Source organism: Panthera uncia (genome assembly GCF_023721935.1).
Source record: "Panthera uncia isolate 11264 chromosome C1 unlocalized genomic scaffold, Puncia_PCG_1.0 HiC_scaffold_3, whole genome shotgun sequence".
NCBI lineage: Eukaryota > Metazoa > Chordata > Mammalia > Carnivora > Felidae > Panthera > Panthera uncia.
Genome location: NW_026057584.1, coordinates 79,001,438 through 79,145,616, shown reverse-complemented (window position 1 = coordinate 79,145,616; position 144,179 = coordinate 79,001,438). Strand labels below are relative to the sequence as shown.

The following is a 144,179-nucleotide window of genomic DNA, read 5'->3' as shown; positions in this document are numbered from 1 at the left end:
GCTTTAATATGTTATCTTTTAAATTATTATTTCATTACTTAAACTAATGTTCTTCTTAATGTCTTAACATATATCAAGTATGTTTAAGGACAGATGTCCCAGAAGCATGCTTGGCAACTAACGATTAGAGCTTCTTAGAACTCATAATTTCTCACCATAATCCACCATTGAGGTAGTCCCATTTCGCTGTTTACGATGCTAGCCTTCTTATCCTGACTTCAGTGCTGCTTGGATGGACATGAATTTCCTATCACAGAAATGCAATCCCACCTGGATTATAGAAGTTGGAGTAAAAAAAAAAAAAAAAAAAAAATCATGTTTGAATGCCCTAGTGGGCCTGCACACCTGCAGTTCTCCCTCACACAGAAGCTTTGGATATACTGGTGACAGTAATTTCACAGAATTTAAGTGATTTATCACCAGATTTTGCAATACTTCTTGCTGGGTAGCTATAATTACGAGGTGTCACCACTACAGCCGGCTGTTGGGGTGCTGAGGTGGTGAAGTGTCTGTGATGAAAGATATTTGCAAGCAAACTTGGGGGAGAGAGTGTTTTTCTGGCAGGAGAAGAAGAGGGTGTGTGGGTTCTGGTGTTCAGAGTTGCTGGAGCTGTTTGGCTACACGCAGCTGAATAGAAATTGTGCCCGGGGGTCACAGCCAAAACCCATCAGAAACCACACATTATAGCTTGAAGCGTCCTCTCTGTGTTCCCTGTGGAGCCGGGGCATCTTTATTTCATACATCATTTATTCCTCCCCTGGAGGGATTTCACAAAAGAACAGTCTGGAATACTTATCAAGTTGCTTGGGACGCTAGCATGTGTGAGCCCTCCTTTTGGGGCACCTTATCTCAACCACTCGGGTTTCACTTCATCCCTTTCCATCCAGAAAAATCATCTTGTTTGTTAATTTATCTATAAACTGAGCCTTTATATTTCTCCGGAGACCTATTCACTAGCCATACCCGGAATCATGTTTTTATTTGGTAGCGTTGCTGTAATACCATTCAATGCAGAATTGCTCTGGTCCTTTCTCTGTCATAACATATAAACACACGCTGACAGGAGGCAAAGCAAAGAAGAAATGCATTTGTTGGCTTTGTCAGAATTACTTTATGACCACTTTCACAGGCTCTGCTTAATGAATCCACCCACACATGGAATAGTCCTCAGAGATGTGCTTATCAAAAATAATGTAAAAATCTATTGTAAGGTTTTGCGGTTGATAGTACTGATGGTCTGACACTCAAAATATCATCAGATATTTCCAGGCATGTAACAGAAGAAGCACAAATAAAAATGAGTTTCACACCCTTTCCTTGCAAAATACGAACATGCCACCCAACTCTTTCCAGAAGAGGGAGAATTCCAAAAAAAAAAATCACACAAATGCTCCATACAGGTGGAAGCATGGGTTGGTCTCAGGCATTGGGTAATATCCCAAATACTAGCACCTATTTTTATTTTTTTCATTTGATTTCAACATGGCTCACTGGAGTACCCACTGGGTGCCAGACACTGTGTGGGCGGTGGGAAAGACAGTTTTCATAGCCTCTGCTCACAGTTTTAAGAAACAAGTTTTCATCCTTGTAGTGTTTCAACAAGTTCTTAGAAAGACTTTCTTCCTGCCACTAGACCCAACGGCAGGGAATTTTTCATTTTCCCAAGCCCCCCAAATGGCCGACCCACAGGGGGATAATGCTCAGTGCCTCACCCCTGAGTTCCTGTCACTAAAGATAACCCGAGGGGTGGGGGTACACTTTCCCAGAGTAGACTGGTTCTCTTTGTCCACTAGCCAGGGCTCTGTTATAGAGAGAGGGGTAGTGGTTGTTTGGCTCATTTGTCCAATCCCTCCCCTCCCCATCCTTTGTTGTCTGTCAACTCAAACTCCTACCGGGACACATTGGGAGAAAAGCTGTCACCGTGAAAGGCTTCAGCTGCCTCGCAGTGCGGAGTCCCTCTGCCAGCTCCCCTGGCCTGGGCACTGGCATCAACGCTGTGTTTCATTTAGAGCAAAATGAAAGGGCCAAATGAATGGAGTTAAGCCCTTTTACGTTTCCTTTTCAAGCACACCCCACCTCTAGGCACCCCCAAAATGGCCTCCTCAGGTTTTTCTCGCCTCCTTTTCTAGTAAAAAGACAATGGTGTAGAGAAGAAACAGTGCTGCTAAAACTTAAAAGACTCCAACACCGGATTTTCTATGCAAATCCACAATGCTGTTTAACAGCGGAACAGGGAAATTTCCTCCTTTCATAATATTAATTTATGTAGTGCCTGTCCCAGTTTCCTTCTTCTGACTGTTTGAATTGCCTTATATCCACTTAATGAGATGCAGTTTTCATTTTCATTCCAAAGATCTTTGTGAGTTTGGGAGAACCTGACAGAAGTGAACTAGTCTTATGCTGCCTTTGAAAAGTGGCAGAGCATTATCAAGCCAGGATTTTCCAGTGGTGAGGGGGAAGCGCGGGTGGGTAAGTAGGAGCTCGTACTACTTTGAAAAGCGAGGGAGAAACTTCTTCCCTGTGCATCTGAATATTGCAAACTCATTCTCTTTCTTCAGCCTTTTCAGCGGGCTGCTGATTCGCTCTTATTCACCTCCTCTCCCTCCCAGAGCAAAGCACTGCTATTGGCCCCAAAGCCAGCTACTTGTTATTCAGGTCTTTTTGGAACAAGACATGGATCATCATTAGCCACAAGTTTAGACACTCCTTGTGTTAGAGGGGAAGGGAAAGAAAAAAACCAAACAAACAAAGATGAATCTGGGAGTGTGTCATAAACTAACCCAAGCTTAATGAAATGCTACGGGTCTTGTGGATCACTTTTCCTCAGAGGATACACCTATACCATTGCTGCTGGCAAGGGTTTTGTGCAAATGACCCCATTCTTTATATCATTACACTGTTTTAGTTCTTCTATTTCCTCCAACTTACTGGGTCTATTTATTGCTGTGTTCTCACTATACTTCCTCTAGTGTACATGTTACCAAGCATTTCTTGGTAACTATCCATTGTCTATGATAAAAAGTGCAGAGCAGAGAGCAGTCAAAGGCATTTTTGGAAACACCCCCATGAACCCCTTCATGAGGTGCCCATCACCTCCTGAGCCCCAATACGCACTTCTGTATGTGATGTTCCTCATGACGAATGCCCTTATCTCTTCCTAGCTGGGGAACCCAAACTCAAATTCACCTGTAAGAGCCCAGGAAGAAATGATCCTGTCCTCTCCAAGTTGGTTTGTTTTTTGCAGGCACATATTTCCGTTCCCTCCCTCTGCTCCCAAAGCATCCTATATAGCTATGCCGTGAGTATTGCCTTTCACACCCCACTGCCCAGTTAGACCACCAGATCCTGAAGAATGAGAACTATGCCTTTCATCTTTACAGCCATGGTGTCTGGCACATAGTGAGGAGGGAGTAAGTGCTTTCCAGAGTATGTTTATATAGACTTCTCGCCACCTCTTTCTCTCTCTTCCATTGTGCCTGAATTTCTGCTAATTGCCTCAACACACTTCCTCTATCTTTATCATGGCCAATTGAGATAATAATGCCCACCAAATCTCTTTGAAAGTTTGCAGTGATAAGAATATTAAACATACTACATGGGAGTGTGTTGAATGTTTTTGAAAAGCTTATACATGTATGGTAGCATATTTATTATCCTGGGAATTAGATTATTATAATTTTTTTTTCTAACCAGTAACGGAATCTTAGACTCATATTGTCTCTAAACAATCTATGTAATGAATGCTTTGGCACTCTTTATCCTCATCAGTGAAAGGTAGGGAAGGAGTAAAAGTCTCCGTAATGTCTCTTTCTGGACTAGAATGCTCACTGAGGATTAGCCTTATTGTGTGCGGCAGGTAAAGTTAGACTGGAAAGCAGAAGAAAAATAATACAAGTCCATGCGACCATCATAGACTTCAAGAAGTAAAATCCCACAAAGGGCTATTTCGATTAGTACTCGTGGCTGCCAGCTGCGACTCCAGCTTTCGTGACCGGGGCTGAGGGATAAATTGCCCTCCTCATTAAGAAGCTGAGTTGAGAAATGTACGGGGGTAAAGTCAGGGACAGGATGCAGAGCACTGACAGTCTTCTCCTTACCAGCTATAAATCACATCTTTCCTTCTCATGAGTTATCTAATGCAATACAAAAGAAAGCCTATTTTAAAAAATTAATTTATTGAGTTTGTATTAAATAATATTTGTCAAACTATAATAAATATGTTCTCTTTTGGTATTAGCATTTGGGGGCACCTTTCAAGACATACTCAACAAAAAGCGAAGTACTGTATATGGTCATAGCATGCTTTCATATTTTATGGTTTTCACTCATGCAGACTTGTTTCAAGTTAGGTCCTTCAAAACATAACCCTATGCAAAAATGTCTAAAACAAAAGCATTAGCCTGTAACATGGGTGATAGAAGGATCATTATTATAATTACATCTTTAAAGTTTTTTTTAATGTTTATTTATTTTTGAGAGAGAGATAGACAGAGTCCAGTGGGAGAGGGGCAGAGAGACAGGGACACAGAATCCGAAGCAGGCTCCAGGCTCTGAGCTGTCAGCATAGAGTCCAATGTGGGGCTTGAACCCACAAACCATGAGATCATGACCTGAGCAGAAGTTGGATGCTTAAATGACTGAGCCACCCAGGTGCACTATTACATTTTGTAAAAAACAAGATTCATCAGTGGGTTTGTAAGCATGTATCAGGTCCAAAAAGAAATAAAGATCTCGAGAAATCTCTAGTGACATGGTACTTTTAGGTAAATGTGTTATGGCTTTTGCTGCTGTCTTTGTTTTGATTGTTTTTTTCTTTTTCTTTTTTAGAGTCAGTAGGCAAGAATATTTAGCACCATAAAAGAAATGGGTTAATATAAACACATTTTTTTTCTCTATATATCTTTCACTTATGCTATCAAATACCATCTGGGATATTTCAGTTTTGCTCTGATGTTTTGATGGTCCACTCAGGAGATTCTGGTAATAGAGACAGTTCATTTATCCTGCTGTTCCTTGTTTAAGTTCTATATGACCAGCTAACACAAACATGCAAATTATATGTAAATGTGCTTGACCTTGGCAATTTCACATATACGTGTTGTGGTGGCTTTGCCCTTGGTCAGCTGTAGTTGTACCTATACTTCTTTTAACACTGTGAGCAGAAGCTTCACTTGTGCTATTTTCAACTCAGTATCAGATTCAACATCCTTCTTTCAAGTTATGATGTTTTAAATTCTAAACATCATTTTAAAACATTAAAGCTTTATTTAAAAAAAATAATAAATCAACCAACTTTCTACCAGAAAGGAAAATGTGGAGATTATATATTATTACAATTTTACACTTAGGATTTCTCCTTTTTGTTCTATCTTTTCTTTACTCTTTTCATCTCTGATCACTTGACCAATTTCTCCCTCCTTCCCTGTGCCCCATCAATGCAGCAGCTTTTAGGGTGCAGTCTGTGATGAAGTGACATGGCATGATGACTAGCCTGTGTTGGAGCTGGCTGGCTGCTGACATTAGGCAGCAAACCTCACTATTTACCTAAAGTTCCATCAAAAGAAGAACATTGACACAGGACTAATTACAAATTAAGAGCATTTGTCTTTCCAAAGTAGCAAATACTTTTGTCTGTGGTTGTGTGTGTGTGTAAGGTGATTTTAAAGTGGCTGCTGATTCACAAATGTCAAAATTAACGCTCTGGTTTTGTTTTTATTTTTGTTTTTGTTTTTCTTAAGTCATTAGGAATTGCATTCTGTCTTTAGGATCCTGCTAATGACTTTCCCCCTAACTGGCTTGTCCCAAAAATGTTCAATAAGAAGACAAAGAAGCAGCACCAGGGATGGGAGAACCAGACCACACCAACTTAAGTGAAACTGTCAACCCCCCAGGGAGGCATTAATAGTTTATTGGTATGGAAGATGCATAGCAAAGTAAAGGAAGAAAGCTAATAACCTTTAACATTAAGAAAAATAACTATTATTGTGACCAGTGTAGCATGAAGCACAAACAGAATACTCTCTGGGCAACAAAAAATAACGTGTAGCCCACCAGAGCAATTAATAAAATGAAAGCACAGTTTCTTGCAGATGGATATGTAGGAGAATAATGGCGCGGGGCTGCGCTGAGCTGTCATGCATCAGATACTACATCTGTTATGGAAATCAGGGGAAGTGGGGGCCTTTTGTTCATGCGAGAGCCCTCCCAACAGGGATTTGGCTGGAGTAGATTTTCTTGTTATTAAACATGATTTCTAGCTAGTCGAGAGCAGATGCTTCTGCAGCATTTGGAACTAATAACCAACCTTCAAGTGCATGCCACCCTGTAAAGAGGCTGGTACTGTTGGAGAGACCAATTTCAGCTCAAAGATAATGTGTTCAGTTCAGTTTCTACTTTGCACATGAATGACACTGATACCAGATGAGCCTTCTGCCCGAGAGTTTGCTAGAAATAGTCAATGACACTGACCCTAAAGAAGATCAGAGCCTTCCAGGTGTACTTGTGAAGGACAATTCACAGTCAAAACATCAATGCTGTAGACTTTAGGTGGAGAACAGAGAATGGGAGTAAAGGGAAAGATATGCAAACTCTGGACTGTATTTGGTCAAGTCCCCTGGCCCTCGTTCTCACCATGCTCTCACATCTGGACTGTGACTTCTGTTGAATGAAAATGATTCATGGGGTCGCAGGTCACCACCTAATCACTAAAGAAAAGCACCTCTTCTTGATAAACCACCTAACTTCAACTGGCCAACATGTTACTCCCGAGGTTCTGGTTTTTTTTAGTTCTCTCCCAACACAACACATTTATTTAACAATAACAGCATCATAATAGATCCAACATTCTTTCTATCCTACTTACTGTGTAGATGGCTGTTTCCAAATAGCAAATAGGCATTTGGATCAAAATCTTTGCAGTTATAAATGAAGTTTGAATTAAAGTAAAGAAGTTCTTTGTCTAAAACTCAAAGTCAGTATCCAAAGAATTCTAAAATACAAAGACGTGGAACAGCTAATAAGTATTTTTTTACCTGTGGCAGGTATTCTTAGGTATTGTTTTAATATAGCCAGAAGTAGTATAAATGTATACTATAAATATAAATATAAATGTAATATAAAAAATAAAATATGTATATAAAAAAATAAAAAATGTAATATAAAAAATATAAATGTATAAATGTAGGTATAAACAGTGTTTTTACCACTAGCTTCAGAATCTTTCTTATTTTGAGAAGCATCTTGTAGCTAGAATTTACCTCCCTAGAAATGAGACGGTAATTCTGGGATGGATCCTATGCCAACTATGACACAGCCTGAAATGGCTGGGTATTAGGTATTTCCAAACATGGAAATAATAGCCCGTAGTTCATTTTTGTAATTTTGCCTGAATTTTAGAGGCTGCAGTTTGAACTTGCTTACTCAACCCTTGGTTGAAGCTTGAAACACTCTTCCTATGTGTTTTGACTTCTCTCCAAATTTTCACCTATGATTCCATGTGGTCTGCCCCATTAACAGTTGTTTCAACCTGTTGAGTTCCCAACTATCCCATATGATTCCTCTTTTGAAACAGATTCAATTTAATATGTAACTAATAAATCACCTATAGGCTATACCCAGAGTACTTTCAGATGGATTGAATGAAATCGAAGGTTTAGGTTGACTGATAAAACCTGTTCTTGAGAAATTTTCCTACCATTCATAGGTAAGCCCTTCCAACTAATGCTTGCCAACGTTACCATATAAATGGCTACTGCATAAACTGGTAAGAGAATAACAATAATAGTTTGCATTAGTAAGCTGCTTTCAGCTTGTCATATGTATTCACAAGCTTGATGGCACTGGACCTGATCCCCACTATTATTCAAAGAAGGTAATAGATGAATATCGTGACCCTCATTTTACAGAGAAATGGGCCAAGTGGCTCACTGGATGTCACATGGCTAGAAAGTGGTGAAGCTGAACTGATTCCTGTGCCTTCTGACCTAGTAAGAAAGGGTCCATTAAAAAGAAACTTGTTTTTAATTGTTTTAGGCCATGTTACTTTAAAAGCCCAACTGATTTTCCCCTTTAGATTATAGTTAGAATTCTTGTTAAAATATCTAGGACAAATAAGGTACTTGACTAGTTTTGAAACAAACATCATCTTTCTGTAGCTGCCAAATTGTTGCCATATTGTTCAGCAGGTGTTAGGGATATTGAATGTAAGAAAGCTTATTAAATGAGAGGTAAACCTGGACATCCCAGACACTGTGATCTATAAAACCATGGTGGGCATATATTTTTTATTATTATTTTTCACAAACAGGGTTGTTAACCCTAATGCCCTGGCTGGTTTCCAAATAAGGATTACAATTTGCCTTGCTAAAAACGTTCCCTGCTGCTTTAATTAGATATGGTATTTCCCTCCCTTTTTGGGGCGCAGTCTGCAGCATGCCCTGTCCTGTCAACCAGCTGCTATCACTCACTCGAGGAGGATGGAATGATTCTTGTAATATCAAGAGACAAAGCAATAGCCACAAAGGTGGATTTTAAAACCATACATAAACTCAAATGACTGATGCTTAATATTTTACTAATTAAATCATAGGATGGAAAAGAAGCTTTGAAGATGATCCCTTTAAGCTGGGTCAGAGAGAGAGACCACATTTCCAGGAAACCAGAACACCAAATTAATTTAAACAACTTTACTTTTAAAAATATACCAATTCTGGCCAAGAAAGAAAGAAAGAGAAAGAAAGAAAGAAAGAAAGAAAGAAAGAAAGAAAAGAAAGAGAGAGAAAGGAAGGAAGGAAGGAAGGAAGGGAGAGAGGAAAGAAAGAAAGAAAGAAAGAAAGAAAGGTCAAACCAATTGTTTTATGTATTAGTATCTACTTTGTTGTTTGCTATTGCATATGCATAGTAAGAAAGGTCAGCATATTCCTATTTATTACCACAATGGTAAATAATTTCAAACCCTCTCCAAACATCCTAAATTTGATAAAGAAACATCCATTTAGCGAAGTGAAAACCACTTTAACCACGGTCCAAGAAAGAGAAAAAATTAAGAAGAAAAGGAATATTCCACACCTTAGAAGTGGATCTGTGAAGAAAAATGAAATATTCATAACGTGTTACTGTAAAACAGTTTTCATGGGATTATGTGGGAAAGGCTATATCCCATATGGTGTTTCCAGACTGCATCCTAGAGAGCTGCCATAAGGTGAGAGAGCTGGCTTGACAGAGGCAGCGTCCATCTGCCCTTGAAGATGCTGCTGCCACCAACGAGGCAGGGCTCCCTGTCTGGACATGGCTCAAGAGCTGGACATTCTTCTTAGAGCCCACACAACGACTGTCCTTCACTTTACAATTGAGAGGGCTGTATCCAACTCTGTCTCTTGGATAATGTAAATAAACCGTCTCCCCACTACAAAAACAATTCCCATTTCAGGTTGCTTCCTATATACATACATTTCGTTGGAACTCTTTTTTTTCATACTGCTCCTGAACCTCACAATTCACACACTTCTTCCTCTTTTTGTATTCCACTGGACCTGATTTCTCCCCTTCATTCCTGATAAACCACAAAACTGGAATTTGAAAGTGGCTGGTTTCATTCTTCAGGTACTTAATATACTCAATTAAGAAATTAAAAGTGTGAACATGTGCTTAAGTCCATGGAGTTTCAATGGCAAACACAACAACATTAGTATGTTTATGGTGTAGCACAGAGAGCCCATTTTGAATGCCTTGTGTTCAGAAAGGTTATCATTAAATGAGATGTAAGGCAATGCGTTTGGACAGGGGAGGGTTAGGACTGTGGAAAACTGCAGAGCTAATTTCCTGTAGAAAGAGGGCAGCTTCTATTCAGCACCACATTTGATTTGTGAATGATAGTAACTAATTTAAAAAACGTTTAAATTCCATCAAGGGCAAGCTCAACATAAGTATGTCCCCTGGCGTATGTATCTATATTCTCAGGAAAATGGTTAGAGTGTCATTAAATGAAGTTCAGCGAAAGACCAAATTAGAAAACAGTCTCAATTGTTCAAGATGGAAGGTTGGTTTTCCCAGTCATCCTTCATAGGCAAGATTTTTTTCTCAGTAGAGTTCCCATGAAGAGAACTGACATATTGTACAAAGGACAAATCAAGCTACTTCCAAATCTAGGGTAGGATTCTAAGACTCTAGACTTTTCCAACCACACCAGGATCCTTTCTTTCTCATTACTTCATCCATCTCTGAAAGACTTTTTAGAAAAGTGTCTGGCTAAAGCAGAAGTATGTAAAATGGGACGTTCAGGGGACATTCATAAATAAGTAATGCGTGTTAAAAATAAGGAATAAAAATCAGCAAGAACAACTGTGAAAGGCAACTGGGGTAACAGGAGATCTGATTCCTTGGCCTTTGTACTCACCAGATACGTGTCCTTGGGTAACCATTTAACATCTCTTGACCTATTTTGGCCTGCATAAAATAAGGGAGTTAAACTATATAAATCTAGTCATAGGTCTATGCCCATCTCACCTTAGCAGCAGGCTGATTCTTCAAATGAATTCAACTGGAGAGACCACTAACAGTGAACAAAAGTGGAATCGCTTGCATGGAAATCTATAAAGCATCTGACATCTTGTTGAAATTACAGCAGGGGCTCTCCAGGTCCGTTTTGAAGCCACTGGACAAAACTATCTCCAAATTTTTTGTTATTGAAATTCGCATTCTTGATTTACCTCACTGGGCTCGTCTTCACTACAGACATCAAGCTCCTCACTAGAGATCACATCTAAAACTTCACTGTTCTCTTCACTCTGGGCATCTTCCGCCGAGTCCTCAAACCCGGGCTCCAGCTTCCCACTCACCACCTCCAGAGATACATTCAATTCCACCCAAAATGTAAATAAAATAATCTTTTTCCTCAAAATAAACTTCTTCCACAACTTTATTATCAATACTGATAAATCACCTATTATGTTAAAAATTGTCCTTGCTTTCAAGGAGCTAATGATACATTTGTGAAGATGAGATTTTTGTATCAAGTGAAAACCTATAATTATAAGCCAACAAATAAAAATGATAAGCTTTACAAATAATACTCATGTGATATAACTAACATGGATCATCTGGTAGTAAATGAGGTCAACTTTCCTGTATGGTCCAAATGACATTGACTCAAACTCCTAATCCCATATTATCCTCCAGTTATTTCTGGTATTCTCCAAGGATTACTTCTCCTGTGCTCACAAAAGAATTTGTCTGCTAGGATGAGTTTTTACCTTCAGCCAATAACTAACTGCTCTGATTTTCTTCTGGGACTACAATTCCCTCTGCTAATGTCACTGTTCTCCAAAGTGTCCAAAAGGGCCTCTTGAGTAGCCCACTGCTGATTCTCTTCATGGGATAGCCAGTATTATTGACGTTCCAAAAGTCCCTCCTCGGGAAGCCACAATAGCGTTTTTGGTTTTTGATTTTTGGATCTTATTTTTTTAATGTTTATTTATTTTTGAGAGAGAGAGAGAGAAACAGAGTGTGAGCAGCAGAAGGGCAGAGAGAGAGAGAGAGACAGAATCTGAAGCAGGATCCAGGATCTGAGCTGTCAGCACAGAGCCCGATGCAGGGCTCGAACCCACAAACTGTGGGATCATGGCCTGAGCCAAAGTTGGTCAGCTACTTAACCAAATGAGCCATTCAGGGGCCCCCACAGTAGTTTTAATTGCTATGGAAATGATGAAAACGGCTTCTCTTTCCCAATAATGTGCCACATTGTTTTGTTGATTTTAAGAGCATCACTGTACAATTCCAGAGTCCTGAAATGCCTTCTTTTTTAAAAAAAAATTTTTTTAATGCTTTTATTTATTTTTGAGACAGAGAGAGAGAGAGAGACAGAGCATGAGCAGGGGAGGGGCAGAGAGAGGGGGAGGCACAGAATCTGAAGCAGGCTCCAGGCTCTGAGCTGGCAGCACAGAGCCCAACGTGGGGCCTGAACTCACAGACCGCGAGATCATGACAGGAGCTGAAGTCGGACCGCTTAACCAACTGAGCCACCCAGGCGCCCCCTGAAATGTCTTCTTCAATGCCTTCTAGTCTTGGTCTTCTGCTATAAACTCTCAATGAAACCGTTCAGCTCAACTATCAGTAATTTAATGCCTGCGTTTAAGTAAATAATGTTTTCATAGTTTCCCTCCAAATAATGGATGGACAACCACTTTATTTGTGGAATTAAAGGTGAATTTTGAAGATTTTCTTAGAGGAAGTATATCATTCAGGATAGGGTAGCAGTAACGCAGTAGTAACAAAAATCCTCTAAATCTTCCTGGCTTAAAAATTAAAGATTAAGGGGCACCTAGGTGGCTCAGTTGGTGGAGCATCAGACTCTTGATTTTGGGTCAGGTCATTATCTTGGGGTTTGTGAGTTCAAGCCCTGAGTTGGGCTCAGTGCTGACAGCAAGAAGCCTGTTTGGCATTCTGTCTCACCCTCTGTCCCTCCCCCTCCCTTGCTTGAGTGCACCTTCTCTCTCTCTCTCTCTCTCTCTCTCTCTCAAAATAAATAAACTGGAAAAAAATCAAAGATTAATTTCATGCTCATGCTATCTATTAATCATGGGTTTGCTCTGTGTTAATCACGAGTTTATGGGCTCTGGCCCACCAAGGAGAGGTGATTTGGTGATTTGAGGGACTCTCCTTTATATTATACTCTAAAATCAGATTGAAGTTGCAACTGCTACTAAGTATATTGCTCGTTGCTGAGGTAAAGGGAAAGAATTTTGAAAATTGTACATTGATTTAATGATTAAAACTAAGGGTCACCTATCACTTAAATTCACAATTCACTGGGCAAAGCAAATCACGTGCCCACACCTAACTTCAAGAAAGGAGAGATGTCTAGTCCCACAGTGTGCCCAGAAGACAGATCTGGAATATTTGACTAAAACTAATGATTGTCACACCAAGACTATATTCCACAAAAATCAGCCGGAGTCTTTACCTATAGAGACAGAAAACCGCTTGCAATTTGAAAGGTCATAGTCACTGCCCCTTTCCACCTCTCAACATTTAAAAACATCCCAAGAATTAGTATTATCCAGCAACTTGATTAATCATTATTAAAACAGTTCAGAAGGAGTGGTTGTTGATACTGGAGAAATTATGGAAGGTGGCAGGAATATGAATTGGACCTTGAGGAAAGGATTTAGATTTTTTTTAAAGGGTGGGATGGGGCACCTGGGTAGCTCAGTTAAGCATCTTACTCTTGATTTTGGCTCAGGTCATAATCTCACTGTGAGACTGAGCTCCATGTTGGGCTCTGTGCTGGCAGCACGGAGTCTGCTTGGGATTCTCACTCCCTCTCTCTCTCTCTTTCTCTGCCCCTCCTCTCTTGCACCCTCTCTCTCTCTCTCAAGATAAATAAATGAACTTTAAAAAATAATAAAAAAATAAAAAGAGGGCACCTGGATGGCTCAGTCAGTTAAGTGTTTGACTTCGGCTCAGGTCATGATCTTGCAGTTGGTGAGTTCGAGCTCCGCATTGGGCTCTGTGCTGATAGCTGAGAGCCTGGACCCTGCTTCGGATTCTGTGTCTCCTGCTCTCTGTCTGCCCCTACCCCACTTGTGCTCTTTCTCTGTCTCTCAAAAATAAATAAACATTTAAAAAATTTTTTTAAATAATAAAAAATTAAGAAAATAAAAAGAAGGGGGCAGATTTTGTGGCATCACATACATGCCAACACAAATGCAAGAGTAGACAAGGAGTGAGCAGGGAGCAGTGAGTAGAGTAGCTTGCTTCACTAGGTGCTGTGATGTATGGTACTCAGTGATACAAGCTTGGAGTGGTGGTTGGGAAACCAATTGTGGAAGGCCAAGATAAAGAATTTGGTCTTTGTTCTATAGAAAATTAGAAACAATTAAAGGTGGTTTTTTAAATTCTTTTTTAACATTTATTCATTTTTGAGAGACAGAGAGAGACAGACCACGAGATCATGACCTGAGCAGAAGTCAGACACCTAACTGACTGAGCCACCCAGGCGCCCCAGAAAGCATTAAAGGTTTTAAAGATGATGAGTGCAATGTAAGAAGATAAATCTGTTTGTGGAGAAGATAAATCCATCTGTTGATGGATTACAAGAGGAAAGGCTGATAGAGAGAAAGTAATTAGTCCAGTGTTGCCATCATCGAGGCCTAGACAGAGATGGAGACAGCAGCAATGGGGGGAAAACAGCTGGAGGAAACTTGATAGAAGAATATTTTCACAGGATTGGCTGTGTGACTAAAGCAAAGGAGAAAGGGAGAGTAGTAACCAGGTCCATGCCTCCTTATTCCTCTAGTTAACACTACCAGAATTGATAGCAATCTCTCAATAGGCTGTGTGCGAGTGTGTGTTTGTGTATGTGAGAGAGAGACAGACAGAGAGACAAAAAGACAGAGAAAGAGACAGAGGAGATAGAGGGAGGGAAGGATGGGGAGAAGGAGATGGAGAGAGAGGAGGGGAATGGAGTCTGTGGATATGCTTATAAAACCTTCTTTTGCATCCAGCTGTGCAAATTAACTTGGTTCTAGGTACTGTTTAAAGATATTCAGTGTCCAATACATTGGGTAGTGTTATGTTGATGGGTGCCTACTATTTTTAGTATAAATGGGGATCTTGCTTGTTAAATAGTATATTGCTGAACTACTAGGACCATTTTGTGAGTTCAGTGTTTTAGTCTTAAAAATCCTTCTCTTGGGTTTCTCAGTTCAAGTTGCCCCCAAACAGTAACTAGATTTGACTTTCTGGTTATTTTGCACCAACAGTCTCCTCTTATCAGCTCAAATTATACCTCCAGATATCCCCCTGCCACCTGCCATTATGCACCTACAGTCCCTTGATCAGACTTCCCTTGTAGAATCAGAATCAGAATCAGTGCCTCAAGTTTTGCCATATTTTCCCTTCTAACATATTTCCAGCAACACAATATCAATATTCATGAATGTTTCCTTTCAGTTTATTCAAGAGGTTTTGTTCATGGTGTTTTTCTAGTGGACTGATTCTGAGTGTAACTATTGGTCCCCAGGGTCAGCTGTAATTTTTCCAGGTGGACCCTACTTTCTCTACTCCAGCCTCTGTCTGGCAACTTAGGGCTATAGCAGGTATTATTGTTCTTGTAGGAGTCAAAAATATGTGTTTTGTTCCTGCTCTTCCTCCCTTTCTTCAAGAACTGCCCTTGGTCTATGCTGAAAACTATAAAACACGCTTCAAGATATTTGCATTAAGTACCCAAGGACTTGGTCAGTAGAGCTATTTCACAGTGGCTATGGACAGTCACCAAGTGATCTAAGACATCTTTATTTACAACTTTATTAAAGTCACCATTATGTCCAAGTCGATTATTTACAAGAAAGTAGATAATTTTTAAAAGAATAGTGCTTTAAAGAATTTCAATATTTTTTTCTTAAAAATAGTTTACTACACATCTGTCACTGAGAGCAACACAAAATCAATTTTTAACCATTGTCTGAACTACAGTATACTGATGATAGTACCATACAGGTATAAGAATATACTGATCTTGAACGGTATTGAGAGTAAATATATTATTATACTCCAGAATTTGGAGAGATATTTGGTCTGGCTCCAGTGATTACTATCCTAACCACTGCTCTTGAGTTCTCTTGCTTATAGAATGTCAAAGCACTATACAACTTTAATAAAACAGTGTGGTGCAGCAGCCATAATAGTAGATAAATATACCAGTGGAATAGAAAATAGATTCCAAAGGACATTAATGTCTATGAGGGAATGTGTACATAATCATTATTAAGAAAAAGATGAAGTATTCAATAAATAGGGTTGGGAAAACAGAATGCTTTGAGGGAAAATAAATTTAAATAAGCAAATATCACTTTAATTTACAAAGGTATTTTTGGATGAATTAAAAAAATTGAATGTAAAACACCAAAACTAAAAAAAAGTAGGAATACCATGGAATTATTAAAATATGATTGCAATTTGATCTCTATTTTATGCAATATTATTCAACCATTAAAAATAAGGTTTATCTATGTGTGCTAATATGAAAAGACATCTATATTAATTAAAAAGTAATTTTATGATAAGATAAATAGTATTAATTCCTTTTATGTAATATATGCGTGAATGTATCTACACACATACACACACGCATTCATTCATGCACATACACAGGCATGCAAGGAAATAGGTAAGGAAAGAAAACTAACCCTCACTGCTAACAGGAGACTGGCAAAGAGTTTGTCAGTGAATGGGATATTATCTCTTTGTCATTTATATTTTACTCTGTTGCCTACTGTATATTATTTTGATTTTTTTAATGTTTATTTATTTTGGGGAGAGAGACAGAGGATGAGCTGAGTATGGGCAGAGAGAGAAGGAGACACAGAATCTGAAGCAGGCTCCAGGCTCTGAGCTTTCAGCACAGAGTCCAACATGGGGCTCGAACTCACAGACCAAACCTGATCATGACCTGAGCTGAAGCCGGATGCTTAACCGACGGAACCACCCAGGCACCCCTATATTATTTTGATTTTAAAGATTAAGCAGAAACTTCAGTTCTTTTGAAATAGAGGAATGTGCTATCCTTCCAAATAAAAATATAATATTTGAGGAGCACCCGTGTGGCTCAGTGGGTTAAGCATCTGACTCTTGGTTTTGACTCAGGTCATGATCTCACAACTACATGGGGTTGAGTCCCACATCAGGCTCTGCACTGGCAGCATGGAGCCTGCTTGGGATTCTCTCTCTCTCTCTCTCTCTCTCTCTCTCTCTCTCTCTCTATCTCTCTGCCCCTCCCCCATTCATGCTGTCTCTGTCTCTCTCAAAAATAAATAAATAAACATATATATATGTGTGTGTGTGTGTGTGTGTGTGTATAATATTGTTCTATGCTAACGAAATGAGACAAGGAAAACATCAATTACTCCCAAAAGTCCTTCCTGTGCCAGGTAGGTTATTTCTCCCCTGCATTTGAGCAATAATCTTCTTATTCATCTCCTGCCTGCAGTGCAGTGCCCATTATTCCCTGCAATTAGTCGTCACAGAGAAGACATGTGGAGATCAAGTACCCCAGCACCTAGTTGTATCACCTACAATGTCACTTCTGCAGATTCCCCTACCTAAATTGCTATAATGTTTTAAAACACTCTGGTCTTCCTGATATCACATAGCACGTTTCTTCATATACTATCTGCTTTACTACTCTGTTAGCATCATGAGGACAAGGATGAGGTCTGCTTTGTTCCAGACAAAAGCTTCATCATCTAGCAAAGTCTGGCATGAAGTTGATAAGTAGATAATAAGTTAAGTATTGAGTGAATGAATGAATGAATGAATGAGTTGCATGAATGAATCAATTGCCTGAATAAGCAAATATGGATTAAATGAATGAATGAATAGATTATTCAAGACAGATACCACCAATTACAAAGTATATCCACCAAGGAGAAAATAGAAACCATTAATATCATTTTCACACAACCAGAAGGGGATTTAAACACAGGTACCCAGAGAAGAAGCGGCCAATGAATGAACACAATCTCCTGATTTTCTTAGAGTCTTTTTGAACAAGAAGCGTGCAAAGAAGTGCTAAGTAATGAAGGTCAGATTTGTTATTTACAAAGCTGCCTGCATTTTCCAGCTGTATTTCAGGTCAGGACTGGCAAGATAACAGAATACCCAAGGGAGATCTTCTTTGATTCTGTAAATGAATGTTCTAAAAGAAACATATTGGTGAAAGACACAGCCCTTCAGAGCCTGGAAAGAGCATAATGCAGGGCTGGCCTGAGGGAGGGAAAAAATCAATAGCTTTAACTGTGAATGAGACCAGCTTCTTTACAGCTAATGTTGGCAAAGGAGGAACCCTCAGGGGCACAGATATTGGCACTGTCTCCATCAATTTCCTCTGGCTCTGCTTGATAGCAGATACCAGCGGGGTCGGGGATGCAGTGGGGTTAGCCAAGCCAGAGAGGGGTAACAGGGGAAGCCCAGCTGGCTTGCAGACATGATTTTCCCCTGCTTAGTTCCCTATGCTTAGCCTTTGGAAGCCCATGGGGCATCCACCAGGCAAGAGACGGACCCTGGAAACATTAATTATATTCCTGAATCGAAATTAGACATTGAGTCACAAGCTTTCTCTTCACCAGCCATAGTATTCTACCCACAGAATGGATAAGAAATAAAAAGATTTTTTTTAATTAAGATTTTACCATTGAGGCTGAATCCTTTCAAACCATGGAAAGAACTCTTAGACATGGTCCTTTTTATAATCCAATTGGTTAATAGTAGATGAAGGTTTTAAACCTAAACTTTTCCCCTATCACAATGGTCTGTGTTCTTCTCAAGAAAAAGAAAATGTTTTTCCATGACAGTATCCATTAATCAAAATCAATAGCCATAAAAGCAATTTTTTTGTTAGCAATTTTTTGTTTTTGAGTTAGGGGAGGAGAAACCATCTGGAAAGAGAAACTTGACGCTTCAGAAAAGAGACACCCACAGCCCAGCATCCAAACTAAATAATCCCTTTACAGGGAAGGCAAACCCTTTTAAAATAATAAATAGATAAATAAATAAATAAGCAAGTAAATAAGTAAATAAATAAATATTTTTAAAATGTTATCATCTAACCCTTTAACCTCTGACATAGTCTTACTGTTTGGGGTTTATTTGTTTGTTTTTTAAATATAAGCAATTACTTTAGATTCCAGGCTCTCCTTCCTAACTTTAATTATGGCTTTGTTCTAAAATCATGCAGTTGAGCATGAGTGCTCTGACCCATCTCTTCTCTGTCCATCTTTTGTAAATAAAAAATGTCCATGATTATGCCTCTCTCATCATTCTAAAATAACTACTTTACCCCAATTCAGAGTGTAAGATGAATATGACATTTATTGGTTTACTTATGGATTTTAGTATTTATTTTGTATATGCAAGAAGCAATTCACAACGACAGAAAATTAACTTAGAGTAAGTTTAACTACTGCCTTGTAGTATTTAAACATAATTTAAGATGAGAGAAAATAAGATTACCTTGATATGAGAGAGGAAATAACCTATTTTCTCATTTTCCAGCATGGAATAGGAAATATAAGATCTAATTACAAATCAGCATTCTCTCATTTTACTATTTATAGAACAAAAATTATGACTACTCATGCAACTTCAGCATAGTTCTGTGCCAGCATCCCTATTGGTTTTTCTGATTTCTTGTAGTCATGGAGAGGACGAAGTGAAACTCCGGAAATCGCCCTGGTGTCAGCCTCACAACCCCAGACATCTGACTCATTAGAGCCGCAGATCCTTGAGCTGCAGTCCCGCCTGCGATCCCTGCTGATGGTAAGGGAGTTTAAGCTCCACCCGGTTTAGGGGAAGAAATCGCAAAAATCAAATAACTTCAATCATTTCTCATTCCCTTACAACTGTGCATTCTAGCATTTTTTTAATGCAGAGCGTAAGCTCACATGGCCTGAGAAGAGGCAGGATAGTGTAGTCCTGAAACTGCTTGGGAATCAAGTGGGTTTGAGTTAAATACCAAGTTCCCAACATATTAGATGAATAACTTTGCACGAGGTATTTCTCTTCTTTGAGTCTCCCCGTCATTGTTTCTTCTTTGGCTTTCCCCATTTGAAACCTATTAAAGGGCTGAAGCAGGGGCACCCTGGGTGGCTCAGCCGGTTGAGCGTCCTACTTCGGCTCAGGTTATGATCTCACAGCTTGAGTTCGAGCCCCGCATCAGGCTCTGTACTGACAGCTCAGAACCTGGAGCCTGCTTCTGCTTCTGTGTCTCCCTCTCTCTCTGCCCCTAACCCACTCACATTTTGTCTCTGTCTCTGTCAAAAATAAATAAACATTAAAAAAAAAATTTTTTTAAAGGGCTGAAATAATGTACATAAAGCACTCGGCACACAGGTACAATGACTTGTTTTTAACATGGTTGATTTTTTATGATATTGGAAAGTACCAAGAAAAATAGAAACAATAAATATTTTCTAAGAAAAAAAATACATTTCTTCCATTTTCTTGGGAATGTACTTGGCCAGATGACTGTTGGTTGTTTAATCTAGACAATAAACGGAAGCATTAGTACATTTTTGCTTAAGGCAGTTGTGGTTGATTGGTAATGACTTGTATATGGCTATATATTATAGAATTTGGAGAAATTACCCTTCATTCATGTGCTAAAACTGGTAAGACTTGCATCTTAAGAGAAAGTCTAGTCTTAACTGTAGGATCTCTTTCTACCCATCTCTATAAGGAGATAGGTCATCATCCATCCAGATAACTTTCAGATTCCCCTTTCTTTATTCATAAGGCCTTATATGCATCCAGTCAGTAAATATTTATACCTTCATGAGAGAAAAGATCCTCAAACTGCCTGATCTACAAATAGTGTAAAAAACCTGTTTTAAAGAAATGGTATCTAAAAGTATCTTACTGTTGTTTCCAGAGTCATATTTCTTTTTCCTTCATTACACAATAAAAACATATTTGTTGAAGGACACATTAGAAATACAAGATTTTAATGTCATTTGTCTTACTGTCCAAATTTAACTACTATTAACGATGACTAATAACAACCATTGACTTTAGTCACTATGTGTATATGTATCCATGTATTGGTCTTTTAAATATCATGTAGTTTGGAATCTCATTTTCCTTAAAAATATGTAATCATTAAGACTCCTTCAGTCACAAATGATAGGACACCTGATGCCATCTGGCTTAAAAGAGAAAGTTTATTGGCTCTTTTAACTGAAAGGTTGATATACTGAAATATGGTTTATCTGGTGTAATCAGTTGACACTCTAGACAACTCTGTGAGGTATACAGGCTTGCTTTAGTGAATGTGCTTTATTCTGCTTTACAGATACTGGGGTTTTTTTGTTTTTTTGTTTTACAAACTGAAGTTTTGTGGCAGTGCTCCATCAAGCAAGTCTATCATTGTCATTTTATCCACAGCCTTCTCTAACTTTATGTCTTTGTGTCACTTTTTGTAATTCTCACAGTATTTCAAAGAAAATTTCATTATTATTATATTTGTCATGGTGATCTGTGATAAGCGGTCTTTGGTGTTCTGTTGTTGTTTGGGGGCCCCATGAACCATACCCATATAAGACAGTGGATTTAATTTATAAATGTGTGTATTCTGAGTGTTCTTCTGACTGGGCATTTCCCCATCTCTCTCCCTCTCCTTGGTCTCCCTATTCCCTGAAACACAACCATATTGAAATTAGGCCAATTAATAACCCCACAATGGTCCCTTTCAGTGTTCAAGTGAAAGGGAAAGTCACATTTCTCTCACTTTAAATCAAAAACTAGAGATGATTAAGCCTAGTGAAGAAGCCATGTTGAAAGCCAAGATAGGCCAAAAACTAGACCTCTTACACCAGTTAGCCAAGCTGTGAATACAAAGGTAAGTTCTTCAAAAGTGTTACTCCGGTGAACACACCAATGATAAGAAAGCAAAACACCCTTATTGTTGATATGGAGAAAGTTTAAGTGTTCTGGTTAGTAGATCAAACCAGCCACTACATTCCCTTAGGCCAAAGCTGAATCCAGAGCAAGGCCCCAACTCTCTTCAGTTCTATGAAGGCTGAGAAGCAGTAGAAGAAAAGTTTGAAGCCAGTAGAGATGGGTTCATGAGGTTTAAAGAAAGCAGCCACTTGCATAACATACAAGTTCAAAATGAAGCAGCAGATGCTGAGGTAGAAGCTGCAACAAGTTATGCAGATCCAGCTATGATCGCCAAAGAAGGTGGCCATAATAAACAACAGGTGTTCAGTGTAAATGAAACAACCTTATGTTGGAGGAACATACCATCTAGCACTTTCGCAGCTAGAGAGAAATCAGAGCTTGGCTTCAAAACTTCAAAGGACAAGTGGACTCTCTTTTTAATTTTTTTTAAAGTTTATTTATTTTTGAGAGAGAAAGAGAGGGAGCAAGCATGAACGGGGGGAGGGGTAGAGAGAGAGAGACAAAGAATCCGAAGCAAGTTTCAAGCTCTGAGGTGTCAGCACAGAGCCCGATGCAGGACTCAAACCCACAAACCAGGAGATGATGACTGGAGCTGAAGTGGGACACTTAACCTACTGAGCCACCCAGGCACTCCCAAGCTGAGTCTCTTGTTAAGGGCTAATGCAGTTGGTGACTAAGTTCAAGCCAGTGCTCACTTATCATTCTGAAAATCATAGGGCCCTTAAGATTTATGCTAACTCTACTCTGCCTGTGCGTTAAAAATGGAAGAATAAAACCTGTATGACAGCGCAGCTGTTTGCAACATGGTTTACCGAATATTTTAGGCCCACTATTGAGAAAAAATGATTCCTTTCAAAATATTACTCCTCATTGACAATGGTCACACACAAGCTCTAATGGAGATGTACAACAAAATTAATATTGTTTTCATGACTGCTAACACAACTTTCTGCAGCACATGGGTCATGTGGTAATTTCTACTTTCAAGTCTTATTATTAAAGAAATATATTTTGTAAGGCTATAGCCACCACAGATAGTGATTCCTCTGGGCCAAGTAAATTGAAAACCTTCTGGGAAGAATTCAGCATTCTAGATGCCATTAAGAACATTTGTGACTTGGGAGAAGAAATCAAAAATATCAACATGAACAGGAGTTTGGAAGAAGTGGATTCCAACCTTCATGGATGTCTACTATGTAATACAAGGTAAATATCTTCACATGTGACTGAAAACATGTATCATTACACATCAGCAAATTTTATAACATTTTGGGGGAAGATATTATATTTTTTAGATATTTTGTGATTTATTTAATCAATTTCTTATTGTTAAATGTATGCAATAAGAATGAATTGGTGACTACAAAGACAAACTCAAAAACTAGCTGGTTCACTTTGGGCAAGTAATCTAACTTCACGGCTCTCATCTGTAAAATCAATATAATAATGAAATCAATGTAATGGAGTTATTTTAAGTTTGAAATGAATAAATTCAGGTAAATTATTCAGAGCAGTTCCTGGCATTTAGTAAGCATTCAGTAAAAGGTGATGATATTACTATTACTTCTTAATGTCGAAGTGAAGAATATATTTCCATATGTGAGTTGAGAACTTTAGCACACTGTTCCTGTCCTTTTTTCCTCTTTATTTATATAAGCTTAGGTTTAGAATCTATAATAGTGTTATTAGATTTACAATCTATATTAGTGGTATTATGGATTTAATATTTATCTTACAATTTCTTCACATACTTTGAAAATATTTTCAATACATGTATGTATTTTGTTTTGTAGCTAAACCTTTGTCTGTATATGTGTGTGTTTAAAATTCTTTTATGTTGTCAACCAGCGTGACTTTATAACATACTCTATCCAGCTGCTCATTTTATTTTCTTTCTCATAGTATGTATTTAAGACTAGTTTTTTAAGAGAAATATATAGGTGTTATATTTTCCATGCCTAGTCATATGTATGTATTTCTGATTTCTTTACACATAAAAAAACAAGTTGACTGAGTATGGGATTCTTAACTTGAAATTGTTTCCTTTTAAAACCTTGTAGCTATAACTCAATTTTCTGTTTCATTTGTAAGTAAACTGTCTTTCTTGAACCTTGTATGGTTTTGCTCTATACTTTGGCCAAGAGGCATTTAGGTGTGAGTCTTTGTCACTAGTAGTCCTTCAGCATGGTGATCACTTTCAACGTACAGCCTCCTAAGGAAAATTTTCTTCTATGATATCTTTGTTTTTCCTCTTCCATTTGTGGGTGTTTTTGTTTTTGTTCTTGTGTCGTTTTTGCCACATAGTTACACAAATGCTAGTTTTCCGCCCTTCCCCTTCTGTGTATTTCATTGGGTTTGGATATTCTCCATTTTTCTCACAGATCTATTCTCCATCCTTCTCCACTGTGTTCTATGTTCCAAGAGTCTGACCTTTAAGGTGGAGTAATAGGTTTTCCTGGCCTTCTGCCTCCCAGTTGTCTCTGGCCAATAAGAGACATTTTCAGAACATCGGAGGGCAAGAAAGTTGGATATTTATTCCCTCAGCTCCCTCCCTGCTGGATCAAGGCTGGGCTGTGCCTCAGTAACAGCTTCTTCTTCTATTGCCTTCTCTAGGTTTCATTACTTGCTGCTCGCTCACCCCTTCTGACCTGGAGGTGGTAACTGATCTACATTATTGTTAGTTCTAGATGCTTCATCAATCTTTATTGGTTTCCCTTAACCCTACCCATACCAATTTTCCTCATATTTTTGTTTTCTTCTTTGTTCTATGAAAATTTCTTAGTTTTTTCTGTGGTAATGGCTTTTTAACATCTTCAGTTGAGGTACTAATTCCACTATATATACATGTGTATGTGTAGATATATAAATAGATATACTTAATAACATACATTATGAATAGTATACTTGCATTGCTTACATATCCAGTTTCTTTTGTGCTTCATTTAGATGCTTTTTTATCTCAACCTTTTTTTTTTTTTTTATAAATAATTGTCAGTTCTTGCTTTGCAGCAGACATGTTTTTCTTGCTATTTTTTAAGGTTGCCAGATGTTTACTGAAATTTTTCCCTAAGGCTATAGACGACCATTTTCAAAGACAAGATCTTTTTCTGGATCTTCTTGTTACACTTCCTTTCTTTTTACAGTGGCTTTCCCTCTCTCATTGCAGGATTCAGTTTTTTTCTCTGTAAATATCCTGACTGAAATGAAAGCTTTGCAGTCACACTTGACCCAGCTCAGAACTTCCCCCCCCCGCCCTTCTTCCAGTTTTTTCCTGCAGTGTATGTTATTTACAACATGCAGAAAGACGCTGATGGTGGGGATGATGCACGCTGGAAAAGCACCCAGGGGTGGAGAATCATGGCAGTACAGTTCTTCACTCTTACTGGTCAAAGTCATATAGTAATGAAAATACATTAAAACCATTGTGAAGGGTGACTCCCTTTTCATGAAACAGAACTGTGATATACCAAGAAGTAATGTGCTATAATGACTAAGAGTATAGGTGTTCTAGGCTTAACTGTCAACACCACCATTTACTGCCTTTATGTGAGTCACTTCACTTCTCTGTGCTTCTGTTTTTCTCAACTGAAAAACAGAGAAAATAATGGTAACTGAACTCATAGGTTTGTTGTGAAGAGTACATGATGGGAACAAGAAAAGTCTGAGAACAATCCCAGGCCTATAGTAAATATCACGTAACTGTTTGCCATTCTTGCTGTGAGTGGCAGCCTGAGGAGGTTTTCCCTCAATCTGACTCCCTTATAATTAGTGTCAATTATCTAAGCTCTTAGTAGTGAGTCAGTTGTCAGTTATGGTGTTTAATGTTGCAAGTTTTCGGTTTCTTCTCTGTCTTCCCAGGTACTTTATGAAAAAGGCAGTGAGAAGTTTGGGAATGATTTTTAGACCTTCTTGGAATACCAGACCACCAATAAGCTGTGATTCTGAACCATCATTTCTTTTCCTTTTTTTTTTTTTAATGTTTATTTATTTTTGAGAGAGAGAGAGAAAGAGAGAGGGAATGGGGAAGGGGCAGAGAGAGAAGGAGAGAGAGAGAATCCCAAGCAGGCTCTGGGCTGTCTCACGAACCAAACTGTGCGATCATGACTGAGCAGAAGCCAAGAGTAGGATGCTCAACTGACTGAGCCACTCAGGTGTCCCCGAACTAACATTTCTGAACACTCTGCAGAATTGCTTTCATTAACATGAGTTTTGGAGTTATTTGCTAGGCTTTTTAGATTGAGGCTGAAAAGCCTAATTTATAAAAGCCAACATAATAATTTAGAATTTTCGGAGATGTTTTATCCTGAGGAAAAAGAAGAAGTATCCAGTAGGAAACATATACTGTGTTATTAGAGGAAGGGACACTACTAATGTGTTTCAGTGAAATACATTTTTAGACAGTCTGAAGCCAAGCTTCAAACTCTACCTGGCTGCCTATTTCTCTTTAATACTGCCCATATGAGCCCCATACTTCTCAGCAGAAATTATAAAAGCAAAGATTATATTTGCTTTGGAAACACTTGAACAAGTAAGGATTTTTTTTCCTTTTTATCCCCTTCAGTTTGCACAAGCTTTTGCAGCATAACTGAAAGAAAAGAAAAACAGGTAAAAAAAAATGGTCTCTAACTTCAGCTATTAATATCATCTATATTTTTTAATCCATGTTTTTATTTTGAAGTGTCTAACATTGTTTTGGCTCATTTGAAGTTCCAACAAAAAGACATTAATTACATAATAAAAAATGGGAAGCAATTGGGAGTAATATTAAACATGAAGCAGCTCAATAAATAATAATTTGTTTGCCAGAGTATCCACATCAACATTTGCCTTTGACTTTTTGAGTCTGACTTTTAAATTTCGTGTCTTTTTTATATGCACAGATTTGTAAGGTGACTTATGATTTAAATTACCTGGAATTATTAAAAATTACTATTGAAGAAACTGTTGAACTGTTTAATTAGTCTTTACCAAACTAATATCTTGCACTATCAGTTGTATTTTAAACAGAGTCAATAATTTAAATGAGCCAGAGAATTGATTGAATGCGAATTATACAGGTTCAAAAAATAACAGGGAAATAAATTGTTTTTACAGCAGAATTTTATTTAAGTTATGTGGCAATGATCTCAACTCTAAACGGGGCATGCTTAGTGTTCTACCAAAACAAACGGATGATAGAAGAAATTTGGGAAGCAACAGTGTGTATGTGCTAAACCTAACAGACCAACCTAACACATGGTGAAGTAAAGTTTTGCCCATTGTCTAATTACTGTAACCTAATATGGAGAACCAACTTGAGAAGTTTTACTTAACCAGAAAATTAACAAATCTCTGCTTCATTATGGCTGTGTAGATGAAAGCTCATAGATGCCTCTGAGCAGTGTTCCATTTTTAATGGCATGCTTCCTTTTTTAAAAAGTTTTGTAAAGTTTATTCATTTTGAGAGGGAGAGTGAGACAGAGAGAGAGACAGAGACAGAGAGACAGAGTGCGAGCAGAGGAGGCACAAAGAGAGAGGGAGACACAGAATCCAGAGCAGGCTCCAGGCTCTGAGCTGTCGGCACAGAGCCTGATGCAAGGCTTGAACCTACAAATCATGAGATCACGACCTGAGCCAAAGTCAGACGCTTAACCAACTGAGCCAGCCAGGCGCCCCTAATGGCATGATTCTTGAGTCTTTGCAAGAGATCAACCTCAGGAGTGTACGCTGAATGTGGGTATACATGTGTGTGTGTTTTCCCTCAAGTGAAAAAATATAAACGTATTAAATTGTGGAAAGGAGAGGACCACACATGTGAGTGAAAGAAACTTCAGAGACTAAAATAAAACTAATTGTATACTTAGAGCTCTGTCTGGCAATATGTACTTTAATGAGGATGCTGGGGGAGTCAGGAGCTTTCATGTAGGAGAGGCTGCAGGATAATCATGTCTGTAAGCAAAAAAGCATGCATAAGCTATGCTGCAAGCTTTGCCTCCAAATCAGTGGAAGGGCAGGTTTTCTGTTCCGGAGTTTACCCATACAGGAAGCAATTGAGTTTCTGAAGATGAAAGCCTGTAAAAGGTCCTGGGAACTAGCCAAAAACAGTTAATATCACTGACAGCATATAATGGATGATGAAAAAATATGTAAAGATACACTGAGATACAATCTTTGGGTTACTTGATTGATCTTTTACAAAGAAAGATTTTTTAAAATTTTTTTCATGTTTTATTTGTTTTTAAGAGACAGAGACAGAGAACTCCCCCATGAGCAGGGGAGGGGCAGAGAGAGAGGAAGACACAGAATGCAAAGCAGGCTCCAGGCCCTGAGCTATCAGCACAGAGCCCAATGCGGGGCTCGAACCCATGAACCATGAGATCATGACCTGAGCTGAAGTCGTAGGTTTAACCGACGGAGCCACCCAGGTGCCCAAGAAAGATTTTAAATATACTTGAGTATTTCAATCTAAAAATAAAGTTCGGTTTTCAGTTCTATTGATTATTTACCTAATCAGAGAACAATATGGATCACTCACAAATATAATTATCTTTAAAACGTTATTTTAAAATTAAAGTGACAAATGCTAGGTATGAATCTCAGATTAATTGGAGCATTTTGTTTAGAAGATGGAGTCCTATTTTGTCATTTACACTACTTTCATACGTATTTTAGCAATTGTGTTCCATAACTTTGTAAAAACAAATTCTGACTTCCTTTTTCCCATAATTTTACAAAAATCCTATTTGTAAGTTTAGTAAAAAACAATATTCTGATGTTCTTTGTCCTTATTTTACAAAATCTTATTTCTAAAATTCGGTCTCAACAACTCAAAACACAAAGTAAGTAAAATTTATGATCAATTTTCCTTCTTCTCATGTTTCATGTGTCTTTAAACACCCCAACATTGTGAGTTTGCTCTAATGAGATAATCCTTTCTGTCTTTCCAGTTCAAAATTTAACCCTCATCTTTCCCTGTGAAAGCAACCATCTTTGACTATATTTTGCTTAGAAGACTTTGCTAGAAAACTAAGAAAATGATTCAACCTAAATCAAATATAGATGGTTACAGGTTTTTTGTTTTGTTTATGTCACTTTCCCAGTAGAAAGAGAAAAGTAGTCCCTCACATCCAGGAGCCAGCTGGCAATCACAGCTAGTTCTTGCTGTTTCTTGTAAACATAACAATTTCACAGAACATCCACACCAGACGAGGGTACTCGGGGATCATGACAGACAAAGGCAAAAATGAGACTACTTTGTAACAATGTCTGAACATAACAAAACATGAACCAAATAGCCCCCTGTCCAGATAATATGAATCATTGTCTCATATTTACCAATGACAGCTTTAGTGCCCTATTCTTTTTTGTCTACTTAAAATTCATTAAGTATTCAGCTATAGAATTAACTCCATTTCCCGACAGCACTCAGTCCACTGTGAACTTTCTCTTCCTTGAATCCTTCCCCAAATCACCTAATATAAGATCAGATCCTACAATAAGTCATTCCTAACTCTTTCTCATTGAGATAGCCCCTGATTATCTAATTGCAATGAGAAATAAATCCAACTTTGTTTGCTATAGGTGTGTTATTGGTGGCCTTTTGTATGGATGACATTGACTCCAGGTAACAACCAAAGTTTAATAGCTTACAAAATTCAAGATAGTGACTGAAGGTGCTGATTTTCAAAAAATAAATGGGCAAAATTTCCACTGACTGATGAACAGATAAAGAATATGTGGCATACACACACACACACACACACACACACACATACATGCATCAGCATATATATATATACCAACATATGCATATATATTAATTATATATATAATTGAGAGATGTGTTTCTCTCAATTATATATATATAATATATATTAATTATATATATTAATTACTGACATATTATATATATATAATGGAATATTATTGGCAGTCAAAAAGAACGAAATCTTGCCATTCACAACAATGTGAATGGAACTAGAGTATATTATAAGTGAGGTAAGTCAGTCAGGGAAAGATAAATATCGTATGATGTCAAATATATGTGGAATTTAAGAAACAAAACAGATGAACTAGGAGAAGGGAAGGAAAAATAAAAAACAGAGAAGGAGACAAACCGTAAAAGAATCTTAAATACAGCTAACTGAGGGTTGCTGGCGGGGTGTTGGGTGGGGGATGGGCTAAATGGGTGATGGACATTAAGGAGGGCATTTGCTGTAACGAGCACTGGCTGTTATATGTAAGTGATGCATCACTAAATTCTACTCTTGAAACCATTATTACACTGTATGTTAGGTAACTTGGATTTAAATTAAAAAAATTAAAATTAAAATAAATGGGCAATTCTGAGACTATTGGTCAGATAAACTTTCTCCTCAGGACATAATGGAATATTGCTTGAGTCCTCACATCCATTTTCATTTATTTTATCCTTCCTTTATTCAATCATATATTCTTTCATTAAATAAATATTTACTGAGTATATACACTGTGTGAGGCACTGTGTTAGGAACAAGGAATAAAAAAAAAAAAATCAAAGTTCCTGTACTCATTAAACTTACAGGTTAGGTCAGATATTAAAAAGATAATTATCTATAAGTGTAAAGCATGAAGAGATTTTTGCCTTATGCACTTTGGCATTTCCTTTAATCACCACAAAATTAAAACTGCTTTAATCAGGTAGGGATTCCTTTAAACTTTTTAAAACATTAAAAAAATATTTTTAAAATATTTAAATATTTTTAAGGTATTCCTATTTTGTGCCATTTATTCAACACATGGGGAGTAAACAGATCAGTTTATATATACTATTGTATTAAAGGATCCAAGAGGAAAAGCCTCTTCTCGCTACTATAACTGAGATTTTGGAATAAATAATAATCATTAACTATGATTCAAAGTGTAATTTAAAAAATATTTTTTTTTAATGTTCATTTATTTTTGAGAGAGAGAGAGACAGAGTGTGAGCAGGGGAGGGGCAGACAGAGAGGGAAACACAGAATCTGAAGCAGGCTCCAGGCTCTGAGCTTCGAGCTTCTAGCTTCTAACACAGAGCCCGATGCGGGGCTCAAACTCACAAACTGTGAGATCATGACCTGAGCCGAAGTCGGACACTTAACCGACTGAGCCACCCAGGCGCCTCTCAAGGTATAATTTTTTAAAGGCTTTGCATGCATCGAGCTAAGTATGCACCTTGTTATATCTCTTAACCTTTATTCATGCCTATTTTCATCCCTTCAATTATTCATCTATCAATCTAAATTTATTGAGTATCCAATAGGTTCCAATAGATTCCAGTCCTGGTCTAGGTACTGGGGACACAGATTAATAAAAAAAAAATTACAGACATAATTATAAGGTTACAGCTTTGGGGGAGTGGCACATGTTGCAGAAAGGGAAAGTGACACTGTGGGATGCACTGAGAAGAGCTTTCTTGGGATAGTGTTAATTATGCCAAGATTTAAAAAGAAGTGCATATATTCATAGCAAAGCTGTCATAAGTATTATTATAGCCACATCTTAGAAAAGGGAATTGGGTCTCAGATACATCTAGCAAGGGAGAAGTGGGTAGGCCAATTTTTGGCTTTGGGAGAAGTGGGTAAGCCAATTGTCTACCATTTTTACAATCTAATGTGTATCCACCACACTGAGTGACTCTGTCTCTTAAGATGTTCTTGCTCTGCTGGGATTATGTGTACACATCTGTCTTCCCAATTAGACAGAGATATTCTACAGGACAGAAACTATAGCTTACATGACACACATTTCCAGATATGTAATGTCACCCTCTAAAAGTTGACAAGATGACAGTCAATATGTTCAATGGAATTTTGTACATTTTAAAAGATCTTTTGGGGGGAGAAAGGATTTTGGAGAAATTATGTATCTAAAGACAAAATGTTTATGGAAGTTTGAATTGTTGCTGTTTCTTTTCTTTTTCTCTCAATTATAGAGATATTTATTCAAAATCTATCTACTGAAATTAGGACTGCACTTAAAACTGTACTTTTTTTAAAATGGCCTTTGTGGCCTATCGCTATTTGAAGGCTTTCCTCAGGATTTTCCTAGGAAAATCATAGCCAAAGTTGTGGTTCATTTTAAAGTAATTGCAGATCTATGTGATACAGGTCTTGATCCAAATTATTTCTTTCCTCATTTTTTTTTTTTGTGTATTTGCTTCATTATCTTGTTTTGTATATGCTTTACAAGTCACCTCTAATCCTTCTTGGAATATGGCAAGATATAAATGAATAAACAAATATTATTTTAAAAGGCTTCACGAAAGAATTTAGATTTAGAGAATGAACTTCCATAAATCTAGTTTCATTATTCTTCTCCTGTTTTTTACTTTAATTTTAATCTTTGTATCTGGGGGAAAATTAAGAAAAGCTCTTCCGGGGAAAGGAAAACAGAAAGGGGACCTAGGTATAGAGATGAACTTAAAGAAGCAGTTAAGTCATTGTAGCTGGATGATGATTGTGGTGGTGGTGATGGTGATGAAGGAGGCTTAAGGGATAATGGTGTGGACATTTTCTACAGGACCTTTGTACCAACAGTAAATGGTTCTGTCATCTGGTTTCTGATTCACTGCCAAGTGCCAAAATTTAATGGGTAAATAAAAGTAATAAAAAGTGAAGGATATGGATATTAAGACCAGTGAATGAGCAAAGTAAAAGAGGAAAAAAAGCAAAGCTGAAATCTGGGTGAGGTGAGGTTGAGTGGAAGCAAGGGTGGCTGGAGCTAGTGGTAGAGAGGATTCTGTTTTATGTCTATGTCTTATTTTCCTAAAACAGGAATACATTCACGGATTCCATATAGAATTACTTTGTTTCTAGAGCACCTGCTTACAGAGCAAGCTTATAGGGGTTGGGCTGGGGTGTCCATATCTTAAAAGTTCACATATCACAATTACTACATAAGCAGCCATCTAGTGAAAGCCCCCAAACTTATTTTTTCCAAAGTCCTTGGGCTCTTTAAATCTTAAACTGATTATCATCAAGTTTCAAAACTGTGTTAACCTGAAGTCTCTTATATAGATATATAACTAGGTCTTCTAAAATTGAATGACACCTAGAAAAAACCTAATCTAAAAACGCGATTTAATTTTTTTTTAATATTTATTTATTTTTGAGAGAGAGAGACAGAGAGAGACAGAGACAGAGAGACAGAGAGCATGAGTAGAGAAGGGGCAGAGTGACAGAGGGAGACACAGAATCTGAAGCAGGCTCCGGGCTCTGAGCTGTCAGCACAGAGCCCAATGCAGGGCTCAAACTCACGAATCACGAGATCATGACCTGAGCCTAAGCCGGATGCTTAACCAACTGATCTACCCAGGCGCCCCTAAGAAAGCTATTTTTAAGGCATATGCTAATTTGATCAAACTCTTCTGTAAAGAGAAGATTTAAATAAAGTATATGTTGTTAACACAAAAGAATTTTCAGGGTCATCAAAATCAAGAGACAGACCTGCCAGTTTAATACGGAGAAAAGAACCCAAGTTGCATGCAAATATTACATCTGAGCTAGTTTCACTGTCTAGTTTTATACAGAGATCTGGACATCTGAAAAGAAGTAAGGGGACTTTTTCCGGTGGTATTTTATGTTAACATGTGAGCAAGCATCAACACTATGGAAGATTTGGCTATAACAAAACCATATGGAACTATAACAAGCCCATATGGAACCCTTCCTTTAAAGGGGGAAAGTTCGCTAATGGTTTTCACCAAATCGTGCTGCTCATAAAAGTGGAAGGATCAAGAAGGTATGAGAGAAAACTGTGGGTAAATCAGCACAGGGAAATTCCTGAACATTATTTGTTTAAGCAACAAGTAAACCAATATTTACTGAACATGTATGAAAGATGCCAAGGAGGGATAAAAAGAAGAATATGCCTTGGTCCTCTCTCATCAGGTGATATCAGTCAGTACTCTATCTAGGCTTTAATTTTTGTAATGGCTTCACTAATTTTAATAATAATTTAAAACCCTTGAAAGCTGCTACTTACATTGCTTATACTCTTGAGAGAAGTATATTTTTTGCCTCTCCGTGCTACTGTTTAGTTTGGTCAACACGAAGAGATTCAGAATTCCCTTCCATCTCTAAAATACTATACTACACTATACTATAATGAAATTTGATGCTTCTAATTCATATAGGGCATAAACAGGTCCCTTTTTAATTCTATCTGAGTGTATTTTGTTGTTAGAATATACCTTGTATAAAGAAGGCCCTTGTTTTCAGTGTATAATAATTTTTCATTGTTTGTTTAACAAATATTTCTTGGATAATCATTATACACAACATACTGTGTTAGGTGCTGGGATAGATGACCTAGACTCACAGATCTTACAATTTAGTGATCTTTATCACAGCAATACACATGGCAAATTTTGGGAAGCCTTACTAATGAATTCTGATTTAAAGAACTACATTCTTAAGAGTCTGGTTCCATTTTTATTTAAAACTTTTTAAAAAATTTCTTTAATTTTGTAAAAAGGAGCCCACGATCTTTATTTAGCCTGGGCAGCACACTGAGGTTCTCTGACTATATTATCAGGGGAAGTAAAACTATGGTGAGTGATACATGGTAACACAAGCAGCTTCATTGGGTTAAAAGCACAAGAACCATGAAGCAGTGAGAAAAAAGCAGGGAGAATGAAAAAATTATAGATCAGTGAGCCAGAAAAAAAGTCACTACTGTGTAATTAACTGTTATTTCAGGATGTGGTCCTTGTGGTTTCGGATAGACTTGTTTGAGGCTTGTTTGTCTGCAGGGTTGCGGGGTTATAGGCAGGGATTGGAGGACAAACAAAGATAAACCTTGTTGCGGAACTAACAGAAGAAACTTCACTATGAATTCTTCCAGCTCCTGAACATTCCCAAATACCTCCTGGATTAGCTTGTTGGTAGCTATAGAAGTTACATGCATTTCTGAAGAAGCAGGCAAACAAAGAAATGAATCCAAAATGTCTTGATATTTTCCTATGAGAACAATGGGAAATTTTACTAGCGAAGGATATGGTATCACCTAAGAAGCAAGGTGCCGAGCTAGGGATGGGCCATTTCATGTCTCTTTATCTTTTTTATTAATCTTAATTCTTATTCAGGTATATATTCATTCCTTCAATTATTCATTCATCAATCTAAATTATTGAGCTCTTACTGAGTTCCAGGTACTAGACTAAGTGCCAGAGACACACATTAATCAAAGAATCACAGATGCAAATATAAGGTTGTAGCTGTGATGGTGCTGAGAAGGAGGGCCACACAGTGCCATGAGACTGTCTGATGAAGAAAGTGACACCATTAGATGGGGTGAGAAGAGTTTCCCAGGCTGATGCTAATCATGCTAAGATCTAAAGGAAGTAGATGAATGAGCTTTAGACATCTACTGGACAACATTGTACCAATCATAGTCAAAATACTATTATTACACTTAAAAATTGTTAAGAGAGTAGATCTGATCTTAAGTGTTCTTTTCATAATAAAATAAAAGAGGAAGGAAGACAGGAACAGGAAGGGAGGGAGAAAAGGAGGGGAGGAAAGAAATGTTCATAGCAAACCTATGCTGTAGATATTATTGTATCCATGTTGTAGAAGGAAGAATTAAGCTTCAGCTGTATCTAGCAATGGAGAAAGTGGAAGAGCCAGGATTTGAACCTGTGTCTCCATGCTTATTTACCACATTGAGGTATGTGTATATGATGAGTTTATGATAACATTAATCATGATGATAAGCCCGAAGTGATCTTGCTTTGGGAAAGCATCATCAATCTCACCTCCAGACAGGTGGAAGTCTGTTCTAAGACTTCAGTGCTTCCTTCAATGTCCTTTCTAATACTTAGTGCTTCTTATTGGAAAGTCCTTCTTCAAAGCAAATTGTATTCTAATTGCGTTTTCTGTTAGCTTCTATTTATTTCCTAAGCAAAAATGAAAATGTCGACCATGCTCTCTCATAGTTGAATGATGACAACAGAGCAATAAAGCTGAATTCCATGAGCCACCTTTGAAAAGCAAGTCTTGTTACTTCATTTTCTTTTCCTGAAATAACATGAATTGCTTGAAAGCAGTAATGAGGTTATATTTAGAGAATATTTAAAATATTCTCATTGTTTCTGAAATTTGTTTTATAATGAGGTCTATTCCAGACCCTTCTGATCCCTCTTTTGTGTTGGAGGCCTGATTCCAGCGTCACAATTGGCATTGAATAAGTCCCTCTGAAAATTTAGTGGAAGGTTGGGTCCAGGTTTCCTGAAGACTTTCTTCCATATTGTTACTCCTCACTCTAAGACTGAATATGTTTTCTTAAGTATAATTGCTTACCTTCTCATGTATTCACTTGGAGTCGCATTAAAAATGTCCTAGGTCCTTTTATTATTTTCTCGAATAGTGTTAATTATGTCTTATATTTTTACGGTTTTCCATCCCTCTTCCCCAGCTCTACTTGGCGCATGTTCTTGCTGAATTTCAATCTGTTAGCTACAGATGAATCCAGCCCTAGTTTGCTCTCTTCCTTTCTGCAGGAGTAGGCTAGTATTGGCAGGGAAAATGAAAAATGAATATTCACTTTGCTGATTGTTCAATTAACACATGTTTATTGAAAGCGTAGTGTGGGCCAGAACCAGGTCAGAGGTTTGATTGTAATGGTGAAAAAAGCAGATATGTCCTGTCATACTGTGATACATCCTTTGATATGGGAAGTCCCTTAGATCCAGATAACAGGAACATGTACTCCAACTTGTAAGGTCAATGGGAATACACCTAGATCAGTGTTACCTGAGTTGAGATTTGAAGGAACAGAATGAGTTTACTGGAACCAAAGCCAACTATGGGAAGAAAGAAGAGTGTTTCTGGCCAATGGAATAGCATATGTGACAGAGAATACAATGACAGTGGCCTTTTTTTCTAGTTTTCATGCAAACCAAGGAATGCAGAAGAATATATGTTAGTATTTTACTCTTTTATTTGGGAGGAGAAACAGGCTTACATCCTATATATAGTATTATATAAATAATTCCCTTATAGGCAATCCCTATAAACTCTGGGATCAGATTATGACTGATGTGGGGGGGACTAGTGGTCCACGGACTGTAAGAGTTATAGATTTAAGAGAACTTAAAGGAGCTCCTTAAGGTTGGAGCAGACCACAGAGGAGGGCAAACTAGTGACCGGGAAGTAGGAAAAGGTGGTAAAAGATCAGGTTCAACTGGCAAACAAGGAAGAGAGGGGGCTGTACCTTATAAACTATGTAAAGACGGTAGCACGTGACTGTAAAAGTAATGGGAAGCCATCGTTTTAAGTCAATTTCTGTTGTTTCACAAGGAAAGGTAGCAGGTTGTATTTTATCCATCCCTTCCTTTCTTATGACTTCCTTTGCTCTCCATTAAACTAGAAATAACAGCAATAAAAAGTGAATTGAAATGATACTGTCTCCTATCCCAATTTTATGAGAAACAGTCCCATTGATAATTCTAAGGTAGTTTGATTACAATAGATCCATATTTAAATTATCACCAGAAACATTTTCTCACCATCTAATTTTGGGCAGCCTTTAAAGGAGTAACAGTGTACAAAAAATGCAGAGATCTGGGGTCTGCTGCTTAAAAGCTTATCATTTACTGGGGCCCCCCGGGTGGCTCAGTCAGATTAAGCATCTGACTTCAGCTCAGGTCATGATCTTGCGGTTTGTGAGTTCAAGCCCCGTGTCGGGCTCTGTGCTGTCAGTTCAGAGCCTGGAGCTTGCTTCAGATTCTGTCTTCCTTTCTCTCTGCCCCTGCCCCACTCACTCTGTCTCTATCAAAAAATGAATAAATGGTAAAAAAAAAAAAAAAAAAAGCTTATTTACTGTTCTGCCTGTGTTCTCCCACAGACTATCATCATTTCTCCACCTTTCCTCAACCTGTTTTGTGTCACTAGGGAACTGGAAATCCAACCTAATTTTTCTTTTGTGTGATGTCAAGAGATGCCAAGGAATTTAGCAAGTATTCTATCTGGAAAGATATTTTCTTCTCTCCCCAGCAGGACATCAGAGAGTGACAAAAAGTAGCCATGATATAAAACCTGACAAAGTTTTGGTCTCTCTTGGCTGACAGCTTCATTTCAGGGCCATGCTTTGCCAACCCACCCAGCCTTACGCAGCTGGAAGGTTTATTTCCATAAATCTAGATGACTCTTTAAAAATAGAAGCAATCTGTTCCTTTTTCTCCAGACACCCATTTCTTTATAATTAAGTCAGCATTAAGGGGATTTCCCACCATCTTTTATCTAAAGCTGCAGAGAGGATGACTCAGTCCTGCCTAAGGTGGGTTTAACAGATCCTGGGTAAGCAGTGTGAAAGTCTCACAAATTAAAAAATGGCTTGGTATGAGAAGGAAAGACACCACTCACACCATCTCTCGTTAAGGAATTAAGGTTTCGGATTTGAATTGCTGAATTCTGTTCTTTAGGACAGCTCAGCTGTTACTGCCGCTTTGCTCTTGAAGTTAATTGGTCTTACCTTCTAGATCAGTGCCCTTTCTCCAGCAAGACACACTCATGTTATGGTGCTTGTGTCTTTATTAAGAAATCATGTCACTCCTTTTATTATTGATTATGGAAAGTAATACCCTCCTGCTTCTGTATATGGGATCAGGAGAACACCTGTGCCTTTTCTCTTTAATCCCAGGAAAATTATGAGCTTGAATTTGAAGGACAAACATCACTTTTTTTTTCATTGATAGAATTAGACTAGTCATTGTCCTCAATAGAATTATCAAGTAGGGGGTGGGGATAACTGCAATTTGTGATCTGATCTTATTTTGTTTTGTTTTGTTTTGTTTTCTAATTCTTCCAAGAATCTGTTTTGGAGATATACAGGAGCAGAATACACCAAAAACAATAATAATAACAGAGAAAGGAGAGAACTATTTACACTATCCCAATGTTACTTATCACTCTGAATTCTGATTTTACTTATATTTGTCTTTCTCACTGTTAGACTGGCATCTGTAAGTATAAGGGCAGGGTCTGATTTATCACAGAGCACAGTGTCTGAAGGAAAAAAAATACAAAACATAGTGTCTGACACACAGAAAGTACTCAAAAAGCATTTGTTGACTATGGTAATGACTGTGTCCCCAAAAGCATAAGGCATCGCCCGAACAACAATTTCTGTTATATTATTCTTCACTCTCAGAAAAGTTTTGTTGCATTTTGCTGTAGGGCCACATCCAGATTTGGAATAAACCACGTATTCTATTCCCATGAAATGGCAAATGCACAGTGACAGTGCCTCCCCATGCGATAGGCTGCTCATTGGTCCAGATTGGGGAAAATGGTGACTTGGGAATTCAAAGGCCTATGTTTAGTCTGTGCTGTTAGCTTACTTCTAGCGACCTTCGGCAGTCCCCAAATGTGACAGGGCTTCCATTCTCTTTGCATAATAGAGAAGTTGGACACAGGAATTTCTAGCCTGGAGAGCATAGATTTATGGATGAGTATGAAAGCAATCCTGCGAACTTCTGAAAATTAGGTGTAAAATGACATGTTTACATGAGTAAATGCATGTATGCATGTTTTTTTTTTTTAAAAAAAATAAATTATCATCAAGTTATTTTGAAAGAAAAATAACTTAAAAAGTAAAGGTGAGGGGCGCCTGGGTGGCGCAGTCGGTTAAGCGTCCGACTTCAGCCAGGTCACGATCTCGCGGTCCGTGAGTTCGAGCCCCGCGTCGGCTCTGGGCTGATGGCTCGGAGCCTGGAGCCTGTTTCCGATTCTGTGTCTCCCTCTCTCTCTGCCCCTCCCCCGTTCATGCTCTGTCTCTCTCTGTCCCAAAAATAAATAAAAAACGTTGAAAAAAAAAATTAAAAAAAAAAAAGTAAAGGTGAATAAAATCCCGAATAGATAACTTTGATATCCTTTCTCCTATAAAATTTCTAGACTTCTAAATAAACATCTAAAACTCCTTCAGCCACAATACTTTTTTCCTCTGATTGTCCATTTTGCTCCTGGTCATTCACTGCCTCGTGATATCTATCATGATTTAAATATCTATGTATGTCTTGGGTAAACTCCATCTACATTATTTGAGTGTGGAGCTAAGCCCTTCACTTCTCCAAATGCCCACAGTAAATATTGAATGACAATTTTTGTAGATGCGTTTTATCCTAGAACACTATTTTCCCTCAAATACTCTGTGTCTTCTGGGATCAGATCTATAAATATTATTAACCCCAAAAGAGCTCAGGAGACAGTAGAAGGACTGTTTGCTGAGACTATCCACATAACATGCCAGTGGGTGAGACCGTAGCCTAGGAACTCTGGAGATAAGATTCCTGACACTCATCAGGAATGGGAGGCAGACATTTAGTGAAACGAGTGGCTTGGGTCTGTGGTAGCAATGCTATGAGCAAAGCCTGTTACCTCATAACATAAAGGAGCCAAGAGTAAGGGGTGAAGGAAGAGGAGAGTTTTGTTTAACATACCTGTATTAGCTTCCTATGGCTCCTTTAACAAATCGCCACAGATTCAGTGGCTTGAAACCACACAAATTTATTATAGTAGAGTTCTTGAGGTCAGAACTCTAAAATGGCTCTTCAGAGGTACATTCCTTCTGGAGGCTGCAGGGGAGAATTCTTTTCCTTGACCTTTCCAACTTCTAGAGGCCAGCTATATCCTTTGGCTGTTGGTCCCCTGCCTCTGTATTTAAAGCCAGCTGCTTAGCATCTTCTACTCTTTTTCTCTCTGTCCCTCTGCAGAGCCTCTGTCATCACATTGCCCCTGTCTGACTCTGAGTCCTTCTGTGTCCCTCTTATAAGGATTTATGATTACACTGGGCCTCGCTGGATAATCCAGAATGGTGTCTCCATCTCAAGATCTTTAACTTGATCACATATGCAAAGTCCCTTTTGCCACGTAGGGTGACATTCGCAGTTAATGAGGATTAGGAAGCAGTCATGCACGGGAGCCATTCTTCAGCCTATACAATACCTTATGTTTGCTTGCTTGTATTTATTTCTTATGCCACAGTTTTGTAGGAAGAGTCATGTTCACAGATAGTATGTGCAGAGAAGGAAAAAGCAGAGAAGGAATTCATATAGCTAAGTATGACCAGGTGGTAAGAAAAGGGAGAAGGAACTATGTGCTTGGAGCTGAAGGCAACCTAAAGTTCTTAACAAGTCGTCAACTGCGTCCTGGAGACATAAGGAATGAATAAGTCTCCCTCCCCAGCAATTTGTCACATACTCCACTTCTACACTATTTATGTAGAAGGCTGGAATATTGGGAAGATTCTTGAGTAATAATATCATATTATATTGCAATAATATTATTATAATACATGAGCTGTGCATTGTAACTAAATGAAATGAGAATGTTCTGTAACATTCTCATACATTGATATTTTCCTGGCAGTAGAGATGTGTGCAGTGGAGAAGGGGAAAATGTGGGGAGTGGGTAAAGGTGGGGTGAATATATTCCAGATGGCCACAGATACACAAAGATTTCCTGTGTAATCTTGTCCTATTAGGGTAATTCCAGATCCAGCAAGCTTCTTCAGGGCTGAGACAATCTTAAGAACTCTGATTAATTCAGACTGTTAGAAATGATTCGAGTCAGACCTTAGCAACCCAAAGAGGACCCTTTCATTTGGTACTTCAGGTTGTGAATTAATTAATTAATTAATTAGCCTGCTATCTACTGTTACAAATGATGGATATACATTGGTAAATAAAATATAGTCCCTTCCTTGCAGAGCTAAGAGTCAAGGGCATTCCAAGACACCCTGGATGTATGGCTGTCAGAGAAAGAGGTCCACACTCACAGATTGGGGAAAATCTGGATACAAAGTGGCCAAGGAAGTCCAGATCTTTTGAGACTTTTTGAGGATGTTAACACGATTTATAAATGTCATATTGCCTGATTGCGTTTGGCTTTCTTGCCACAGGATATGTTAGAAGAAAAATGAGCAAATGATTAGAAATGATTACTTAGTCCAGTTGGACCACGAGTGGAGAAAGGGCAGAGCCTGAGAAAGTTGGGACCTACGCAAACAAGAGGAGTATGACAAATTTCTTTTCCAGAAGGGTACAATGGCATTTAAAAAATAGGAAACCCTACCACACGATCCCAATAAGAGGTGAATGTAGCATTTTCTCTCCCAGCTCTTTTACGGTTAGCTAAATCACCTTGGTGATGACCAGTCAAATGGAAGTCACTGCATTATTTGAATTGGGTCAAGTTTTCTCTGTCCATCTCTGTTCTCTAGAACTATGTCAGCTCCTGGTGAAGGAAAGTAAGTTCTAGCTACTCTTCGACATCCTTAAACAGCAATTTACTGGGGATGTACTCTTGGGAAACCAAAGTGAATAAGAGTAGCTTCCTCCTCTAATTGGCTTCCTGGGATTTTGAAAGGCCTTATGTGTCAGCCAACCGTGGGTCCTGCTATGGACTGAATTGTGTCCCCCAAATTCATACATTGATGCCCTAACCCCCAAAGTGACTATATTTGGAGATAAGTCTTTTAGGAGGTAATTAAGTTTAAAGGAAGTCATAATTGTTGGAGTCCTAATCCAATAGGATTGGTGGCTTTTTAAGAAGAGGAAGATTCTCTCTCTCTCTCTCTCTCTCACTCTCTCTCGACCTCTACACGCACCAAGGAAAGGCCATGTGAGCACACAGTGAGCAGGTGGCCATTTATAATCCAGGAAGAGAGGTCTCACCAGGAACACAATGGGCTGGAACCTTGATCTTGGACTTCCATTTTCCAGAACTGTGACAAATAAATATACGTAGGCCACCCAGTCTGTGGTATTTTGTTATGACAACCTCAGCAGACTCGGACAGGTCCTTTCATTGTCTCCTGGAAATGCTCTCACCACCCAAGAAGCAGGGAAAACACGCATAGAAATAAAGGCAGAAGTGAAAGAGGGAACAAGAGTGTGAGGAGAGTTGGGAAGTAGCTAGGATTATGGAAAAGACTAGTATGGGTACAGACCTGGAGAGATCAGGGTGGATGTATTCACACTGTAGCTCAGCAAGCAGATGCATGGCCATGATGTTCGGTTTTCGTGCACTTGGGACACACACTATACACATGAAATTTTTGTCTATGGCAAGATAGTATGGTGAATAGCGTGGAACTGCAGGGCCAGACTGCCCTCCCTGAGTTCTAATCTTGGGTTTTCCATGTGATCCTGAAGAAAATATCTGGTTCCTTATCTGACAAAAAGGAACTTGATGGTACTTAACTTATTGAATATATTTGTGATGGGGAATGAGTAATTATATAAACCATTTAGAATATGTACAATTTCAGCAGTAACTATTACTTTGACAGGGTTGACCATACACTGACCTAGTTTTCATTTCCACTGTGGAATTCCTTTTAAAAATTTGTTTTAAAATAAAGGCCCACTGTCAGTATTTCACTATTCATGGAAGAAAGGCATTAATGATTCCCTTCAAAAGAAAATCTGAAAAAAAAAAAAAAATCCCAAATAGTGAATTGGCTTTGCCAATCCTGAGTTTTCATTTTTGGGTTCATTGGAATGTTTCCTGTGTTCCCAAGGGGGTCAGAGACAAAGAGTTTTAGAATTCACTCTTAGTCAATACTTTTAAAAAGATTTTTTAAACTCCCACCAAACACATATTTTCAACATTAGGTGAATAATGGGTTCTTCACCTTCACCCAGAGTGCTGTTATAAATTCCCCGAGTTAATTCTGTAATCCCTTGAAAGGTCACTTCATTTTATTATTTATGACTTTTATTTCATTTATTTCAAACTTTATTTCCTTTTCACTTTTCCAGTATGTTCAACAAATGAAGACTTTACAGAAGGAAAGTACAAATTTCCGCACATTTTATAACAAGCAGATTAAGGATCGTTCATGTTCAGTGTGGGAAGGATGTTTTCCCCCAACGGACATCTAAGCAGCCACAGAAATCCGAGGTATTGTATAAACACTAGAATGATGACTGGCAACCATCATTCACATTGCTCTTATACGATCCCCATACACGGACGCCAGCTGTTAGGACACTCTTGAAAATTCCTTTTGCACCATCTTTATCGTAGCTTTAGAAATGTGGTGGAACACATGTGGCTATTGCCTTGTACCTGGCTGCATGTTGGAATGTTTACCACCGACGCAGCATCTATGGCTCAGTTAATGTCCATAGCAATCACACCCAGACATCTTGCATGGTGACTGTCTCCCTCTACTAGATTGTAAACTCTCCGGGACAAAGATTTTTCTAGCAGTGATTATGTTCCAAGTCTAGGAAAGTGCCAGGCACATAGTTGGTACTCAAAAATGTGTGGTCAATGAAAGAATGACATCAGTAAAAACTGGCAGATTTAAAACAGAATACTAATGTCAAAATAATCCATCCAAAAGAGAATGTGAAGCTCTCAGAGTTTCAGGAGTCTTAAGGAAATGAGGCTTTTTTTTTTTTTTTTATTCCTTTTAATAAAAAATACTTCCCTGGGTTATTTCTAAATTTGCATTTGAGGCACATTTTCTAAAAGACCAGAATCTTCCAAGCAACTATTCCTAGAAAAGATTAATAGAAGTGAGAGAGACACAATTAAAGTATTACTCAAAGTTTGAAAATCACCTTTTAGTATTTAAAGAGGCATTAATCATGATCATTAATCAATAGAAAGGAATGTTCACAGAATGCTTAGAATAAATGTTTGCTGAAGCAAGAAGTCAGAGGAGAAAAGGAAGGCATACATGCCCAGGGCTGAAGACAAAGTTTTTTTCTTTTTGGTTTAACAAATTAAAGCCGCTGGAAAAGAACAATTCACTAGAGGGAAATATTACTGTACAATCTATAAAATACTGCCAAGGTCAGCAGAACCTTAGCTGTTTTTTTCTTTTTCTTTCTTTCTTCCTTTCTTTTTTTTTTCTGTGCCAGTCGATGTTGAGAAACAAGTTTCTCACAAGCCTGATTTAGATATTAAGCCTAGAAGTTACTCAACACCAAGGATTAGGAAAGTACTTTTATTTCCTTTACTGCTTACTGCCAAGAATGAGTTACATTTTTGGTAATTCTTTTTAAATCTTTTTTCTAAGGCCATCCTATTATGTCAATCCTCTTTCATTCATTCATTCATGCCAGCCCCTCTGGTTTTCCCCTTGGTTGGTGCTTCTGAGAATTATTTCCAAGGAACTATACCCCAAAGATTGCTAAAGCCATTTTTTAAAAAGCCACAAGGATGCAGTTTTCATATGAAGTGACTCAGCTGTACAGAAAGCTGAGTTTTGAAGTCCTACATGGAATATCTTTGGATGTTTATATAGAGAGTTTTAGCTAAAGACTTTGAACCAACTAGATTTATGGGGACCCAGGCCACTCTTGGTTCCATGCTATTCCATGCTTACATCTTTCAAGCCCCTGGAGAAGCTCATATTGTCTCCCTGTGTTATTTAGAGATGCTGCCATCAACAAGGGTAGTTTTTCTTGTCCTCTTTCCCCCCCTTCCCTGTAATTGTTGTTAATAGCTAGGTCCTGGGTCATCTACCCTACTGACCTCTGAACAAAAACATGCAATCCAAGGTGGATGGCTGGGTTAGGGACTGAGGCTGGAAGTGAGGGATGGGTTGGGGGACAAAGGGCAAGAAAGCAAACACAGCTCATAAGCAGAATTAAACGTGTGACCTGAGACTACCTCACACTGTCTTATTACTAAAGAGTTCCATATCTTTTATCATTTACAATTTTTTTCCATGTTTTTTAATCTTATGCAGTATCGTAGCTCTTTTTCTATGATCGAACCACTTAGTCTGGTAATACTCCATTTTCTTCTTGTGATTTGAAATTGTTATGAAAAACCTCTTACCTACGCAGATTTAGCTTTTGCCCAAGAAACTTCCACCACCAGGAAGAATCAAAAACTTCCAAAGCTTACTAGTTTAGAAAACGTGAGGCTGGATGCTCTCATCATCTCCATTAAAGAACAAAACCAAACAGCTAAACCAGGAAGTAGATAATAAAGGACAAATCATATTTAGACAAAGACATGGTTACTTTTTTATTTGAAAGAAAAACAAAAGTATGTTTTAATAAATACTGCGGAAACATTGACCAAACAAACATACAAAGTGACTTCAACATTTAAAAAAATGCAACGCAAGTTCTGCTTTATAACAGTTATAACTTATTTTCTTTTTACAATATTTAAATACAGAAAGCACTTGCCAGCTATTTTGTAATACTGCCCAAAGCATAACGCTGCATCAATCAAAGCATATTATGTTGGTAAAACGTCTGTATTTCGTGGGAAATGACTGGAATGGTATTTTCTTGCAGAGACAAAACAAAGTGCTTGTAAGACAAAGGACTGAATGTTGTAATTACCTTAATCTCCTCTTCTGCTACAATTTAATGGGAGCACAGCTTCAACACTTCAAAAATGAAGCTTTATCACTGGAAAGAAAGCTCGTTTTCAACAAGCGCCAACAATAAACAGGTCAGATCTGGTTTCTCCTCTGAAAGAAGTTCTAAAAGGAACTGGTCAAAAAATATCTGTAAACTATTTTCAATGCTGATTATTTTACGGAACAACAGCAATCAAGTATTGAACACCGGCCTTGGCTGAATCTGGTTACGTGAGGAATCTGGGTAAGCAATCGCTCTATGGAATTGCCCTAGTGTAGTGTCAGGACTGACATCACACTTTTCTTCTAAGGATTCTCTAAAGCTTAGGTAAGAAGGTCCTTCTCTTAGAGATGTTCTTTTAAAGAAAGTGAAATAAACCAAGAGATATCAGATGCTGTCAACTTTGGAGCTTCATCCCAAAATAATAGGCCTTTTGCTTTGTACTTTTGGTAACTTAATTCCAGACAGCTTTACTCACAAACTGTGCTTTCTGCTACTATTCCTTCATTATCTCTTCAGGGGAAAAGAGTACCTACATTTTAGATATTTTCCCCCCTTGGATCATTTTATGACGTCAAACCAAGACACCTCTCATTTGACTTTGCACTTTCATCAATGATGGCAAAAGAAATCACACACCCTCTTTTCTAAACAGCGCACAAAAATATTACATTGAGCAATTTACCACTTTTCAATGACAATCACAATGATGAACAGAACCATCAGACTGCATAAAAACGGACACCTTTTTTCTATTTGCTCTATTTGATCTTTGTAGTGCTGGTCTGCATATCTTGCCAGACTCCAAAAGCCTTTCTTTAGAACCATCTCGCTCAGCTATCTTCAGGAAGGCAAGATTTCAAAGCCTTACAAACTTTTCCTCTGGATATCCCATGGGTCCTGATACAATTTCCATTTTAATGATGAGCTAGGAGGAAATTAGATCACATCCTCTAGAAAACTAAACGCTAAGGTCACAGTGCCAGTTCCCCAGTGAGGACGGTATATTAATATATACTTTTTGTAAAGGAGATTAAAACATTTAAAAATTAAATCAAAGTAGAGATCCATGAAGAGATTGTAACAAAGAAAACAAAAACGCAAGCACCATTCAGAACGTGATTCTTCTTCTTGGAGGTCCTCTCGTTCCTCTTTATCTACTTCTAGCCCATTTGAATCTCTCTTTTTTGGCATATTTTTCAAGTCACACTTCAACACTCTTCAACGTATTCACTGAACTGCCTGTTCTACATGCCGAACCTAAGGACAGGATTCCAAAAAGATGAGCATCTTTCCAAACACCTCCTAAGCCTCCAGAATACGTGACTTTGGCTGTGCGCTTCATTCAGACTTCACCTTTCTGTTTTGTTGTTTGTGTTTTTTACACTAGACTTCCTTGTCCTCATTAAAGAGACAGAGATTCACATCACAGTGCAACTCTTCGCTTTGTCTTTTCGTAAGTCCGTAGCAACTGCAGAGAGTTCTGGTCTGCTGGGCATGTGTGAGATCCGCTTTGTGGCCCTCTGTGATTTGTTCCGCTTAACGTTTTTATTTGTCTTGTTTACACATGCCAAGGTGGCAACGTGAAAAATGTCTCTGACACTATTTTCTGACTGTAAAGCTGAGCATTCAATGTAAGTGGCTGCTCCAATCTGTTTGGCCATATTTGCCCCCTGAGAAGCAAAAGAATGGATTGCAATCAGCAATAAGTCCTTGGGAAAGTTATAAAGTGTCTTCCTAATACCACAGAATAATAATGCATTGCAAAACATTTCAAATATGTGAGCTGTGTTTTCCAAGTGTTGCTGCAAAAAAAACCCCTCCAGTTTTTAAAATGCATTCTTTTGTAATAAATTATAACGTATTATTTCATAAATATTTGCAGTCAAGACTCGGTCTTAAAATGTTCAGTTATCATCACTCAGTAGACAGTGCTTGACTTCCCAGAGGTGTGAAAGCCTGATTTTTCTTGAGTCTAAATGGTGCTCAAAACTAGTCAATAGGCTGCATAAAAAACAAGGGTAAGGGGTGGAATTTAGAATCAAATTTGAAATGTATGTGATTATGTCTCAGGGCCAAAATAAACTGAGGAAATGAATAACACTGTTATGAGACCTATAACTTTGGGAAACACAAAATACAGAATTTCTAAACATGGACCGGACAGACAACCAGGGAACACAGTAATAAGCATGTGTGCATCAAAATGACTTCTTTAAGTAACTAGATTTTTATTAATTGCACGTGTAAGACAAACATGACTACGGTATTTAAAATGATGAACACTAAGGAAAATTCTAGCTATTTCAACATGAACTCTCTTTAGAATCTGGTTGTTAAGTTTTCAGAGAATGAAGTTCTGAAACAAATTCTTTCTAGATACTTGGGGGAGATGCCCACAGAAATGATGAATCTCTAAAAGACAGTTTTATGCAGTGTTCTACTTTACTGGCAATGTCCTTCTTAAGTATTTTATTGTTCTGCTGAGTGTAAAGTAAGATGACCTCTCTCACAGAGTATTACTGATTTGACCACATTTTCTCTTAGATCCATCTAACTTTAAACCCAGGAAGAGCTGCAGAGGTATACAAAGGGTAGAATATGATCCACTGTTTATATACTCAGTAACCAAATATCATGTGATTACCCTACTGAATGACAGAGCATTTCTCATTTTAAAAGATGTTTTCCAAACTCATCTTATTGATGCACACACATATCCTTATCTAATCCTCATAAAGTAAACTACTAAACAAATATTGGAACGCTTTTTGAGAGGGTCCAGCATCAAGGTACCATCAAAATCTCAGCTGAACCCTGCCCCAGATCACTTTGCGGTCTTCACAGTCTGAGCTATCAGCTGTCATGAGGGGCTTAGATGCTCGCTGTAGGAGGCACGAGGACAAAGAACGCCAGCTCTTTCCTCTGTGTTTTCAGATGGTCCATCCGGACACATGGGACTCAGAACGCACCTTACTCAAGGGTTTTTAACCTGGAGCTGACTACTGGTGGAGCCTTTAGAAAAGCAGCTACTTTTTCCTTTATTTATAATGAGTGATGTTCCACTTTCGTCATCCTTTTTGAAATCCACATTTATACACTGACAACATACATACCTGATCATATGACACTGGTGTCTGTCTGTGATTCGAGAGCTCTACTAATGTACTAACATCTGTCCGAAGGTCAGATTTGCAGCCAACCAGCAGCATTTTGGTGTTGGGGCAAAACTCCTGGATTTCACCTTTCCACTGAGGGTGTGGGAAGAGAGAAGTAAGATGAAAAATTAGCATAGTGCCGGCATCTATATATCAGCAAACAATTCCTCCACTGGCGGACGTCGGAAATGGAGACTCAAAAAGAACATTTGAAAGAAAATGTCACTTCAGATGAAGAAGCAAACTTGCCTGTATCTTTCGAGTAGATTATTAAGTTTTACTACTTTTTAAAGTGGATTCATTAAGGAACACTTATGTATGTTATTATCTCTTCTCCCTCTCTGTGACTCACTACCTATCCCTAAGCAAGAAACTTGTTGGGTGATGTCAGAAGGTAGCTCCAATAATTTCTTAATTATTGGGGTATCTCTGAAGGATAAAAGTGCCTTAGGAATAATTATATATTCTAACACATGACTGTATCCTCAGATATGTTGAGCTGGTACTTCCCAGCCTGGAAGGTTGAGAACAAGGCAGAGCCAACACAAGCACAGGTATGCATTCACAAATCCCACCAAGAAAGGCTGAACAGCCACCATGTGCCAACATTTCCAGTGAGATTTCAGGGACTGGAGACAGTGTTAATAAACAGAATGGCCTGCCTTTAAGGAACTTCCATTCGAGTGACTGAATCAACACAGATCATGAAGTTTACAAAGGCCCATCTCTAGGCTATCGGGAAGGCCTCTGGTCCTATAGCTGATATGCCCTTGAGTTAGTTTTAAATTGCATAAGTTGTTTAATATTTCAATTTAGTCCAATTTGGCTAGCTGTTTTCGTGACCTGACAAGACTTATTAGAGCCTCCAGAAATGCCTAGGAGGGAATTCCAGTTGTCCTCTTAAAGAGTGAACAGCTGACTTTGTGTGGTTTCATTTCCTCAAGCTTCAGATGACCATCATGATGGGAGACAGGGATTCAGAGTGTTCCCAGGAGAGCTCTGGCTCCTGGGGATGGGGGAATGGAAAGCCAAGATCAGGAACCAGGCTGGCTCTCCCAGCCCACACACACAAGTACACATTAAGTGATCTACTAAGTACTGTGGTCGTTACAAAGATGATTAAGACATAGCTGTGGGGGTGCCTGGGTGGCTCAGTCGGTTAAGCATCCGACTTCGGCTTAGGTCACTATCTCACGGTTCATGGGTTTGAGGCCTGAGTCGGGGTCTGTGCTGACAGCTCAGAGCCTGGAGCCTGCTTCAGATTCTGTGTCTCCCTCTCTCTCTGCTCCTCCTCCACGCACGCCCTGTCTCCCTCTCTCTCTCTCTCTCTTTCACACACAAACACAAATAAATAAACATTAAAAAGAAAGAAAGAAAGAAAGAAAGAAAGAAAGAAAGAAAGAAAGAAAGACATAGCTGTGGAATCCACCCAAGAGCAGGGTTGACAAAGTCATGTATATAATACTAGATAAGAGGGACATCCTGCCAGAGTCATTTAAAAGACCACTAAAGGGGACATCTCCAGATCTAGAGGTGTACTTTGGGCAGACAAAAAGGTACAAACATGCTTTCCACAAGAGCCTAATTTTTCTACCAAATCCCTCCTTCTCTCCTCCCTTCCTTCCAGAGTTATTTAGAAGCATCTACCATTTGCTAGATGACACTGGAGTTCGAACTGCAAGATGAATTGAAAAAGAAAAAAAGATCTATCCTGCTTTATGACACTCTAAACTCTTTGATATTCGAGGACTTAAAGACTCAATTAATCAAGACAAACCACTGCACGGGTTATCACGAGCCTTAAACTTCACACAAATGTAAAACACATTCATTAATATCTCTAAGGCCAAAGTCACTATTCATTAGATCTTAGAAGACAAAAGCAAAATAAAATAAGAGCAAGGCTTTTGATCATAAATTATGCACAACCTGATACTACATCAAGTAAAACCTCCAGTAAATAAGCAATCTCTTTGATCTACAGACAAGCAGTAGACATGTCGTTATGTTGCTCTTCAGCGGTGTAATGACTTTGGTTTCCTTCTGCATGTCTAGCAATTGTTTACAAGCACTGAAGATAGGAAAGGTGCATTTCTGCCTGAATCTGACAAACATTAGCATTATTTGTGTTAGATAACACATTACTCAAAATTGAAAGGAGTAAAAAGAGCCTTTGATCTTTCAAGAAATTCTTATTTCATTGAGCTAACTAACTGTGTTTGTCATGTTTGGTAAAGAGACCGAGGTGAGGGGGGGAATAAATCACCTTCAAATCCTCATTTCATAATGACATCCAAGATGAGCAGTCAAACATAATAAGGGAATGTAAACTAATAAAAACACACAAAATACAAACACATTACCTTGCTCTCAACCACGGCCTTTGTCGTAGCCTTAGTGCATGGAGAAGAGGCAGGTGATCTACAGAAGGCTCTGACTCTGAAACCTCACAGCACTCAGGCCAGGACTGAGAAAACAGAGAGTGGCAAATACACGCTCATCCATGGACAAGCGTACGCCTTCTGTGACCAGCCAGGGGCTTAGTCCTAGGTTGGTGGCAGCCCAGAAACACTCCTCTCCCCCATTGGCCTCCCTAGGACTTACAATCCATCCTACAACAGGCTCCCTTCCTCCTGACCTCCCCCTGGTTCCAGCCCGAGCTTGCTCAGGTCCCTTCTCCACCTACAGAACCTATGAACCTCCAGAAACCAAATGTGTTCTTTATAGCACGTTTAAAACTACTGTTTTTATCACTCTCTGATATCTATCTGATCACTCTTCACCTTATCTAATGTCTGAAAACACACCTCCACTCCTCCTTTAACAGTACTATTTCTAATAAATAACATCATAACCAAAGCACAGCTTCTTTCCCAAAACAGCTATTATTACATTTATTTCAATATATGAACTGAGGTCAAATGTAAACCTGTAAACTAAGGCACAATCTATAGGAGAAATGAAGGATGGAAAAAGAAACACATGCTTGAGAGTAATCGAATATTAATATTTTTGGCTGCACCATTTTCGCCCAAAGGGTAAAGACAGAAGCTCTTTAAAGGGCATGTACTTTCTAAAAATGAAAGAAAATTTTAAGCAGGTTCATGGTCAAAACTTTGACATATGTGTGTAGAAACGCTGCTGTAGTATGAGAGTGTTGTTTACAGCATTTTAATTACAAAATATACAGCAAAGTATTAACTGGAGTGTTTGAGCTCCCCCAGCCAACCCCCGTCTCTGTTTTACAGATGGGCCAGCACCGAACTGTGCCATTGTCTCCAGCACTTGCCTTTTTTAGCACACTGTCCAGAGTCTCTGGTCTACTGATGTCAAAGCAAATCAGCACGGCATCTGAATCTGGGTAAGAGAGAGGCCGAACGTTGTCATAGTAAGGAGAACCTGAGAAGAAACAAAGAAACACACATTTTCAGATAAAAATCCTATTTATTTGTCATCTACTAACTCTACCCTTTTGAGTTAAACCCCCTGAATATCACATGCCTCTATTCCCACCTTCTCAAATTCTTAGAGAAGAATGCAAACAAGCAACATCCCAGTGGTAGTATATTCATTTCTACCAGAAGATAAGGAGGCCTCACTGGCATCTGTCTTAAATTCAAGGGGAGGAGCAAGGACTTTAGGCTGAAATCTGTATGGTGCAGGGTCCCCGAAGGCACCTGGGTGAAGTGTAGAGTAGAAGCATGAGGAGTCAGGTGGCCTGGGGTGCAAATCTACCTCCATCACTGAAGGAGGGGGGCAAGGCACATTTAGGGCTCTGTGTCTCTGATTCTTCATCCTAAAATGAAGATGACAACAATACCTACACCTGGGATTAAATGAACCCAGGCAATGACTGGGATTTAGTAAGGGACTGATCAGTCTCAACTATGGTTATGGTTGTATTGTTGCTATTACAAGCTGAGTGGTAGCAAGCACCGTAAATGGAGCTACTTCTTGGGAAAGAGCCAAGACCTCAAGATCTCTCTGGTAATCGGATGGGATGAGTGGGGGAGGGAGGGAAGGGCCAGCTCCGAAAAGAGAACTGCAGTAAACACAGAGTCACCCTATCTCAGTTACACGTTTGGATGAGCCACTGATTTGTGCGCTTGCTTACTTGAACTTATCCCCAAACCCTATGTGGACTCTCTTTCTGTTACAACCGAAGAATGTAACAAATGCCATATTGGCCATGTCACTTTTCTACACAGTTCCATCTCTGAGAGTGACACTGAGGCATGATGCAGGGGTCTCAGCCTGAGTTAAATCCAGGGCACCCAAAAGATTCAAGTTGCCAGCCAATTAATTTAACCACAGAAATGTCTCATTGTTTAGAAGAATTTCTATTTCTTTTAGAATCCCAAAGGATGAGCAATTACATGAAGTCAATTATTGTACAATGGTGTGACTATAAAATTAAATACAGCTTGCCAATGTTATTTATTTTTTAAAATCATTTTCAGTATACTACCATTTTACAAGCATAGCATGAAAAATCATTTTACATATATAGGTATTTGACTCCAGAGGAGAAGAAGAAAATCTAAGCTACCAAAGTTTTTTTGAAACCCAATTTCATTTTGACATCACTCTCCGTTTCTAGCAGAAAAACATGACATATTGTCCCCTGATAAATCAAAACCTCGGTAGTCAAAGTCAGGAGGAGAGAAAGACTATAAAGAAGCTTTTAAAATAATCTTTTACAATTCTATCAAAACAACATTCTTCAGGAGGCTGCTCTTGAGACCTAGAAGTTACTGTGGTTAGGGTGCATCTGGCATTCACTATGCAACCCCAGGAACTCTGTGGCCTTTTCAACAGCTGCTTTCGGGATGGACAGTGACAACTCCAGGACAGCTGTGTCTACAAGCAACCAAGTAGGGAACGTTCTAGGAACCAAGAAGAAATCTAAACCAGAATTTTTCACAAGCTGCAGTAGCTCCCTACACACATCTGGAATCAGGACTCTGGTGTTACAGAGACTGACAACTGAAAGGCATTTTTCAAAAGCTTAAAGGGTTTAGAGTTAAAAAATATCAAGTCCTTTTAAAGGCATACTGGATATTAAGGCATACTGGAACGGCACTGTCTCTGAAAATGAGTTGTGACTGCTTTTGCAGCCACTAGAAGAAATTTAATGTCAAGAGAATAATTCACAAACAACTCACTAATTTAAACATTTTTGAGAGGCATCAGAAATGAGATGGCTTATCACTGTTTCTAGGTATAATGGTTATTTCTGTATTTGTTTTGTGAAGTTCAATCTCAACCTCTCTCATTTCTGTGTTCAAAGTTAGACTTTGACTCAGCTTCTTCTGTAAATAAAGTTAGGAAATCTTTTTCAAAGTGCACAGTCAGAAAATTCCAGATTACAGAGTGGTATACAAATACCAGACACATACACAAAGACTTCCTCTGCTCTTCCAAGTTAGTAAGATATGACATGACCCCAGATTCATAGAGTATAGCTGTCTGACAATTCTGATGGCCAGGACCCTAACAGGGCCTCAGAGATCTTTCTTGGAAATCACTCACATTACAAAAGACAACTATCTCACTGTGGCTACTTTCCAGCCTCAATCAGGCCAACTGGAATTGGATGAAAGGCATATCCAGGTGCCTTCAGAACATGACCTATGTCTGGATGAGAGTATTCTATGTAACAGAGAGTATACTGATCTCCCTGTACTAAGAGTTCTCTGTGTTAACAATGGGAAGACCCAAAGACCATCTTTCCCAAATACAAACTTTAGGAAAGACAACCGGAGAATTACAAAGGTGCTAAAATAGAGTAACATCGGGACTACCAGTAAATTCCAGAGGAATGATTTCAGCATTTAGGTCACCAGGTGACCGCAGAGAATACTCCTTCCTCCGGTTGTGTCCTGGGTTCGCCTCCCCCACCCATTTTTATGGACACAAGGAGGATCTGGCTTTGTCTTCAGCCCTCAGTCAAGGCTAGAGATTCTTGCTCACTACTTTCTTTCTTTCTTTTTTTTTTTTTTTTAATGTTTTTATTTATTTCTGAGACAGAGAGACAGAGCATGAGCAGGGTAAGGGCAGAGAGAGAGGGAGACACAGAATCCAAAGCAGGCTCCAGGCTCTGAGCTGTGAGCACAGAGCCTGCCGCGGGGCTCCAACTCACGGACTGTGAGATCATGACCTGAGCTGAGCTCGGACGCTCAACCGACTGAGCCACCCAGGAGCCCCAGTCTTGCTCACTACTTTCAAGTGAGCTGCCTTCTGTGCTCAGTGGGTATGCCCATATATCTGCAAAATATAGACAGTGGCCAGGCCTGAAAATGAAACAGTGTGCAACTGAAACCAAATTCTTATGGAGGTTTGTTTCCTCTTTTGTTTTTATTTGGTTTAGTATTTTGAATGAAAATACATTTGTGTGTAAAGGTTTTCATGGGAAGTAAAGCTCCTTGCTGGATGAAATAGAAGGGTGATTTTAAAGAGCTTTAACAAGACCCAATTAGGAACGACACTTTGATCCTGTCTTACTACTTTTGCTAATGAACGGTACTTTTAGATCAACAAGTGTCCAAAGGTGGTAATAAAACTGATCCTCACATTTAGTACTTAGAGGTGTAATTTGTCCAACCACGAACTACAAGAGTGATTTGGCATTAAAAATAGAAAGTCCATTTCTTCATTAAATTTTTGCTAGGGTAAGGTTAGAACTTTTTTTGGATAGAAAAACCTGTCTCTATTGTTTTGTAGTAAAGAAAAAAAAAAAAAAAGACAAAAGACAACACAGGATTATAAGAGAATTGTTCTACCGGGAAAAATCTAGCAATTCATCAGCGAAGCAGGACCTTCAGTTAAAAAAAAAAAAAAAATCCTGTGTGATTTGACAGTGTTCACTCTGTGTTTAAGCACTTTGAATTCTTCCCTATCTATAAAGCCCATCCTACTACACAAAGGAAGTGAGAAAAGCAAAGCTGGAGAGTCAGGGTGTAATCACTGGCATCCGGGGATAACTCTCCAGCCAAGGAGAAATGAAGAGGAATTCCAGGAATGCCCCTGTGAAGTGACAAGCAACATGGAAAGGCAGAAGTGACAGGAAAGTGAGGAGCAGAAAGCAAGCCGATGAAATGGACAGTATCTGCCTCATACTCCTATATCCCTCCAGAAAAGTCTTAAAACATTCTGCTAGCCAAACGGCAAAAAAAACAAAAAACAAAACAAAAAAAAAAAACAGCAAAAAACAAAACAAAACAAAAACAAACAAACAAACAAAGTCTATAGATTTAAAAGATGCACGTGAAAAGCTTCCAGGGTAAGCGTAGAACTGAACATGGCACACAGAAGAGCGCCAATCATTATGTAGTCAAGTACTGAACTAGACCCACCCTACATGGTAGGTACTGAGGTTCATATGGTAGGTGCTCCAGTATCCAGGAATGTTCCCAGGCCTAATTCAGTTAGTCTAAGCTTTGCTTGTCAACTCGTTCTCAGCATGTGAAATGGTCTCCACGTATATGGGAATTTCCACATGCTGCATGTCTCTTACACTACATGAAACTCTTAAGCACACAGCACCATTCCAAAGTCCTTTCTAATCACCTATCAGAACACCAAAAGGAAAACTCCAGGAAACTCTATATTGTAAAGAAACAACCATGCCACATGTGTAAAATGTGCCCACTTCCCCCCCCAGCCCCCCCACCCCCCACCACATATAGTCAGAGGGCTTTGCTCTGGGTAAACTGGAATAAGTGCACGTTTGGGGTTCTCTTGAGTTCAAGTTTGGCAAACATCAGCAAAGTTCCAAAAACGTTTTTGAAACTTCAGGTCTAACCATCTTTGTCTTCAGGATCATTAATTCTGGGTGACAGCAATACTTCCAGCCCAAGAATAGTCACCAAATGCCTCACCCAGAAACTAATTCTGCAGACACATACCTGCTTGCTTAAGTCATCCTTGCACAAAGATAGAACACACCATATATGCACATACTTAAATGTATATGTCAGAAGATTCATGCCCAAAAGGGAGGCTTTATGGAACCTTTTGCAAAACCAGTTCAAATGCTGAGGCTTTACAGGAGCTTGAGAACTGCAAACCCTTCTAGTTGAATATTTCATAATTGAAATACTCTTTTCCTTGAACCTGAAGTTGAAAAGCTTCCCCTTCCCCAAAAAAGAAATCCCTACCAAGAACAGTAAAATTTGGAATGTTGTATAATTTTGGCAGAGAAAACATATTAACTTTTGGTAGTTTTAGTGACTAGCAAGAGAACATCTGTACCAGAAAGCAGCTACCATGCGAGCCTCTATGATCTGCCCAATTATTACCAGATTCCATTTCCTCATGCCGTCTCTACTCAGAGTGAAAGCTTCAAGTCAGCAATAATCTCAAGAATGTGAATCAAGTCTGGGCAGAACTTTCGTGTCTGGCTCAGTACAAGACTCTGTTGAATTCATTTTCCCAAGGAGTCTGAAGGATAAGCGCCATGCCTGTAAAAATGCAGCAAACATTCCCAGAGAGGCTATTTCCTTTATTTCTTTATAGGTTCAGATTAACAGGAATTATGAACAGATTTTATGAAAATGTGAGGGCATTTCTGTGTTGCTACAAAAATGCAATCTATGTTCTCAATTTCTGGGGACAATGCAGTTACATAGTTAGAGAAGAGGTCAAAGAAGTAGAAATGATTGCTATTTTTGAGCTTTACATAAAGCTTTAGCTTAAACTTTAAACTCCTAATCTTATTGAGATACTTAAAAAATAGAAGAATGAAAATACTTTATGTAAAGTAGAACCATGGGAGGTCACAGAACTTGAGGGATAAGGGTAGACAGGCATTTTAAAAATTACATTATCATTCTGTAACAGATTGAAGATTTTGTGTTTTATATTATACGTAAGTGTGTGATTCCTTGGAGGAGAGGCCCATGAGCAAGTCCACCTTGCCACATGCTATGTCATCAGGCTCATTTTTCAAAACCAATGTATACAACACCTGCTAAAACTTCTGAGGCAGCTTACCCTCCATCCATGTCAATGAAATTTCTGTTTTGTCATGGGTGTCTCTGAGTAAAGTTGCCAATATATAGTAACTGAGAAGATGTTTAAAGGGCATCAGGGGCACCTGGGGCACCTGGGTGGCTCAGTCTGTTAAGTGTCAGACTCTTGATTTAGGCTTGGGTCATGATCTCACAGTTAGTGAGATCAAGCCCCATGTTGGTTTCTGTGCTGACAGCGCAGAGCCTGCTTGGGATTCTCTCTTTTCCTCTCTATCTCTGCCCCTCCCCTGCTCATGCCTGTGCATGCATGCTCTCTCTTTCAATGAATAAACATTTTTAAAAAACAAATAAAAATATAAAGGGCATCAGAAAATGGCTAAGGTACTACCAGTTCAGCAGGCATAGCCACCAGCTCTCCAATGAGCTAATTGGAGAAACTACTGGTCCTTGGTGTCATATCTACATGCAGGAACTGGATTAATGAGGAAATATCTGGCTATTTCAGGTGGCATCAGAATAACCAAACTGGATATCTCACCGAAATGTGCAACGTAGCAAGAAACAAGATTGGGGGGCGGGGGGGGGGGAACACACCAGACTAAATGAGATTTAAAAATAGGTCTAGAGATAGATAAGGACTTAGAAAGAGAATTTATATCCTTTTTTTAAAAATACATGGTGGACAAATCTCCAAATGTAGTTTTATATATTGCTTATTGGAAATCACCGTACAAATTCAGAGCTCTCTGTTTTGCCTTAATCCACATCTCTTACAGAGTTTCAGTGTGAAAACTGCATTGAGCCTGGTTTTGAAACACTAAGCTAGTAGGGATCATTACCACCTTATGATCTAACTGGTTTTCTGCAATTTGTCCCTTGATATTCACATCACAAGTCCTCGTGCTTCTTTGGCTTCTTTGTAAATTCTCTCTCTCCCTTTCTCTCACAAGGTCAAGTTAAGTGAGAATTCTTCAACTTTCAGAATCTTGTTTTCACTGATAGCCCTTAAGTGTAGGCATGTTTCCAAGTGGGAGGGATGTTAAAGACTTCTTAAGAATTGAGTCAACTTCTAGAGATAAGGATGGAATTGTGGTGGGCTTCAGTGAGAATGAGTGAGAATGAGTCAGGGGGCTTGGGCTGGCCCCTTGGCCCTCAATTACTCTTTGGATCTTTTTGCTGGGAGGTGAATCTAGCTTTCAAACCTTTAGATTCACCCTCCTATAAACAAGGACTGCAGTACCAAGGAGGAGGCCATTACTACCTTGCGGGCAGGAACTGCTTTGCAATATACCCTCCCTTGCTCCCACAGCCTCTACCAGAATTCCTGCACACAGAATACCCTAAAAAGCATTTACTGGTTTTATAATCATTTCTGTAAGTCTTCTCTTGCTATGTTAATTTACATGTCAAATCACAAGAAAAGGGACAAATGAACTATTTATTTTGAAGCTGCTTTTCTGAACTAAATACATACTAATCCCGAACATTGCTGCAACACTTCTTTCTCTGTAAAGCAGTATTTCAGTACAGTGCTTGCCACAAAGACCATTTTTCAAATGTGATGTATAAGGTACAAATACAATATGCATTGACTTGTGTTTGTAGAGGAGTATGTCCTCAAAGTCAGGCCAGGAGTAATTAAGATTTCTCCTTCTTCCTTTGTCCTATAAGTCTAAAAATTAAAGAAAACTATATTTTCTGTTACTCTGCTAAAAACTAATACAGGAAGTGCTAACTTTAGCACTCATGGACTAAAAGCAGCTTGCATCATGACAAGATTCAAAACAGTGTTCATGAGGCAATGGCACAGTTATTGTAGAGGAATTTTAGCAGCTGAATTTATAAGTAATAATATGCCTTAAATAAAGTGGACATTAACGTGCATTGGTTAAAAGCTGGCATGAACGATTATTACTCCCTAAATTGCGTGTGCTGAAATTACACTGCAATCAAATCACTTAGGAAAAGATATGGTGATCCTCAAATGGCTGAGTTTCCATTATTAGGAGGCATTTGGCTTCATGCTACAAACTGCCTCCGTGTTTGGCAAATGTGGCACATTCTGATATTAGAACATTCACATTCAAGATATTAGAACTACTTTGGTCTCACTTACCACTTCAAAATGTTGAAACCATTACCGAGTGTTTTGCAGAAACTCAATGAGTGAATTTGAGAATCATTCAGAGCATTTCTGCAACTATTAACACAAATACTCATCTTATCAATGAAAAGGGAATTTTTCTCATTAAAATCAATTAAGGATGGACCGGCATCCAAAGACTACCTTTAAAAATCCCCCCTTTTAGAGAATTTATGGTGGCATTATTTAAAAGGTTTTGTTTCCTGGCCGGAGGGAGGCGGGGGGGGGGGGGGGGAATAACTTCAAGCAGCTGGCAAATTGCCATTTGTGGTTGCTCTAATTGGGGTGTGCACTGAGGGTGGGAGGGGGAAAGTGTTTCCTACCTGAGGAGGATCCAAACGATGTATCAGCACTAGTGATGCCTGACAAGGGAAATACACTGCAACCAGGTGGAACAGTGGACTTGAGTTCAAGAACCTGACAAAATTAGCTCAACATAGGTTGAATATTAGCTACACTAGGCAGGGAGAGCTTCCTTTTCCCCACTCCCTGCCCTACCAGGGTTCTATGACTCTTAGGAGCAAGACTGTATAATAATACTGCATCTCTAAGGCTTAACAGAAAGCCTATTCATGGTAGGTAAGGAAAGGAAGAAAGAAGGAAGGGATGGAGGGAGGGAGAGGGACAGAAAGAGACAGAGAGAGAGGTGGTGAGGGAATGGAAAGAACTGTCAAGTTACTGTGCCTCAGAAAGTGGGAAAGAATTCTCTTCTCTTGGTGCAAAGAGGTCCCACATATTCTAATTCCATTTGATGTTCTTTCCTCTACCCAAATTGGCACTTTTGCCTATGCATAATTCCATGACTGCTGGGTGGGGGAAGGAGACCCCTTATGAGAAGCTGTCCAAGTACAGAAGTCAGCAAAGAGAACTGCTTTCTACGTAACAGAAGTTAGGTATACCTCATTTTTCCTATTAATCTTTAACTTTCACAAAGTTCCAGAAGGGGGGAAAAATCTGGCATTTAGGACTTTAGAGTCTTGGGCTTGAATGTTCTCTCCAGAGTTAAACTGATTGATAGCAGTTGGAAAAAATAAATGTATCAGAATGCATCAGGCATATGCAATTATTTTCACAACCTGAACTAAACAAATGTCCTAGTGGGCAAAGAAAACGTCAAGTATTTGTCAAAAAATAATCCTGTTTGGAAATTTGTCACAAAAACCTTGAGATGAAGTAGAAAAATGTTCGGAATTTGATATGATGAGCCGCTGATGAAGTGGCTCTTGTTAGATGCCTTTCGCTCGTGAATGATAAACCATTTTAGGTGAAAATAATCTATTTCGTAGAATTTAACCAGTACTTGGTGGCTATGCTTAGTTAACATTTCACTTCAATCGACATAATAGGATTCTAAATAATACCCTTGTCCCTTTTTTTTCCATTTGTATAAATCTAAATTTCAACTAAGATTTCATTACTGGCTAATTCTGCAGTGTGATGTTTTCTTAATCACGGTTTTTTTCAAACCTTTATGTTTGAGTTAAACATGCATAGTTTTTGTTACGTTAAATAAAAATAAAAGTGATTATTTTATTACAGACTTCATTTCAGGTGATTATCTTTAATCTGATGAAAGGCAGTGTTTATAAAGTTGCCATTCTTTGCGCACAGGTAATTCAGTGGTAATGAACGTCAGGGAATCTTATCTCCTTGGAAACTATGCATACAATTATTCATTTGTTCATTTAACAGATTTTCCTGGGTGACTACTGTGTGCAAGGCGTGCTACATGTGTAGCATCATCATAGGGTGTACAAACTATTGAGTTTGGATTAAATATTTGAGGATATCTGAAGTGTTATTTATCTGCACATGTGAAGCATAGCCTCAACTATAAACTGACCACATTTTGTTTGTTTTCTAGCATTTGAAAAAACAATGTGCCTTTTCTTCCCTAAAAAAAAAAAAAAAAAAAAAAAAAAAAAGTCACTTTAGCTCTTTGGTCGCCTAATCTAAAATCTCCATTGGTGGTCCTGTGACTCATGGAGCATGACACAGGGGAGGCATAACCCGCATTCCTGTAGGCCCAGCCATGCCTCCTCCCTACCCAAACGAATCTCCTTCCTAACTCCACTAGGAAGCAGTGGCTCTGTTCAGAACCTGGCTTGCTTTGTAGGTGGTGAAAACCCCAGCAACGGGTGCCAGATCCATTGAGACTAAGAGCTGAAGGCAACCAACGTTCTGGGAAACAAAAAGACTTGCCTGTCTGGCATACTAAGGCCAAGAAGTATACAGCTGGGAGAGACCCTGCACATTGTCTAGCTCTGTATCTTTTCAGATGATGAAATGAGGCTCAGGGAGGTAGAGATTTGCACACAGAAAGCCCTGGTAACCAGTAGCTAAGATCTAAACACAGGTTTTTATCAAAGACGAGATCAGATTTACAGACCCCAAGACTAAAGAATTCTTATCATGCATTAGGTCCAAAGAGACTGGAGGAGGGTAAGTACCGATGCTAATTACCGGTACCATACCAGCGGTACTGCACTCTAGGTATAACAAATATCATGATGTCTGGGAATCAGAGCCCATTAAATACTAGGCTATGTAACAATTCTGGTAATAGGAGCTATTGAAATAAGAAAACACTGCAATTCTATCAACACCTTCCCCATAGTTGTGAGACCGTGTGCACACCCCGATACAGTACAGGGTGAGGTTCTGGTTCTGCTCTCCTTGGCCAAGCTTGAGGAAGAGCCTGCCTCTCCAGGGGGTAACAGAATCAGTGCTTCTCACTGAAACACTAGGAGCATCTGGCACCGGCCGTGAGAGGCGCTCGTGCGAGACTTCTCCTTTGCCTTTGTGCACGGACTGCCTCTGGCGACCCTGTCAGTCTGGTATCTTCCTCGTGTTCTTTAATCCCCTGAGTCCCTCGGGGCCTCCAGAGGTTAAAACCGAGGGCTGCGTGAAGCTCGCACAGTCCAGAAGCACCTCCACGAGGCCACTCCCAGCTGGGCTCAGGCCCACCTCTGGGGCCTCCCTGCCTGACGGCAACGCTTGCGTGTTGGCACTTGTGCGCTCCTCCAAGCTAGTTTCACCCGGGATTTGGCTCGGTTTGCCCGCAGCAGCCCAACTCCCCAAGCTCCCAGAACTAAGCGCGGGGACCGTCAACGGCCTTCCCGGTGGCTCCTCCTCCTCCAGAGGTGTCACCCTTCTGGGAAACGCTACTCCTCCCTCTCACCCCCGCCCAGCACTGCTGGGGGTGGGCGGGAACCGGTGCCAGCCGGTGATTCCAGGTCGAGCCTCCCGCCCTCACCAAGCTTGACCCAGCCCAAACCCCTAATAGCCACGCGCTGGGAGCCTCCCCACCGCGGGGTACCGGGCCCTCTCTACCACCGCGCGCCAGGTAGGTGGGTGGGCGCGTAGGAGGCGATAACCCGCCCTTGAACCCCAGACCCTTGAAAATAATTTACCACGACGCCAATAATTCAACTAGACAGGAAGGTCAAAGGCGAATTGTGCTGCCCGCGGCCTTACAGGCTGGCAGAGGGTGATGCAACGGGGGTCAGGAGGGACGGGCGAGGGCCGGGGGTGGGGGGTGCGTGCGGCGGCGTGATCACTGGAGGCTAGCGGGGGTGTCGGACCTACAGATTCGCGCCGAGGCTACGCGGGTGGCCGGCAGCGGGAGACAAGGGCAGGCGACCGCTGGGCCCGGTGCTGCCCGCGCCACCAGCGCATTCCTGGCAGTAGGCGTCACGAGCGCCGCGGTTGCTTGCGCTCACGTTACAATTCCTCCAAGCGCTGAATACACACGTAACTGCGTCGCTTCAGGGATTTTCTCCCACCTCCCACTACTACCGCTGCGCTCCCAGCCTCTCCGACAACCATCAGGTTAGATCCCGGAGGGGCGCCCGTCGCGAGCCAGGTAGTTCTGAGGCGCCGCACGCATCTCCCCAGTACCCGGCCACCTTGGCCGCCCACAGGCGACTCCGGCATAACACCCCCACCCCCACCCTGGGCCCAGCCGCTCCCCGGCCACCTGGCTACAAGCAGTTCCCACGGCGGGGTCACCCAGCGGGCACACAGCGCCCTTCTCTCCCCTCCCTGCCATTCCTCCCTACCCATTGTCGCCCCCCACCCCCACCCAGAAGGGACAAAATTTTCACCGAGCAGGGACTGCGGGAATCCCACGGAAGAGGCAAAGTTAACCCAGGGGCGCCGAGGGCGCTGGTGGTGCGCGGTTGTGTGCTTGGGAGTGAGCCACGCGCGGGGTCGCGAGACCCGCCGCGCGCCCTGGAGCTGCTGGAAACCCGCCCCGAGGGCCACGCGGTCCGATGACTCTCTTACCCGAAGTGTCCCACAGGCTCAATTCTATTCTTTGTGTGTCGATTTCAAAACTGGCCGTGTAATTCTCAAACACTGTAGGGACGTAATTCTGGACAAACAAAATGGACAGAGGAAGGGAAGAGGGCAAAGAGATTATCTAAAATGTACGACACCCACAGAACACCCTCCGAAAATCGCTTCCTCACTCCCCAATTAAAAAAAAAAAACATATATAATGTCGCACACACCAGATCACACACTAACCACGCAGACCCCTTCCGAAACCCCTGACTCACCACCCGCACCACCCTGCTCTCCAAGACCTGAGGATCCAAACCTCCCAACCCAGGGTTCCGCACACATGACTGAACAAGTTTCAGAAGCTAATAGAATGTGAAGATGCGTCCCCTACACGCTTCCAGCTCACTTTCCCTTTCCGGGCAGTCTAACCAGGGGGAAAGTTGTAAGAAAGACTGCTTAAAAAAAGAAAATCGGGTGACGGAGGAAAAGCAAGGAGAAGCCCAACTCAAGACTGGGGGATTCCCGAGGGCCGACCCCCTCCTCCAAGCCTCCGCCGGCCACACTCACCTCAGGGAAGCAGTCTTTGGCGAAGACATGCAGCAGCGCAGTTTTCCCACACTGACTGTCTCCCACCACTACTATCTTGCATTTCACGTTCTGATTAGGATCCATGATAGATTTACTAGATAATTTCTGGCTGGCTCTTCTCTCCTTCATTGATCTTGCCTTATTTTCTCTTGGAACAGGAATTGTCTCTTAAGAGGAAAAAATATATATATTTCTCTCTATATAAAAAACATATAAAAATAAAACGCAAAGCTGGTGGGAACTCCTGAAGCGCAGCGCAGATGAGGGGCTAGAGGAGCAGGCTCGTTACTCCCCTCCAACAAGTTTTATGCCTGACTCCACACCGCGCTTCCCAAGTCCAATTCCGATCCGACTGCTTTGTTTCACGCTCTCTGCGCGGCTTTATACGCCCGGCCTTCCAATCCTCTTTCTCAATGAGAGAAGGAAACTGATCCGCCTCCTCCCCTTTTATGGAGCCTGGGAGCAAGCGCCGTCTGGTTGCAGGCGGAAAATGTAAACAGTGCGCCCTCTAGGGTGACCGTGCGGGATCTATTTCCCTATTAAGTCTATGGCAACTTGGAGATCCCAGCGTTGCTTAGCCGATGGATAGGAGGGTACAAGTCCAGAAGGAGATGGGAAATGGGGATCTGTGCATATTGATTTTTAGTAGGATTTCTTTAAAACGTTTTAGTAGGGGCTGCTTTCCATAAGCCTCATGAACATTGATGAAAGCAAAAACATTTCTCATCAAAGTTAAAACATAGTTTAAAAACATAAGAGGCAAATCTTGGGTTGGGAAGGGTTAAGTGGTTTTTTTTTTTTTTTTTTTAAGAAAGAAATGGTTTGTATCACGTATATAGGCCATGGAACAATAGCTAAGCCAGGCTATTTCAGAAGCGGGAACTGGCTTGTCTGGGTCACAGCAACACACTGGTTTCTGAAAGCTGTCAGTTTCAGTCACTCAGGAGAAGGCACAAAGGTCTGGGGGTGTGGGTAGAAGAGGTGGAAACAGAGAAAAGAAGATTCTTATAACTCAGTGCAAAAACCATTAGAGACTCAGCCCTAATGCACTAGGGACCCAAGCACACAAGGCAGCCCTTGCCCCTCTTGCAGTGAGGAGATTCGGTAGGAGGGGTTCTGATCCTGCCTTTATTTCCTCTATCTGTAGCCTCCCCCTCCCTAGAATCAAAGCAACTTCAGCTGTACCCAGAAAACACAAATATTCTTACTTGGAAAATGCAGGTACAACTTTCAGCTCCCTCCCCACCTCTTCTTCACATCCATCCTTCTCCCCACCCACCCCAAAAGTCTGAAAGAGGAGTAAAAATGGCCTTGCATTTGTTCTTTTTTCCCTATAAGAGGTCCTTCTTTTCTCATCTTCATCTTCTGTGCTTCAAATGGAAAGATTTCAAATATTAAATTTTAGTAAGGACAGGGACACCTGGGTGGCTCAGTCGGTTAAGCGCTCTGACTCTTAATTTCCACTCAGGTCATGATCTCATGAGGTTGAGCCCCACATTGGGCTCAGGGCTGGGGGTGCAGCCTGCTTAAGATTCTCTCTCTCCCGCTCTCTCTTCCCCTTCCCCACGTTCTCTCTCCCCTCGCCCCCCACACAAAAAATTGTAGTAAGGACACTGGCCAAAAATCTCATAGGTACCCCTATGGAGACTTCTAGGCTTATAAAGGAGAAGGTGAGGTGAAAACCCACAGTGTTCAGTATGGGGAATGAAAAGGCACACAGAAAGGGGGTTAGAAGCACGGATATAAGTATTGGATGCTAAGACCATGAAGCCTCATGGGTCCAAGGATGGTCTTGTCTTCCTTTCAGACCTGAGAAAATGGTGCCCTAACCCAAAGGAAGACTGTGACTCAGACCCAGCGTGTGGGTCTGTGTTTACATACATACTGGGCTAAACCACAGAGAAAGGGATAGCTGACCCTAATCAGGTTCCCAAAGCAGCATTGGCCAAAGTTTCCTCTGCAGAACTTTAATGCTCCTCACAAAAAGTGTCCTGTGTCCCAATGAGTAGTGGAGACACTGTGCCCATATCAATCCTTGAAGATGCGCCAAGCACTTTGACATGTTACAGACTCTAAAACGTTCTAGGGAAAAGTAGCCTACTTAACATAGTTTAACCCAGCTTTTCCCAAATCTACTTCAGTACAGGAAACTTTTATCAAATTATTTGCTAGTTCATTTGAGAAGCAATGGGCACTGTGGTTGGGGGCAGGAGGACACAAAGAAGTGTATCTGGGTGACCTTATTCAACCTCTCTAAGCCTCAATTTCATTGTCTGTAAAATAGGAATCTTAATAGTAATGATGAGGAAATGCAAGCGAATTTTGCAGAATAGTTTCTGGCACAGTAAAGAATCTCCAATCTATTTTACATTTTGCATGTAACTCTTATTTACACGTCTTAGAATTATTGAACATATCTTGGGAAATACTGTCCTCATTAGTGGACTCACTAATTGGAACTGGGAGAATAGATCCACCCCCACCTTTTTTTTTCCCTCAGATTTTTAACTTAAGAAGTTGCCCTTTTCTAGAGCTATGATTTGATCTTCCACATTACTGAATTGATGTAGTCTATGTGGTTAAACCACTCTAACTAGCAATAATTATGAAGTATTAGTTTTTGGCTGACAATGAATAGGATAGCTATGTCATTTGTCATATAAGCTGGACACTTTTGAGAGCAAAAGAGAGTACTACTAATGATTATGTCAGAACAGAGACTGTAAACAGGGTCTATCCCAGGCAAAATGAGAGGCATAATCACTTTACCAGTGAATAATCTAAAATCATAGTGGATAACTATTTTTGGAAATCAGGTGACCTGAATCTCCAGGAATCTGCCAGTTGCGGAGTGAAATTTAATGGCTGTGTAATAGAGTAGAAAACCAACTGCCTGAAGTTACCAGTCTCTGAATCTCATTAGAGCAAGAACTCTTTGCTTTACTTCTTGAGATATCTAGTGCTGAGTGTGTAATAGATATTCAATATTTAAAAAAATTCATTTAGTATTTAGTTCAACAAATATTTATTAAGCACCTGCTATATTCCAGGCACATTTCTAGGAGCTGTAAATAACAGTAAACAAGTCAGGCCTGTTTGCTGCTCTTACAGAGTACACATTCCAAACCAGAGACAGACAATAAATAAGGAAGCAAGTACATAAATAAGAATGCATGTGCTAAGCTCTTTGAAGAAAAAACAGGACGGCATGTTAAACTATAGTAGATAGGGATTAGACCCAGTGGCCTGGCAATGCCTCTCTAAGGAGGTTGAGTCTTCGATGATGAGAGCAAATCAGCAATGAAACGGTCTACTGGAAGGCAAGGGAACAGAGAGTGAACAGGTCACACACAGGCAGAGTTGGGCGGGTATGAGGAACAGAAGGAGGGCCAGAAGGATTGGGGTCCCTGAAGGAGGGAGAAAATAGGTAGCAGAGCAGAGGAGAGCAGGCAAGAACTAAACAAACAATTGGGCCTTGGAGTCTGGGTGGCTCAGTCAGTTGAGCGTCCAACTTCTGTTCAGGTCGTGATCTCACAGCTCAGTTCATGAGCTGTGGTGACAGCTCAGAGCCTGGAGCCTGCTTTGGATACTGTGTCTCCATCTCTTTCTGCTCTTCCCTACCTTGCACACACTCTAAAAAAATAAACATTAAAAAATTAAAAAAAAAAGAATGGAGATGTAATGATAGAAGTCGGATTTTATTCTAAAGGTATTATGTAGTCAGATATAGGAGGGCTTGAAGCATGGTAATGACATGATTATTTGAAAGAATGAATGAATGAATGAATGACTCCAGGTTTAGGTCTGCACCTGGCACTTCACTGTGAAACTCCGATGTAACTTCTCATCTTCAATGAGTTTTTCAGCTCTAAACGATACCTAGTAAAGACTAAAATTTTAGACTGCAATGAAAGTTTTTTCTTTTTTAAAAAAAATTTTTTTAAATGTTTATTTTTGACAGAGAGAGAGAGAGAGAGAGAGAGCGCGCGCGCGCACATGAGTGGGGGAGGGGCAGAGAGAGAGGGAGACAGAATTCGAAGCAGACTCCAGGCTCCAAGCTGTCAGCACAGAGCCTGATGTGGGGCTGGAACCCACGAACTGCGAGATCATGCCCTGAGCCGAAGTCGGACGGTCAACCGACTGAGCCACGCAGGCGCCCCTGAAAATCTTTTTCTTAAGAAAACAATCATTTGGAAGATGTGAAACCCCATCTAGGGATCATACATTACTTAATGTCCTGCTTTTTCTTATTCTTCCTGTTTGTCTTCCTATTACTTTCTACTTTCTCTACTTAACCCCCTAAGCTCAAGAGAAGAGAAAAAATAGCAAACACCTCAATATACATTGGTTAATAAACCATGTGTATTCAACATTCAATTGCCCTAAGAGGTCTGAGCTAAAGAATTCTTTGCTTTGTGGTTAACCCTTTATTTACTAGGGGGAAGCCACTCCTCCCACAGAAACTACATTTTATCTGACACAAACAGGGTTGGTTCCAGGCCTGGAGAGGAGGTTAACTGACAGAGAACAGCCATCTAGGGTTGGCATCAAATGATAAGCAATAACTCCGTGTTCTTGATGTGAGCACTGGACAACAAGTGAGGAAATTTGGGTTTTGGTCCAGGTTATGCTAATGCACTGTCTGACCTTGAGCAAATATTGACTGAATTATTTCCCTCAGTTTCATCCTTGCAAGAGGATGATGACGTCTGCCTCCTTCAAGATGTAAAATAAGGCTGCTTAGAAAATCACATGCCCTGTACTTTCAAACATTCTTCTTTAGAAACACACTACAGACACCCCCCTTTTCAGGTTCAGGGCATTTATAGAGTATCAGCTCATGGTGGAATAATGGAAGGCCTGCTCCTAATTGTTTATTCATGGTTGCTGCCTCTCTGCAGATTCCAGCAGAAGTGTTTGAAGGAGCAAGTCCACCTTGAGGAAAAAGCACAGGTCTCTCAAAGGCATCATCAATGGAGCAGAGGGATGATACAAAAAACAAGAAAACATGCAGGATGCCTTCCTAGACGTCATGTCAGAAAATAGGGACATGAGCCATGGGCATTCTCTTTGAGAATTTAATAAAATGCTGGGGATGCAATAGCTTCAAAAACATGAAGTTCAATATAAAAATAAGGGCAGGATGTACTACACTGTTCTGAAGGGTGCCACTTCCACAGTTGTCTCTTTGGGACAGTCACTCAGCTGCCCTTATGTAACATCAACAAAATATAAGGCTTTTTTTTTTTTTTTTTTTTTTTTTTTGGAAAAAGGAATTGAGGAAAGAAGGTTCACAAAATTCAGTGAATTCAACTTGTTATCTGGGAAGAATTTGTTCTCTTGGAAGGCAATCTTTTTCTTTATTTCCTTTTAAAATTATGGCTGATTGCCCGGTCAAGGGCATTGCAGGAAGCTGTGTAGTCTGTTTGGTGAGAGTACTCCAGTCAAGTTGCAGAATTTGGTCTTGTTTTTCCTCATTAATGCTGACTGCTAATATGATTTACTGCTGCTGTGTAGACTGAGCTCTCACCCTTTAGCCAACAGGAAATGACACAGCTGTGTGAATGTTGAATAATAAGTGATTGCCCAACTGATCATCCTTCCCTCTGTTTATAGCATATTTGACAAAGAATTTGTTGCATTCTTCGGAGACCAGGACCACATAATTTTGGTGGTGGATATTACAGGGCACCCATAACTCTTCCCAAGTGCCCCTTCCAAACTTCAGTGTCTTTGATTCCCAATGGCATTTCTTTATTGTTCAGTATTTCCTAGGGGAAACAAAAAGATCAACACATACAGGATTATAAGGCTCACTGATTACTTAATATACTAAACATCAGTATATACTTTATATCAGTTTGTCAGTGCAATATGAAAAAATATTTAAGGAAACTTTTAGGAAAAAAATTTTAAATGAGTGCTTCATAACTTGTTTTCTTTTAAGAGCATATAGTACATTCAAAACATATACCTTTTTCAGTATTCTGGGAGTAGTCAAAGAAAAGCAAAGATTACTACTGAGCACAGATCAGTCCATCTTTCAGAGACTGCCAGAGCCACATTGCTAATCTGATGAGATTTACAAACCTGAGTTACTTATGGCTCAATGCATGGTCAAGTAGCATTCAATATTTGAATCCAGGACTTAAAAGATGGAGTTATAGATGTCCTGTCAAGTTTCTGGAAAAATCCTTTGTGGAAATTCTTTCCCTTATGATGAAATGCTCAAAAACAAGTTGAGGTTACTATTTATTTAAAGAAAAAGCAGGGATTGTTAGATCAAACTTAAAAACACCCAGGAGCCACTGTTTTATTATTCCTGAGCTCAGTGTGAAGAAACAGAAAATGATTGGCTAGGTTGAATTGAAAGGGTTCATTAACTTAGGCAAAGACAAAGACAGTAGACTTTAATGCTTTTAACCTTAAATTGCATATATTATGTTTTAGACTAGTAGCTTTCCATGTATGATTGGGCAGAGGGCTACTACTTTCATAAGTAAAACCAACCAACCAAGAAAAAAAGCCCACAGATGTTCTCTGGGAAACTATCTCCAGAATTAGAAGTCAAACTGCAATAATTTTGATGGTAAGCCTACAAAGGGGTGTCTAGGTCTTGTACTCTGTCTATAATATTTATTTAAAAATTGAGTGCCTTAGATGAGTTATTTTTAAACTTGAAGCATGCATGATGCATGTGCAAGACTTATCACTAGTGGATCACTAGTGATTCCAGACCTAAAATTTAAGAATCGTTGCTCTAAACCAGATTTTAGAGGGGGGACATTTCTTTTTTGACGTTACCGATTTGCCTATAGCAGACCAGATTCAGTACTTTAGATCATATTCTCTGCTGGAAGGGTAGCACTTACCAAAGAGCTTATGGCTTCCCTGTTAAAGACCATAGACAATATGACAATATCAGTTCCTTCTTCTTTTTTGTTGCCGAATTGGGAGCAAAATTATTATTTTTTCTTTTTAGTTAGTTAGTCAAAATAGTTTATGTGTTATCCTAAAAGATGCTTTCAGTTAAGTTTTCTTTATATCTGGCTGTAAATTAAAATCTCATCTTTCCTTTGGAGGATGCCTATTTAAGGTAAAAGAGCATTCTGGAATACAGCCCAAAAGCTCAAAATGGTACTCAAGAATATCCAAGATAATGCAGGTCCAGATAAGGTCTTGCAACCACTAATTTTTGAAAACGTATATGAGGGAGAAGAAAATTACTCTTTTATCCCCAGCCAGCAAGAATCTTGTCTTCTATAAACATCTTCTAGACTTGAGGGTCCTCTGTACCCTCCTTCTCCACTCCAACCTCCAAGGAACCCTCTCTGAAAGGCACTGCTTTTCATAATGCTAGCTCTTATTGAGTGTTGTTGGACGTGATTATGAACTAACTGTTAGCGCCTTAAAACTGGCCACCTAAGTAGAGGTCAGATGACTCACCACATTCTGATCCTGGCCCTTATCCAAGATGTTTCTGTAGGTCACATTACTGTCACCAAACCACTACAGACTGGCCTTAGGTTAAATGAATGTGTAAGTGTTATGATGCAATGTCTGGTAACCAGCAAGATGTGTAAGTTATATGGGAAAAAAACCTGTCTTGTGCTTTAAAAGCAAAGAGGAGGTCATAATACATCAATTATACAATTCCTCTTAATTTTAGCTCAGAGCAAAAAGCTACCATCAGCACATTGTATATAGCCATTGATCTTAATAAATATTTACTGAGGATTTATGCCAGTACGCATGGTTCTGGCTTATAACCTCCATGCAGCCTCTGAATATGCCTCCTAGTGCTTCCACATTGTCCCAGCAGTGCTATGGAATCAGTCAAATGACTGCTCTTAGGTGTCCCCCATGTCATCCAGTCCCACTTAGAGAATCTAGCTTCATGTTAGACAAGGTCACTAAGGCGGTTAACATGTTGGCACCAGGGCATTTATGGCAGCTCATATACAATTAAAACAGACCTTTGAAACCAAATTTTATAGTACATCAGAGATTTTGGCATGATGTGAAAGAAAAAAATAAGGGTATTTATTTTTATTAAAAAGCATGAATTAGAAAGAAAGGCTAAGATTAGCATACTAAAGAGAGGCTTATTTATTATAATGTACAATGGAAGTCATTCAACTTTGATTCATTTTCCAAAAAAGCTAACAGCTATTGCCCAATTAATACATCTTAGAAATTTTTCCCAAATGGTGCTCTCCATATATATAAATTCATAGTTTTATTTCTCCCCAGAGTTCTCAGTTTGTATTTTCAATAGCCTTGTTGAGTGCGACCTGGCCTCTGCTTCTCAGTCAGAGGTACTGGAAAGTCAGGTCAAAAGAATTGGAGAAAAGACTATCAGAAGACTTTGCAGTTTTCTGGAACTCACTGGGGCACTTTGTGATCTGTAAGACCTCTTAAAGGATGCTGAGCGAACTTACCATGGGGCCCTTAAACAGTCTCAGGTGAATGAATAGAAGACTCTAGGACCAGCAACTCTAATAATGAAAATTCATTCTGTACTACCCCCAACTGTCTGGGTGCAAGTGTAACAGAAGTGTTTTACAAAGGAGGGGCAAATTGTTAGGATAATTCCAGGCCCCTGATATCCACTATTCCCACACACATAGGCCCCCATGGGTTTTCATTACTATGAGGAAAATCAGTTTGTATTAAAACATAAACAGACCATTAGACTACAAACCCTACCTCCAAAGGAAATCTGGGCTACAAGCATGATCTTTACGTTTCCTAAAATTACACAGGAGTAAAAACAATGAAGTTACAGTTTGGAGAGCAAAATTTTGCTTACATCTTGCAAATATAAATGGTCCTTAAATTGTTTTAAAAAGCCCAATAAAATTACTGTTTCAATTAAGTGCAAATGAATGGTTCTGTTCACCTCCTGGAACAGAGGCAGTTTCAATTCAGTGATGCGTTGCACTTCCTTGTCTGATCTTAAAACCTCTGCGGAAAAGCTGCCGTAAGAAACTGAAATGCACTTCCTTGCAATGAAACCCTTTCTCAGTCATGAGCCAGTCCTAGAGGCCTATGGGCTCAGGCAACACCATTAGTTACTCTTACCTTTCTGATTTAAATCTAGTTCAAATATCTCTCAAAGGAAGCCTTAAGGGGATGGGGGAAACTCAAAAGGCAGTATTTACATGGAAGAGTGTAGGCACTGGTGGTCCATTCACTTTTACTTTGAAAATTATGGGTAATTATAGGCGTGAGAGGCATCCAGATAGAATGACTTCACACTAGCTGTGTGATCTTGGGCAAATGTTTAACCTCTGTGGGTGTCAAGTTCTCCCCCTGACCTAGATGACCTCTGAGATTTTGTACAGCTTTAATAAGCCATGGCTTATGACTTGGATTGTGTTTTAGATCAATAGGAAGAACTAAGTCCTCCACTGCCTGCTTTCTATCAGCCTCCAGCACCTGGCTCCCAAACGTAGGGCTCTGAACACGGATACCACGTTTCCAGGACCTGGATCCTCCACAGGCACTTTTATATTTCAACTCAAGGATCCGACTACGTGATATGTTGAGGCCATTTAATTTCTGTCTTGTCTAAACAGTATCTTTTAGAAGGCATTAAGGAAAAGTCCATTCAAATCTAATGCAGAATAGCAGATTGCCACACGGTCAAATGAGCTGGTTTCTTTATATGCACACCTGCAAACATAACTGTCCTTTCATACGTGCCCATGATGATATATATGTATCATACAGATTTGGGAGTTTGGGAAGTTTTTTTCTTTATTTTATCTAAGTATAATTACATACAGTAGTAAGTATACACTTTTGAGTGTACACATGAGTGAATCTTGACAAATGTATATGCTCATGTTATCAGTGTTCCAAAAAAGATATAAAACATTGCCTTTGAAATTTTCCTTAGGTCTTTTTCCACTCAATTTCTTTTCTGAAAGGAACAACTCTGATTTTGATTTTATCTGCATGGATAAGTTTTGCCTATTCCTGAACTTTGTATATTGCTTAATATAATGTTGTTTAGATTTAGGTATTTGATTGCATGTATTTGTAATTTGTTCCTTTTTATTGCTAAGTACTATTCCATTGTGTGAATATGCCACAACTCATCTATGCTTCTGCTAATAGACAAATTGGCTCAATTCCAATTTTTCTCTATAGTGAATAAAGTTACAGTGAACATTCCTGTACATGGCTTTTGGGGGACTTATGTTTTCATTGGCAGGGGAGGGGTGTGCATATGCAAATACCTAGGGGGGAATTGCTGGGTCAAAGGTTAAGTACATATTTAACTTAGTGAGAAATTGCCAAATGGCTTTCCAGTACTGATGTACTATCCCATCAGCAATGTGAGTGATTCCATTGCCCTGCATTTTTCCTGACATATGGTATTTTTACTTTTAGCCATTCTAATGGATGTATAATGATATCTCTTTGTGGTTTTAACTTGCATTCCCTTATGTATTTCCCATTTTCATATATCTATTGGGAATTTATATATTCTCTTTTATGAAGTATCTATGCAAAACTTTTGCCCATTTTTACTGAGTGTTATTTTTTTACTGTTGATTTGTAATTTTAAAAAATATTCTCCCATGCTAGTTATTTGTCACTTGTATACATTGTGAATATTTTATCCCAGCCTGTGGTTTACTTTTTCATTTCTGTAATGGTATCTTTTGAATGTTGGTAAGTTTTGTTTATTGATTTTTTCCACGTATAGCAAGTACTTTTTGCATTCTGTTTATATTTTCCTACCTCAACTTCACAAGTATACTCTCCCGCTGTTTTCTTTATAGGCTTAGCTTTTAGCTTCTATCTTAGGTCTGTAATCCTGTTCCAGTCAATTTATGTGTATAGTGCAAAAAAAACAAAAAACAAAAACAACAACAATAACAACAACAACAAAACCCTGTATGGATATCCAGTTTATCTAGCATCTTTTCTTGGGGAAAATTATTTTACTATTAAATTTCATTGACATCTTTGTAAAAAAACATTTTGACCATAAATGTATGGTCTATTTCTGCACTCACTTTATCATTCCATGAATCTGTTATCTATTGTTACACGAATACCGTACTTTCTCAATTATAACTTTATATGAACTCTTCACATGTAGTGAAAATTCTCCAATTTTATTCTTCTTTTGCAATGATGTTTTAGTTATTCTAAGCCCTTTACATTCTCAGTATCAATTTTAGTTTCAACTTGTCAAAAGAAAAAAACCAAAAAACTGTTGCTGGGTTTGTGACTGGAATTGCATTGGATCTATAGATGAATATGCAGAGAATTGGGATCTTAGCAACAAATATGGGGAGAATTGGGATCTTAGCAATATTCAGTCTTCTAACAGGAATCTGGCTCACCTCTCCATTTTTTAGGTGTTTGATTTTCTCAGCAATATTTTATCATTTTCCAAGTACAGGTCTTGCACCTGGTATGTTAAATATATTCCTAAGTATGTCATGTTTTGGTGTCATCATTTTGAAATATTTATTTCCACCTATTTGTTGCTGATATATAGAAATAGAATTGATTTTTTTGTATACTGATCTTAAATCTTGTGATCTTGTTGAAATCACATAATCATTTATTACATTTAATAGGTTTTTGGTTTTGGTTTTGGATTTGTTTTGTTTTGTGTTGCTTTTGCTAAATTCCTAAGGATTCTCTTCATACACTAACCTGTTGGCTGAAATAAAGACAGTTTAAATTTTTCTTAGAATCAATACAGTGTTGGCTAGGGTTGGTGAATGTAAACACCCCTAGCTTGATATCTGCCTTGGTGAAAAGTGTTCAATATTTGTCCATTAAGTGTGCTGTTAGCCGCAGGTTTTTCACAAATTTCCTTTATCATATTAAGGAAGTTTCCTTCTGTTCCTGGCTTGCTGAGAATTTGTTGGATTTTTTCAAATGTTTTTTTCTATACCTATTGAAATTATTGGGTGATATTTGCATTTACTTTAATACAATGATTTAAATTGATAGATGTTGGAATATTAGACCAATATTGTATTCTTCAGATGAGAGCTACTTGCTTATAATGTATTATCTTTTAAGTGTATTATTGAATTTTGTTAAGGTTTTTGTGGGTATGTGTATTCATGAGGAACATTGATCTGCAATTTTCTTTTTCTGTAATGTCATTTTCAAATTTCAGTTATAAGGTTATTCTGGCCTCATAAAACACATTGAGATGCATGCCATTCCTCTTATTTTCCAAAAATGTTTTGTGTAAGATTTTTTTTCCCTTTAAATGTTTAATAGAAGCTACCCTGAGCCAGTGTATGGGCCAGGAATTTTCTTTATAGGAAAATTTTAATTACAAATTCAATTTCTTTGACAGAGAGGCTTTTATTTGTGTTATATATCATCTTATATCCATTTTGGAAATAATGTTTCTAAAAAATTTTTCCATTTCATTTATGTTGTTAAAATTGTTGGCATAGAGCTATTCATAGAAACTTTTTAAATTTATTTATTTATTTTTGAGAGAGAGAGAGAGAGACAGAGAGACAGAGACAGAGACAGAGACAGAGACAGAGGAAGCGGGGGAAGGGCAGAGAGAGAGGGAGACACAGAATCCAAAGCAGGCTCCAGGCACTGAGCTGTCAGCACAAAGCCTGATGAGGGGCTCAGACTCACAAACTATGAGATCATGACCTGAGCCCAAGTTGGATGCTTAACTGAACCATCCAGGCACCCCCAGAATTTTCTTAGTTTCTTTCTAAGGATCTGTGGTGAGAGTCCCTTTCATTCTTGATTTTGGTATTTTGTATTTTTCTTTAATTTTTGATTAATTTTGATGGAAGTTTATCAATCATATTAATTCTTTAGAAAAACCAACTTCTGATACTTCCAAATGTGTTAATCTTATTATTATTTAAGATTATTTCATTGACTTCTGTTCTTACAGTTATTATTTCCTTTCTTCCACTTACAGGGCTTAATTTGCTTTTCTTTTTCTATAATTTTAAAGTGGAAGGGTAGATAATTAATTTTAGGCTTTTATTGTTTTTCTAATATAAGCACTTAAGTTATAAATTTCCTTTTAAACACTCTCTTAGCTGCATCTTACAATTTAAATACGTTGTGCTTTTTATTGTTCCATTTAAAATATTTTCTAACTTGTGACTTCTTTCACTAATGGGTCATTTAGAAATATGTTGCTTAATATCCAAATATTTGGAGAAATTTACTTATTTATTTATTTATTTATTTTAGTTATTGATTCTAATACAATCCTGTTGTGATCAGATAAAATACTTTGTGATCTTAATCCTTTAAAATTTATTGAGAGTTTTTAATAGACTAGTATATTGGGTTGTTTTGTTTAATATTCCTTGTGTGATTGAAGAGAATATGTATTCTGCAGCTGTCAGATACAGTGTTCTATAAAATTCTATTGGGTCACTTGTTGATAGTGCTGCTCAAATATTATATTTTACTATTGATTTTTTAAAAATTTACATCCAAGTTAGTTAGCATATAGTGCAATAATGATTTCAGGAGTATAATCCAGTGATTCATCCCCTACTTAAAACACCCAGTACTCATATGAACAAGTGTCTTCCTTTTTTTTTTTTTTTAAATTTTTTTTTTCAACGTTTTTTATTTATTTTGGGGACAGAGAGAGACAGAGCATGAATGGGGGAGGGGCAGAGAGAGAGGGAGACACAGAATCGGAAACAGGCTCCAGGCTCCGAGCCATCAGCCCAGAGCCTGACGCGGGGCTCGAACTCACAGAGCGCGAGATCGTGACCTGGCTGAAGTCGGAGGCTTAACCGACTGCGCCACCCAGGCGCCCCCAAGTGTCTTCTTTAATGCCCCTTGCCCATTTAGCCCATCCCCTGACCCATAACTCTTCCAGCAACCCTCAGTTTGTTCTCTATATTTGAGTCTCTTATATTTTGTCCCCCTCCCTGTTTTTATATTATTTTTGTCACCCTTCCCCTATGTTCATTTGTTTTGTATCTTAAATTCCACATATGGGTGAAGTCATATGTTTGTCTTTCTCTAAGTTTGCTTAGCATAAGTAGTTGCAAATGGCAAGATTTCATTCTTTTTGATCGCTGAGTAATATTCCTATATATATATATATATATACCACATCTTCTTTATCCATTCATCTGTTGACGGACATTTGGCTCTTTCCATACTGTGGCTACTGTTGATAGCAAAATCTATTTGTTCTATCAATTGTTGAGAGTTGCCTGCTAAAGTTTCTAGTGATGATTATGAATTTATCTCCTTCCCCGTTTAATTCTGTCAGTTTTTGTTTCATGTACTTTAAAGCTCTGTTATTAAGTGCATTATGTTCAAAATTATCATGTTGGTTGATATATTCAATATTTTATCATTATAAAATATCCCTCTTCATCTCAGACAATACTTCTTATTTGAAGTCTACTTTGATGTAAATTCAGTTACACTAGCTTTCTTCTGATTTGTGTTTGGATGGTGTATATTTTTTCTATCTTTTTACTTTTCAAGTATTTGTAGCTCTATATTTAAAGCTGTGTATTCATATTGGTAACATATATTTCAGTTTTATATTATTATCCATTTTGATAATCTGTTTTTCATTGGAAATTTCAATCTAATCACATTTAATATAGTAATTAATATAGTTTAGTTGGTAATAATACTTATGTTGTTTTCTCTTTTTCCTTCCATGATAAATTTCCTTTTGTTATATGTTATCTAAATAGGTTCCTAGATGTCATCCTGTCAGCTTGGGCTGCTTTTCTAACTCTCAAGAAAAGTAGACCAATATAGCATACATGTACTAAATATAATCAAATAAATAAGGAAATGGAAAATAAGTCTATTGGGAACGTAGTTCTAGGGTGGATCACACAACTCGTGGTCATTTTGCAGAGAGGACTTAGCAGAGGGTCAGTGTCAACACTGGTGTTGCTATTCTGGGACCAACACCATCCCTGATACTGCTAAGTATTTTCCTTGGTGATTTGTGAGAATAATAATTAATGAAGTAAATGATGTACTACTAGGTGGAAAGGTTGGTTATTCCATGGTTGCCCAGATTATAAAAATAACATAGTATGTTGGAGAAACAATCAGTGGCAACAAAATGAATGTTAATTAGGTATGTCTTCAGCTGATACACTTAAAAACAAAGCTGAGAAAACAATTGAAAGCTAGTAAGGATGAGAAAGATTAGCGAGGAAAAAAGTATTGAGATTAACATGGATAACAAAATGATTCTTTCACCACTTAAGTTCAATAATTTAAAGATATTGTGAGACAAGGATTCAGAAATTGTAATAAAGCATGTCTTATATACTAACTTCTATACTTAGCACCAACCTTCTGTGTCCAGTCATAGCTTTCCTAATTAATGTGGGAGAACTAGATAGATTTCAGGGAAGCATCAGAAATTTGGTTTTAGAGATAGATGAATAGAGCTAATTCTGTCCAAACTCCACATTTCACTGATGACGAGACTCAGAAGGTTGAAGTATTTTATGGCAGAACTGTGACTAGAGCCTTAATGCTTACTTCCTTATCCAGTGTTCCTTCCAGTTCTCAGAGTAATTAGGGATTTTGAAATGAGAGGAGACAGAGGAAACATGCAGGGAAGCAAGTTCATTCACTGTAGAGAAAAGAATGTTTAGATTATATATAATATTTATCAAGCCAATGAAAACTTCTTATTTAAAGGTTGGTGACTAGAAACTCTTCATCTCCTCTAACAAGGAACTTTATTTTTCCTGCGGACTAAATGGGAGGAAATGCATAATAAAGTGCAACAAGAGGAATTTAGGATATACATAAGGGAACTATTTCATGCAGCAAGAACCATTGCTCATTAGCATGGTAACTTATAATATCTGTTACCGTCCAATACCATTCCCAGAGTGAGCTGACTTTTTTTTTTTTTTTTTTTTTTTGTGAGCTGACTTTTTTATTTCATGATTTCAGCTTTCATCTTCTACTGTAAACCACAAGGTTGTGGTGTTAGGAGAGACCGTTTACCTAAGCACTCCCTTGGCTGGCCAAGATCTATTGGAGAATATGACACTACTTGTCAGCAGCAAATGGAATTCTTGATAAATGCTATAGCAAAATTTTAAGTTGTCAAGTTGTGAATTGTTCAAAATAATAATGTGTTACCAGTTTATTAAGGAAATTTTTTTAAAAAGCCCTAAATACTACAAACTACATGAAAAACTACAATTAGAAATAATTACCTGTGGTGGATTTTGCTTATAAGACAAAGGTTTTTTAAATGGAAAGCAAGTTCAGTTAACATTAAAATCTGTATTATATCATTTCAGACATATAAATTTGGAGCAATCTTAATGATCGTCTTAGAAATTCAGAGATTACTTTTTATTGTTATTTATCTTCTCAAAAGCTCTTGTGCTACAAATAAAAGAGTTTTTTCCTTTCTTTCCTTTTTATTGTATTCATATGAGAAGATGGATGTTAGCTTAACCTATTGTGGTAATCATTTCACAATATGTGTAAATCAAACCATCACACTGTATGTCTTAAACTTATACAGTAATGTATGTCAATTATTTCTCAACAAAACCGGAAAAAAGTCCAGTATAGCATTTGATAGTTGAAAGCGAATTGAAATTTTTTTAGGTAAGTACTTTCAGTCAAGAAAAGTAACTGTGTTTTAGTTTATTTCCAGGTTGATTCTTTTCCATTATGGAAGAGCGTTTACAAATTATTTTGACAAAGGTCGCACAACCAAATCATTATTTTTCTTTCCAGAATGCACCTCTGTAAAAGACAACAAAATAAGAACCAGCCAAGGAAAGCAAATAAGTTTCGTGACTTCTTTTGAACGTGTGAGGACCATTTGACTTGTCCACATCCCAGGTAATTTATAAAGGAAGGAAAACAATTACACTACAACATGCAGTTGTTTGAAATAGCTGTAGTGTTAAAAAAAAAAGTATCTTGTATTTTATTTCAGGTTGTTTTCCATTGACTAACATGCACCTATTACAGGATATTATATTTTGTTATGCCATGGAATCTGTAGCACATATTTTTTAAGCCCAGTCATATTCTTCATGTACAGAGAGAAGAGTTATGTGTGGTAGACTGGAATTCAAGAGACCTGGATTCAGATTTTGACTATTTCTTTCCCATGAATGAGCACTGTGGGCAAGTCACTTAGTCTTTAGCTTCCCTGTACTTGTGGATGATGACTCAGTTGCATTCTTTTGATTCTAGTAATCATCTCTGACTTCTGTAATATTTTCTGTTTGTCTCCATGTTTATTCGAATGAAAGAAGGCGGAACTACCTCTGCAAGTCCAAGAAAGCTGGTACTGACAATGTTGTAGCTGAACCGGATACCCCCCAATAGTCTCCAGCCTCGAGGAAGCAGCTCTACCTCTATCTTGGATAAAATGAATTTTAAGAGATCACCTTGAGTGTTTGTAAATAGACAGACTTTGCCACTGTGTATTTTTTTAATGTTTATTTACTTTTGAGAGAGACAGAGAGAGAGAGAGAGAGAGGGAGAGAGAGAGGGAGAGAGAGAGACAGAGACATGAACAGAGGAGGGGCAGAGAGAGAGGGAGACACAGAATCTGAAGCAGACTCTGAAGCAGACACAGAATGCTTCAGATTCTGTGTCTCCCTCCGAGCTGTCAGCACAAAGCCCGACGAGGGGCTTGCACTCACGGACTGCGAAATCATGACCTGAGCCAAAGTCGGATGCTTAACCAACTGAGCCACCCAATCGCCCTGCCATTGGTTGGTTTAAAATTACTCATTTGGTTTACATTATGTGAATATTCATTCCACATAGTTTTATGGTAATTAGAGCTATACCAGGGCCAGAACTTCCTTCTTGCAACCCAATAAAGTGATTTTTTTTAGAGTTACATGCCGCGATTTCCAAACAGTCAAGCACTCTAGACAGACCAGCACTACAGCTATTCTGAAGACTCCCTTGGAAATCTGTGGCATATTTTATTCATTTCTGTGCACTTTTAATAGATATGGAAAGTGTCTTAGTCAGCTTGGGCTGCCATAACAAAATACCACAGACTACATGACTTACACAACAGAAATTTATTTTCTCGTAGTTCTGGAGACTGGAAAGTCTAAGGTTAAGATCCAATGGAGTTCTGTTTCTGGTGAAGCCTTTCTTCCTAGTCTGTAGATAGCTGTCTTCCTTCTGTATCCTCACACGGCCTTTCATCTGGGTGCACAAGGAGACAGAGACAGAGAGACAGAGAAAGACATCTCTTCCTCTTCTTATAAGGCTATCAGTCTCAGCTGATTAAGGCTCCACCCTAATGATGTCATTTAATGTCATTACTTCCATAAGATCCTATCTCCAAATACAGTCACATGGAGTTAGGGCTTCAACATATTCATTTCGGGGGCATAATTTAGTCCATAGCCAACCATAAATATGGAGATTTACTGGCATTGTCTTGATTTCTTAATGCATTTTTTTCTAAAAAAAAAAAAAAGCAATTATTTAAATGTATAATTAAGTGTGATTTGATTTTTTTTATTTCACTGGAGTCTTAAGGGTAAAATACTTCTGTATCGTTGCTCGACTTTACTAGAGTTTTATATTTACAAAATATATTTAGATATGTTATAAATCTGAAAATGACCTTAGTTATGTCAACCGCTGTTGGGTTCAGAAGATTACCATAGCTTTATAAAGTGCTTTTAGAAAAACTACATGGGGAGCAAGAACCGTGAACATCATCTTGTAAAGCCAGAGAAATGGAGCTAGGTGCCTCCTGAAGACTGTAAAGCTTGTGAACCTGAGGTCCATGGAAAATCACAGGCACATAAGTGGCTGAGACACTTCAGCAAACTTGATCAGCTCTCAGAGTCATACTGAACTTTGCTTTCCTCATTAATTCATCCACACTCCTTCTTTCTCCTACCCAGGTTCTTCCACAGTCCAGAATTAAATGTAAAACTCTACTGGGGAATGCATACAAGGTGTAACCCGAGCCTACAGCTGAAAAACTTCTTGTGCTGTGAAGCACTGGCACAACTTTGACCTTACAAATTGATCCAATAAATCTGAATTTCTAAGTGAATAGACATTCTTAAGAATTCAATAGGTCACAAGATACCCTTTTTTAGACGAATAAATAAATAAATAAATAAAACACAGCCATGAAGAGAAAGACATCAACTCTAGACTAAAGTAATTTATTAAATACTTGAAATTGTTGGCATGTTTAACAATCATCAGATGGATCAGAACATTGATAAAGAATTATATGGGTTATTTTATAAAATACATCTTTAGGAGTTATCTAATCAACAATTGTCGTTTATTGAATACCTGCTCAGAACACAGTATCAAATAGTAAAATGGCATAATTGCTTTGCTTTCTAAATTGAAACAACCTTTCAATGTCACCTACAGGTACTTTAAATTAATATGAAATATACATGCATTGTCTCATAAACAAAGGATGTCATAATAAGGACAAAATAGTTAAAATTTTAAAATCAAAATCGTATGTAGTAAATATTTTATTACATTCAAAACTATTAAGTCCCATTGTAGTGAAAGCTGTCAATTCACTGCTCAGAACAGGTCAGACATGAGGGTGAAGAGACACCAAAAGGAAAGGGAAGAGCTCTGAATAAACGCTTGTCCTTGCTAAAGAGCCACTCAGGTCTCAATTTGGGGTGCTGAAATCCACCTGACCTCAGCATACGGTTTCACTTAACTTCCACTTGTCTTTTGCCCCAGCCTGAGTGCCTCAGTGAGATAGTGGAGAGAAGTAACTCTTGGAATTAGCTGTAGGTTGTAAAATACTTTTGCTAATAACAGTGTAGGTGAGCACCTGGTTCAGAGGGGGTTAAATCAAGGGCATGGAGCATTCTTGCTTTGGGTGGCAGAAATCTCAAAGGTGTTACTGAGCTCAGATGTAATGTAAACTGCTGAAAAGCAATAATTAAACTTACACCTTTAGCTTTGTTAGATGAATTATCTAAAAGCTCCACCCCTCTCTCTGAAAAAAACAGATTAAGTAGCATAAGTCTGCTGTTGGCAACTGCAGTGATTATACAGGACATGCTGTCTGGGATTATTTAGATTAAGGACAAATTGTATGCATGGGGTGTTCAACCACTGTGGTTCTATTCAACCACAGAAATATTATGATTCTTCTAGGACATGTTCATTATTACATGATATAAACATATATCAGATAAAGCCAAAATTCCACCAGAAAGGAATTGATTCGCAATTCTTGGGTCTGTGCGTCCAAAAAAAAAAGTGGCAAAAAAATTAAATGTGCTATCTTTTAGATCTTAAAATAACACAATTCTCTATTATAAAATTTCCCCTAATGCCATTTATAAGGAAAATATTGTCATATAGGCCAAGTGGAGGAAAAGTCAAGATTTATATAGATACTACATTGAACTATATTGCAAAAAAGTCAAGATTTTCATAATAGAAAGGCAACAAAACTCAGTATAGCAACAGTTTCAGAAACCAAAGAAAGAGAGACCTCATTTAATCGAAAGAGAGAGAAGACTGATGGCTAAAAACAGGCAGGTGTTAAATTCTGCACCTTCTGTTGAGGTTATGGAGATTGCAAAGAACAATCTGCGACCTGTGCTTTTCCATTAAATTGTGGCTACTAAGTGTGTATGTATGTTTGCGAACATTTGAAGTCTTTTCATTAGGTCTCTGATTCAGCTCCTGCCTCCTTTCTCTCTACGGATTTGTTTTTTAATGTAGACTATCAAATTCTCTCTGGCAGACACCATACAAATATTCTGCTGTGGTACGCACGTATACTGAGTGTGCACTCCATACACTAAACCTAGCTCTCGACGAGTGCCTTCTCTCTGGAAGTAAGGGTGCCCTCTACTAATTGATCTTTACTAGACATCTTAAGAGTAATCTTCCTGGGAGAATTGATTCTTCTCACCTAGGAGAGATGATTTTTCTGGGGAAGAGTTTGCTCTTTCTGTGCTGCTCTACTGACTTGCACTAACAGAATTATTTGAAGAAGCCCAAGGCATCACCAGTCTTCAGTCACCTCAAATTCTGCAGATAATACCACACAATCACCTAGAGGCATCTCAACTAAGTAAGCATGACTGTCCCAATTAGGCAAGAGTCCTCACTATTAAATATTATTAGACTTAATTTGGTGCCCCGGGAAAATTCTTGATGAAGCCCGTCCCGCTAAGGACAGGGCATTGTGAATCCACAACAACATGCTCAGAAAACACTTCTAAGGTAATGTTCCTTAAGTCCCAAACAATATCATGTGGTGACGTGTTCAGTAGGTTTATAGAAATATCAACCATTACAGCTGGAAATGCCATCCCGTATGACCCTGTCACTTTACAGATGAGGAAATAAAAGTCCATGGTGGTGTGGTGGATACAGTTAGGAGAAATAAGACTAGATTTTAGGCCTCCTGACTCTTCCAGCCCAGGGCTTTTTACACGATACCATCATACATCCTAAAATATGCCAGTGACTGAAAGCACATCTCTAAAGCTGTGATCTCTCAATGTAGGTGTGTTGGTGGTGATGAAATTAGAATACTTAACTTGGCATTTCTAACCAGTGTTTCACCTTGAGGAAATCAATGTGACTGCATCTCATTTTTAATTGTAAATTAGGGATAATTTTGCCTGTCGCATGAAGTTGTGGTGAAAATTTAATAAATATTGCATGACAAGGCAAATATAATGTGAACATGGAATGAAAATGTGCCTCTGGAAGGTTATCTGTGACTTCTGGTTCCAGATGGTGGGTCGAGTCCATGTTTTGTTTTATGCAACGGACAAGCATAACAGCTCACCATTGTTTTAATTTTACTTTCTCTGATTGTTAGTGGAAGCCATCTTCTCTTCATACGCTTATGAACCCTTTGTATTTTTTTATTTGTATCTTTCAATTATTACTATTTTCCTATTTGGCTGTTTGTGGTTTTCTTGTTATTTTGTCGTTCTTTATCTCTTAGAAGTACTCTTTTTATTATACATGATGCAAGTATTTTCTCCCAGGCTGTTGTTTGTCTTCTATATTTTTAAATTAGAAGTGTCACAGCTGTCTGTGGGTTATCAGAGAAGTCATAGAGGGGAAAGAGCTGGTTTGTTATTTCTGTGAGTTCTTAATTTTTTATACACGTCAGCTTGCCTTGATTGTTGAGTTCTTACTATATACAGTACTATATGAATCAAATCTAATATGCAACTTCTTAGTGTATGTCATGTTGAAATTTAAAAAAAAAAATAATAAAACTCTTTTCAGGGCGCCTGGGTGGCTCAGTCAGTTAAGCATATGACTCTTGATTTTGGCTCAGGTCATGATCTCACAGTTTGTGAGTTCAGACCCCATGTTGGGTTCTGCACTGACGGTACAGAGCCTGCTTGGGAGTCTCTGTCCCTCTCTCTCTCTGCCCCTCCCCTGCTCATGTTCTCTCTCTCAAAATAAATAAATAAACTTAAAAAAAAGATCTCTTTTCAGAGATCCTGTTTCCCAAGCAAACATTTTCAGGAGTCTTTGAGGACAATCTTCAGCAAAATGAGAGAACAGACCAAGAAAAAGAAAAGCATGAACTCAAGTGTATCCAAACCAGGAGCACAGCTGAAGGAAGTCCCAGAAGGGCAGCTACCCAGCAGGCTCACAGAGCGACTGGCACAGATGGGAGCAAGAAGGGCCCTCTTTTTCTGTATCATGTGATTTTTAAAAGCATATGCTTGTATTATCTGAAATACTTCAGATAAGAAAAAAAAAAAACCCAGCATACTTCATGTTACAAACTTTCTTCTAAGCATACACAATCCTCCCTCTGCATTTCTATTTTTAAAACATGGTGCGTTTAAGAATTACTCAGTGGTAACATCAGTCAATACCAAAGCATATGAAAGTCTCCAGCTGCCTCCTACACGCCCAGGAGTCCATCACTACTAGAGTTATGCATCTTCTCCAACTCTGGTATGCATAGTCTTTATTAAAATGTTTTACCGGGGCGCCTGGGTGGCTCAGTCGGTTAAGCGTCCGACTTCGGCTCAGGTCACGATCTCGCGGTCCGTGAGTTCGAGCCCCGCGTCAGGCTCTGTGCTGAGTGCTCAGAGCCTGGAGCCTGTTTCAGATTCTGTGTCTCCCTCTCTCTCTGACCCTCCCCTGTTCATGCTCTGTCTCTCTCTGTCTCAAAAATAAATAAAGGTTAAAAAAATTAAAAAAAAAAATGTTTTACCAAAAACAAAAAAAAATCATACTATATGTGTTCTTTCACAATTTGCTTTTTCACATGGCGCTGTGTCACAGGTGTACCCCCTTGTCAATGAGCACATACTCAGCTTATTCTTTTTTATGACTGTACAGGTTTCTGCAGACGGACAGACCACAATTTATTTAACCTGCACCTTGTTAATAGATATTTAGATTGCCTCCAATTTTTGACTAATGCAACAAATGCTTCCAGAAACAGTCAGACACATGCTTCTTTGTACAAGTATTTTTTTAAGATAAATTTCAAGATGTGAAATTGCTGGTTCAAAGGACACATGTGTTTTACATTTTAATAGATTAGAAAGTGAAAACCCCTTCCCCCAAAATGGGCTGTACTATTTTACACTCACACTAAAAACATATGAGTAGCCATTTCCCTACATTTTTACCAATCACTGACATTATTAACCTTTTAAGGTTTTGTTTCACGAAACCAACAAACATGACAGCTCACTATTGTTTTAATTTGACTTTTTATTATTATTAGTGGGGTGTATCTTCCTTTCATATGCTTATTAGCCATTTGATATTTTTATTCATATCTTTCAATTATTATTATTTTCCCATTTGGCTGTTTGTGATTTTCTTGTTATTTTGTAGTTCTTTTTTTCTTAGGAGTACTCCTTTTATTATATATTACGCAAATATTTTCTTCCAGGCTGTTGTTTTTCTTTTAAGTTTTTAATTTATAAGTGTCCCAAAATTACCATTGAGGTCTTAAAGAACTTGATTAAAACATGACCTTTCTGGGGCACCTTGGTGGCTCAGTCAGTTAAGTGTTCGACTTTGGCTCAGATCATGATCTCGTGGTCCATAAGTTCGAGCCCTGCGTCAGGCTCTGTGCTGACAGCTCAGAGCCTGGAGCCGGCTTCGGATTCTGTGTCTCTCTCTGTGTCTTCCCTTTCCCTGTTTGCTCTCTCTCTCTCTCTCTAAAAAATAAACATTAAAAAAATTAAAAAAGAAAAAAGCATGACCTTTCTCTTTGCACTAAAAATAAAGCAGTATCAAGCTATTGAGCAAATTCTTATTGAATGCCCACTATGGAGAGTAGTTGCAGAGGGCACTAAGGTAGAAGGATGATCCCTGGGACGTTGGGTGGCTTCGTTGGTTAAGTGTTCGACTCTTGGTTTCGGCACAGGTCATGATCTCATGGTTTGTGTTGTTGAGCTCTGCACTGTCAGCATGGGGCCTGCTTGGAATTTCTCTCTCCCTCTCTCCCTGCCCCTCCCTCCCTCTCTCTTTCTCTCTCAAAATAAATAAATAAACTTAAAAAAAAAAAAAAAAGAAGGATGATCCTTGATTATAAAGATCACTTGGTACAAGGAGCAGATAGACCTGTAAATACACGAGTCCGCTACAATAAATTTATAACACAATATATACTGGGAGCAGAGGAGAAAGAATGTCAAAAACTACCCATGGATTATCAGAGAAGATCTCATAGAGGGGAAAGAGCTACTGTGTTATTCCTCTGAGTTCTTAACTTTTTGTACATGTCAATTTCCCTTGACTGTGGAATTCCTAGTATATGCTAATAGTATACAATCAAATACGGATTTGCAAGCTCTTAGTACCTTTCACCTTAAAAATTTTTTTTTATTCTCAACATTTTAATAAGTGAATTCTTCAAATTGATCTTATTGCCATTAAATCATGTAGGTATTTTTAAAGAACACCTGAAGAGTGAGTCATATGAATGTGAAACACAAAAACAATTTCATTTTTAAGTATTCATTCTAATATTTCAATTCCTATTTTTAATAATCCAAAATTATTCATATTTATAGGACTATAGCAATATTAGCTATAATATTATATATTATATGTAATATACATAAACGCATGTTATATGAAAAATAACAATCCCAACACCCTACACAACCCCTCCATCCAAACACACCCACTGTACAGGAGGAAAATATGATAAAGTGTTTCTTTAAATCTTTGAAAACTTTCTTTTTTTGGTCCTCCCTCTTTGACTCTGGCATTTCCCTTGTCTTCCATGAGTCATTCCACAACGAACTCAAAATACGGTGATGAATGCAACTGCTCTTAATATCTCAAAACCTCTCATTATTTAAGGTGTTACATACAATTGGAAGGCTAGCCTACCATCAACAAGAAACCATAAGGCATTGAAACACTTATCACATGCCAATCCACAGCCCTCTTCTGCTCCTATGACCTTTACAACATTTTTCATTCTTCTCTACCCCATCTGCTGCTTGGTTCAGTACTTTTTCAATATTCATCTGAAAAAGATTTTCCAGGAAACCTCTGCTTCATGTAGAAGGTAAAGTGCTGACCTAGGCAAAATTTCTTCTCTAAATGTCTATTACTCCACCCCAAGAAAGACAGAGCATAGCCCTCGAATACCTTGAATTTTTTAATAATAAAAAAAAGGCAAAGTAAATTGGCTCTACCTATAGTTCTAAGCAATCAGAGATTTGTTTCTAAATAGCTCTGGGAGATTTCACCATATGACTCCTATTAATGGAAATTGCTGAGCTAATCTCTCCATGTGACATTACAAATATTAGCTTCCCATCCAACTTTGTTTGAAGCTTTTCTGTATTTCTTTTGCTGTTAGAACAAGAACTGTAAATCTGGAAAGAATTTTTGAGATCAATCAATTCAGTCTTCTAATATTACAGATGAAGGAATAGATTGCTAGAGGTTGTTACTGATTATTAAACGGCTGTGTGAGTTTGGGCAATTTGATCTGCTGACTTTAAAGACTGAATTGGAATTTAGGAAGGTGTTTTTAGGTACCATCTACATAAAAGATAAGAAGTGAGAAAGCTTGAAGAATAACCTAGATTATCTGCATTGAGTGTTGCAAGGGTTTTCTTTTATCCTACTACCATTATTACTAATGGCTGTGTCAATATTTGGAAGTTGTCCACGTAAAAGACTATATTAGGGAGAACATGGTAAGGGTCACCAGATCAGCCAATAAAGGGTTGTTGTTACGAATATGGGCTAACATGGTAGGATGATCTCCAGAGTGTATTTTGCTGTGGCTACCTGAATAAAAAGTTGCACATTGCAGCAACATCATAAAAATCAGATTTTAATAAGCTTTGGTTGAGTGGGTTCCTATTGTCTAGGTCACTATAAATCCTTCTTACATTTTTAATGAACTTAGAACAGTTCTGAATAGCTTTTGAATGGGAGATGAAAAAGTCACATGATAGTGTAAGCAGCCGCACCCATAACTGTCAGTAACATTGCAATCCTCCTTGCAGACGTGGAAATTCTTCCACATTATAGGTTCAGTCCATTTATTTAGAGTAAAAGATGTGCCTGTTTTTCTTTCATGATATTCTGGGTTTTTTTGTTTTGTTTTTTTTGTTTTGTTTTGTTTACTTTGGTTTTTGATATGGAAGAAATAGGGTCTTCTCTTTTGGTGACTTTTTACAATTGAATATTTTAACACATTACTAGGATTACACAGGACATATAGAGTACTTTAAAAGCTCTTGTTGCCCTTTCAAACATCTCCTTAGGTGGAGAAAAAACATTTGGCATTCATTCATGTATGATTCATGATCTTCTGACTTTGTTTTTGTGGGGGCCATAGTGACCCAGGTCTTAAAAAAAGACATGCTATTTCAAATACAAAATCTGACTTTTATCCTTGTCTCTTTAGCTTCTATTCCAATGAAGGTGGAAAATTGTGAAAACCAATAGTTCATGCAGTTTGTTTTGCCTCAGGGAGGCTCAAATGTGTGACTAATTAAAAGAAAGCCCATCAATATTGGTGTCATAGGTTCAAACCTAACATTTTCTTTCTTTTTTTTTTTTTAATGTTTATTTATTTTTGAGAGACAGAATACGAGCAGGGGAGGGGCAGAGAGAGAGGGAGACACAGAATCTGAAGCAGGCTTCAGGCTCTGAGCTGTCAGCACAGAGCCCAACACAGGGCTCGAATCCACAAACCTTGAGATCATGACCTGAGCCAAAGTTGGACGCTTAACCAACTAAGCCATGCAGGCGCCCCTAACATTTCCAGAAAAAAATTTTTTTTTTCTCGTGTAGATATTTCTATCTGGAAAATTGTTTTTTCATCAAAATATTTCTTTTGAGAAATGAATGATCCCGTAACTAGAGCCACAAATATCACAGTTTTACATGTGGAAGGTTTTTGTTTTTGTTTTTTTAAATACCTTAATTTCTCGTACTGCATAGGCAACTGATGACTTTTATTTCACCATATATTGGGCTTTATCATGGTGGAAAGGTGAATTAATAATTGAAGCATAACTATTCATGTTATTTCTACTTTATACTTCCTTAGGAATGGTTCATAACAAGACATCAAAGCCAAATTCTGCAATTAGAAAAGGGTTTGTATCAACTGGATTTTGAAAAGAGAAAGCAACAACAAAATCACCCAAAATTCTTGAAGCAGTAAAAGAGAAAATACAGGGAAAAAAAAAAGTCTTGGCATTTGCTCACTCTTTTAACATTTGCTCCTGATCATAAATAAAAACATGTTGGAAAAATTGTTGTGAACCAAAGGTCTTAATTGGAAAAACTTCTTTAGTAATGTTTGACAGGAAATGACAGAGGAACACCTGGGTGGCTCAGTCAGTTGGGCATCCGACTCTTGATTTTGGCTCAGGTTGTGATCTCACGTTTGGTTGGTGAGTTTGGCTCTGTGTCGGGCTCTGCCCTGACAGTGTGGAGTCTGCCTGGGATTCTCTTTCTCCCTTTCTCTGCCCTTCCCTCTCTCTCTACACCTCCCCCACTCTCTTTTTCTCTCTCTCAAAATAAATAAAGAAACTTAAAAAAAAAAAAAGAAAATAACAGAGTATGTTTATTAAGCCTGGACCAAAACCACTTGTCTCATATTCTTCAGGTATGATATACCTAAATATTCATTAAGAATTGACAACATTGTGGGATTCTCTCACGTACGTTACATACAGAATAGTGGTGAACATGACACCAAGCTACCAACGAAGCAAAAGCATACTGAGAAACACAAGCTGTGAGACACAACCCATGCAAAGACATTTCATCCCAGGTAAGTTGAAACTTAAGAGCACCCTAAAGCTAGAGCCCCTGCACTGTTAGGAATGACCTTGGCTTCTGGCAACGCCTTTCTAAAAAGTGCCGAGATTTTTGGAGAGAAATGCACTGATGACAAGCTGACTCTTCCCCTCTCAGGAGGATGGAGAGGCAAAGTTGGGCACAAAAGCTTGCAGTATTCAAGTACTGTGATTTTTTTTCTTATGAAGATGGAAGCTATTATTTTTTAAAACATGTGGTTTCAATGGTGCATATTTGATTTATGACTAAGGATTCTTTTTCTCCACGCCATATTAGCACCCTTGTATAATTAATTTCCCTTCTGAAACTTAGATTAGGTTGGATTCTGTCTTACCAGGGTAGTGAATATGGTGTGGACAACCTAGGTTTAAAACACATCAGAAATGTGGCAACCCCGGACCTTTTTCTTCCTGAATTTCATATGGTAAAAATCTTGGCCATTCTACTACATTTTGCGGGCATAGCTCTAATGCTGGCCTGAACAACTTAGAAAAGCCTTAGTTTCCTCTGCACCTCAGTCTTGTCAGAATGACATGGGGCGTGTGAACTCGGTTGGATTTAACAGGATATGAACCTGAGCACATATTACAAATGCAAATGAAGTCTCCATTTTTTTAACCATAAAAGGCGTGAACATAAATTCCAAAGATGATTCCACGTTAAGTGACGTGGGATAACAGTATTGCTTCCTTTTGTGGACCTGCTTCTCCTCCCACAAGCCTTAAAACTCCTTTACCTCTCTTGAGCTTGTCAGTGCAAGCCCATAAACATTTACCTGGGTAAACTTATAATTAAAAAAATATATCCTAATCCTTCAGCAAGTAATTATATTGAGTATTATTCACCCTTCACGAGAAATCCCTTAAAGATCTAAAGGGTGACAGCCTCATCAAGTTTTCGCTGCCTACCTTGATGCATTTCCATTTTTGGAAGTATCCTCTCACTTTCTGCTTAGCATACAGGAACACAAAAAGAAATTCAAAGGAAGGTACCTTGAAAGAAGAACTTCATTAAATAATTATCAAATTAGAAAATTGCATACCTAAATATTCCACACGTTATAATAAGATGAGATATACATGTGTTTGCATGCTTGTATGGGATATACAGTCTCGGCATATATAAATATGCATAATTTTCTCCTACAACATAATTAGAGAAAATTACATATCTCGCCAATTAGTCTTCAGAGCCATTTTCTTCACATTTTCTTTCTCTTCAGCTAAAATGGACTTAGAGCCCACCGCCACTTCCATTTTCAGCTGTCTGACTCTCAGCTGCCCCTCACTGCTTGCTCTCCTCCACCATGCTTAATATTTTATGCCTTCCTTGCAGGGCCACTGCCTTCCTCCCTCTCTGTTCTGTTCATTTTCCCACCCTCTTCCCAAGTCTCAGATACTGGGCAAGACTCCAGTAGTTTGTAGGTGGACAAAACAATTACACAGAAGCTCCAATAGAAAAAAAGAAGACTCCCTCTCTGGTGTCACGGATGGCCTCCGACCTCTCTGGTTCCCTCCATCTGTTTGTCCCTCAGTTACAAAGAAGAGATTATGTCATCACCCCATGCAGAATTTGGTTACCAAAGTGGTCTTCCATTCCAGTCCACTGGCTTACGGGAAGCCTAAGGTAGCCAAACACTTCCTTTTGGAATATCTCCATATCCCATGAGTAGGGAGACTTGCAGGCTTTGGAAAGACAGCACTCATGGCTAAGCTCAACATGGCATGTTTGTCCCCAGGCACAGAGCAAATCAGGGAACCCCAGCTCTGTATAAGCCTGAACTCTAATGTGGGCTCTGGGAAATTCCCACCCTCAAGTTGAGCTCACACTCTGAAGCTGGCAGAGCCTGCTTTTTCCCCAGCTGCCACTCAGTGAGCTCGTTCTGTAGCCTGGCAAGACCCAGGAATTTCATATTCTGCCATCAGCTCTCTGAATACCTACCGAATCCTTCTCCAGAGTGGATGCTACATATTCAGACGGCTCTGCCTTGGCTCTGGGAATGGAGTCAAGGTGGGCTCACAGATTTCCCTCTCTCTCCCTCTGTCCATTTCCACTGAACCCACAGTGGGGCAAGGTTGAGGCTCCTATGTCCCTATGACAATGTTTCACAATGTTTTTTTTCATCATTGCTCTCCTAAGGAGACTTTTAAGACATGGGTTTTTTCTTAATTAGTAAGTTAATAAAATTTCCCTCATGACAATTCAATACTGTTCATACACTGTATGTGTGTCTGTCTTTTACACATCACACAAGCTTGATGCTTTTACTCCCCGAGAACCAATCTTCTCCCTTTGGAGGCGATATCATCCCCATTAAATGTGTGCTCTGTGGATTTGTATCTCTGAGGTAGGACTGACATTGAGTGTGACATAACCAGGGTCTCGAGGCTTTAGATTTTCTACTTGTGCTGTTCGCCTGTGCATGTCACCTCACTGCATTCTCATTCCATTTTGTACCCTCTCAACATAAGGAAGCACTAGAAATCCCCATAGGGCTGTTTGGGTCAGAGGTAGGCCTGTGGGGGAGATGGGGGTGGTTCAAAAATAAATTGTGGACATTTCTCTGCCGTTAACCACTGTACTAGCCCGAAAGCATTCTCCCGATATCAGGCTGATTGTTGCCTCATTCTTTATCTAAGTACCTAGGGATACAGATGTGTTGCCTAGCACATACTATTTACGAAACATTCCCAAGGGGATAGGATTGATGTTGGAGGGGGCTTGTCTGGCCACCCTGCACATGAAAGCCTGCTGGGGGCAAGTGGGGGTGAAGAAAGAAATGCAGGGCAACATGACGAGTAAGGAGATAATATAGTCCCAGCACAGGTCCTTCTGGAGAGAAGGACTTGCTGTATACGATGTCTTGTAGTCAAGGTAACATATGGTTAGAACTGCATGTAAAGAAGCTCAGTCAGTACTCTTTAAAAACACATTTAATGAGTTTCAATTACCTATAGATCGCAATGCATTCTTATTAAACCAGCATTTTAGATTCTCCAGAGAATGGCCCTACTTATTTATCTGCTAGTCTTCTCTGACCTGCAGTCCACCTCCTCTATGACACCAGCTCTAAACTCATTAGACCCAAATGCCAGCTTACATGCCTTTGCACTTTCAAAGTCAGCCTCTAGGAAGTAATTTCTGATTTTTCCAAATAGATATTCTTTTTCCTTCACACTTTCACTTCATTCCCTTGTGCAATCACCAAGGAAGAAATCAAATTACCATAAAAAGCAGAATAAGGTATTTAGCTCCTCGGCTAACCTGTGCATCCACGGACAACAGGGATTCAATTACATCCATCTTTGGATCTTCTACAGTGTCTAGTGCTCATACTGAGGACACAATAACAGTATTGAATTTCTTGTGCTGATCAGGTTGTGTTGTTGCTTCGGGGCCAGAGTGGGACAGAACTTTACTGGAAACACCCATCTCATAACATTCCCATAATGGATAATGAGGCTTGAGCCAACTCTAAAACTAGAAATGTAGATTCATTTAGATAAACAGAGACAAGGTGTGTGTTTTATTGTTCTTCTCAGTCTTTTTGTTTTGATTTGTTTCCCTCACTTCCTTACATTTTCTTTGAGGAAAAAAGAATTTTGAGAAGGCCAATGAGCCATATAACCTAGATAGTTTTTCCTCTTGTGTATTAATATTTCCTGCTACCTACAAAGCTAAAAATAGTCCCTTTAACCGGAGCTGGCAGGGATCATTCACATGGTTTATTGACCTCAGCAACGCAATTCAAGTCATAATTCATTTTATTTGCTTTTATCATTATTTAAAAATTTTTATCAAATCACTTTTTTTCTGGTTGATCTTCCTACTGCCCAATTCCCTCAGATTATTAAACAATATAGCTAGTTACACAAATCTAGCTTTTATTATTATGCGTGTAGAAGATATGTTCATTGTTATTTGTTTGGAGTATATTTTTTTTCATTGTTTTTAAAGATAAGTCAGATCCGGAGTCAAATGAAAAGACCTGAAACCATCCGGAAGACATTGTTCAGGTGAAGGTCACTTCGTTGCTTGGGATTCAACAGCACAGCAGTTGAAATTTGAAGTCTGTTTTTGTTTTTTTTTTTTTTTTTCTTTTTTCCCCTTTTGGTAACCATAGGGATAGCAGAGTATCTTAAATATGAAGCGTCTGGGAAGGAATAACCTTGGAAATTCTTCTACTGAAGAATGATTTAAGCCTTGTTCTGACACATGAATCATGGGGTGGTGCTTTCTGTCAACATTCTTTGCTCTCTCTTCAGAACCAGAAAAGCCAGTATCTGTCGTCTGGTTACTGGTACCGCCACGGCTGCTGGGAAAATGGCACTATGACAGGGGAGTTTTTCTGAAATCATTTTTAAATAGTCGCACATGCCCAGGAACACTCAAATGGTATTTTCATCATAGATATCTTTTGGACGTATCACTGATATTCTGCACTCTATAAAATGACATTTGGAACAACTCAATTTATTCTTAACTTGGAGGAGAAAATACTCCAAGAAATTCTTTTAGCATCTGAAAATGTCTAGGTGTTGTGTATGATGAAAAGGATATGCTTCCTTTGTTCATTTCAATTCAGTATTATCTTCAGTAGTAATACCTTAAAGTGAGTATATGTGGATATAAGCATAGATATATATATATTGTATATATATTAATTCAAATGATTCGTACTTTTTCTTTTGTAGAAATTGTCTTAGATCACCCTTTTTCTTCAAAAACAAGAATACATGTGAGGATATACTAAAAACATTCTAGAAATTATTAAATCAGGTCTTTTTATTAGTTTTTATCCGTTAAAAAGAGGAATATTGGAGAAAACCACATGGGTAGGTCACTAATTTTTTATTTACTTATCTGAACATTTTATCAAAAATAATTGGGGCGCCTGGGTGGCGCAGTCGGTTAAGCGTCCGACTTCAGCCAGGTCACGATCTCGCGGTCCGTGAGTTCGAGCCCCGCGTCAGGCTCTGGGCTGATGGCTCGGAGCCTGGAGCCTGTTTCCGATTCTGTGTCTCCCTCTCTCTCTGCCCCTCCCCCGTTCATGCTCTGTCTCTCTCTGTCCCAAAATTTGAAAAAAAATTAAAAAAAAAATAATAATTCTGTGTTGGGGCGCCTGGGTGGCTCAGTTGATTAAACATCTGACTTCGGCCTAGGTCATAATCTCTCTATTCCCGAGTTCGAGCCCTGCATCGGGCTCTGTGCTGACAGCTTGGAGCCTGGAGCCTGTTTCAGATTCTGTGTCTCCCTCTCTCTCTCTCTGCCCCTCATCCACTCACACTATGTCTCTATCTCTCAAAAATAAATAAACATTAAAAAAAAATTTTTTTAAATAACTCTGTGTTTTCTTTGCTGGCTATAGCTCCTTGAATAATTGCTTCTATTTTTCACTTTACAGCCGTCCCCTCTTTTCTGCAATTTTGTTTCCCATGGTTTCAGTTACCTGCAGTAGGGTAGCAGATAATCCTTCCTCTTAGGTATTGTCAGAAGATTAGTAGTGGCCTAATGCTATGCCACAACATCTACATCATTCACCGCATTTCATCTCATGATGTAGACATTTTATCATCTCACATTATCACAAAAAGAAGGGTGAATATAGTATGATAAGCTATTTTGAGAGAAAGACCACATTCACATAACTTTTATTATAGTACATTGCTGTAATTGCTCTATTTTATTATTAATTATGGTTGTTAATCTCTTATGGTACTAGCTTATAAATTAAACCTTCTCATAGCTGTGTATGTATAGGAAAAAGCATAGTATACATAGAGTTTGGTATTATCTGATGTTTCAGGCATTCTATTGGGGATCTTGGAATGTATCCCTCACAGATAAGGGGGGGATTACTGTACATTTATTAACACAACTTCATTATAAATTGTTTCCTCCCCACCCCCATGAAAACACCAACAAAATTAACTTTAAAAAGTCTTCTTTCCAAACTCTCTTCATTTCAAACTTCCAGTTATACATAAGTCATGGAGATGAAAAGTATAGCATAGGAAATATAGTCAATAATATTGTGATAACGATATATGATGACAGCTGGTGACTGTATTTATCACAGTGAGCACCGAGTAATGCAAAGAATTGTTCAAAGACTATGTTGTACACCTGAAACTAATATAACATCGCATATCAGCTATGCTTCAAAAATAAGTAAATACATAAATAAATAAATACTTTTTAAAAGTCTTCTTTCTTTCTTTCTTTCTTTCTTTCTTCCTTCTGAGAGAATGTGAGCTGGGAAGAGGGGCAGAGGGAGAGGGAGCAAGAGAAAGAGAAAGAGAGAGAGAGAGAGAGAGAGAGAGAGAGAGAATCTTAATCAGGTTCCATGCTCAGCACAGAGCCTGACATGGGGCTTGGTCCCACAATCCTGGGATCATGACCTAAGCTGAAATCAAGAGTTGGACGCTCAACTGACTGAGCCATCCAAGCACCCCATAAAGTCTCCCTTTCATGTATCAAAAGGTTATTCTAGTTTTTTCCATCACTGACTCTTTACTTTCCACTATACCTTGGCCAATTTTCTTTGCTGCAACTCAAATACATATTCATTAGGACACTGTGTTCAATGTCTAAACTCATAGGACACTTTTAACTCCACTTTCCCACCCCCAGCCAAAGGTTCCACATATGGTGGTCTTGTGTTACCACTTAGAGTCACAGGAAACCTACTAGTTTTCATATATATGTATATATTTTAAAAATCATATAGTTTATGTATTTATATATATATATATTTAAAGTATATAATAAAAACTTTATACATATGTATATTTTAAAATATGTAAATTAAAAAACCTACCACTTTTTATACATATATTAAAATTATATATTTTATATATTTTTAAAAATTATATACAATTTCATACATATGTATACTGAAAATAAGATTATATATATATTTATAAAATATATATATAATATTGACTTGGATTCTCTTTTGCCCACTTAGCCCATGAGTGGTGAACAAATTTTTATTTATAGGTTGAAGCTGCTTGAATTTGGTACCCAGATTCTAGGACCCCACATGTAACCAGGAGGGGAAGGCAGACACTTCTTGGTATTGATTCATCTGTATTATCTTCCTGTCATTAGCCACTCATTACCATACCACTAGACTCTATGAATCCACTCGGCCTATGAACACTGAATATCAGAAATAGGTCCCACCACCCAAATACATCTTACATTGGCCCTGTTTCTTTGTTTTGCTCACACCGGACTGTAACAATGTTCACAATATATTTAAACACTCAATTTTTTTTTAATTTTTTTTAATGTTTATTTATTTTTGAGACAGAGAGAGACAGAGCATGAATGGGGGAGGGTCAGAGAGAGGGAGACACAGAATCTGAAACAGGCTCCAGGTTCTGAGCTGTCGGCACAGAGCCTGACGCGGGACTTGAACTCACGGACCACGAGATCATGACCTGAGCCGAAGTCAGCCGCTTAACCGACTGAGCCACCCAGGCGCCCCTTTTTTTTTTTTTAATTTTTTTTTTAACACTCAATTGTTTTAATGTCTTTCCAGTTTCGTCTTCCCAACAAGACTGATTTCCTTGAGGACAGAGACAACAACTGGTCCATAATTATGTGCTGCCTAGTACTTTGCTCAGTTTATAGCATATTACATATGTCCAATAGACAAATGCAGAGGGTTTCCTCTCCTCTGCCTAGCTCAATAAAAAAGCCTGTTTTTGTTATCACTTTGAAACAGTGTGTGCTTAGTATAGGAAGTCTTTAACTTATAAACTGGTTCTATTCCAGGAACTTCTTAGGTTGTATAAACCAGAAACCCATTGATGTTCTCTGTAGTTAATAGTCACCAAGATGCTGTGGTGGATTGGGTGCCATGAATGTGGTAAAGGGACTGTGTCGAATTGACTCTGGCCACAGAACAGTGAAGGAAGAAGAAGACAGGAAAAGAAGACAGTTTTTTGGTACCTGGTGTGGCTTTGTCAAAATTCTAAAATGGATGAAGGTCATTTGAGATATTCTTCCCCATTTAATTTTTTATTATTTGCAACTGCGTCCTCAACCATGTGGTGCTGTTCTTACCTCTACTTCCCACCTGCAGTGACTTTTTGCTGGTCTACCCCATCACTGCGAACTCTCTGCAGGAGTGGGTAAAGAGAAAGACTAAAAGAAGAAGCCAATTTTAATGGGAATGATGCCATCTGTGACCAAACTAATATCCATTCAGGTCTGAACGACTAATAGCATTCTTAATCTTTCTGTTATTTGGGTTTTGATGTCTTGCCCCATAGCAAAGCATATCAGTTCCTGCTTTTCCTAGGTTCCTTTCTCCACATGTATACTACACAACTTTTTCAAAGCTCTGTCTGTTTGTTTATTGCTGTGAAGTGTGTGTGTAGGAAGTGGGGGGGGGGGGGAGGAGGGGTCTGTGCGTTTGCTTTGCCAGAACCACCAGGGCCTTTAGCATGAGAGAAAAAACAACACTGAAGAAGAAAGATCATAATGGTTCTAAGTATGGGTCATTAGTAAAACAAGTGTTTAAAACAGAAAAATTGCTTACACATTTAAATACCCTTTACAGTGTCTATGTTATAAATCAACACTTTTGTATAAAGGTGGATGTGGATTTTTTGGAGACAGTAAGCTTAGAATTCCGTGAGCCTGAAACTCTAATCTATGACTTTGTGTTTAGAAGTCAGGAATGTGTAGTATGTGGGAAAGTGTTATTGGGGCTCAGATCCCATTTTGGTTTCCATTTCATAGTCTTTGCAGCTTAAAAAAATAATCCATGGAAAATCTTTGGTGGGGAGTATAGCCTTCAAACAAGTTTTCTTCATTCTTCTGCAATTCTAGAAATTTGATTATATCAATTAGGGAGAGTTCACATTTCCTAAATGTCCTTAGGGAGTTTCATGTTATATTCTTTAGTAATTTACATAAAGTTTTGAGGGCAGATAAGCCTCAGACATCAGAGAACATCACCCGCTTCCTTGAAGAGTCTATACGAAAAGAATGTTCTTTGGATCAATAATCTGTGATACAAAAGAATTTATGAACGCTAATGATATTGGCCTCCTACATAAATAATGGAAATCTTTATGTATGGAGAAATTCTATAACATATATTTATAACATATGTTATACATACACAAGCTTACATAGAGAATGTAAAAATAGATAGCTGAACAAATATATATGTAACCAATATGTATTTGTTGTATGTATTTATATAGGATATATATAATTCTATTCAGACAAACTGAAATACGGGTATTTCTGAAGCACAGTGATTATGCTAACACTATACGTTTCAATATAAAGTAATATAAGTTAAGGTATAGCCTGTAATCAAGCCCAGCCCACTTCTCTTCTCAACAAGGACATGTGCTGGGAAGGGCATGGCCAGAGCAGCTGTGTCATTGAACACATTCCCAGCTCTTTCTTGCCTTCAACCAACCATGTACCTTTAATCCATTTTGAAGTTGCATTAAAGTAGGGGTTGGTGTATTCTTATATCCTGTTCACGTATTCCTCCTTGTTCAGCTGGCACCCTTCTGTAATCTAAAACCAGACTCTGCTGTAACTATGTTTCTTACGTTCTTTTTAATCATGTTTTCTTTGGTGCTTTGGATTCTGTGTCTCCCTCTCTCTCTGCCCCTTCCCTGTTCGTGCTGTATCTCTCTTTCAATAATAAGTAAACATTAAAAAATTAAAAAAACAGGGGGGCACCTGGGTGGCTCAATCGGTTAAGCATCTGACTTCGCCTCAGGTCATGATCTCCCTGTTCCTGAGTTGGAGCCCCATGTCGGGCTCTGTGCTGACAGCTCAGAGCCTGGAGCCTGCTTGGGATTCTGTGTCTCCCTCTCTATCTGCCCCTCCCATACTCGCACTCTGTTTCTCTCTCTCTCAATAACAAATGAACATTAAAAAAATTTTTTTTAAATCATGGTTTCTTTGGGGCGCCTGGGTGGCTCAGTCGGTTCGGCGTCCGACTTGGGCTCAGGTCATGATCTCGCGGTCCGTGAGTTCGAGCCCCGCATCAGGCTCTGGGCTGACAGCTCAGAGCCTGGAGCCTGTTTCGGATTCTGTGTCTCCCTCTTTCTCTGACCCTCCCCTGCTCATGCTCTGTCTCTCTCTGTCTCAAAAATAAATAAATGTTAAAAAAATTTGTTTAAATAAATCATGGTTTCTCTGGTCAACAAATATTTATCAAAGACCCACTATGAGGAAGACACTCTTCTTGCCTTTAGGGAACTCATCATCTGGAAAGAGTTATTGCCTTGAATTGTATTATGTGTATAGAACTTTGTATTATAACTATGTGTTCAGGTTTACAGATTTAGGGGTTTTCTGTAAAGGGTCTTTACATGCAGATGTATTCAAATATAAGATAGTTACATTACATAGTTGTTTGCAATGAATTCTAACTGCAGAAATAGGACCAATTTTTTTTGACAAAGTCACTGTAATGAGAAGATAAAGTGTATCCTATAAACAAAAAATAGAGTTTTTAGGCTGTGAAGAGAAAAAAAAAAACAATAGTGTGCATTTTTCTGACAGTGACTGGTGAGTTTCCAAATATCTCTAGCCTAACTTATTAAAGTTAAATAGTAAAACAATATATCTTCATAAGTCTTTGTGTAACTTTGACTCTATAACTAACTGTGTTATTGATCAAATGTGGTTTCCCTTTACAAAGAAAAAAAGGTTTTTAAAAATCTCATATAACTTATTGGTGATCAAGTACTTTGCAGAGAATAACATTTTGATAAAAAAAAAAGTGAGAGTAACTCAGGAACATATGGATTACATTTGCCTCCAAATGCATAAACTTTAAAGAAGTTATAAGGGAAATTCCTGGCAAAAAATGTCCCTTGATTTGGAGTATGAAATATATCTGAAAAAGACAAAAAGGTGGGTAACAGGAAAATTTAATATACAAAGTCTGCAAGAGGTTGAATTGCTTTCTTATTCAAAAATGTCTAAGATGATTCTAAAAATACACAGCCAAGTCCTGGAGTGACTGCTGTGTGTTAAAAATTCAATTGTGAGTGAAAATCATGGAGTGGCCCAAGAGGCAGCCAGTTTGCACAACTGTACAAATATCACCCTGTATAATACAAAATTTCCAGTATGCAGCTTAGAAAAGCTTTTTCTAGTGGGTAGGGGAGTCTATACAGTGTTTGTGAGCATGTGTTTAAAACATCTTCTAGCTACATGCTTTGGGAAATGGAGCATTTATATACAAATAATGCATTGTTTTACTTTTCATGATGCATCTACATGAATTTCATTTATATGTGCAAGATTATTCACTTTTTTAAAACCTAGTTAACATGTATAATAACCTTTCTGAGAGGTTAGGGTACATACCTGCACCTTTGAGTGAAGATGGGGGAGAAACATAGGGTACCCTCTTTCTCCCATGTAGGGACAGTGGCATTGTCTGTGGGTTTCCTCTCATCTCAGCTCTACTCCCATCCATCTAACGCCAGAAAAGAGTGATTCCAGGGTTTCTGAAAGAGCACCGAGTCAGCTTTTCACCAGCCTACTGCTGGAAAGCTCCTCACAGCAGGATGATTATAGATGCTCTGTGAATCTTCATGCAACCAGTGGGCATTCCCCTTCTCTCTTCCACTTCCTCCTAAGCAGGAGAAGGACACTGAGAAGTTCCAGGGAGGACTGGAGGAGAGAACTATTCACATAGCAAAGCAAAAGTAAGGTGGCAGCACAGTGGTGGTTGGTCCTCAAGCCTGACTGGTCTGTAATTACAGTCTGGGGGAACCAGGTAATCGGGGGTGGCTCAACACATGGGGCCTCCTTGCTTAAGTTCCCCATAACTTCCAAATGTCTCGCACTTCAGCGTTGTACCCACAGCTAACTCCAAAACTTCAAAGAATTGCTCTTGTGGTCTTAAAATTGAACCTGAGGCTGAAACAGAATGGTACTTGGAATCTCCCAAGGCATCGTGTCTGTGATCGCCGTGAACCAGCTGCCTCCCTCCCTGCACTGGCTCCTCTGAGAGCCACAGTTTCCCAAGAGCCAAAGATGTGCATCAGAGGGGCTTACTGACCATGAGGAATAGGATGAACTGTTTCCCACACTCCAATGGAAGACTCTACGTGCAGTTTCTTCATTTGTGTGAATGTTTCTTTTGTTAGTAAGTACTATTCGACCTTCTTGGTTGGTAACAATAATAACTATTACATTTTTCGACAATGCCAGACATTCATCACCTCTGTTGCTCATGTCCTGATTAAACATTCTTTCCCCAGAACACTGTAGGATTTCTGATCTTATAACACGGTTTTGGAATTTACAAAACATCTGTCTCATTCTTTTCTCAGCCAGAAACTACAAAGAAGGCTGATTCTTGCTTTGGCTCTATGAAGGAGCTAATACCACAGCCTTTGACACACAGATGAGAGGAAAACATAATTTTGCTCCCCACCCACAGATCTAGATCTTTCTTCATCACAGCTTCCACCCCAGTGTCACTGACAGCATGTGCAAATTCTGGCATAGGAGCCTGGTAGGCAAATCCTAAAGCTTCATGGCAACCATATCAGCAGCAGGATCACCAAGAGCACCTGGCAGTGGGCCTGCCCTTCCCAAACATTCTAGGGCATGTGGACACGTGTATGGCCTGGTTATTGCTCAGCCCTGAGCTTGGACACCACCTAAGCTATTGCATCCTAGGGTGATTTTCTCCCTGTCCTCCCCTGGGGTCAGCCACAGAAACACCTGCAGAAGGATAGACTCTCAGCTTTGGAAAGCCTTGTCTTCCAGCCTCATACAAAGGGCAAAGTTGCAAAAAGCACACGATTCCCTGCTATGAGGTTCTAGATACATCCTCTAGTCTGCCATTTCTCCACCCGATTCTCTGTCAATGGTTCTCGAAGTTTTTTGACCATGATCCACAGAAGACTAAGCCCAGCATAAATACACATGTACAATGACATACAGACTATGAATAACAGATATAATAGTTTCACAAAACATCATTTAGTTCTGCATGCTAATATATTCTGAGATTTTTTTCTTCTGTCATACTTACGTACTTTTCTTTTAATTCTTGTCATGACCCACCAATTTGATTTCACGAGCTGCCAATGGTCACAACCCACAGTTTTAAATGAAGTACTCTACACTACAGGGCTTACTTGCACATTGGAAAAAATTTTAATGATGTAATAATGATGGCTGTGGTTTATTTACCATTACCATTAGTCAGGCAATGGGCTAAGTGCCTCCCATCCATCACTCTAATCCTTACAATAATTTTGTAAGTTAGATGTTATGCACATTTCACAAAAAGATTTCAACTTCAAATAACTTAAAATATTTTACTTAGAATGTTTAGACTTCATAGCATAGTTCAGCTTTTTGAAATATTTTTATTCACAAAGACTGGGTGAGAGGTATATTTATGTGTGTGTGTACATAGACAGATAGATAGATAGATATAGATATATACATATAGATATATATGTAAATATAGCCTATAAGACAGAGGGAATCAGAAGAAGGTAGATTGCCTGGGCAGGAGAGGGTCTCTGGAGAAAAATGACCCAGTGAACTTCATGTAATAATTCATGAAACAATTTTAAGGCCTGAGGTAGTGCAGCTATAAAAGGAAAGCCTGTCATGTATCAACCGGTTACATTTTTGTAGACTAAAATTTTTCTCTTCCTGAAGAGAACATTTGACATATTTGCTTTTGTCTCTTTTAAACTTTTATAAACTATTTCCTATACCTTATGTAGAGAAGTGAGTGTGCTACCTAAACTTGTCTCAACATGCTGCTAAAAAACTAATTAAAAGCAGAAAAATGCACCCCAGAGTTCATGTTGTTGGGTCAACTGGTCTCTAAGCATGTGGTTAGGCTGACCCTCTTCGACAGGAAATGATTCAAAGACAGCAATAGTACTGCTTTTGCTTTTGTCCTGTTTTGTTTTTAATCTCCTCAAAACCGCTGATGCTGAAGAGTGAATCACAGTGATGTTTACAAATATTTTGTCTCTCTGGCTATGTTGTGGGATCACAGAGGAAAGCTACTCCCTTCACTAATGTCCCTGGTTGTGTTGCTGGCTCCTGGCATTTGTATTCTGTGCTAGAGTAGATGTTATCAAATGTGCGGCTTTCCCCAGCCTTGATGCTTGCCATCTATCCATATTTAGGATGGTTATATTTTGTGGGTGACATAAAAAAGCAAGCGATCTCTCTGGATTGTTCTCTGTGCCCTGGAATGAGCCTTCTTGACGAATAGCCAGCAAAGCACAATCTGGTGTGGATCTCCAGCCAAATGCCAGCTACCTTATCCCCCTCCTCCTGGTTCATGAAGCTTCCCTTCCTCCTGGTTAGAGCTTCTCAATGACACCTGAACTCTTTATGTCCAATGACAATCATAAGACACTAAGTAAATCAGAAGTTGTCTGACCTTAACATAAGCTGCAGACCCAAAACCTCAATGTGGAAACAAGCAGGAATCTTTTGATTGCTCTTCTTTCCCTTTTTTGGTGGGGGAGGGAGAAAAGTAGGAAACCAGTCATGATTAAATCGGAAAGAAGTAACACACAGACGCTTTTAAGGAACTTTCAACCCTTCATGTGACTTTCCAGGAATAGCAAACCCTTAAGGCCAATGCAGAGCTAAACATCTGAGGGATACGATCTGTCATGGGCCAAGGGTTCTAATGTAACAAAAGAGCAACAGGAAAGAAGAAAGCCACACTGAAGTTCTGCCACACTGAAATGAAACACTCTCCAGAAGAGAGTGGTCAAGGTGCTACTTAGGAAGATGAGACCAGCATGGATGTGGGTAAATTCTTGGACACAATGATCTCAATGAAAACATCTACCCATGGAAGAACAATTAAAAGGAGTAAGTAGTCTTCCAACACATCATCAGCAATATCTTTCTAAAAATCTAACTGTTATTTATCCAGAATTCCTGCAGTAGTGACAGTGTGGTGGTATGGAGGGGCACACATGTGCTTGTTCATCTCTTGAATGCTGTAGTTGCCCCTGAAGAACTGCTGAGAATGATGACAGTCAAAAAGTTGAAGGGTCCTGGACATATCTTTAATTTTACCTTCTTTGAGTTTCCCTTGTACTATTTGTTTTAAGTTTATTTATTTATTTTGAGAGAGAGAGAGAGAGGGAGAGAATCTCAAGAAGGTTCTGTGCTGTCAATGTAGAAACCAATGCGGGGCTCGATCTCATGAAATATGAGATCATGACCTGAGCCGAAATCAAGACTTGGATGCTTAACTGACTGATCCACCCAGGGGCCCTTCCCTTGTACTATTTTTAATAGAAGAGTGAACCCTAGAATATTTTTTCATTTATTTATTACATAAGCTTCCTTGATTACAAAAAAAATATATGTCATCTTCTTGCCTGGTAAATCATAATGCACTGATGGGTTACTAAGACAAGTGTCAATCACGTTGTCCTTTCTTCCTTGACCTATGGGAATATCCTTCTTTATCAGGACCTTATAAGGGCAAAACTTCTGCCACTCATTCAGTGACAGTGACAGGACACCAAGAAAATCACAAGTCATCAGGTATATAAATTGCTGAAAGGAAGTTTGACAAAATTTTAAGAGAATATTAAGCCTCCATAAGGCCATCTACAATCGGCAGCTTGTGATGACATAAGACGAACAGTGGCATACTAGAAATGCTATATTTCGTATACTAGAAATGCATTTCTATTAGCCTAGAAATGCTACCAAAACATGTAGACAATGACTGTTAAGACTTACTACTTATACAGGATGGACTCCAGTTTTGATTATAAAATCTTACCTACATTTATTCACTCAAAAGACCATTCACTGAAAGTAAAACTTGGATCTTTTCTTGCCAGTGATGCTGGAACAGTCAGGCCCCACTGAAAGATCAGAGAGCTGAGTAATTATCATCAAAGCTGGACTAGGCTCTACACACCTCAGGGCTATTTTTTAGCTTAATGGAAAAGTTTTGTCTTCATTACCTAATTTTTTTTAAATCTCAATAGTCAACTCCAGTCATGTGTACATTTTGTAACTTCTCTCAGGAAATTTCTCATGAAAAGCTACATTTTAAGACTGTTTCATGTAATATGACATCATGCAAAATAAACCAAAGCAGATTTTCTGAACATGCTGCACATGACAAATGCCAAGATATGGTTTGTGTCCAGCATGGGTTCTGCTTCAAACATTTGGCTGGAGGAGAAAAGAAATTATAATAAGAAATAAGCTGGGATTATTTTTACCTAAAACAGTGAGCTGTTACCAAAATCGCAACTTTTTTGTTTGGCTCTTAGCATTAATGGGTTTTCAGAACATTCTGGGGGTCACATTCACCCGTATTGTAGACACAGGATATCAGACAGCCAAAGGCAACATTCCTTACTCACATTACTCACGCGCGATCTCGTGATGGGCAATAACAGAAGCCATGGTATAAACAAAAACCAGTCCCTGACCCTCAAAACCGTAGAGTTTAATTATCTCACACAAGTAGAACATTGCAAAAATGTATGCTGATGTCTTAGTGGGACAACAGCATTGAGAACTCAAAACACTCTTTCCATATAAGAAATGTGTGAAATGAAAATTTCCCAGTTTCATTTTCCCCTGATCTGGGTGAGAATTTTGTGGTGACAGAAATCTATTTAGACATGAGATTTCCAGGTGTGAGACAAATACTGAGTCATTCTTAGTCCCCGTTGGACTACTGACTTCATCACTTTAGACCTGTTTCCCTATCTACATTTGAATGCTGTGAAAAAGACAACATCTAGGAATGCTTTCATTCTAAATTTGGGGAGGATTATGATTCTTTCAGAGCTTCCTCGTGAATTCTTTGGGGGTGTGACAAACTTCATCTCACTAACAGAAGTGCAATTTTAATTGGCTCACGTTATCGTTTGCCTACGTGCATTAACTTTTGTGCCAGGATTCTTAACATTTCCGAGCTGCAAATTAGTACAGTGACGCCATCCAGTGAAATACCTCAATCCTACGTGAGGTAGAGTCACTGACCAGCAGCCACAGTTTTATGTGACCTTCAGGTTTTGCCTTAAAATTTCATAGAAACGGGGCTGGCGATAGATATTTCACAGTTAGTTAGAAAGGGTAAGATAATTATTACAAGTTGGATATTCTTTCTAATTTACATCTCTGAGTAACTAGCAGTGACTAATGTGAAAGCAAATATTATTTCAATACCTAAGTTTATTTGTACCACACCTCCAAGATACAGATGAATGATAATGTTTATGAGTTGATGTTAGGACAGTACAGCCCTAAATATCCTCTCGGCGTTTTAAAATACATCCTTTCAAGTAGAGTTTTCCGTTTAAGCCTATGCTCAAAGGAAGTACACTTTGTTTCTCTTAAGTCTTGTAGTCATTTTAATAGATGTGTTTATGTATGCAAGGGGAAGAGTGAGAAAGAAAAAGCCTGTTAACTTAAAGAAAGGTGAGGGCAGTGAAGATGAATGAGGGACCACCAAATTCATCATGTATTTTCCAGGTAATTTTTTGTTTTTTATATTTATTCCACTCATGAGAATAATGTTTTCTAATCACCTTGTTTATGTTTACACCAACCAGCTAAGTAAGAAATTAACACTTCCCATTAAATATGGCGGGGTGAATTTCTAAATTTATGTCAACCCTCTCCCAAAGCCCTACTAAAAAGACAACACAAATTTTAAGAAGGCATAAACAGTGCTGGGTTGGAGCCAATTGTTACCTTGTGTCAAGACACAATTTTTAAATATTCAGTCCTCTTGCAAGCCATTGTTAAACTACTGGTCACTTGAAAATAGTCACAGTGGGAGTATACGCCACTGAAATTAGCAAAGGCTACAAATCAGAGGTGAGTTTTTCCCCCCTTTCTTTTTTTCCAAACAGCCATTTATCAGCATATCACTAAACAAACCCATAATGAAAAAGACCATCAGAAAGGAGAAGACATCAGATGGGAGTTACTGGTATGAATTCAGAAGCTAGGAAGCAGATATTTAAGTGAAAACCGACTTCGTAGACTGAAGAAAACAAGAAGAGCCTTCAGTGGGGGAAGGTCTACCTTCTCTCTCCCCCAACATCCCCCAAAAGCTATTCACTTCAGAAGACTTTGGAAAGATTGATGTATATTTGGGGTCTTGAAATTTGCCTACGAAAGCAGAAGGGTAAAGTAGGGCTGAAAATAGGAAGAAAAGTTATTAAATCAACTACTACACCTAGCCAGGTAGTCATTCCTCCCATAACCTGAAGAAGATAGGAGAGCTTAAACAAGACAGGCTATGAACTGTGGTGAGTGATGTGTTGTACTGAAACCAGGGGAATTAAGTGACAATTAATATACTGAATGGAGAGACCCAAGCCCTCTTCTCTTGCTCAGCTTACAGGATGCTGGCAACCAGGTATGATATTGAAGGACTAAAGGCTGAGGAAATTGCCCTAAGGGGTGGGGTTAGTGATGCTACCAGCTGGGGATCTCCCAGTAACGGCCGGTGCCTACCAGATTAGTCTGTGAAGAAGCGCAGAGTCACCTTCACCCATGTGAAAGCTGGAGTTTCTAATTGGCATCTACTCTTAAAAACTTTACTCTTAAAATGTCAGCTGACAACCAAGAGTCAACAGATACCACAGGAAAAATTTATGTAAAAGGAGTTGACCCAAATAAATACATGGGAAAAGAACCTGGAGGAAACAGAGACAATGCAGAGAGTAGGAAAATATTTGAAAATTAATTTTCTTAGAACTGCAGAAAAAGGTATTATTTCCATGAACAAGAGCAGCAGGTTGTGAAAAGGACCTTATGCAGGAAAAAGACAAGGTCTTTATAATTAAAGGTTTGTTGGGACATCTGGGTGGCTCCGTCGGTTAAGCATCTGACTTCAGTTCGGGTCATTATCTCGTGGTTTGTGAGTTTGAGCCCCACCTCGGACTCAGTGCTGACAGCTCAGAGCCTGGAGCCTGCTTTGGATTCTGTGTCTCCTTCTCTCTCTGCCCCTCCCTTGCTCACACTCTGTCTTTCTCTCTCTCTCAAAAATAAATAAACATTAAAAAATATTATAACTAAAGATATGTTAACATGACTTAAAAAGTTACCAGGCAATTTAAAAGATCCAGCTGAAGACAAATCTCTGAAAGCAGTACCAGGGGCACCTGGGTGGCTCAGTGGGTTAAGCGTCCAACTTTGGCTCAGGTCATGATCTCAAGGTTCGCGGGTTCAAGTCCCACATGAGGGTCTGTGCTGACAGCTGAGAGCCTGGAGCCTGCTTCAGGTTCTGTGTCCCCCTCTCTCTACCCCTCCCCTGCTTGTGCTTTGTCTCTCAATAATAAATAAACATTTAAAATTAAAAAAAGAAAGAAAGAAAGCAGTACCAGATGAAAGAAGGAAAATAAGAGAGAAAAATTTCTGAATAAGTTCTCAAGGGGAAGAATGGAACAAAATAGAGTGGGAAAATTGTCCAATAAAGAATACATGAATATTCCCTAGAATGAAAATGAACTTTCAGATGAATAGAGTCATGGACTCACACACACACACACAATTTAACATACTCAAAGGCACTTGGATGTAAAAGGCCAGCATGCTAGGAATAGAAGATTTTAGAAGCCACTGGCATAGAAGAATGGGAGATGGTGTTGCCACGGCTGCGATTTCATCAGAAGCTCAAGGTCCATCTTCGACCTCCTGTGGTTGCCCTTGGAATCCACTCTCTTGCAGCTGTAGATCTCAGCTTGCATCTTCAAAGCCAGCAGGAGAGAACATTGCTGACCTCCAGACTCTTTTGGAAGGGACTCACCTCTGAAGACAGATACTCTCAGGATAATCCCCCCTTTGTTTAAATCAAAACCAACAGTTTCGGGGCGTTAGTTGCCATGATCTCTTCACCTTGCCACATCAAGTAACATTCTCATAGGAGTAGGGGCGCTTGGGTGGCTCAGTTGGTTAAGCAGCCGACTTTGGCTCAAGTCACGATCTCACAGTTTGTGGGTTTGAGCCCTGTGTATTGGGCTCTGTGCTGACAACTCGGAGTCTGGAGCCTGCTTCAGATTCTGTGTCTCCCTCTCTCTGACACTCACACACACACACACACTCTCTCTCTCTCTCTCTCTGTCTCTCTCAACAATAAATAAACTTAAAAACAATTATTAAGAAAAAACAGACTCATAGGAGCAACATTCTAACATGTTTACAGTTCGTTTCATACACAACAGAAGGAGATAAGACAGGACTGCAGGATGTGTAGACAAGGGTAGAGGGATCTCCAGGGCTGTCTTCTGCCCACTGAACCTGGTTTTAGATTCTTACCTACAGCTGTACCTGCTCAAACTCAACTTTAGAACTTTGGATCCCCCAGGAAAATAGTCTAGAATAGATTGCTTTTCTTGTATTTGCACTCAGTTTTTCCCTGTCTCAAAAAAGCTAATGATACCCTTATTCTCTATTTGAATATATATTCCAAACTTCTATGAAAACCTGAAAGTTGGAGAGAAAAGTTCTGGCCAGTGGTGTGGGTTAGTTTCTCCAAGATTTGCTAAATAAAGTTTAATTCTTTTTAAATATTATTGCAGATGCCCACCACCCTCCTCCCGGATAAAACAGCTGTTTGCTTAAAGGTCAGGAGTTCATGCCTTCAGAGGTTATCTGAACAAGTTCTCCAAAAGAAAACATTGTGAAAGGAAGCATGCATGCTGGTGACCTTTTCATTTCTATAAGGGCAACGGTTCATTTGAATTAAAGAGAAATAATTTGTTTTTGTGAAAAAGCAAATGGCTGACAAGACCTACATCATTGTCGAAATCCATTGTTTTTTCATACTAATACCAGAGCAAGTTCTTATGTTTTCCCTCTCTGGAGGTATAGTGTCTGCCAGTATTACTTCGTACTTGAGCACTAAAAAAGTCAATTTTCTTGGACTCCTAGAGCAATAATCTCAGAGGATTCTGAATCTGTTATAAATGTGCCTGGAAAAACAGTAGACACAAAAATAACAAAAAACTTTGGAAGGTTTACAAGCCTTGGACAGTACCTTGAATCCTGCATGCATTTTTAAATATATACAGATAGATTTATTAAAAGAAAGATAAAAGAGGTGATTCCCAAAATTCAGTTTCATAATCACACGAACAATATTTTTATTATGTTGAAATCAAGACATATACATATTTTTCATATTTGAAGAAACTTCCCCATTTCCAGTGAATTTTTTGGAGTACAAATACTTGCTTTTTGTCTCACTTGTTTTGAAATTTTACAGGATAAATTATTGAAAATGGTGTATATGCATATAAATATTTTAAACATATATGGAGTATTTTATTAAAAGGCAGAGCATAGCTTGGAAATTATGATTTCCCAGCTCTAATGAGTGGAAATTCACCACACTTCTAAAGTGGCATCGCTTTTCCAAAGGGGAAAAATGATAAATGAATTCAATAACTCTTAGTCTGTTCTTGGAATGTTTCATGAGAAAAGGTAAATGAAGGTTGGAAAGAAATTGCCCTGATAAGTTCCAAAGAGTATTGCCAAACACTTATTTTGAATTTTCTTTTGTTTCATTTTCTATTTTTATAAAACCTTCTAGAAGAGTGCTGCTAAAATACACTGAGCTTTAATCATCTATGTCACAGTGGAGATATGTTCATAGTCACCTTAATTGCCCCTTACATCAATTAGATTTTATTTTTTTTATTTTTACTTAGATTTTTAAATTTTTTTCCCTAAATATGTCTGAGTTTCTCTAATTCTAGATGATTTCATTTTTCTCTTTTATATGGGTCAACCCATTTCAGAAATGATTTTTTATGCTAGTTTCCTTCCTTTTTAAAACTCTTTGTGTGATTTTCAGCATTCAACGGTTACTAAGATTGCAAATTTGATCAAGAGAATAAGTGGTGTGGTCTAAGGGTAAGTATATTTTGCAGAAGATAAAGTCTCCAAAATAACACCATTTTGATTCTTTTAACCACTGTTAGCAAAGCTACCATAATATGTTATTATCTGTAGAAATATCTTCTTCATATTTAACTAAAATTCACTCCTTTCATTTAGTTTATTATAAAATAAAATTACTCATGCTAAGATAGACATGTTAGAATTTTTAGCCAGTGTGAAAGGCTGAACCAGAAAAAATAAATGCATAGCAATGATAAATATCAAATTCAAAATAGCAGTCATTCTTGGCAGGAAATTAAGTGGATGCAATTGGGAAAGAGTATACAGGACCTTCAGTGAACTTGATAAAATTTTATTTTTCAAATGGGCATTCTTTGTAGTATTGCATTTTGTATATATTCTAATATAGTGTAGTAAACTTTTCGTAAACACACACACACACACACACACACACACACACACACCAGGAGTCAGCAAAGCATGTAAAGTTTAGATGCTTCTGTTGCATCCCTGTGGGTCACCGGGAGCAGAACCAGGATTAAGACATACAGGCTGTGTGGCTTCATATCTTCTACATAAGTATTGGGGTGGTGCCGTTGGAGGCCATAGTTATTCTGCTAAAGCCTAAGGGGCCACTGCCTACAGGGACTGGAAAAGGATTGTTTTAAGTCAGGAAAATGGAAGTATAGAAGTAGAGATTACTATAATGGGATGGGGAAGTCTGAGCTGCTCTCTCACTTTTTGCTCTCTTGGGCTTGGAGTTCAAGCAGGGTAAATAGGGGAAAGTGCTAACATACCATCTTCTATGGCAAACTGATCCAGGAGCTGTGAAGGAGCTATCCTAAAGCCATCCCTATTTTTTGAATTGTCAGAAGACTCTGTGTAAATGTCTAAGGTGCATTACCTAGTTTATTTTCTTGTGTTGCCTTAGAGATTATAATAAATATTGTTTACTTTCTCTACCTCAAGTTCCTCGGAGCATAAAAGTGAGGTCAAGTCAAATCTTCTTAATGTCTCTATATTACTTGAAGACGATTATATCTCTATCTTGTTTGGATAATGCGGTTAATTTAAACACTTTTTATATGAAACAACATAAATAAATTTTAATAGGTGTATTCCCTGAAACTTGTGAATAAGGAGATTTTTATGAATATAACAAATTTGTCATATACTACTCAACAGCACTACCTAAGAAATCAAGGAAGAATAACCATTATTTGTGAGGTAAAAAAATCATACAAATGAATATTTGTATATGATCATTTTCATAATACAACTATACTGGTGGTGTTGACTCCAGGTTTTCTAGGTAATTTGCCAGAACTTGTCAGCCAGAACTTCCAAATATAGTGGGTTATCTAGTCAACTGGGTTAATATGGAAATTTAACCAGTCTTTCACGCCAGGCAATCTGTGAATTATCCAGTCAGAAAACCTATATGTTGTACATAAACTTAACAGTTGAAAATTTGCTACTTCATTCTATTAAGTGGGTAAAGACCCAAATAAAGAACATTGTAGTACAGCAACTCTTTCCTATTTAAAAACTGGATTCTCAAAAGCAACAAATAAAATAGAAAAGAGATGGCAGTACAGCGCAGACCATCTGATCACTTCATATTATTGCAGTATAGACTATCCTCCCACCAAATATCATGTAATAACACGCATAGGTGTTGAGCTGTCAAAAAGCATTACAAAATTTTTATTCACTCATCCATTCATTTCTTAATTAGAGTCTGGAAAAAATTCTCTAAATGCTCACATTTTATAATATAGAGGATTAGCCTGTGTTAATGAACACTAAGTTAATAATCAGATTTCTTAAAATACAGAACTTGACTCGATAAAGTTTTTCTTTCTACTAGGCATTTTTGTGAGAAAAGTCATTTTATTTTCATTCTTAAAAGGACTTCATGCATGAGATTGCCACTTCACAGTGTATTTATCAAACATGGTCCAGCTTAGTTTTTAATCAATGTGTTCGGAGAGCTAGGTTAAAAGAGCATAGAAACCTAACATAAGAGGCAGGATGAATGTTCAAATTGTGACATTAGACAAATGTCCCACTCTCAAGGGCTAACTGTCTCCCGTGCAACTTGGTTAAAGAGATAGCATCTCCCAGTTAAAGTTATGAGATAGGTAGTTTATGCTGATTTTTTAAAAATCACGTATCATGGGGCGCCTGGGTGGCTCAGTCGGTTAAGCGTCCGACTTTCGCTCAGGTCATGATCTCGCAGTCCGTGGGTTCGAGCCCCGTGTCGGGCTCTGTGCTGACAGCTCAGAGCCTGGAACCTGTTTCAGATTCTGTGTCTCCCTCTTTCTCTGACCCTCCCCTGTTCATGCTCTCTCTCTGTGTCAAAAATAAATAAATGTTAAAAAAAATAAAAATAAATAAATAAAAATCACGTATCACATAAACATAACATTTTAAATAAACTTCATCCTTCTTAAACATTTTTTTGATTAAATTCCTCTCATTCATTTTAGTTCTCATCTGCACACTATTAGTATAAACATTCTTATGAGCAAAAATTCTAAACTGTGTCTTCTCATAACCATTAACAGAGAGTTATTTGAAAACCTGAGCTAGAGAATGACAGGTTTAGGTAAATGTGATGTTGCCTCTACCTACATATAATAAGAATATGGGCTTTTTTCTCAGTTAATGTCGTATGTATTATTTTAGCTTATAAATGTTAAAAAGTAATTAATTTCCTATCAGAGAGAGCCCAGGCCAAAAGTTAAATTGCGTTCACAGTGCGTTCACAACCTCCATTGTTTTAGTTCTATCTCTTACTCTAGTCACCCCTCCTCTTTTGTCATATCCAAGGTTAAAAACAGACTGAGTCAGACAGACAAAACTGTTCTAATTTCAGTGCTTGCTGAGCGACTGTTTTGAACTCTCTGATCCTCCAAGTCTTCATGAGCACAATGTCGATAACATCATCAGGGTACCGTGAGAAATTCCGGCCTCAGTGTGTATGAAATGCCTCTGCTATGGGGCGCCTGGGTGGCTCGGTTGGTTAAGCGTCTGTCTTCAGCTCAGGTCATGATCTCGGGGTTCATGAGTTCGAACCCCGCATTGGGCTCTGTGCTGACAGCTCGGAGCCTGGAGCCTGCTTTGGATTCTGTGTCTCCTTCTCTCTCTGCCCCTCCCCTGCTCGTGCTTTGTCTCTCTCTCTCTCTCTCTCTCCCAAAAAATAAACACTAAAAAGAAAGAAAAAGAAAGAAAGAAAGAAAGAAAGAAAAAAAGAAAGAAAGAAAGAAAGAGAAATGCCTCTGCTAGCCCCTGCCAGGTAGAACAAACCAGAAAGGAGGCTCTCAGATGGTCCTCCCCTCACTCTGAGGCTGGGAGTGGCAGGAACTGAACACTGGAGGAAGTTGGCAGTGATTACAGTGGTATTGGCATATCCCCCTATTCCATATCAGACTCTTTTTCTGTACCAAATCTTGCTCACAGGGAAAATTCTGATATAATCCTGAGGGCATAGATGATTTATGGACCCTCACGAGTTACTATTATTCTCAGAAATATTACATTTGAATCAGTAAAAATAAAACAAATAACATGAAATTAAAGCTGACATGAAAATAGTAAAAATCTCGTATAGAATTTCAGGCATCAGTGAACCAAATAGCCAAGACGCCTTGTCAATTCATGCCCTACTAGTCCTAATTTTTTGTCTACTGGGGCTACCTTGGTCAGGAATTATTTCATTGTAAAGAACAAGAAACTACACACATTATACTAAGGAAAACAAAACAAAAGGGAAAAAAAAACCCAGAAATTCAAGGGGAGGGATTCGTTAGGAGGGATCAATAGTATCTCACACAGCCCAAGTGCAGGACACGTTTTTCCCTACACCTGTGTTTAATTCTTTTTTTTAAAGTGTGCTTCACGGCTGACCAGGGACCCAAACTCACGACGCTGAGATCAAGACCCGAGCTGACATCAAGAGTCAGACACTTAACCAACTAAGCCACCCAGGCACCCTGGCTTAAGTTTTTCTTTATGCAGGCTCATTCTCGCTTTTTCTTGGCCAAACATGACCATCCCTGTCCTGGAGTGCTATAAGGGACTCTGCAAAACTCACTCTGGGGGGCTCACGCCCCTCCCCTTCCACTCACCCCATTATAACAAGCGCTCTGCTCTGCCTTAGGTCACCAACTATCTGCTAACGAACTCCAAGCCTGTCAGCCTTAATTGTAAACAGAATGCTCTGAATTGAGTCTAAATACTGCATCCATTTTTAACATATGCTATCCTTGGCCTGGGAAGGTAGGAAACTAGAGTTTTTATTTCTATTTAGCTAAGAATGCTCCCCTTTTTTCACCCTTGGTTTCTGGGGCATGGGAAATGGTATTAGATTTCCTTTAATTTTATTCATACTATGTGAAGGTTTTTTGTGTTGTTTTTTTGGTTTTGTTTTTTTTTTTTTCTGTAAAGATATCCTCAGCTATCTGTCTACTTGAGTATTTTAGTTCCAACTTCGCAGCTAGAAACTTAGTCTTTAACCAAGTGAATGCTTTCTATTACTTCTCAGAACCCAGCAGAGGTTAACTAGTCTCTGGGTCTGAATGAAAATTCACCAGAGAGAGCGGCTCCAGGGCCCATTTTGGTTCCAGGGAACATCTCTGTTCTAATTCACCATGACCGGTAGTTGGGCCTGTGGGATTCAGACCCTTTAGGCACAGGGTGAAAGCGGGTAGGTACCCTGAGAAGGGGAAGGAATACTAGAAAAGTAACTTACAGAAGTATCCTCCAAACAGAAATTCTACCTCTTAGTCCAGCAGATTTCAACTTGGGGTACATCTGAGAATTACCTGGGGCATTTGTTAAAAATGCAGATTCCCGTGCCTCACCTTTTGAACATAACTGTTTATGTTGAAATAACTAACACAGCACATTGTCACTTGTTGGTAAGGTCCACATCGCTAAGCTGTGGTGAAGAACAAACACATTTGTCTTTTCAGTATAAACAGGTACTTTTAAAATAACACTTTCTAAGTTCTTTATGGGACCAATGAAATGGGAGTGACAATTCTTTAAATAAAAAAATGATACATGAGGTGACATTTTATTAAAACTGAATACGCAGTATATGAGAAGTAACCCAAAACTTAGTTTCAGGACTGCTGTGATTTGATTTTGCTGGTGAATATTGATGTTTAAAATGTAAACCATCCTTCATGAGACACTATCTTGAAAGTTCAAGTTTCCCTTATCACAACCCTTATATTATATTCCTTATATTATAAGGAATTATATCTAGCTATGGACAGTAACCTAAGTACTTCTGGTGCATACTTTTTGGTGTCATGATGATATGACAGCTGGGAAGTATTGCTTTATAGCTAAAAAAATACCTGCTTGCTATTAAAAAATGAAAAAAAATGGATTTATAGTTCTGTGTATTTCTGGAAAACAAAACTAGTTCTAGAATTACCATTGGCCAGTACCTACATAAAGAACCAAAGGAACTCAGTCAAGCAAATGTTAAAGTTATACATTCATTTGGTAAGATTTGAAGTAATCACTTTCTAATATATCAATAAATTGCTAAAGTTCATGCAGCTAGTAAGTGATAGAGCCAGAAGAGAAACCCAGGTCATCTGTTTCCCAAAGCTCATGAGCTCTCTGTCCTGCTTGGCTGCTTCCTAAAGCATTTTGTTTTTTTAAACCTTATCTAACTTCCATAAAACCTCTTCCTTAGACAATATAAAAGAAACCATTTATGGCATCACTAATTATTAAACCAATTTGGATTAATCCAGAGCCGTATTATTCATTCCCTGAAACATTACACATGACTCTGCTTAGTGGGCTTTGGCCAACTTGTTCTTCTAAGCCTCAGTCTTGTAAGCTGAAAATGGGGAAAATAATGGGCTGTCTCCTTAGGTTTCTTATAAGGATGGAATGATATGTGCAAAGTGCTCAGCATAGATACTGGCAGGCGAGAAACACTCAGTAAATTTTATTATTACTTTACTACTTATAGAAAGTGGACATAACATAGTAATAATGTGTTGACTTGTGCTCTATCACTGTATATGTTTTTATCTCTGGATGAATAATAGAGACTTATTAAAAAACATTCTTTGGTGTTATAGAAACTTCAGACTATAATTACGATTAACATTCTCTTTTCCCCTAATATATTGTTCTCACAGCGATTCCTTTTCCAAGGATAACTAGGTAGAGATGATGGATGGATGGATAGATGGACAGATAGATAGATAAGATAGGTAGACATGAATTAATACATAAGGACATAAAACGAATGTATATAGTACAATTAATTGTCATGCAGCTTTTCATGCAATGTCTTATGGCTTTCTAGGTGTTTGTGTACATAGTTTTATATAACAACTTAAGTACTTTTCCAGTTAAAGGAGTATGTTTCTCGTCTTAAAAAATACATTTAATGGTTTCATATATCCCATCCTGAAATCTTCACTGGGCCTACTTAAAATTTTTTTCGTGATTGGATTCTTGGACCCTGCTTACACCTGAGTAAGTTGGAGAAATTTCTACTTTCAGGAAGGAAGCATTGCCTGAGGTATAATGGATACCTAAAGCCTGTTACACCTCTCGAAAATGTTAGAATTACTGGCTGTTCAACACTCGCTTCTATTTCTGTGTTCCTCCTTCCTCTTCAAATACATCTTCCTTCCAGGAGTCCCAGTCAGCAGCACCTCCCCCACCCTCTTCTCCAACATCCTAAGGTGGTTTCTCTACTGTTTCCACCACCAGCTCTCAGCTTTCCACTTGTGCAAAGGATCCAAAGGAAATTAAACTATAATCTAGTCAGCTCGCCTTCCCAAACCAGCTCTTTGTGTCTGATAAAAAGAAAATGTAATATTCTATCTGCTACGATTACTGTTTTGGAGTTGTGCTGTAAACATCCCCCTTCAACCTACACCATACAGAAAAGCATGGAGTATTAACTCTAGTCTGTGTCCCTTGGCACCAGGAGCTGCTCCCGGCATCAAAGGTTGAGTTCACCGTGGCTTCCCCCAGTGGGGCTTAATTACAGGGCAAAGAATTGTCACGAGGACCAGTCTGTTTGGACAGATCCTTGTCTGTCCAGAGTCATAAATGTGACACACAAGCTCTAAAGTTTCCCGAGAAGTGTTAATATTTAAGAGCGTGTTAGATCCAGGAATTTGTAAATCAGTGGTTTTACTTTGAACACATCTCCAGCCAGTTGTGACATTGCTCAGTGAATTGGCAGTCTGTTTGCTGTTGTTTCCTCCTTTTGAAATTTAACCTCTTGGAAAAACAGTCGTCTGGGCTGTTATATGTCTCAACATAGGCCACCGGAGAAGACTACTTAAAATTGTTTTTTTGATCTGCAGTATGAATTCCCCTCTAGCAACTTTCTTTCCTCCTTTTAAATCATTTTGACAGAGTATCTTTGCTGGGTGCAATTTCTGGGTCCTTTGAAAAGCTGGGAACAGAAGACTTAGAATGAAACATCCCATGTTGGGACTTCCTTCAGCTCACATTGTAAAGGCAGAAAGTTTCTCAAATTTTCATGTCATGAATGGACATCATTTTTAAGCCAGTTTACTGGTATTTCATTCCATGTGATAGCATTTCATATGTCAGACTTTTTTGTCTTTTAACACATGCAGACTTAGAACTGGCTGTATTTGAATAATCAACAGTAATAGAGATAATCACAATGATTCAGCATTGCTGTAAATAACTTATGTTTCATGTATCACAGCTTTATTACTTTTACATTGCAACCAAAAGTTCACCATTTCCAAGTGGATTCAGAGGAAAAGCTTGTAGGTAAGGAATAGGCTTTGAAAAAAAATCATTTCTAGGATATTCAGACCCTGAACAGGTTTCTCCATGCAACATAGGAAAGCTGGATATAATAATATGAAGACTCATGATATTTCCCTTGGGTTAAAATTGGTTCATGTCTTTCTCTGCCATAAGTACCAAACTATATAGCTAGACAAAACCTACTTTTTTGGCTTTCAGTCTCAAATTTCACTTGATAGAATTCCGCAGAAAGGAGACTTTATTTGAGACAATCAACCATGCTGGTAAAGCAATGTTTTGTTTGGAAATACACAGATTGCTGCTTCAAAGTGCTTAATGAATGGGTATGTATGTGTTTCTACAACATTTTTTAAGGAAACTAGAAGACAGGAAATACAAACCTACATATTAAAGAGTTCTGCCAAATGAAGAGCTCTGTACTTTTTTATAAAGAAATTCTCTGCCAAGAGTTTGCCAAAACCTGATTGCAAATGAACATCACAACTTCTCACCAACAAATCAGGAAATCCTGTGAATGGATGCCCAGTGTTTTCATGTGCATTGCCAAGAAATCACTGCCCACTGGGCAGAGATAGGAGGAAAAATTTATTGCAATGGCTGTATATCAGTGCAGCAACATTTTGCAGTTCAGATCAGAGCTTCATAGCTATGATAATCCCTCATTTACAAAGCTTTTGATCATTTCCATAAATGGTGGGCAAATCTTGGTCCAGACAGAGGGGGATTTTGTAATTTCTAGTTTCTTATAAAAAAAAGAACAAATAGTGTCACTTTTCCAAAGACCTGGAAATATGGATTATAATTTACTTTTTATCTAGAGTCAGGTCAGTTTCATTTTGGGGATAAGAGGTTAGAAAATCCTAACTGTTAGAACTTCATGGATTTTTATTTTTAAGGCAGTATGTAATGAGATAAAAATTAGTAAAATATTTTTGAAGCCAGATTTTCATTGGCAATGCTCTAAACATAATAAATATTATTTCCTGGGCACTTATTTTGGGACAGACAGTATGCTACTGCTTTAAATACTTCTTATAATTTCAATACTTTGGATATCTCAAATTATTTGGCTAGCAAATGACAGGTCTAGATTTTGAACAGAATTCTGTCTTAATGTAAATTATGTACTCTTTATGGCTATATTTTAATGATTTCCTTATTTCCTTCAGTCAATAATAAGGCAAACCATCTTGCTTGACTGAAAAATATTCTTTTCATTCCACTCACAAGACAATTTTACCCATATAACCAAATCAATATTTTCAAAATATCTCTCACACCCTCCCAACAAATAAAGGGCCTAGTAACTGAAGCCTCTTTCCCCTTGCCCGCCAAGCATCACCAACAGAAAACAAAACTCTTCCCATTGAAGCCAGCCTCATCCTTGTATTCCTCATCACAGCGTTCCTGGAAACAATACCAGTTATCTGAGTTCGCACCCAGGAAAAAAATATATTCGTCACGAAGGATTCATCTCATTCTGTGCACTGTTACCACAAAAATCTCTCTAAGATACTATTTTTATAATTTCACTGTCTTGATCAAAATTAGTCAATGGCTCAATATTGTCTACTACCTAAAATCAGATCCCCAAGCTCCTCCAAGATTTTTCCAAATGTTCTTCTCAGTCTTTTCTTCTCCTCTCTTTATACTTCTACATGGATTTTACCTCTTATGTCCTGAATGTTGCATTCTCCTACTATTTTTGTGTTTTTTCTCTATCCAGAATGTTGCTTTGCTCCTCTGTAGTGATAAAAATCATACAAATAATTTTAGGCCAACACCCAAACTATTTGAAAACTAACTGATTTCAGTTTCCTCCAAATTTTTGATAATAGTTCTTTAATCTGATGAGATCAAGACCAGTAGTTGAATGGTCAATCAACTACAAAAGAAAAAAAAAAAGATGCTTAGAGGAAAACTCATAGTAATGATAGATATATTTCATAAATATTCCAATATCAAACTTAAAAACTATACATTAATTCATCAAACTTTTGATATAGGGCCATTTTTTTAAATTGAGAGTATGCTAACAGAATTTTACAGCATCTTTCTTTCATATAACACATCTGCAATGCATCCTCCATGGTTCCCAGTTTTGATTTATTTAAATATATATTTTATTTATTTTGAGAAAGAGAGAGAAGGAGGGGCAGAGAGCGAGAGAGATGGAGAAAGAGAATCCCAAGCAGGCCCTGTGCTGTCAGTGCAGAGCCCAACATGGGTTTTGATCTCACAAACCACAAGATCATGACCTGAGCTGAAATCAAGAGTTGAATGTTTAACCAACTGAGCCACCTAGATGTTTCCCTCCCAAGTTTTGATTTAAAGTGAAGCAAAAATCTTCCAAATATCATGAGTGCAAAATCCTCCTAAATTTCTGTGATTGCCCCCTTTAATTTTTTAAGGTTTTTTTTTGCAATACTTAATTTGTTAATAATTATTTATATTTAAAAGTCTTTATAAGGGCACGTGGGTGGCTCAGTCGGTTAAGTGTCTGACTCTTGATTTCGGCTCAAGTCATCAACTCACAGCTTGTGAGTTTGAGCCCCACATCTGGCTCTGTGTTGACAGCACAGAGCCTGCGTAGGATTCTCTCCCTGTCTCTGCTCCTCCCCATCTCATGCTCTCTCTCTCTCTCTCTCTCAAAATAAACAAATATTAAAGCAATCAATTTCATTTTCATACAAAAAACCCCCACATCTCTATGCCCCCATATTTTATTGACTCAAAAATTTATGTGATTTTAATAACAAGTACTACTGACATATGTGGAACAAACATGGTTAGACAGCACAGTACTCGGCTGCAGGTGTCCTAGAGGGTGGCAAGCTAGCTGTGAGTGGGCAGCATGCTATGGCATTGTATTTTGCTGGGTGAATGGAGAGCTGAAGTTATTCCAGAGAGCTGGTTAAGTATGGCAATAAAAGAGATTATTTTCCTTTGTATTTATAGTCTCTCTCATTACTTGCCTCTGACTATACACAGCTTCTGGAGACGTGAGGATGGCAACTGTCTTTTCATGTAGACTGTTGTGGTTGGCTCGACAGGGCAGGAAAATTAAGATTCCCTTGATTCTTCCTCACAGCGAATCATACTGACATTATAATGAAAATAAATAAAGTATTCCATAAACTCCTCTTGCTGATTAAACTCATCTGGCAAGGTGAAGCAAAAATCTCTTTCTAGAAATCCACAAAAGGGAAACATGCTCCAGAGGTTCGTACTTCAAACGCTATTCTGTAACTTGGACAGGGATGGATAATCAGAACATAAAAACATTTAGGAAACTAAGGATGTGGTTCCTGCACTAAAATTTTAGGTACATTATGGATATAATGCAGTATCCAAAGCATAAAATGGTGATAAATGGGGGGTAATTGTTTAAACAAATAGGAATCTACATTGAAGAATTTAGATAGTTTTCTAGAAGTTCAAAGATTTTAAAAACCTTTTTGTGTCCATTATCTAGTTTTAGACACATCACTCTAACATTCTCAGCTTAACAAAATAGAGTGGAAAGGATGGGAGATTTGTCCAAGGTCACAGAGCAAGTGATCTAAACATAGCTAACCAACCACAGGGTACCCAAAATGTTCTTAGTCAAAAGACTTAAAAGCTTTTTTACCAAAAATAACTGCTTCAGTCAAAGAGAGAAGGATAATTGCTACTTATACAGACAACACAAGAAACCAGCATCATTTCATCCCAGAAAGCAGCATTAAATGACCACCCATATACTCCATCACATGTTTATCTCCTCCAGCTGCAAGACCCTCTTCTCCCTGGCTTCCCATTGACCTAGAAAGAAGAACAAATGAATACACAAAGTCTAAAACAGATGCAAAGGCGGAATGAAAAAAAAGTGCCACTGCGCTTTAATTTAATCTCTGGGTTAGCCGTCCTCTGCTCACGCACGAGTGCGTCAGTCCAGGAAGCTAGCCAAGCCAGCCAGCTATTCACAGAGACTGTGGTGGCTCCACATGTGCCAATCCAAATACCTGGCTGTGCAGGACAGGACTCTTCAGCCAGGCCTTAAGAAGTCCTCAGTTTAGGGACCCCCGGGTGGCTCGATCGGTTAAGTGTCCAACTCTTGATTTCAGCTCAGGCCATGATCTCACGGTTCATGAGATCGAGCCGCGCATTGGGCTCTGTGCTGACAATGTAGAGCCTGCTTGGGATTCTCTCTCTCTCCTTCTCTCTCTGCTCCTTCCCCACTTGTCTTCTCTCTCTCTCTCTCTCTCAAAATGAATAAACTTAAAAAGAAATTCCTCAGTTTAGGTAACAGGGAGTCATTGGCTAGCGATAATTTAATTCCTTCTTTTTTGTCTGGACGACAAACTTTTGGTGGTTCCTGAAGGCGATCGTGAAAGAGCAGATGTGTGGTCGTGTCAGATACCCACTCTCAAGAGAGTGCTCTGGCAGGGACGTTTATGATTCACCCATTAGAGATGCATTTCTTTAAAGAAAAGGTCAAAAACTGGTGGCCCGTTCAGCCTTCAGATGGATTTTGTGTAGGCCACACAGCTGTCTATTTATTCATTTAAAAAAAATGTCAGTGCATTCAGATGCGGCATTTGTCAAGTCTGTAGCATAAATACTCTTACAATGTCTGATTTCAAGCCACCAACATGGCATTCCGGGACGCAGAGTTGGCAGGAGGTGTGCGGGAGCACAGCATTATACAGTATTTCCATCAGACACATACAACAGATGTAAAGATACTAAAGTGCGTATGTAATGGTAAAGCATAGTAAAATAATTAGAAAGTGATGAGTGTTCAGTATTTATTACCTTTGTTTAATTTGACTGTAAGTTTTTGTAATTTAAATTTTCATAATGGCTGTGTTTAATAGCCGGCTCTCAAAATTCTGGGAAGCCTACCACTTGGCTCTTGTGAGTCAGTATGAGCCAGCTGCAGCACACCCTTGAATGCCATATCATGACCACAGCAGCCGTGGCCACAGTAGTTCAGGCTCCGGAGGGTAGATCTGAATCCCAGCTGGTATATTTACTAGCTGTGTGAGCTTGCATAAGCTACTTAACTACACAGAACCTCAATTTTCTCAGATGGAAAAATAAGTTAATAATGTTTATTTGGTGACTCTATAGTGAGCAGTGAATGAAATGTATATGTGAAGGGCTTAGCACTGTGTTTGGCACATAATAATCACTCAGTAAATAATGGCAATGTATTTACTTTGACTCTAGGTAGGAATTACTTGATTAGATTTGTTTTGCTTCTACCTTGAAAATCTGCCTGCAGTACCTCAAAGAGGTGAGAAATTTTATAAACAGAGGAAACAAAGAAACCAGGGAGACTGGAAAAGACTGGGGTGGAGGGTCACACAAGGGCACTGACAAAGAATAAGAACAAAATAGGATCAAGAGACACAAAATGAGGATGAGAGGAAGTAACTCAAAAATGCGGTTGATTTTCTTAGGTTGAACCATGTCTATAAAATCCATTGAAGATTCATTCTAAATTTCTCACAAAGGCTCTATAATTTCTGCATAAATCACTGAAATCATTTGCTTGAATGGACAGTGTCAAGTATCAAACAATCGCATCCTATCCATTTGGCCCAGAAAATTCAATCAGTCCCGGACATGTGACCCACACCCAGCCAGTTAGATATGCTCTCATCTTGAAATTTTGAACTTAAACCCAGAGGCTGAAGTGGGGTGATGACGGGAACTATCATGCCGGGCAGCTTTCATTGGCCGTGAGAAAACAAGGGAAGGAAGCCACTCTGCAGAGGTGGAGAATAGCAAAGGGGCAAAACATAGAAATGGAAGATGGCTGAACCCACTGCAGAAAAAAGGAGACAGGAGACAATGATGGCTTTTCAGTGCTTCTGAAGTTTGTCTGTATCCCTCAAGCTTTGTTTCTGTAAGATGAACCATTTTCTTTATGATAAATTTCCTCTACCTAAACAAGCTTGAACGAGTACCTATCCCTTACAACCCAACAATTCCTGACGAGATGATCTTTGCCCGTTTTAAAGTTCTGTGAAAATATACAAAATCACAGTAGACTGTAGCTTGAAGAGGTGAGATTCCAGCCCCCTTGGTTAATATATGATCAATGAATTCAGTGTTGCCCAAAGAAATGAAATGATTTTCACGGAGTCACATATTTAACAAGTAATAGGGCTATTCTAACGCTTAGTTCAGCTGGGTCCCAGGCAGTGCCCTACTCCTCTGTAGTACGTTAATGGCGTGCTTCCAATTTTGGAGAGGCAGAACATTAAAAATCCACTGAGAGTGATATATTCTCAAAGGCCAAATCTCAGTTTTTCTTTGGTGTCTCTTTTTCTGAATAAGGTCAGACAGAACAGAGCAGAAGCAGGAAGCAGAGGCAGGGTTAAAACATGAGCTTTTCAGTGGGATTGGTTCATGTTCAAACCCTGGCTCTCATCCTGACAAGCTACGTGGTTATGGAAAAGAAATATGGCCTCTCTAAGCTCTAGTTTCTCCTCTGAACAATGGAGACAAAGAAAATTATCTAATTTACAGAGTCACTGGAGGATTAAGTAAATGCATGAATACACTTAGCATGACCCCACCCCCCTGCCTGCTGCCATGTAGTAAACATTCCCTCAGTGTTGATTGTTCTTAGTATTGTCAATAACTGGTTGGGTAGGAGTCAGGAACCAAGTCCAGTTGGTTCTGTGTAATTTTACCTTAGGATGCAATGATCTCTTTCCTTGATTCAATGATGTAAGTTTACATAATTTCCTTGACTTAATAATGTACGCTTATATGATTAGTAACAACATCTGCACAAGTATATTTCCACGTGATACAAATCATTTCTTCAAAAGTACACATTTACTAAATCTTTTCTTAAGGATGGGAATGGCTTCAGTCCAGAATACAGTTGAGATTTAATGTGCTTTGAAAATGGAAACTTTTATACAGGAGGGTGATTAAAAATGTAGCAGTAAACGTAATAAACCATGGAAGCTAAGAGTCAGCATTAAAAGCAAGCACTATGTTTCCTGGAGCTCCTATGAGGCAGAGCGAACAAGAATTACTAAGCAAGCAGCTCAAATCAGGAGATAGTATGTAAGCACAGCCACACTTCATTAATGCAGAAGAGTCAAACTGTTTTCAGCCAGAAGGAATGTAGAATGCAACATAATTAAACAAGTAGAGATGGATCAGCCTAGAAACTTTACAAGACATTATTGCAGCTTTAAAATTCCATAATGCAGTGTTTATTAGCAAGATCATGATAATCTAGAGCAGCAATTCTCAAGCTTCTGTGGCAGAAGAATTGGCATGAAGAACTTATAAAAAAAATGCATTGTTTCTGGATTCAACAACCGCTGGACTGGTTCAAAGTCAGTGGTTCTGTAATGCTGAGCAGTTATCTATAGTTTTTAATGAAGCTCTCTGGGTAATTACGGTCCAGGTGATCTTGGCATACCTCGCTCTGAGAAGCACTGATAAAAAATCTCAGATCAAGTAATTTGTGCGACAGGAAGGAAACAAAGTTCTGCAGAGAGAGCTCTTCTCAGCCGTCTCAGAATGGAGGCAGATCAGACGCTTAGAAAGAAAGAAAGAAAGAAAGAAAGAAAGAAAGAAAGAGAGAGAGAAAGAAAGAAAAAAAAAAAAAAAAAACAAAACGACTCAAACCATGCAAGTCTTTTCAATTAGCTGTACCCTGACTCTCACTGAACCTTAGAGGGCGGGTTCTGTGGAAATACCAGGTGTTAGCGTTAGCTCAGTTTGTCTCAAAGGAATCGAATGACTCATGTGGAACAGCAGAAGCATAAAGGAATTTCAAGTTCAATGAATCATCCAGTAGACAAGAGAGGTATTTTTCAATAACCTGAAGATATAAATAACTGAACATATACTTCTGCAATAGTGATTACCAACTACTTATTTTTAAAACATCTCAAAAATGAAGGGGTTTTAAATTTTAGTAATATTACACTTCACCTGATGTACTGTTGTAACACCTACCCAGCCAAAGAAAGCAGCAGCAAAGCTGTCCGCACTAGTCACTGGACTGCTATTTAGGACATTAGAATCCTAATCTCGCCTCTGATGTCAGCTCACTCTGCAATTTTGGCCAAGTCATTTCACTTCTCTGGATCTCAGAGTGGACGTGATATCTCGAAAATTCCTTTCTTTTCCAATGATCTGTAATGAAGTGCCTACTGTGTGCCAGGAGCTGTTCTACATACGTCACTTAAAAGTCAACCTACTTAATCCTCACGGCTGTCCTATCAAGTATATGCCCATACTTTAATTAATCCTATTTTATGGACAAACATACTGAGGCACAAAGCGGTTGCATAATGGGCCTAAGGTCACTGTGTTGGGTTTATTCTATGTGTCACCTTGGTTGGGCCACTGTACCTACACATTCGGTCCAACATGACTGTTGTTTCTGTGAAGGTGTCTTTGGATGAAATTTACACTTAAATTGGTGGACTTTGAGTAGAACAGGTTACCCTCCGTAAGGTTGGGCGTCGTCCCATCAGTTGAAGGCCTAAATGGAACAAAAGCTGATCTTCCAGAAGGCCAGGCTGCCAGCAGACTGCCTTCAGACTTCGTCTACAGTACTGGCTCTTCCTGGCATGTGAGTAGACTGCCTTTGGACTTGAACTGCAATGCCTTCCTAAGTCTCTAACCTGCCAGCCTCCCTTATCAGATTTTGGACTCTGTAAGTGTCCAAAATTGTGTAAGCTAATGCTTTAAAATAAATCTCTTTATATTGCATGCACATCCATCCCGTTGGCTCTGTTTCTCTGGAGAACTTTAACAAATACAGTCACACACTATGCTGCTGCTACTACCGCTAGTGGTAAAGCCAGGTTTCAGCCCCAGGCAGCCTGGTTCCCCAGGTGGAGGATAAGAGATTCTAGAATGCCAGAGGCTGGACAAGCATTCCCTCTATGAAGTCAGAGTTATCTGTGAACATAGACTCAGAAATAGAATTTATTCTTAATGGTTTTCTCTGTATGTCTACACTGATGATATAACTGGGCACAATAAACTCATGAAACATGAAGCTCTAAGTAGTGACACTGGAGAACCTAACAACATACACGTTTGACTACAGAAAATTATATGTTTGGGGCACATCCCTCATCTTTGAGAGTTGATTTTAGGAAGTAACTGCCATCTTGCAAAAAGTCCCTTATTGACAGAAAAACAAAAAAATTTGGCAGAAGAGAGTCTGACCCACCGTGGCAGTCTTTTTTTTTTTTTTTTTTCTTCTTAGTTGTTAATATTATTCTCTGCTCAGTAGACACTGTCCTGGAAGATTCTTGGAACACTTGGTGGCAGGTGAATTTAAAACTGTCACTATAAAATTATATCCTATTTTATTTAAATTTAATTAACTAATAGTAGGTCCTTACAGTTTCTTTGTAATGTGTGCATTTATGCCAATAAGTCGTCTTCTTTTCAAGACCTAAATTTAATTCTTGACCCTTAGATAAAGGTGACCCTGGAGACATGGCTTCAAACTGGCCCAAGAACGGACATCATTCGCCAATCAGTCATCACCACTATCCAAGTATCTGGTAAGGAGAGAAAAAGCCAGAGATGTCCTCCATATTCTTTTCACTAGAAATTAGTTTTAGATCTCTATGGAGAAGTCAACAAAGATGATAGAGACTCAAGTGAAATCACTACCTTCAAATGTGCTCAGTATTAAGGGCTGTGAGGTTTCACTGGTGTGGGTCAGCCATCTCCAGTAGAGATGTCTGTAGGAGCACCTGAAGGCTGATAGCTCAGGAAAGACAGGGTGCTTCTGAATGAAGGAAACACCTAGCTAAGGCTCAAGATCATTGGACTCTCTTCTGGTTGTCATACATGCGTCAAATGTTGTCTATAACTCCCCTGACCCAAACTATTAACTCTGAAAGTTATGTAGCCACGGAGGAAGAGGAGGAAGCGTGGGATGTTCTGTTTAAGGCAGAGGCTGAGCCATTGTGGCCGGATTCAATCAGTGCAAAAGAGGGCTTTGGAACACTTGGTTAGTTTCCTTCCTTCCAAATGTCTAGACATTCAAAAGGGTGTGCACACTTGCCTCTGACTATTCCCGTTAAAGGCTTCTCTTCACATAAAATGTCACTGGTTATATGGGTTTGTTTGTATTACCTTTGAACTTGATTTGTATTATTCTATCTTTGTCAACATCCATTCCCACTTTCTATAAGCTTTAAACTATCCCAGATGCTGAGCAAATGTAAATTCTTTGGAACGCAGCCGGCCTCTATAATCTAGTGGTACAATCACTGCTCTCTCTCCAAATTCTGTTACTGTCAATTTTAAGCGTGCATTGTCTGGGGCATTTATATGCTGCAGTTGAAGACAGATGCCAAACGTGTAAAAATGTAACCTTGACCGACCACTATTGGCGTCTATGCTGTTTAAAAGGAAAATGGACTCTCAAGTCTGAATGCTTATCTGCTGTTCAAAATCCCTGGGGCGCCTGGGTGGCGCAGTCGGTTAAGCGTTCGACTTCAGCCAGGTCACGATCTCGCGGTCCGTGAGTTCGAGCCCCGCGTCAGGCTCAGCCTGGAGCCTGTTTCCGATTCTGTGTTTCCCTCTCTCTCTGCCCCTCCCCCGTTCATGCTCTGTCTCTCTCTGTCCCAAAAATAAATTAAAAACGTTGAAAAAAAAAAATCCCTTAATGCTCCAAAGTGTATGCTCCTGATGTCAGTTCTTTAGTTGCCTGTCAAGGCACTTCCCAATAGGCAGTTAGCTTCCAGTATATTGTGTACAGAATATAGCCAGAGTTTTAAGGATGTAAGTTTGGATATTAAATATATGAATCAAGACCGAAGTCATGTGATGCTTACTTTTCCTTGACACCATAGATGATCAGCTTACCTGTGTCCAACCTCGGCAGAGACGCAGTGTCTTGCGTGGTAAAATTGTGTGTGGTAAAATTACACCCTAAGCTGGGGCATTCAATGCACACCTGATACAGGCATAATAAAAATGCACGGCCCACGTGTCTTCTGCTGAGATTTAGATCTTCTTCCCTATCCTCAATCCTCTGCTGTAGCTCTACTGCTACTGTTGTTGTTGTTGTTGTTGTTGTTGTTATTTTGCCTTTTTATTTTAAGTTCTAAACATGAAAGGGGGGGCAATCACAAACAAATAAGGAAGAAAGAGAACAAAGCTAATACAGAGAAGCATTTGCCTGGCCTCCATAGGCATTTGCCACAGAGTTTTTTGTATTATTTATGAGGCTATATTAACAGACCAAGAAAAGAATATTAAAAAACCATAAATCAGATAATTTTAGAATACATAGGGTGGGCCTAGGGAAAATATATCTATCTGCTTTTGTCCAAAAAAAAAAAAATCAATATCCTCCTTTTAAAAGGATGCTTTTGAAAAAACTTCTGTATGATATATAAACTTCCTCGAGCTTCCTAACATCAATGGCTCTGCCTTTATGCTGGCATTTCATTGATTTTCCTCCATCCTTTGTTTTTCTTTTTCGGGGGTCTTTCTAATGAGCAATTTTGTGCAGTCAGTTTGGCCATGTAATAGATCTAATTCTGTTGATGAAGAAGATCGAAAATAAATATGGTTCTAAAAAATCCAGCAGAAACGATTAAATCATTGATTAACCAAATAAAAACCACATCATATTTTTGGTTTAACCACTTGTTTAAGTTATGTGTAGACTTTCTTCTATAGGAGTTGAGAACCTTGATTAATGAAAGCTGGCCTCTGTGGAAAAAGAACTTAGTTGTTCCATATGTCATAAAAAAGCTTGATTGGAGACTGAGCAGACTATAATTTTTTCCTTCCTGGAGGAAAATGTGAAATTCTTTCCACAGCTTTCAGACTCTGATCTCAAAGCAAAATGAATTATGTTTGTCTTCAGGATTTTTCTTAATGTGAGCCCAGCCATATCAGGGTGGACTTGTGACAAGTGGGGTAGACAACTGCAAACAGTATAATCTTCAGGATCCTGAGCACACCCTTCTCCTCTGAGTAAAAGCCCACTGGCCTAACACACTGTTATTAACAGTGTAGTGGGTCTTGAAATTTTTTGAATCTTCAAAAGCTGAAATCATCGGTTAAAAACTAGTTTGATCAAAGCTTTGTGCAAAGGGCAAAGGGTGCTAAAAAAGGGAAAATTTTTTGGAATAATCCTAATTTTGCCTTGGGCAAGATCTGAGGAACTATCCTGCTCAGCTATCCTCTTGGGGTATAGGAAATTGTTAACTGTGTTTTTATCTCAGAGGCAGACAGGTGGTAGACTGCCTTTGATCTCTCCATGCCCTGATTGGAGGCAAAGCAATGTTGAGAGTCTATTCCAATTGTATTTCAGCCAATGTCCGGCAAGAAGATGCACATCGAGTTCCTCAGCATTCTGGATTTTTTCACTGCCCGTTACTGGTTTGTAGGACAAGGAGGTGTAAAGTTGGGAGGGGTGGTGGACATGACTGCATTTGGCACAGGAGAGAGTTGTCTATCGCTGGAAAGAGAGATGGTTAACACTGCTGCTAGATATCTTTTTATCCTAAAACACTGTGATGAAGGAACGCTGGCGACGATGGATGGAGAATGTGGCTGGGGATATGGAAGGTAGGACCTCTCAAGACTTCAGGAATGTAACCAAGGAATAGATAGACATACTAGCCCTTCTAATATTTGCCAAGCATTGTACCATACACTGGGGATAAAAAGACAAGTGGGCTTTCCTACCTTAAATAATTACAGTATAGTCAGAGGGACTTTCATGCAAATAAATGACCCTGCAAACATATACAATGTGTGAAATAATATTTAAACTATAGTTGGGGCAGTTGGGTGGCTCAGTTGGTTAAGCTTGGGACTCTTGACTTTGGCTCAGGTCATGACCTCATGGTTTGTGAGTTTGAGTCCTGCATTGGGCTCTGCACTGACAAGGCGGAGCCTGCTTGGGATTCCCTGTCTCCTCTCTTTCTGCCCCTTCCTGACTCATTCTCTCTCTCTCTCATGTCTTTCAAAAATAAATAAACTTAAAAAAATAAACAGTAGAAGTAATGCAAAGATATGAGTGATCACCTCATTGTCTTGAAAATAAGTTCAGGTTTCCCATACATTAAGGCAAGAGAGAATCTTTATTCAGAATGTACCACTGACAAAAGATCTTAACAGCAGAGTGCATTGTAGCTTTTATCTGGACTCCGCTGCCCTCATCTTCAAGAAGTCATAATATTGAGGTGTGTGTGTGTGTGTGTGTGTGTGTGTGTGTGTGCTAAGTGAAAATGTTGATAGAGCAAGTGTTTTTCTTCCTCTGCTTCCCGTTCTTCCTAAGTGGACCAAATTATCCTTAGATCTCTTTGCCATTATTTCCATTTGTGGGCAAGATTTGACTTTTACAAGCTTATGCTGATAACTAAGCTAGGATAAGTGAAGTGGGAGCCATATAGATCCATTCATAAGATATGTAACGGATTTGCACAAAATCGTAGAAGTTTTTGTCTAATTCCTTAAGGAAAATATATGCTAGGAGTCATTTTTTTCACGACCTCAGCTGAGAAGAAATTGGATTGAAAAAAATTCTGCGGACATGGAAGAAATCAAGCCAGTTTATAAAAGCTAACTGAAAAATCATCTGCTACTTGTTCTAACACAGCACAAGCACCAGAACTGACATTTGCAAGAGTAAATGAAAATAAATAAATAAATGAATAAATAAATAAATAAAACAGAAAATTTCCTTAATGAGAAATGGTTTGTCTAGTGTATCCTACAACAGGAATAAAACAGCGCTGTTGAAATTTTTATGATATAAAGTTTCGTATCAGGGCCATCTGATACAGGAGCCGTGAGCCACATGTGGCTATTAAGAAGTTGGAATACTGGGGCGCCTGGGTGGCTGAGTAGGTTGAGCGTCCGACTTCAGCTCAGGTCACGATCTCGCGGTCCGTGAGTTCGAGCCCCACGTCGGGCTCTGGACTGATGGCTCAGAGCCTGGAGCGTGCTTCCAATTCTGTCTGTCTGTCTCTCTCTCTCTCTCTCTCTCTCTCTCCCCCTCCCCCATTCATGCTCTGTCTCTCTGTGTCTCAAAAATAAATAAAAATGTTAAAAAAAAAAAGAAGTTGGAATACTGCTAGTATGACTGAAGAAACAAATTTTTATTATTTCTTTAATTTTAGTTAACTTAAATTTGTTCTTAAAATTTTTTTTTATTTGACTATACTTGATCCACAATGTATTAGTTTCAGGTGTACCACATAGTGATTCAGCTTCTCTGCATGTTACACTATGCTCACAAATGTAGCTACCATCTATCACCATACATTGCTATTACAATATCATTGACTATACTCCCTGTGATGTGCCTTTTATTCTGATGATGTATTCATTCCACAGCTGGGAGCCTATACCTCTCATTCCCTTTCATCCATTTTGCCCAACTCCCCACCCCCTCCCTTCAGGCAATCATCAGTTTGTTCTCTGTAGTTATAGGTCTGATTCTGCTTTTTATTTGTTTATTCATTCACTTGTTTTGTTTTGTTTTTGTTTTTGTTTTTTGAGTCCACATAGGAGTTAAATCATACGGTATTCACCTTTCTCAGTCAGGCTTATTTCACTTAGCACACTACCCTATAGGTCATTCCATGTTGTCACAAATGACGAGCTCTCATCCATTTTTATAGCTCTCATCCATTTTATATATTAAACTTAAATAGTTACATTTGGCTAGTGGTTTCTGTGTTAGATACCCCAGGTCTCAAAAATTGCATTAACATGAGGAATACTGAACTCTACTCCAAAACCTTTCACAATTTTATTAGTTGATATTCATCAAATATTTTCTTGGTATCCCTATTCTTCTACCTTTAAAATGGTGCTAACAATTTATAATCCCAAAGTAAAGATGTCAGTGGCAATATGATTTGATACGAACTCCTTAAATATAGAAGCTTTATTGATAAACTTCTAGTCCAAGATGTAAGAGATTTGGACATTAATTTGGTATTTTTATAGAACTACTTTAGCTAGGTAACATGACTGTAGAAATGATTACGAAAAAGTTTCTCTGCTCAAAAAGTCTGAAAGATGATAGAAAGACTTTTATATAATTTCAACTAAATGTAATGGGAAAATAAATGAAGGCACAATTGACTGTGACTGGGAAAGGATTGGGGCATGGTGGATTTGGGCTCACTGTGACGGGCAAGGAAGGGCCAGCACACCAGCAGAGCACCACCCCATGGGCAAGGCATAAAGGTTGAGAAAAGGTGGGGCCTCCAGGACTTCTGGGTTAGCCTCGCATGGCTGCACTATAGTCTGTTGTGATTAGGACTGGTGAGAAAGGAAGATTGCGTTGATTCTCTGAGGGGCCTAAAATGCTTACTCAGGATTTATGATATTATTCTACAGGCAACAGAGTGAAACTAGAGGCTTTTGGATAAAGGAAAAACAGATCAGACCTGTGATTTAGAAAAATAACTATGGCATCAGCGCTAACGAACCTGCAGAAAGATGTGAAGGGATGAAGACTCATTAGAAAGTAAGAAGGGGCCAAATAAAGGGTGAAGATGAACTAGGATTCTAACAACAAAAAGGGGCTGAATATGGTTGAATAGAATGCACAAAATTTGGTCACCTCATAGATATGGTTGCTTAGGGAGAGACAAAGGTAATGGTGAGGATTTACATCAGAGTGGCTGAGTGATAATACTCATCAAAAGACAGACCAGACTGCGGCTGTTGATTTTGAATTATTAGCTTGGCATCCACTTAAAGATGAGCCAACTAATACAGAGATGAGTTTGAAGTCTTCAAATGGATATGAAGCCAGCTTCTCAAAGTCAACGTGTCCAAACCTAAGCAGGCACTTATTGGATGTCCCACTGGGTACTGGAAATGCAAGTCTTGAGCTCAATTGGGAGGTCAGAAATAGAGACAGGATTCATCCGAATGGAAATGGTAGTGAAAGTCATAAAAGCATGAGCTTGATTAAGAAAACACTGTGTAGCTCACAAAGGAGGATTAAGGCAGGATAAAGACTCATATTTGGGGTATGAGTCAACAAGGGAGACTGAAAAGTAAAAACAGAGTTTTGGAGCACTCAGGAAGAAAAAGACCAAGCTAAGAAAGGATAGCTCTCATATATTCGAGTCTATACACTCAATAACATGCAAATACCAAAATAAGCCATTAATTATTGTCCACATGGGTAGGCCCCAGAGTAGGACAAAGATGTAGAAGCTCCATGTAAACATGACCTGTTTGGCAGAGACACCAATGTCTGGGAGTGGGCAGGTGGGCAAAGTTGCAGGTGCACTGGACACAACAAAGGAAGCACTCCCTGTGGTACACATTACTACACATTGAGGGGGAGAGTAAGGAGTGGAGCCAACACCGTACCACTGACACTTGGGATGAGCCAATGATACCAGCAGTGAGTGATGATCAAAGAACAGCTGTTTCCTTCTATGTAGACTCTGAACAAGTCGCTTCAGCTCTCTGAATCTCAGTTTCCTTCCATCTGAGGAGGTATAATTACAAAACTCAGAGGACAGTTATATTAAATGAGATGATGCACCTGGCATGGCGGGTTTGATCAATGGCAGCATCCTTCCCCTCTTGCCCGTCCTCACAGTTTGCTGTCAGGCATGCCCAGCCCATGACTGTTACCTTTAATGTGTCAGTTAAATGCCGCATCTCAGTGTACTCGGACCAGATCTCAAGCCCCTGGAAAAGGACAATTTCATCTCATCCAAAGTTGCCTCATCACAGTGCTTATACCTTTAAATCACCTCAATTCCCTGAAGTCAAAACTGTTTGAATCAGTGTCTCTGTAACCAGTTTGAATCTTGTCAATTCTGGTTTTCAGGGCAAAAAATTTTTAAAAAGAATGGGAGATACCCCGATTAAGTAATTATTCATATCAGACAAATTTGAAATCAATCTGTCTATGTATCCTTATGGCAGCAAAGCTATTAGTGAATATTTTCCAAGAGAATAGGAACAAAATGGGGGTGTGGACAGAACTGAGTATCTTTTTAACATTTTGCCTGAATGGTCATGCAGTATAGATAATTCAATGAGGAAAAATATGGGGCGTCTGCATAATCTAAGTTGATGCATGCTTGGCAGTTAGGGAAGAGAAGAGAGTTATGGGATGGATTGATCTATCAGTCTGATTGATATCTCTCCACTGAAGGTTAAATATAAGTATAGTTTTAAAAAATATCAAAGCTCAGGGGTGCCTGGGTAGCTTAGTTGGTTGAGCGTCCGACTTTGGCTCAGGTCATGATCTCGCGGTTTGTGGGTTAGAGCCCTGCGTCAGGCTCTGTGCTGACAGCTCAGAGCCTGGAGCCTGCTTCAGATTCTGTGTCTCCCTCTCTCTCTGCCCCTCCCCCACTCACACTCTGTCTCTCTCTCCTTCAAAAATAAATCAACATTAAAAAAATTTTTTTAAATATCAAAGCTCAGAGCAGAAATTAGTTTTTCTCTGTAATGAGTGAATGAGCCCAAAATATGTGATTTACTAGGAGCGCCTGGGAGGCTCAGTCAGTTAAGCTTTGGCTTCAACTCAGGTCATGATCTCACCATTGGTGGGTTCGAGTCCCCATCCAGCTCTGTGCTGACAGTTCAGAGCCTGGAGCCTGCTTCAAATTGTGTTTCCCTCTCTTTGCCCCTCCCCCACTCATGTTCTGTCTCTGTCTTTCAAAAATAAATACACGTTAAAAAAAACAAAAACAAAATATGTGATTTACTTCAGAAAACTGACACACAAAGCGACCTAAATGAGCAGTATTGATTAGATGATTCTTTGATTCATTCATCCATTCATGCAAAAAAGTATTGAGCCATACTATGCTCTACTCCATTTACTGGAAGCTGGGTAAGGTGTGGATTAGATAAACAGTGCCCTTGTTCTCATGGAGTGTACATTTTAGTAGGTAAGATAGGCATTGTAAAAGTAATGGTAACTAAGGAAACTTTTAGAAAATCATAATAGACATACATAAAGAGGCACTATCAATCTTGTGGGTATAAAAGCAATAATAATAAAAAGGAGAGATAACTCTTGTAACAGGGTATACTATGGACCAGAGATTGTTCTAAAAACACTTTACATATGTCATTTTATTTAATCTACTTGTGAACCCTTTGAAGTAGATACTGTTATTACCTCCATTTAACAGAGTAAGAAACTGAGTCACAGAAAGTTTCAGTAATTTGCCGAAAGTCACATGGTCAATGTGCGGTAAAGGCAGGATTTTAATCCAGGATGTAACACCTAAGGGCCTTTGAGTTTAATAACTGCAAATTAAAAAAAAAAACAGATATATCTAATCAGTCTACAAAATTGATCTGTTTCGTCTTGCTTTAGGCTGGGAAAAGGCACAAATCCATTTTTAAGTAACTTTTCTTAAAGCCTGATTTATGAGGTTGTAATTAACAATACTTTGACAATCACAAATACAGTATTTTTTGACCTGTGTTTCTTAGGCTGCATCTAGTTTTAGCGTCTGTCTCCAAAGTCAGACTGCTCACCAGGCACTAGCACGCTCCATTTCAAGTCTCAGGCCTGTGTGTGTTCTCATGGGAACAAGGATAGCAACAACAGTCGCTGTAGCTCAGAACACAAAAGGGAAGATAAGCCCAGCCTGAAAGATAGACAGTGTGAACCTCTCGGCCTTTTCCAGCCTTTCCCACACTTACTGGTGTCATAGAGGCTCAAGCGTAATATCAATGCCCAATTGATGCTGCGTGAGTTAACACCCACCCTTCCGGAGACGCTGCAGCAGGTGCTTTTGGTGCTTAAGTCATATCCCTGGACCCACCTCTGACTCCAGTACAGTCGTGTGGGCAGCTCAGTACATGCTCTTTGCTTTTTTGCCTCAGGGCTTCCGTCAAAGTCAAGGAAGCCTACTCAACCTAAAAAGGAGCCAGGGATGGGAAAGCTCCCAGGGGCAACACTTGATCCACGAAGAGTGGATGTGCAAGTTTATTTAAGTCTGCATAGGTAAGTAGCAGAGAATGGAGCATATTTAAAGACATACGATCATGCATTGGATGGTGCCAGGAAAAGGGGATAGGCAATAGAACAATACCTATTCTGTCATTGCTCATAGGAGGGAATTAAGAGAGACTTTCAAAAGGAATGGAGGATTAAGGACATTGTGTAAAGCTGTATAATGGCAATCATACAGAACAAACATGAAAACCTTTCAAATATCAAGAATAAAGCTACACAGTAAGGGAAATACAGATCTTAGAGAAAACCATAGAAAGTATGAAAGAATACAGAGATGATGACATAAAATGTTACACACACACCTAAGATCAAACATTAATTTCATATTAATACATTTATTAATGGATAGATTTGCCTATTAAAAGATAAAAAGACTCCTCTTAGAATTACAAAGCTAACCTCAATTATATGCTTCATATAACAGATACTTCAAATTATTCAGGAAGGTTGACAATTAAGATATAGGAACATGCACGTGAGGAAAACACAAACAAATAGGAAAGCAGGGGTCACAATCTTAGTATTAGAAAGAATTGAGAGGAAGTGCATTAAATGATAGAATTATAGGCAACTTAAATTAAAAATGATATTTAGCAGTTATGAATAACCATATACCAAACAACCTAGCATTAATAATTACAAAGCAAATAGTACAGGAACTGCAAATAAATATAAGAAGAATCACAGTAGGAGAAACAGAATCTGATTTATTATCATTCTATGCTTGATCAAGTTTAAAAAACAATTAAGGATATAAGAGACCTAAATAACATAATTAATAAGATAACTCTACCTAATTTTCAACTCCGAACACAGAACGTATTTTTCAGATGCTCATGGAATGGTCACAAAATTTGGCCATGAAGACAACTGGATAAATTCGTAAAAGTAAACAATGACAGAGGCAATAACCTCTGATAACTATGTAATAGTACTTAAACTAATGTACAAATTAGGAAACAAACAAAAATACCATACTACTTCTATATTAGAGATCTCTTCTTAAAAAAACTCTTGGAGCAAAGATTTGAGTACATATTATAACTATGAATTTGGTTAAAAAGGAAGAAATCGCCTGGCAATGAAATCTTAGGTCAATCAGCAAGAAAGAATACATAAATTAAATATCCAAATAAAAAAGGTGGGAAAAAGACCCAAATAAACCACATGAAAGCAGAAATAATTAATAAGACAAATGCACAGGAAAGACCAATGTGAAGGGGATTAAGAGGTACCAACTTCTGGTATACAATAAATAAATTACAGGGATAAAAAGTACAGAATAGAGAATATAGTCATTATAAAAGTAAGACAAAGGAATTTATATTAAAAATAATAATAATTATAAAGCAACCAAATTCATGAGTTGTTTCTTAGAATAGTTTGAAAATGTCAACACATTAGCTAACTTAATTATAAAAAATGGAGAATGTAAAAACACATGAATAAAAATTACAGTGTAGGAATAAGCAAAGAGTTCATTAAAAGAAACCTTAGACACAACTTAAAAACAGTTTGTGAGTCAGTTTGAAGAAGTTAATGGAATAATGACTGTCCAGAGCTATCAAGTTCCAATCCCTAGAATTTACAAAAGTGACCTTATTTGGACCAAGGGTCTTTGCAGATATGATTGAGTTAAAGATTTTGAGAGAGGAAATTACCTTGGACTATTCAGGCTCTAAATCCAGTGACGAGTGTGCTTATGAAGGAGGGACAGAGGAGGGAGAGACAGAGCAGAGGAGGAATGTGGCCACCGAAGCAGAGATTGCAGGGATGTGACCGCAAGCCAGGAAATGCCTCGAAACAACAGAAGCTACCAGAGGCGAAGTGCAGGTCTTCTCCTGGAACCTTCAGAGGGAGCACTGCCCTGATGGCACCATGATTCCAGACCTCTGGCCTCCAGAACTGTGACAGAGTAAAATTTATGCTGTCTTAAGCCTCCAAGTTTGTGGCAATTTGTTACAGCAGCCCCAGAAAATTCATACACATAGAATGCAATGTATGAATCTTAAGGGCACAGTTCTCAATTCATTTTTAATGTATTGTATCCATCTCTTGCATTCCCTGTCTTGTGCCACCTACTGCCCTCACCATCTCATCTTCTAGCCCTAAGAGCACATGCCAAGGCCCTGAGGCAGGAAAGAAAGTGACCTATCCAAGAAACTGGAGGAAAGCCAGTATGTCAAAAGCATAGTGGACGAGATGGGACGATGAGGCTTTTTCCTGACAAAAGAGC

General features: G+C 38.8%; 1 protein-coding gene and 1 long non-coding RNA gene across 4 annotated transcripts; one reads left to right on the top strand and one right to left on the bottom strand.

The window, feature by feature from the left end:
• Nucleotides 1-44,285: 44,285 nt before the first annotated feature.
• On the bottom strand, nucleotides 44,286-65,368 carry RND3 (Rho family GTPase 3). The gene is made up of 5 exons (XM_049615660.1): nucleotides 64,918-65,368; nucleotides 64,351-64,438; nucleotides 52,238-52,347; nucleotides 48,907-49,041; nucleotides 44,286-47,463 (listed from the first exon to the last, which is right to left on the bottom strand). Exons 1-5 carry the CDS (start codon nucleotides 65,065-65,067, stop codon nucleotides 47,212-47,214), a joined length of 735 nt encoding a protein of 244 aa, XP_049471617.1. The 5' UTR covers nucleotides 65,068-65,368; the 3' UTR covers nucleotides 44,286-47,211.
• On the top strand, nucleotides 63,302-83,375 carry LOC125911634 (uncharacterized). Of its 3 annotated transcripts, none has more exons than XR_007454390.1 (3): nucleotides 63,302-63,409; nucleotides 81,688-81,795; nucleotides 82,215-83,375. It is a non-coding gene; the product is annotated as an uncharacterized LOC125911634 (long non-coding RNA). The 3 variants fall into 3 exon arrangements; XR_007454389.1 differs by lacking the exon at nucleotides 63,302-63,409 and adding an exon at nucleotides 63,489-63,894; XR_007454391.1 differs by lacking the exon at nucleotides 63,302-63,409 and adding an exon at nucleotides 63,489-63,928.
• Nucleotides 83,376-144,179: the final 60,804 nt, after the last annotated feature.

Bases quoted from the DNA above. Each gene is read 5' to 3' on its own strand.
- RND3 (XM_049615660.1), bottom strand. From the start codon at position 65,067: ATGAAGGAGAGAAGAGCCAGCCAGAAATTATCTAGTAAATCTATCATG. The intron at 64,439-64,917 runs GTGAGTGTGGCC...TTGTTTGTCCAG, and splicing joins CCAAAGACTGCTTCCCTGAG to AATTACGTCCCTACAGTGTT. The intron at 47,464-48,906 runs GTATGTATGTTG...TTTGCTTCTCAG, and splicing joins CACCAGTGTCATATGATCAG to GGGGCAAATATGGCCAAACA.